Source organism: Haliotis rufescens, unplaced genomic scaffold (assembly GCF_023055435.1).
Source record: "Haliotis rufescens isolate VD_foot unplaced genomic scaffold, xgHalRufe1.0.p SCAF_18, whole genome shotgun sequence".
Lineage (NCBI taxonomy): Eukaryota > Metazoa > Mollusca > Gastropoda > Lepetellida > Haliotidae > Haliotis > Haliotis rufescens.
The window spans coordinates 20004784-20148962 of NW_025963868.1; the positions used below are offsets into that span (position 1 = coordinate 20004784).

At 39.2% G+C, this 144179-nt stretch overlaps 4 protein-coding genes and 2 long non-coding RNA genes across 16 annotated transcripts in view; 4 read left to right on the forward strand and 2 right to left on the reverse strand.

Moving 5' to 3' along the window:
- The first annotated feature begins 6601 nt into the window (after positions 1 to 6601).
- On the forward strand, positions 6602 to 40146 carry LOC124147992. The gene is made up of 15 exons (XM_046518887.2): positions 6602 to 7415; positions 13418 to 13753; positions 20958 to 21260; positions 21861 to 22142; positions 24140 to 24439; positions 25768 to 25968; positions 26577 to 26717; positions 27510 to 27674; positions 28569 to 28596; positions 28909 to 28955; positions 29542 to 29595; positions 31300 to 31380; positions 35951 to 36079; positions 37021 to 37161; positions 38985 to 40146. The coding sequence occupies exons 1-15, from the start codon at positions 7328 to 7330 to the stop codon at positions 39035 to 39037; spliced, it is 2349 nt and encodes a 782-aa protein (XP_046374843.2). The 5' UTR covers positions 6602 to 7327; the 3' UTR covers positions 39038 to 40146.
- A 1199-nt stretch (positions 40147 to 41345) lies between these two features.
- On the forward strand, positions 41346 to 49277 carry LOC124147993. Of its 3 annotated transcripts, XM_046518888.2 has the most exons (9): positions 41361 to 41505; positions 42263 to 42283; positions 43849 to 43884; positions 44932 to 44967; positions 45435 to 45476; positions 45917 to 46039; positions 46897 to 46930; positions 47415 to 47470; positions 48395 to 49277. In XM_046518888.2, the coding sequence occupies exons 1-9, from the start codon at positions 41418 to 41420 to the stop codon at positions 48496 to 48498; spliced, it is 540 nt and encodes a 179-aa protein (XP_046374844.2). In that variant the 5' UTR covers positions 41361 to 41417; the 3' UTR covers positions 48499 to 49277. The 3 variants fall into 3 exon arrangements, with proteins under 3 accessions (XP_046374845.2, XP_046374846.2, XP_046374844.2); XM_046518889.2 differs by lacking the exon at positions 44932 to 44967 and having other exon boundaries at positions 41346 to 41505; XM_046518890.2 differs by lacking the exon at positions 45917 to 46039 and having other exon boundaries at positions 41353 to 41505.
- Positions 49278 to 56322: 7045 nt separating this feature from the next.
- On the forward strand, positions 56323 to 61414 carry LOC124147995. The gene is made up of 3 exons (XR_006862906.2): positions 56323 to 56722; positions 56993 to 57039; positions 60538 to 61414. It is a non-coding gene; the product is annotated as an uncharacterized LOC124147995 (long non-coding RNA).
- Positions 61415 to 64008: 2594 nt separating this feature from the next.
- Positions 64009 to 76203, forward strand: LOC124147996. 3 transcript variants are annotated; one of them, XM_046518891.2, is made up of 12 exons: positions 64012 to 64336; positions 65254 to 65583; positions 66907 to 67197; positions 67683 to 68009; positions 70621 to 70755; positions 71289 to 71310; positions 71784 to 71812; positions 72589 to 72636; positions 73260 to 73281; positions 73754 to 73782; positions 74546 to 74593; positions 74865 to 76203. In XM_046518891.2, exons 1-12 carry the CDS (start codon positions 64249 to 64251, stop codon positions 74912 to 74914), a joined length of 1419 nt encoding a protein of 472 aa, XP_046374847.2. In that variant the 5' UTR covers positions 64012 to 64248; the 3' UTR covers positions 74915 to 76203. The 3 variants fall into 3 exon arrangements, with proteins under 3 accessions (XP_046374850.2, XP_048254340.1, XP_046374847.2); XM_046518894.2 differs by lacking the exons at positions 73260 to 73281; positions 73754 to 73782; positions 74546 to 74593 and having other exon boundaries at positions 64009 to 64336; XM_048398383.1 differs by lacking the exons at positions 72589 to 72636; positions 73260 to 73281; positions 73754 to 73782 and having other exon boundaries at positions 64009 to 64336.
- A 1668-nt stretch (positions 76204 to 77871) lies between these two features.
- On the reverse strand, positions 77872 to 89680 carry LOC124147997. The gene is made up of 6 exons (XR_006862907.2): positions 89555 to 89680; positions 88484 to 88574; positions 82088 to 82133; positions 81462 to 81492; positions 79525 to 79598; positions 77872 to 78161 (listed from the first exon to the last, which is right to left on the reverse strand). It is a non-coding gene; the product is annotated as an uncharacterized LOC124147997 (long non-coding RNA).
- A 16218-nt stretch (positions 89681 to 105898) lies between these two features.
- The window catches only part of LOC124148000, a 261572-nt gene continuing 223291 nt past the window's right edge, over positions 105899 to 144179 (reverse strand). For 3 of the 7 annotated variants that reach the window (XM_046518913.2, XM_046518914.2, XM_046518915.2), the window contains 9 exons: positions 114707 to 114801; positions 114336 to 114494; positions 112771 to 112908; positions 112341 to 112454; positions 110473 to 110586; positions 109924 to 109944; positions 107569 to 107706; positions 107175 to 107288; positions 105899 to 106347 (listed from right to left, as the gene is read on the reverse strand). In XM_046518913.2, coding sequence (XP_046374869.2) covers positions 106223 to 106347; positions 107175 to 107288; positions 107569 to 107706; positions 109924 to 109944; positions 110473 to 110586; positions 112341 to 112454; positions 112771 to 112908; positions 114336 to 114494; positions 114707 to 114801 — 1018 coding nt within the window. In that variant the 3' untranslated portion in view covers positions 105899 to 106222. The other 4 variants (XM_046518910.2, XM_046518916.2, XM_046518912.2 and 1 more) reach the window with 4 other exon arrangements.

Genomic DNA, 144179 nt, shown 5'->3' on the forward strand with positions numbered 1-144179 from the left:
GATCTATGTCCTTGATCCATGTCCTAGATCTATGTCCTAGATCCATGTCCTGGATCCATGTCCTAGATCTAATCCTAGATCTATGTCCTAGATCCATGTCCTGGATCCATGTCCTAGATCTATGTCCTAGATTTATATCCTAGATCCATGTCCTAGATCTATATCATAGATCTATGTCCTTGATCCATGTTCTAGATCTATATCCTAGATCCATGTCCTAGATCTATGTCCTAGAGCTATATCTTAGATCCATGTCCTAGATCCATGTCCTGGATCCATGTCCTAGATTTATTCACAAATTGTTGAAGCCACATTGTTAAGTTTTTTCGGGCATTAGATTAAACTGAAGAAGGTCATAGTGAGGTCCAATTTAAAATATCCGTCTCAATAACATAAAATGCAACTATCTGTTGCTTCAGGAATATTAATGTTTGATAAGATCACACAATTAGACTGTCAAAAACTAGTTTTATCACATTATTGTTAGAAACTTAAGTCTTGATGATTGATCTAAACAAGGGTGGTCACAAAGGACTCTAAGTACAATGTTGATTACTCATCATCTGAACTATCATCGATCATCACTCGCTTCAACCTCTTCCTCAACTTGCTGATTGCTACATGTAATTTGCAAAGGTATGTACACTTCATGTAATACTGTAGGTAGGTACAGAACTCCCCTAGCACTTCTCTAACAGTTCAATGCAACCAGGAGACGCATCCCCCCGGTCAATAAACAGGTCCACATCCTTCTTCTTCCAACCATCATGAACTGGAGAGGGAATCCCAGGAATAGCCTCCATGCTCCTTTCCCATACACCACATTGATAATTGGCCCTGTTAGAATGGTTCTGCAGTGACAAGATGGTAGGAGGATGAAGACTCAGTCTCCCCTTTCAGCACAGAGCTTCGCATGGAGGGGGAGTCTGGTGTCCGCCTCGTCTTCGCTTCTTGGCTCCACCGTTAGTCTCATGCAAGTCTCTCCCGTGGCAAAAGACAATTTATTACTTGCCCTCGAAGAGATCACCCGTTTAATAAACATACAGCTGTATAACACATTGTGTAATACCAAAACACATGCTTATGTACTCTCGGAACAAGTTTCACGGACAAATATTGAAAGCTCTCAACATCCCTTCGCTTATTCAACGGCTTTGCGTGTGGAGATGATGGGTCACTGAGAGGAGCTTATGCACACTTGATCACCCCAGCAACCTTGTTGCTAGGCTGACGTCACATGGCATTGTTTCGCCGATGGATCTTGCTACAAAACTCCACAAATTACGTCATCGGGTATTGAGACGCGATTATAAACTTTGAGGTGCAACGCCCCGTTCCACAAGGCGATCGTATTGTAGCGCAACGAAAGTCGTTAGTCTTAGTTAAAGTATGTGAGTTGCGATAGTCTTAGCCCTACGATAATTAAGTGGAACGGACGCCTGAATTCTAAAGCTGGGCCGTTGTATGGTATTAAATTCATACGTTTCAACCTTTGACGTGTTTGAAGTATTATTCTGTTAAACTCAATTGGATTATGTCGTGGAGGTGTCAGCCTATTCACGCTCAACAGTATAATTCTAAAAACGTTATAAATGGCAAGTTATAAATAAAATACTAAACTCGCTCCCGTGTAAAACCAATTTAAGGAAACTCGTGAATAGTTGTGGTAAACTTGGTATTACACGGGGGCTCGTTTAGTTTTCTATATGAATAGTTTCTCCGGCAGTTTGCTTCTCTGTTCATCTTCATTCTCGTCTGTAACGAGGACGTCCATCGGGTGAGTCTTGTCCTCTGGGTTCAGGGTGAACCTCTTTAACTGTTTGACCCTATGTACAGGTGAAAGTCCTGAATGGTATCCCACTTCGAGATACTCTGATGACTCTCTGTGCATTCTTTATTGATTCCCCTCGATAAACATCAAACACCCTGTCAATGCGCCCTAAGGCTGATGAAAGGAAGGCTTTGGAAACGTCAGCAAACGACTTATGATTTGAATCCACCAGTATTGTTTGGTTCGAGTGCCATTCCATCTATTCAAGCTGAGTTTTCTGGTATAGATTCTACTGGTGACAATTCGTTCTTGAGACGTTGAGTCAGAGCTGCCTAACTTGTTTACCTGATCATGGTTCCTTTGGATTAACCAAAGCCCACCAAGGTAGTAAACGTCGAAGACCTGCTTCACTTCAGGCTTTCGTCGCCGTGACATGACTGGAAAAAATTGTTAAAAGCGGCGCTTAATCAAACACACTCACATTCACCAGTAATATAACATACATACACCCGTTATCTAACATAAACATACAGCAGTAATACAACATACACGTATTGTAGCACTATAACATACACATTCCTCAGTGATATAACATACACGTACAGTAGCACTATAACATACACATTCCTCAGTTATACAACAATCACGTACAGTAGCACTATAACATACACATTCCTCAGTGATATAACATACACGTACAGTAGCACTATAACATACACATTCCTCAGTTATACAACAATCACGTACAGTAGCACTATAACATACACATTCCTCAGTGATATAACATACACGTACAGTAGCACTATAACATACACATTCCTCAGTTATACAACAATCACGTACAGTAGCACTATAACATACACATTCCTCAGTAATATAACATACACGTACAGTAGCACTATAACATACACATTCCTAAGTAATACAACATACACGTCCAGTAGCACTATAACATACACATTCCTCAGTAATATAACATACACGTACAGTAGCACTATAACATACACATTCCTCAGAAATACAACATGCACGTACAGTAGCACTATAACATACACATTCCTCAGTAATACAACATACACGTACAGTAGCACTATAACATACACATTCCTCAGTGATATAACATACACGCACAGTAGCACTATAACATACACATTCCTCAGTAATATAACATACACGTACAGTAGCACTATAACATACACATTCCTCAGTTATACAACATGCACGTACAGTAGCACTATAACATACACATTCCTCAGTAATATAACATACACGTACAGTAGCACTATAACATACACATTCATCAGTAATACAACATACACGTACAGTAGCACTATAACATACACATTCCTCAGTAATATAACATACACATACAGTAACACTATAACATACACATTCCTCAGTAATACAACATGCACGTACAGTAGCCCTATAACATACACATTCCTCAGTCATACAACATACACGTACAGTAGCACTATAACATACACATTCCTCAGTAATATAACATACACGTTCAGTAGCACTATAACATACACATTTCTCAGTAATACAACATACACGTTCAGTAGCACTATAACATACACATTCCTCAGTGATATAACATACACGTACAGTAGCACTATAACATACACATTCCTCAGTAATATAACATCCAAGTACAGGAGCACTATAACATACACATATCTCAGTGATATAACATACACGTACAGTAGCACTATAACATACACATTCCTCAGTGATATAACATACACGTACAGTAGCACTATAACATACACATTCCTCAGTAATACAACATACACGTACAGTAGCACTATAACATACACATTCCTCAGTAATACAACATACACGTACAGTAGAACTATAACATACACATTCCTCAGTGATATAACATACACGTACAGTAGTACTATAACATACACATTCCTCGGTAATACAACATACACGTACAGTAGAACTATAACATACACATTAATCAGTAATACAACATACACGTACAGTAGCACTATAACATACACATTACTCAGTGATATAACGTGCACGTACAGTAGCACTATAACATACACATTCCTCAGTAATATAACAAACACGTACAGTAGCACTATAACACACCCATTCCTCAGTAATATAACATACACGTACAGTAGCACTATAACATACACATTCCTCAGTAATACAACATGCACGTACAGTAGCACTATATTATACACATTCCTCAGTAATACAACAATCACGTACAGTAGAACTATAACATACACATTCCTCAGTTATATAACATACACGTACAGTAGCACTATAACATACACATTCCTAAGTAATACAACATACACGTACAGTAGCACTATAACATACACATTACTCAGTGATATAACATGCACAAGTAAAAAAGCATATGTATAATGCACTAGTAATATTACATACATACACGCTTATTAATGTAATGTATACATGGACTAGAAATATAACAAGCACACTTAGGAGTAATATAATGCTGGTAATAAAACATACACAAACAGTGAGCATGAATGATACATTCCTCATATAACATATATGATATAACATACACATGGACTAGTGGGTTGGTTTGTTGTTTCACCACGCACTCATCAATAGTCTGGCTATATGACGGCGGTCTGTAAATAATCGAGTCTGGACCAGACAATCCAGCGATTGATATCATGGGTATCGATCCACGCAATTGGGATCGATGACATGCATCAACCAAGTCAGCGCACATGGAGTAGTAATATAATACACACACATACTAGTACACATAGACTAGTAGCATATCAGCAGGCACACATCATTACACACGTTAGTAATATAACACACACAAAGACTAGTAGAATATCAGCAGGCACACATCGTGACACACACTAGTAATATAACACACACAAAGACTAGTAGAATATCAGCAGGCACACATCGTGACACACACTAGTAATATAGCACACACAAAGACTAGTAGAATATCAGCAGGCATACATCCTGACACAAGCTAGTAATATAACACACACAAAGACAAGTAGAATATCAGCAGGCAAACATCCTGACACACACTTGTAATATAACACACACAAAGACTAGTAGACTATCAGCAGGCACACATCGTGACACACGCTAGTAATATAACACAGACATAGGCTAGTAGATTATCAGCAGGCACACATCGTGACACACGCTAGTAATATAACACACACAAAGACTAGTAGAATATCAGCAGGCATACATCCTGACACACGCTAGTAATATGACACACACAAAAACTAGTAGAATATCAGCAGGCACACATCGTGACACACGCTAGTAATATAACACACACAAAGACTAGTAGAATATCAGCAGGCACACATCGTGACACACGCTAGTAATATAACACACACAAAGACTAGTAGAATATCAGCAGGCATACATCCTGACACACGCTAGAAATATAACACACACAAAGACTAGTAGAATATCAGCAGGCATACATCCTGACACACACTTGTAATATAACACACACATAGACTAGTAGACTATCAGCAGGCATACATCGTGACACACGCTAGTAATATAACACACACATAGACTAGTAGAATATCAGCAGGCACACATCGTGACACACGCTAGTAATATAACACACACATAGACTAGTAGAATATCAGCAGGCACACATCGTGACACACGCTAGTAAAATATCACACATATAGACAAGTAGAATATCAGCAGGCACACATCGTGACACACGCTAGTAATATAACACACACATAGACTAGTAGAATATCAGCAGGCACATATCGACACACATGTTAGTAATATAACACACACATAGACTTGCAATTTATCAGCAGGCACATATCTCGACACACGCTAGTAATATATCACACACAAAGACTAGTAGAATATCAGCAGGCACACATCGTGACACACGCTAGTAATATAACACAGACATAGACAAATAGTATATCAGCAGGCACACATCGTGACATACGCTAGTAATATAACACACACACATAGACTAATAGTATATCAGCAGGCACACATCGTGACACACACTAGGGCTATAAAATACACATCCAACTGAACACTACGAGTATTTTGTGGAACTTGGCCATGGTCTTGACATTCTGTCTGGAGCCAAGGGGAAACGCCACAAGGAGTCATACTTTGAATAGAAAAAGAACGCTACTGGGCAGCTCGACTTGCGCTTAAAAATGTCACGTTGAAGACCAGTTTTCATCATGAGTGATCCAATTGGTTTCAAGTAACAATAGAAAGTGTTTCATTTTCTACACAACTTGTCAGCCTGGTGTTTGAGAAAAACCGGAGCTTATGCTTTTCTTTCTACTTTGGTAAATAGAAACGACAAAACCCTTTCCATATCAATACGAAATATCTGCTAAAACCACAAGAATAGTATCGTTGACACGCCTAAATTCATAATCAGACTGAACAGGATTCGAAATCACGACTGAGTTTCTGGCAAGCATAAGGGGACATCGTACAGCTGGAAAACGTCTTAGCGTGTCGTTAAAAAAGAAGATAAATTATCGTTATAAGATTGTAGAAATTATAATGAACAGGCATCGCTCTCCTCTGTTGCCTCTCTGTGTGCCCAACCTCGTACTTTCATCTGGAGAGCCTACTTGAGACCAGCATAACAATCTTTGTGTTGTAACGCCTTAGTTAATTATCCCAGGGATGCAGGAAGTCGCGGCCTGGTGCTTGTTGAATACCGGATACGTATTTCAACTTGTAATTACTGACTAATATGCAGCACGTACGCTTAGACCATAGAGATTGCGAAGGTTAAACGTTTCCGTGGACATAGTACTGGACTTTTCAGTACTGATAGCGTTAAGTCTTCATGCCCACCAACATAATACAGTAAAACAACACAATAATGTGCGACAGGCTGAAGCATTCGTAGATAATAATATGGGTGTTTAGGACGGTTGATATGTGAACCCACATTCGTAATTCTCGTGACTCTTAACGGATTACTTAATGTTGTCTAGATTAGATATGTGAAGTGAGGTACTTCAGTTTGATACCGGCGAGTGATGTCGATGAATTTTGATATTTATTGTAATTCCAAGTTAAGTGACCGAAGCAAGGAGATGACTGCCACTGCCAGCTGACAGACGTCATTAATACTGTCAGTCATCAATCATTAGACCGTTATCAATGGTTCTGAGACGAATGAAAGTCTCTATGGAACCCATGTTGACACCTTAGCAGATGAATATGTCCATGGAATAATGAATCATCGGTCTCAAATAAAAGAAAAGGAAACAACGTTGTGTATTTCTAGTTTTCATGAAACTAATTTAGGTTAAATATCAATATTTTCAAACTACACTAAACTATCACCAACAATAGATTAACGTTTCCGAGCTAGGAAACCAGAGTGCTGCCAAGTGTGACTGCAAACTATCGTTCTCTCTGCCCCGGATGTGCACAGTGCCAGGACATGGCTTCACTTGCCCCGGCCAATTAACTGCGGACATTGTTAGTAACTGTAAAATCTCTGTTTAAACGAAACAAGATTTAGTTGAAGACGACGCACGTTGGAATATGGATATGTCAGCGTTCTGGGTCTTCTGGTTGGTCTATGTGAGCCGTCTTGTAACAGGGTACTCGGAAATAGTCGAGAGCGTGAAAGGTAAGCCTGGTTTGTAAATTTTCTGTATGCCTTTTTTGCATTCGTAGTCTGAGATGTTATAATTATATGTGCAGAGTTGCGCCCCTTTGCGTTAAAGGAAAGTTGATTATGAGTTCTAATCCCAATTAAAGTTGAAATAGGCTTGAGCAAGTTGACAGTCCTAGCACGTTTGATTAACTCGTTTCAACAACACGTATGCAACTTTTACGATAACTGTCTCTCCGGCAGTTAAGTATTGCCCTAAATTATCCCAAATAACCTTTCAGTTGCATACATGACATAAAGCAGAAAGTCTAGATGAAGATTGAAAATAACCACGGAGCATAAGAATCACATTCACTCGTACCCGTGCTTGTGGGTTTCACCAGAATGGTAAGCGTCTAGGGCCTGCACTTTGGCCTTAGCCTCACATTAATCTGACACGCTGTGAAATACTGCTCACACCCAAAACTCTCACTCACCTCGAATGAAACTTGCTATGGTTTTAAAATGTCTCGCTTACTCAATCTTGAGTCATTTATGCAATACTATTAAAGGATTTATATTTCTTTGCTGTGAACGAGGGAAGGAGTGAAAAGAAACGACTTCACAGAGGCTTCATTAATGTAAACCAGATCTATGCCCTAAATAGCAAGGTTAACACTAGGGCAACAATATTTTCAAGTATATAATGCACGTGGAAAGTATATGCCCATTGTTAACAGAGATTACGAGGAGTCAATCAGATGACACACTCAACCTCAAATTACTAAGTGAGTTTGGTTTTACGCCTCATTTAGCAATATTCCGGAAATATCACGGCGTACCCATGTGGAGAATGGAACCAGGGGAGAACGCTTTAACCACTAGGTTACCGCACCGCAATGTGAAATAACCAAATCAACTGAATGTTCATTGTTAAGATCTGAATTGTGCATTATCAGTAGAAACGGTGGATCCGTATGTTGGCGTCAAATGTCATAAAAATAGAACATCACGCATTTAAAGCTTTGTTTGAGGGTGCTAAAAGGGCTTCATCTTGTTCAATGAAAGATGCTTGAACCGTTAACCTCCCAATCGATTGTCTGGTTTCAGCATATGTAGTGATGATTGCACCTATTCTACTATATGGGCCTGAAACATGGGGATTTGGCTATTCTGAACTTATAGACAGAGTACATCTAAAGTTCCTTAACCTTGCCTCTGGGCTAAAATCTTCAACCTCCAACTTCATGGCGTATGGTGAACTTGGGAGAGTACCCTTAAACATCATAATGCTGTCATAATATTGCAATAGAAAGTAACTCGAAACAATGTCAAACGTATTATGCAACCTAATGATGGCTGTCCGTGACTGTTTCAATTTTTGGCTAAATTGTATAGAGCAGTTACTTAAAAAATTAGGCTTGATCGAAGTATTTCTTATATCTCATATTTTCATAACGAATGGATTGCAATAACTGTTGAAAGAGTGCTAAAGAATATATTTAACAAAAATGGAGTAGCGATAATTTAGCTAGATCAAAAGGTAATCACCAGCGATTTCTTATCGTATTTTCAGCTATGTAACAAATAATAAGAATCTACCGGTTGAAACAGGCCGTTGACATGGGATATCTTGTGAACAAAGAAGCTGTACATTACGTGTATCACTAGCTAATGCCGACGAATTCCATTATATTTTTCGTTGTGAGGCATTTACTGCTTAAACTTATCTAAAAAGTACCCATGTTGGAACAAGATGCTCTCTTTCCAATGCCTATTTTGTGCATCTAATTTGAAGGAAATGAAATTTTATCTAAGTATATTAATTACATGCTCTAACTAAGATCTAAAGAAGCTAAAGTCACCTTGTCAATATTATATTCGAAATAAGTAATACATTGCTCTTGCACCACCAGCGGTGATTTATGGAAAACAAAAAGTTCTGAAGTTCTGAAGTTCTGGGGATACCTATAGTTCCCTGTCCAGTGTACAAACTACATTACACGTTATCACAGAGGTTGGCAAACAACGTCACAAAACCACTGTTAATGAAATGTGAAATGTAGCCATAAGGAAACAATGACTACAATGAACGTTAATTCACGAATAAGATAGTCTGAAAAAACGAATATATATCTGATTCATATGACCAAAACACCATGCAGTGATCGTATGGCAGGTTATAGAAACTAGATTCCTTTTTTAGTCTCTCACCTGTACATCAGGACTTTCGTTATTACTAAACTGATAAATTCTGCGCCACAATCTGCGATACCAACGTGGACCATTGTCACAGATAGTAAACCTGACCCTGGGCCCTGTTCCACAAAGCGATTTCAGCACTAACTGAACAATTACTGTCATGCGACCGCCTCTGTGGTCCGGCGCGCGGCATAAGAAGATAAAACAAGAACTCGTCAGCTTGCAGTATAATGTGTGCTAGTGATATTCAGTTTGATATTTTTTAAACGGCCCACTAAGTCTTGATCAGTAAGACCAGATACACGCACGCACTAATGCACACACATGCACACTCACGTCGATATATAATTCAACTGACCAGAACTGCCACAATTCAATACAGACACACACATTAACACACACACACACGTATCAGTAAAGGCACATACACACACAAGAAACACGCACACTCATGCGTATCAGTACACACACACGCATCAGTACACACACACACACACATAAACACACACATAAGTAAAGACACACACACAAAAAAACACACACGTATCAGTAAACACACACACACGTATCAGTAAAGACACATATACACACACAAACACGCACACTCATGCGTATCAGTACACACACACGCATCAGTACACACACACACACACACACATATATAAACACACACATAAGTAAAGACACACACACACACACACAAACCATACACGTATCAGTACAGACAAACACACACAAACACACACACACCTATCAGTACATACACACGAATAAACACACACACATATCAGTACAGACACACTCACAAACACACACACGTATCAGTACAGACACACATACGTATCAGTACAGCCAAACACACATAAACACACAAACACATATCAGTAAAGACAAACGCACATATACGTATCGGACACACACAAATATACACAAACATATTAGTACAGACACACTCACAAACACACACACGTATAAGTAACGACACACATACGTATCAGTACAGACACACACACATATCAGTAAACACACACACGCGTATCAGTAAGGACACACACATAAACACATCATATCAGTACACACACACATAAACGCACACACATATCAGTACAGACACACCCACATAAACACACCCACACGTATCAGTACAGACAGACACACAAACATACACATAAACACACACACACATAAACACACCCACACGTATCAGTACAGACAGACACACAAACATACACATAAACACACACACACATACACACACCCACACGTATCAGTACAGACAGACACACAAACATACACATAAACACACACACACATACACACACGTCGATATATAACTGAACTGATCGAAAATGTGTCTCCGTGAAACCATATCGGCCATGACTCACACTTAAATGTCACACGTGAACAAGGTATCATCATGTATTTACAAATTTCTAACCTTTTGTAGCGGTAATTTGTTTGGGCGCTAATATTTCCTTCATGAGATACCCTGTGAGTCTGGTGAACCCTCGTTAACAGTGTTTGTTTAACACCGCAATATTTCGTCTGTATGACGGCGGTCTGTAAATGATCGAGACTGGGGCACAACCCAGTGATTGAAATCATGAGCAACGACCTAGGCAAATTGGGATACGATGACGTGCATGAACAAAGCCAGCGTGCCTGACCATGGGTTGCTGAAGATCTAATCTTCGCGGAAGCATGTCATGTGGAATACATGTGCAAGTATATATTGACACACCAAACAAGATCGGACAAACGAGGTTGTACTTGGAAACGGATATAACTATACTATTGGCCCGTGTCACTCCCAGCATTCCCAGCGTCATCTTAACTTTTACCGACTCGTGTTGATATATTGGTTACAAAACACTCTGGTCAGATTCTCATCATATTAGGGTGCAAGAAGTCACGTCGTTAAAATAGTGAACTTTGATCGCCATGGTCTGTTTCTGATGTCTGGGAATGAAACCCTAGATTGTGTTGTCCTACTTGTACTTCCACCAACGCACTGCCACGACAAGGAAATGTGACCCCGCAAACCTCTGTACAAGTAGACCCACCTAAAGTTATGACCCTTACAGCGAGACTCTCAACTTTCTTGTAATTCACACAACAACTTCAGTATCTAGAATGTGGTTTTAGTTGCGTCCACCGTTATAAAGATCGATCTCATGTTAGTATCAACTATTCGTTGAGAAGCACCGTCACACCACCTAATTATTAACAAAGAATTTCAGGAAATAAAACTCCATATTATATGACAGGTCTTAATTACACACAAACACACACACGCACGCACGCACGCACGCACGCACGCACGCACACACACACACACACACACACAATTCATCAATGCCATGCAAAGAAGGAAACTCGGGGACTTCGGTCCACCAGCAGATAAGTAGTCGAAGCCACCCATGTTGACATAATCACGTTAACATCGCTAGATTACAACGTTTGGACCATGCCGCAGAACATGAATACTCTTGGGCCAGTCCTTATTTTCGCCTCTTAATACCGATCGCCAGGCAGGGTAACAACAAGTACAACCTTTTTACGAAATTTGGTATGACGCAGCCGGGGATCGAATTACCGACCTTCCAGTCTCCGCGCAAAAGCTCTATCCATAACACCATGGATGCGCCAGTTGGGGTGGACGTGTTCAGCAAAACACCTGGAAACACCTTGATACATTTAAATTGAATCCACGTTTTGGGATGAGATTTGGTATTTAGGAGTGTACTAGATATAGTGTTGTTTTAAGTACATTAAAAAAAGGGTTTCCCAACTCTTTAAGATTATTGAGCTTGAAAAAAACAATGACATAGGTTAAACATGACAACGTGTTCACCCTGTTGGTTACATGTAAATGTGGTTGAATGAATCATTATAACCCGCAATAAAGATATAAACAACTAAATTAGTACAATAGATCATACACTAAGACAATCCTATTCCAGAAATATCCCTGGAAACGGTGAGGTGAGGTGAAATGTGGTTTGACGTCGCGTTGAAGATTATTGCACCCATATAGTGACGTGCATGTGTGTGTGTGTGTGTGTGTTTGTGTGTGTGTAGGTGTGTGTAGGTGTAGGTGTAGGTGTGTGTGTGTAGGTGTGTGTGGCTGCATGTACTACAGTGTAGTCTGATGCCGATTTTATAGTGCTAGTCCACTGTGATATCATGCTACAGTTTAACATGAATACCCCACTCAGACAAAGTGTACGGACTCCGAGACGACCTGTCCCAATGTAAGATCCTTGTTGCCGAGCGCCGAGCAGGGTAGCAACAAGTAGCATCTTTTGACGTCTTTATGTAATACGCGTTCAGGGATCGAACCCACGCACAGAAAATATATATGTACCTGTAAGAACAACAAACGTAATGAGATAATAAAGATGGAAACTTAAAAAGGGAAGCCTTGCATTTATTCACCTGATGAAGGAGTAAGTGTATGCTCCTAAATGTTGTGTTCCTCATAATGTATTGACACCCATAAATGACATGTTTTGTGACTAATGCATGTCAACAGTTATTTAACTAATTTTTCAATTGTTTTCACGGGCTCATGTATTTTATCTTGCAGTCATGAAGCCCGAAATAATAACTTGACAGAGATCCCCTCACGACACACTATCCACATCTAAATTTCAGATTGCTGTTGAGATAGCCGAGTGGTTAACCCAGTGGTTAACTTTTCCTCAGGTATCGCTGGTATCTTTGACATTTATCCCATTGAGGTCAAAGTCCAATGTATTTCCGAGACTTTTGGGATTATATGAACATAAACAATGAGTGGTTCCTATTAATGAGAATTGTTTCATCATTTTCAGAGGGGATTGCCATACGTGTTGATGGGGGTCACACGGAGGTTCGAGAATATACAAACTTTACTTTGATATGTGAAACAACGACAGACATTGGCAGGATAAAATGGTTCAAGAATGGTAAACGGATGGCTGTGTCTCTCAGGCGTAAACCCAATGCCTGTTCTTTAATACGGTCTTCTAGGAAGAGGGGAGAATATGCGACTAAGTGCAAGGGTAAGCAGCTCTTGCTTGTACTGGAAGAAGTTACTAGTCTCGACAGTGGCAGGTGGGTCTGCGAAGATCCTAATGTCGATATGAAGAGCAACGAGGTTGAAGTTAAAGTTGTTCCAGATGTGACTGGTAAGTTTGTTTGAATGTTGTCCCATAAATGCAATTATTTCTAACTTGAAATATAAAACATATTCTGGGGGACATTAATATCGAATTTGCTCAGTTAATCACCTGGTCCCCGAAAGTTTGGCACTTAACATGCGACATGATCTGACCTCATCGAAACTGTCATGTGGGGGTGATATATGAATGACAAAGATTCATTTGAGATGCCAGATGACGATTATGTCAGGTCACAGTATATGTTAACTTTCATGAAGATTATGTAAGGTCACAGTATATGTTAACTGACATAAAGATTATGTAAGGTCACGGTATATGTTTACGAACATGAAGATTATGTAAGGTCACAGTATATGTGGACGGACATGAAGATTATGTAAGGTCACAGTATATGTGCACGGACATGAAGATTATGTAAGGTCACAGTATATGTGCACGGACATGAAGATTATGTAAGCTCACAGTATATGTGCACGGACATGAAGATTATGTAAGGTCACAGTACATGTGTACGGACATGAAGATTATGTAAGCTCACAGTATATGTGCACGGACATGAAGATTATGTAAGGTCACAGTATATGTGCACGGACATGAAGATTATGTAAGGTCACAGTATATGTTCACGGACATGAAGATTATGTAAGGTCACGGTATATGTGTACGGACATGAAGATTATGTAAGGTCACAGTATATGTGCACGGACATGAAGATTATGTAAGGTCACAGTATATGTGTACGGACATGAAGATTATGTAAGGTCAGAGTATATGTGTACGGACATGAAGATTATGTAAGGTCACAGTATATGTGCATGGACATGAAGATTATGTAAGGTCACAGTTTATGTGCATGGACATGAAGATTATGTAAGGTCACAGTATATGTGTACGGACATGAAGATTATGTAAGGTCACAGTATATGTGTACGGACATGAAGATTATGTAAGTTCACAGTATATATTTATTTACATGAAGATTATCTAAGGTGACAGTATATGTTTACTTACATGACGATTATGTAAGGTCACTGTATATGTTTATTTACATGACGATTATTTAAGGTCACAGTATATGTTTATTTACATAAAGGTTATGGAAGGCTAAAGTACATGTTTACTAACATGAACATTATCTGAGGTCAAAGTATATGTTTACGGACATGAAGGTTATGTAAGGTCACAGTATATGTGCACGGACATGAAGATTATGTAAGGTCACAGTATATATTTATTTACATGAAGATTATGTAAGGTCGCAGTATATGTGCACGGACATGACGATTATTTGAGGTCACAGTCTATGTGCACGGACATGAAGATTGTTTGAGGTCACAGTATATGTTTACAGACATGAAGATTATCTGAGGTCACAGTATATGTTTATTAACATGAGGATTATTTAAGGTCACAGTATATGTTTACTATCATGAGGATTATTTAAGGTCATAGCATATGTTTACTAACATGAACATTATCTAAGGTCACGGTTTATGTTTACTTTCATGACGATTATTTGAGGTCACAGTATATGGTTATTTACATGAAGGTTATGTAAGGTCAAAGTACAGGTTTAGTTACATGAAGATTACGTAAGGTCGCAGTATAAATTAACGGACATGAAGATTATGAAAGGACACATTATATGCTTACTTACATGAAGGATATGTAAGGTCAGAGTATATGTTTACTTACATGAAGATTATGTAAGGTCACAGTATATGTTCACTTACATGAACATTGTCTAAGGTCACGGTAAATGTTTATGGACATGAAGGTTATGTAAGGTAACAGTATATGATGACGGACATGAGGATTATCTGAGGTCACAGTATATGTTCACTTACATGAGGATTATGTAAGGTCACAGTATATGTTCACTTACATGAACATTGTCTAGGGTCACGGTAAATGTTTATGGACATGAAGGTTCTGTAAGGTCAGAGTATATGTGCACGGACATGAAGATTATGTAAGGTCACAGTATATGTTTATTTACATGAAGATTATGTAAGGTCACAGTATATGTGCACGGACATGAAGATTATTTAAGGTCACAGTATATGTGTACGGACATGAAGATTATGTAAGGTCACAGTATATGTGCACGGACATGAAGATTATGTAAGGTCACAGTATATGTGTACGGACGTGAAGATTATGTAAGGTCACAGTATATGTGTACGGACATGAAGATTATGTAAGGTCACAGTATATGTGCACGGACATGAAGATTATGTAAGGTCACAGTATATGTACACGGACATGAAGATTATGTAAGCTCACAGTATATGTGTACGGACATGAAGATTATGTAAGTTCACAGTATATATTTATTTACATGAAGATTATCTAAGGTGACAGTATATGTTTACTTACATGACGATTATGTAAGGTCACGGTATATGTTTATTTACATGACGATTATTTAAGGTCACAGTATATGTTTATTTACATAAAGGTTATGAAAGGCTAAAGTACATGTTCACTAACATGAACATTATCTGAGGTCAAAGTATATGTTTACGGACATGAAGGTTATGTAAGGTCACAGTATATGTGCACGGACATGAAGATTATGTAAGGTCACAGTATATATTTATTTACATGAAGATTATGTAAGGTCGCAGTATATGTGCACGGACATGAAGATTATTTGAGGTCACAGTCTATGTGCACGGACATGAAGATTGTTTGAGGTCACAGTATATGTTTACAGACATGAAGATTATCTGAGGTCACAGTATATGTTTATTAACATGAGGATTATTTAAGGTCACAGTATATGTTTACTATCATGAGGATTATTTAAGGTCATAGCATATGTTTACTAACATGAACATTATCTAAGGTCACGGTTTATGTTTACTTTCATGACGATTATTTGAGGTCACAGTATATGGTTATTTACATGAAGGTTATGTAAGGTCAAAGTACAGGTTTAGTTACATGAAGATTACGTAAGGTCGCAGTATAAATTAACGGACATGAAGATTATGAAAGGACACATTATATGCTTACTTACATGAAGGATATGTAAGGTCAGAGTATATGTTTTCTTGCATGAAGATTATGTAAGGTCACAGTATATGTTCACTTACATGAACATTGTCTAAGGTCACGGTAAATGTTTATGGACATGAAGGTTATGTAAGGTAACAGTACATGATGACGGACATGAGGATTATCTGAGGTCACAGTATATGTTCACTTACATGAGGATTATGTAAGGTCACAGTATATGTTCACTTACATGAACATTGTCTAAGGTCACGGTAAATGTTTATGGACATGAAGGTTAAGTAAGGTAACAGTATATGATGACGGACATGAGGATTATCTGAGGTCACAGTATATGTTTATTTACATGAGGATTATGTAAGGTCACAATATATGTGTACGGACGTGAAGATCATGTAATGTAACAGTATATGTTTACGGACATAAAGATTATCAAAGGTCACAGTATATGTTCACTTACATGAAGATTATCTAAGGTCACAGTATATGTTTATGGACATGAAGGGGATGTAGGGTCACAGTATATGTTTATTTACAAGAAGATTATATGAGGTCACAGTGTATGTTTACTTACATGAAGTTATGTAAGGTCACAGTATATGTTTAATTACATGAAGTTATGTAAGGTCACAGTATATGTTGACTTACATGAGCATTATCTGAGGTCACAGTATATGTTTATTTACATGAGGATTATGTAAGGTCACAATATATGTGTACGGACGTGAAGATTATGTAAGGTCACAGTATATGTGCATGGACATGAAGATTATGTAAGGTCACAGTTTATGTGCATGGACATGAAGATTATGTAAGGTCACAGTATATGTGTACGGACATGAAGATTATGTAAGGTCACAGTATATGTGTACGGACATGAAGATTATGTAAGTTCACAGTATATATTTATTTACATGAAGATTATCTAAGGTGACAGTATATGTTTACTTACATGACGATTATGTAAGGTCACTGTATATGTTTATTTACATGACGATTATTTAAGGTCACAGTATATGTTTATTTACATAAAGGTTATGGAAGGCTAAAGTACATGTTTACTAACATGAACATTATCTGAGGTCAAAGTATATGTTTACGGACATGAAGGTTATGTAAGGTCACAGTATATGTGCACGGACATGAAGATTATGTAAGGTCACAGTATATATTTATTTACATGAAGATTATGTAAGGTCGCAGTATATGTGCACGGACATGACGATTATTTGAGGTCACAGTCTATGTGCACGGACATGAAGATTGTTTGAGGTCACAGTATATGTTTACAGACATGAAGATTATCTGAGGTCACAGTATATGTTTATTAACATGAGGATTATTTAAGGTCACAGTATATGTTTACTATCATGAGGATTATTTAAGGTCATAGCATATGTTTACTAACATGAACATTATCTAAGGTCACGGTTTATGTTTACTTTCATGACGATTATTTGAGGTCACAGTATATGGTTATTTACATGAAGGTTATGTAAGGTCAAAGTACAGGTTTAGTTACATGAAGATTACGTAAGGTCGCAGTATAAATTAACGGACATGAAGATTATGAAAGGACACATTATATGCTTACTTACATGAAGGATATGTAAGGTCAGAGTATATGTTTACTTACATGAAGATTATGTAAGGTCACAGTATATGTTCACTTACATGAACATTGTCTAAGGTCACGGTAAATGTTTATGGACATGAAGGTTATGTAAGGTAACAGTATATGATGACGGACATGAGGATTATCTGAGGTCACAGTATATGTTCACTTACATGAACATTGTCTAGGGTCACGGTAAATGTTTACGGACATGAAGGTTATGTAAGGTCACAGTATATGTGCACGGACATGAAGATTATGTAAGGTCACAGTATATATTTATTTACATGAAGATTATGTAAGGTCGCAGTATATGTGCACGGACATGAAGATTATTTGAGGTCACAGTCTATGTGCACGGACATGAAGATTGTTTGAGGTCACAGTATATGTTTACAGACATGAAGATTATCTGAGGTCACAGTATATGTTTATTAACATGAGGATTATTTAAGGTCACAGTATATGTTTACTATCATGAGGATTATTTAAGGTCATAGCATATGTTTACTAACATGAACATTATCTAAGGTCACGGTTTATGTTTACTTTCATGACGATTATTTGAGGTCACAGTATATGGTTATTTACATGAAGGTTATGTAAGGTCAAAGTACAGGTTTAGTTACATGAAGATTACGTAAGGTCGCAGTATAAATTAACGGACATGAAGATTATGAAAGGACACATTATATGCTTACTTACATGAAGGATATGTAAGGTCAGAGTATATGTTTACTTACATGAAGATTATGTAAGGTCACAGTATATGTTTACTTACATGAAGATTATGTAAGGTCACAGTATATGTTCACTTACATGAACATTGTCTAAGGTCACGGTAAATGTTTATGGACATGAAGGTTATGTAAGGTAACAGTATATGATGACGGACATGAGGATTATCTGAGGTCACAGTATATGTTCACTTACATGAGGATTATGTAAGGTCACAGTATATGTTCACTTACATGAACATTGTCTAAGGTCACGGTAAATGTTTATGGACATGAAGGTTATGTAAGGTAACAGTATATGATGACAGACATGAGGATTATCTGAGGTCACAGTATATGTTTATTTACATGAGGATTATGTAAGGTCACAATATATGTGTACGGACGTGAAGATCATGTAATGTAACAGTATATGTTTACGGACATAAAGATTATCAAAGGTCACAGTATATGTTCACTTACATGAAGATTATCTAAGGTCACAGTATATGTTTATGGACATGAAGGGGATGTAGGGTCACAGTATATGTTTATTTACAAGAAGATTATATGAGGTCACAGTGTATGTTTACTTACATGAAGTTATGTAAGGTCACAGTATATGTTTAATTACATGAAGTTATGTAAGGTCACAGTATATGTTGACTTACATGAGCATTATCTGAGGTCACAGTATATGTTTACTTACATGAAGATCATGTAATGTCACAGTATATGTTTACTTACAAGAAGATTATGTGAGGTCACAGTATATGTTTATGGACATGAAGGTTTTGTATGGTCACAGTTTATGTTTATTTGCATGAAGATTGTCTAAGGTCCAGTATATGTTTACTTACATGAAGATTATACACGGTCACAGTAAATGTTTATGGAAATGAAGGATATGTAAGGTCACAGTTTATGTTTATTTGCATGAAGATTATGTGAGGTCACAGTATATGTTTATTTACATGAAGATTATGTAAGGTCACAGTATATGTTTACTTTATGAAGATTTCGGTAGGCAGATTGACGAACGACTAAAATAGACATATACCAAAACAAATATCATCCTAAACAAAGTCATTTAAGAAGGTAGAATTCTGCGTCAGATGAATCTAAAATCAAAACAAGAATATTGAACACTGAATAAGAATGGTTTCTTAATGGAAAGTAATTTGTTTTCTTGCTTTTCTTTCTGAGAACTTGTCCTTAAGAAGGACACAATTTCAAAAGAGAGTATGGCGTTGGCAATGGAAAACTAGAAAGTAGGTTAATGGCTATCTAAATGTTGACATACATCTTACCATGTGTTTGCTGTTTATTAATAATTATGTTCTTTTTGAAGACATTTGATATTTGGGTGGTTGACTTTAGCATGTCAGTTTTATATACAACGCTACATTTGTATGCATGACGGGTCAGTGAAAATGGACCATGGAAAATGACAGCATCCACCCCTTATGACTGACTGACATTTTTTCACATTGTGTTAGGTTCATTGAGACTATTACACAAAGAGACAAGAAGAAATTACTTGTGTAAATCATTGAACATTATCACCAACCAGCAATCCTTTAAATGTACGTCAATTTCAATAATACGTTCAATTTCTGCTACAGAACCACACATATAATGTTACCACCAAAGCCATTTAGTTTCAATATACCTACAAATAGTACTGTAAGTACCTTAGATGAGCCTTTATGAGATATTATTTTCAACTAAGAAATATTCAAATAAACGTTCACACATGTAAAAGAACCGATATGTGCAGTTACTTACGAAGGTGTTTAATTGTTAAGAAAGCTATGCGTCGTGCCCAGAAAATATGTTGCTCTCTTCATTCTTTAAGAATCTCCACGTTCAAATCTGCCGGAGTCCGTCAGTCTCTCGGGCAACGTGGTGAAGATTGTGTACGGGGTGGATCCAGTGTTGCTTACCTGTAAATGTCAGTGTGACGACATGTACGTGTTTGCCTGGGACTACGGTAACGTGACGGCGAACGTGAGCGCGGTGAAGAAAACCCCTGGTACGTGTCTCCAGCAGCTTACAGCGTGGGTCTCCTGGAGAGATGACGGCAGTAACATCAAATGCGTCGTCACCAACCCGAAGACAGGGCAGACAGCATCAGCAAACATCACGCTGGACCTTCAGTGTGAGTGATTCTACCTTTCTTGGTATTTGCGACCTTCTTTGTAAGTATTGCGTTTTATCTGCTGTGCGTGTTGACCTTCTGTTTGAATATTGTATCTTGTGTGTCAGTGTTGACGACCTTCGGTGTGTACATTGTGTATTGTCTGCGAGCATTGAGGACACATATGATTGAGGTTTATCAACATACAATGTGAGTAGTGTCAAAATCCAGGGTGAGTATAGACAATCTTCTGTCATCTTCTCAGTCATCAGTGTGAATATTAACGACCTACGTGAAAGTTGAAATTGACGTCCGAAAGTAAGGACGACATATATTGCACCTTGGTCAGAGTCGGTATATTACTTACTTTCAATGAGCAAAGGGTTGAGCATTAACGGATTTAATGAAGTATTGATTACCTTCAATTAGGAGATTCACATGTTGTTTAATGTGGAGGTATTTGTTAATTACCTGGAGATTTGATTGCTCTGAGTTGAATTTGAAACGGAAGGCGCAAGTTTGCTATGCGTAACATTATATATGGACAAGGGCCTATATTATGAAAACCATTTGAAGATCGGTTTTGATTTTTGAAAATTCATATTGATGTTTATTTTACAGACATGCCACAGAACCCTGTTATATCCATCTCGCCCCATGACAATATCATTGAAGGTCAGGAGGTCAATATTTCCTGCCAGCCTCACCCTGAAGGAAAACCTCGGGGAAAGACAACGGTTGTAGTAAGACCAGGCAATGACAAGACTCACACGAGAGAATCTTACGTAACGTTCCAGGTCTCACGAGATGATGACGGTGCCGAAATTAATTGCTATGCATTGAATAAATATACGCGTGGTAACAGCTCTGCCTATTCGGACAAGGACTTTTTGAGAGTGTTATGTAAGTATCTTACGAAACACTTTTAGCTTATATGATAATGTAAGCATCACAATGGAATGACAGAATATATGTATCAACTTTCCAGGATATAAGGTTTTTCCATGGGACGAGAGGAGACATATGACCGACAAAATCTGACTTTCATTATTTTTCACGAGACTACGAAAACACCGTTGGACTACTTCCTCATCATGGAAAACCCCTTGAAATTTCCTATCGTGAATGAATACAGAATCATCGTTTGAGATCACTTAGACACTTTAATTTTCAAGTAAGGTTTGGGATACTTATTTTCGTTGTTACTGTTCTGACTGTTGTTAAATCTGATCTGTTTGGGTTTTTATCAACTACTGAGGATGTTACTTACAATTGTTCGCAAGAGACTTTAAGGAATTCTTTTGTTCACAGTAAGATAGTTGACAAGATATTTTAGAAAATTAATTTGTACAGAGTTGGATGTTTGATAAGACAGTGTAGGGATTATTTAACATAGTTCAATGGTTGACAATATACATTAGGGAATTATTTTGTGCATAGTTATTCCGTGGTCAAGCTACTTTTGGAAGTTAGTTTGTACACAGTTAGTTGGTTGACAAGCGATTTTAGGGATCAATTTTACACAGTTTTAAATGGTTGAAAAGATACCCCTTGGGACATATTTTGTCACTGTTAGATCGCTGACAAGCAATCTTAAGCAATTAGCCTGCAACCTCGTGGTATCGCGGTACTTGTCATGTACGCTAACGGAACAAAATGCACTCACTAAACTTTATGATTATTCGTGTTCTCTATATAAGATGTGTCATATATTTTATCTAACAATGCATATTTTACTGATAAAAGTTCATTATTTACATTAGTAGCGCCGAGTAAAAGCCGGGCATCGCGCTCTGTTTGACAAGGGAGAGAACTCCATCGTATCGCGGTACAGAGAAAAGTTGTGTATGGATGTTCAAATTGGACAAAAAGAGGACACAATTCTACCAACCACTTGGTATGATCATGCCAGACATCAGTGATTTGTCCAGACAAGTGCAAAGACAGCACAAGTAAAATTCTAAATGTGTTATCAGTAATAGGTATTCAATGCATATTTACCGAAAAGTAAGAGAAAAATATTTTTATAAGTCAACAACAAAATATCAGAAATGATATTCTAAGATTGTTTATAAAAAGAATTAGATGACAATAATTTGTCACAAAATGGAGAAATGTTAAAAGTCAACAACAAATATATAAAGGAAAGCACTTCTAGTATGCCCAAAGTATGTATTTATCTTTTGGCTACTAGTGAAGAAAGTATTTCTAAGTTTGGCATTATGGCCCTTATGATCTCCCAATAGATTCTGGGCACAGAGCGGGAAAAAATGTGCGGACTACGTAACTTCCGTTACCTTATTAGTCGCCATGAATATGCAGATGATCTAGTTCAACTCCATAGAGAAAGTTTCCTTGAGGAACTGCGGGTTATATCGTTGGCCATTGACAGATGGGTGTAAGGCATATTAAAAATGATGCCAGAAGTAAGTATCGACGCATGAATAACTCCCTACTTCCAGCAGACGGAACATTCCGAGGAAATTGAAATTGTTTACGAAGTGAGCACTTCCTGGTTACTGATTTGCATTAACAGACAGCCGCTAAGAGGCGTGTCCCGCGTGAACTATCGGAAATCACAAATGCCGCGATACGATGAATGCCGCGGTACCACGGGGTCCGAGTATATATGATACACAGTGAGATGGTTGACAAGATACTTAAGACAAGGGTTTGTTGTCATACATAAATGCTTGACAAGATATTTAAGAGATGTCTTTTGTACACAGTGAGATGGTTGACAAAATACTTCAGGTGACACAAGACGAGGGTTTGTTTTTCACACACTTAGATGCTTGACAATATATTTTAGAGGTGTATTTTGTACACAGTTTGATGGTTGACAACCATTACCATGAAGCTATACACTATATTATCCCTCATTGTTATCTTCTTCATAGACCACCCAAAGTTGACAGTCATATCAAACGTATCGATATCCGAAGATGGCAATCAATCTGTGGTATTCACGTGCACAGCAAGTGGTAACCCTGATAGCACGACATTCTTGCCCTGGACGCACATGTATGGCACCACGGTTGTCCGAGAACTTGCAGGAACCAATAACTCCACCCACTCTACACTGAGAATGTCATCACTACGCTATCAAGACATGGGAATATATATATGTAATGGAACCAATGGCATCGGCAGGAATGGTTCGATGTACAGCTTCCATTGGACAAAGCTGGACGTACACGGTAATTATTCAGATAGATTTTGGCAGCGTCAGGCACTATTCCCGCTATGCCACGGTACGGGACACCAAGAATCGAACCCGGATCTTTGGCGTGGACAGCCAACGCTTACACCACCCAAATGCACCAAACGAAACCCTGTTGTGGCGTATTTCGCCTGCAGACAATATGAAATGCTAAAACTAAAGTGTATTTATGTTTCTTCATTCCTGTCTTCTTATTAGTCTGGTCAGAATCTAATCGAAATTAAACGTGTTAATAGTGTAGCTTAGATCTAACTGTGCACCAAATGAGTTCTGAATATACATTTGCCGAAATTATCCACATGGATAAAGGTTGTGACCTGACTGATCAAAACCTAGGCATTCCGGGGAACGAGACGCTCAGAAAACAATATGTTTGGGCGATGGTACGTTGAGAAGACATAACTTGTAAGATTCTCTGAAGTTTACTTCCATTTGTTGTCACAGAGATTGAGTCGCTAATCACCAGTCTTGTGGCCATACTTGCCTATGTGGATTAATTTAGGCTGAATAATAGTGTGTACCGATACAAATGTTTTTTTGGAGACAGGTACTCGACGTTTGAATTAACGACATATAATATAAACAGAATATCATAGTTTTACGTCTATACATTTGGATTACTGATAGTTATAAGAATACCTTTGTCGACTTATTTGCAGTTTCGAAAAGCGCAAATTATAACTTAAGGCATAAAGGTAATTCTCAAACAGTAAAGTGAGAAACAAAAACATATGCATGTTCATTTATACACCAAAGCTTTGGAATATGCAATCAGAAAACCTAATTAGGGGTGAGGAGGCAGAGACCGTCACAACATTTCAGAACACGCTACATGGTAGGGGAGATAGTGGGATACACTGGCATTAAACTTATGGAAACAAATTATCACATCGCCTCGGGCAGATCAGTATAATAGACATATTTTGGATATAACAATTGTCCCTGTATCATACCGAACATACTTAAAGTTTTACATTTCTTTTTTGTCTGTACAAATAACTCAGAGTCTATTCTTCGAAATGAAATGTATTTTTACCCACAAGGTTACTCTTTACGAACAGTGATATATACAGAATCGTACTTGAGTAAGGAAGATCAAATCCACTGTTAGATTCTATTCAAGGCTTCAAAGACTGGCAGATTTTCAGTTAAGTAAATGAACTGAGTACATTTGGTAAGAGTAAATCAATACCTGAAGCGCAATATCTACATGTTATAGTCCAAGATATACATTGTTATAGGACTAGATATAGAATATTCACATGTTTAACTACATATATAGGCTGCATTGTCGTGTTTCCTCAGGACTTCCGTTTTTCCCCGATCACACCGATGAAATGACCGTGGTGAACACGCTACAGAACACAAGCTTCACCTTGACCTACAGATATGTGTCTGACCCGGGATCTAACGTCACGTGGTTTGCTAAGGGGGAACAACTCAGCCCTAATGAGACTGGTCCGTTTGTTGGAACATCCCCTGAGAGAATCCGCGTTGATATGTATGGTGAGATATATTGTGTGGGGAATATTGTGCTATACTTCTGAGTATTACACTATTCCCTAAGTCCGTCTCTGTAATGAAATGTACTACACAAAACGCTGTCTCGAGAATCATGATCTTGCGGACATTGTTAGCGATGTCACGTTTGATGAACACCATGTGTGAGTGAGTACGTGCGTGCGTCTCTATTATAAAATGTACTCCACAAAGGGTTCTTTCAAGGATTATGATCTCATGGTAGGTCTTTCGGTAGAATAAAGCAAAAGGATAAAAATGGTATCTGTTGGGGATGCAAATATGAAAGGACAAGGCTTGTGAATACAATGTGTATTCCTAATACAGGATATTTACCACCCCCAAACAGAATCGCGTCATACGTCCGATACACACATGGAGTTTTTTCCATGCTTGGTGTGGTAGCCTCATACTTCAAGTGTAAGCTAAATTATATATCAAAAACATGTTCCATAGATATATAAGTTTTATATTCCCAAGTCAGATACGAAAGCATAATAATTATATTGAAAATGCGTTATTATACAGAGATTTTATTTTATATTTCAAACACATTTCACAGTGGGATTCCAAAATTAATAAATCTATTTTTTCAGGTAAAAGTATACGTTTGTATGGACACGAGGAGAGACTATTATTTCCAACTGTGACGGCCGATGACGACGGAGAGTACTTCATCCGTGTATGCAACGAGTATGGCTGTCGCAATTCAAATGTTATTCAGCTCAAAGCAACAGGTTAGTACCATCAGTTCTGATCATTCTTCCATTTCTCTGATAGGATTCGGAATAATTGTTTGCCGATATATTTAAAACAAAGTAACTAAAAATTGAAATAGGATCTGATATACGTCCTTTTCCATTTATCGTGATCGCGAGACTGCATTTTACCGTGCGCAGGTTGTCGTTCTTGACGGGGTTACATTTTGCTGTCGTCCTTGGCGAAGTTTCACAAGGAAAAACTACGAGTGTCGTAATTCATTGTTAAAGCATGGGAGTTATGAATACCTTAGTGCTAAGATCGCTTTGTGGAACAGGACCATGTACTTGAACTAAATGTAACCACGTGACTGACCTATTCAAAAAGTGCTTCACGTAGACATTGCCCACCGAATGATGACATCATTAAACTCTGTTTGATGTAACAAACCAGAAGGAATACCATGCAGTGTACTTGAGCATACACACGCTTATGTCATCTCCTGGTTTAAGGAACAATATATTTTAACCCCAAGCTCTGACGTTTATACAGTTTGGCCCTCACAGTTTTTCATATTCAAATCAACTCACTCAAAATGAAAGTCAAATCTTGAACGCTCTAAGTAACTCAATCTTGAGTGGATCCCAAACCATGAGACAATGCATGTAGCCGTGAAAGACTAGTGTTCTAGAAACTAGTCAGCTGTCACTGTTTGCACCACGGAACAGGGACAACTGTGTCTACGACATGTGCATGGCTGTGGCGAAGGAAACACTTCAGTCCTGTTCACTGAAAACGATTAATGAAACTTCCTTTCTTGTTTCATATAGACACCCAGAAAACAGGAGTCATACTTGATGGACAGGAAGAATCCCCAGTCAATATGGCTTTAATAATTGGTATATCGGCCGGGTCCGCCATCTTATTTATTGTCCTTGTCCTGGTTATACTATTGCTGCTTCAACGACGGAAGTGTGGATCTCATGACACCACAGGTATGTAGTTATAAAACTGCTTTGAGTAGATCTGTGGTAGATATACACTATGACGTAACTCCATGAGGATCCCGTGTTAGAATTAGTCCCAGGCAACCATCATGTTTGTATGCTGGTTGTAAGAGGCCGCATGGAGGATCGAGTTTTCGGGTTCGGAGATTTGGTTGCTTATGTGTCACAGCAGCCTGAGGGGTGGATAGTTGTTTGCATATCAATCACCGGCTTGTCTGGTCCAGACTCGATTATGTACATGCAGCCGTCATATAGCTGGAATATTTATGTAAAGCAAGACACCTACCAATAAAAAATAACTGCACATGTACAGTAAATGTTATTCTCGTCTTTGTCGTAATCCCCGGCTGATAATCTTTTTTATGTCTATTTTATTTCTATGTTTTCTTCAACGACGTTTCATATGTCGTAGTTAAGTGTGCAACATGACATTGTTGAATCTTTTTATCTAAGGGACTACTGACTCAAAAATATAGTACAAGTGAAGATCCGGGTTAGAAGCAGCCCTTGCTTACATGAAAGAGGCAACCAACGGGGTCGGGTTGTCTGGTTCGCTGACTTGGTTGATGCATGTCATCGTATGCCATGCATTGTATCCATGCTCATAATGTCAATCACTGGATTGTCGGGTCCAGATTCGATGATTTACAGACCGCCGTCATATAGATCGAATATTGCTGATTGCGCCATTAAACAACAAACTACCAAAGCAAAACAGAAATATTTTATAAGATGAAGAAAATGAATTTTACTCGAATAACCGGAGTCGGACGGTTCGAGTGTCAGCTGAGACATACAATTATATAAATGCAATGTTTTCGGGATTGAAGCATGCATTGTGAACATGGGAAATCTAGTCTTATTGTGACTTATTTTTTCCAGGTGATAGAGCTCTTCACAACACAAACGGGTAAGAATGTAGCCTTAAATAAAAGCCTATCGTGTAATATATACCATGTATGAACATATAATTTATACCATGTATGAACATATAATATATACCACGTATGAACATGTAATATATACCAGATAGTTGTTGCAAGGTATTTTGTATGTGCGAAAACATTTTTAGACTCGTACTTTTAAAAATAAGATATCTGGTTTTGCAGAAAAAATGTCTAGCCTCCATACAAAATCCCAGCTCCCATCCCCCTTCAGAATATCAAATGTTCGGTCCCAAGGCGCTTTATTAAACATCAGCTCACTCTTCTGAGTTACACAGGTTATCCACCACGAAGGGAAATGCAGCCTACGACCGAGAAAGTTTAGGTAATGTTAATGTTAAAATATTTAAAATTCACATAATTATCATCAAAAGTAACGAAACACCGATAACTCCAAATGAATTGACGTAATCATCGTGGGTAAGAAAGATTACCTGTCTTCATCACTAGTTTGCCTTTTACGCCCAATAATACCTACTCTCTAATTACCATACACAGTCGAATCTCGCTATCTCGACTTTGACTTTAACTTCACTCTGGAATTGTATACTTTTATCTCAAATTGGTATTTGCCACATCAACTATTTTGAAAAGCGCAAGTAGTGACTGCTTCTGAGCCTCCAGTACTTGTCCTCTGTATATAATTTATCCCAGTTATTATTAACCATTGCCGGCGAAAAATCATTTCAATTTGTCATGGCATGTACGTGATGTGCTTTTAATAGACGACTGTCCGGATATATCGAAATTATAAGAGTCGCTAGGTTCGACTGTATATGAAACTATAAATATATACGGTTAGAATGATTGTTATGCCACATTACGTCACGCGAAGGTCATAATGCAAGGTCATAATGCTTGCAAAGACGCAATAACGAGCTGTGTATTGAGTCTAACATTTTGTTTTACAGGTACTACTGAGAAGGAACGCAATGGCAATGGTTCGGAGAAGGACTCCATCTTGGGTAGGTGTATGATATCACAGTTCACTCCAACAGTGGAATGCACATTGGACGATGACACGAATGTTGAGAATAATAAATTTAGTCACACCGTATCTTATGATAAATGTAGTTCCTCATTGGCCATTCTAGTGAGGTGACAGGTGGGTTAAACTAACTGTTGTCTCTTCACGCCGGAGACCTGGATTCATTTCAAATAATGCATACAACTGGCCTGTCGTTTTCACGTAAGACGCTCGGCATTAAGGGGCTAAAACTGGTCGGCTCGGAGTCAGCATACTGTGTCTGAGTGGGGTATTCTTGTTAAATTGCGGCATAGTATATCAGTGGGCTAGCATTATTAAATCGGCATTAGTCCGGCTTAGTCAACAAGACGTGTATATTTGGTTGGTGCATCTACGGAATCGCTACCAAACTGCCACTTTAACAATTCCTTGGCTGAGAGCAATTAGTGGCAGAACCGTACGCAACCGGTTGAGAGAGCACAAAGCCCGACCTCGACGTCCAATGATACGCAGTAGTTTGCTTCAAGGTCACCGTCAGTCACGCCAAGCCTCTGAGGTGTAAGACGGGACAATATACTGTTTAGGGATGAGTCCAGGTTTCATCGGGACATCGCTGATGATCCTGCAAGGACCTACAGGCGCCCAGGACAACGTTGTAGCGACGCTTGCATTACTCAACGTCAGGTCGAAGTGTAATCGTTAGGAGAGGTGAAATAGAGCTTAGCGTCGCTTTCAAGTTTATTTGCACTTATATAGCGACGTGCATGCATTTGTGTGGGCGTGCGTGCGTTTGCACTTATATAGCGACGTGCATGCATGTGCGTGTGCGGCTGCTTGTACAAATTCGGACTAATGCCGATTATATAGGGCTTTTTACGTATCGCAGTTTTACGTGAATACCCTACTCAGACTCAGTATACTTGTTTTAGCCAGCGCCAGGCGGTCTGGACGTGTGATGGTACGGGGAGGCATCATTTTCTACATTTTGTGAAAATATACGGTTACACGCTGCTTTCTGTATATGCCCCTGTGTATATCTGCCGTACAATGTATTTCAGTGACCACGACGAGCACTCTGTACATCAAAATACGGTTACACGCTGCTTTCTGTATATGCCCCTGTGTACACCTACCGTACAATGTATTTCAGTGACCACGACGAGCAGTCTGTACATCAATATACGGCTACACGCTGCTTTCTGTATATGCCCCTGTGTATATCTGCCGTACAATGTATTTCAGTGACCACGACGAGCAGTCTGTACATCAATATACGGTTACACGCTGCTTTTTGTATATGCCCCTGTGTATATCTGCCGTACAATGTATTTCAGTGACCGAGACGAGCAGTCTGTACATCAATATACGGCTACACGCTGCTTTCTGTATATGCCCCTGTGTATATCTGCCGTACAATGTATTTCAGTGACCACGACGAGCAGTCTGTACATCAATATACGGCTACACGCTGCTTTCTGTATATGCCCCAGTGTATATCTGCCGTACAATGTATTTCAGTGACCACGACGAGCAGTCTGTACATCAATATACGGCTACACGCTGCTTTCTGTATATGCCCCTGTGTATATCTGCCGTACAATGTATTTCAGTGACCGAGACGAGCAGTCTGTACATCAATACACGGCTACACGCTGCTTTCTGTATATGCCCCTGTGTACACCTACCGTACAATGTATTTCAGTGATCATAAAGAGCAGTCTGTACGGGAAGTCTCTGGTGGCAGACCAATCTGAGGGACACGATGCCAAGTCAGAGCCTAGTGGTAAACAAGATTATCTTAGTGTGTTTAAACACATGAACATGTCACACCACACAGATGCGCAACTACTGTATGCGGATATCTTCCATATAGTAACCTCTTGTGCTATCGGTCCCAACTGTGTAAGACAACGAATGCAATGATATTAGTTATAGTGTCATTAATATGATGTCACCAATGTGGTGATACTGGTACGGTGTTACCGGTGTGGTGTTACTGATGTAGCGTGCTCGGTATGATGTCACCAGTGTGGTGTTACTGGTACGGTGTTACCAGTGTGGTGTAACTGATGTAGTGTCATGGTATGATGTCACCAGTGTGGTGTAACTGGTATGATGTTACCAGTGTGGTGTAACTGATGTAGTGTCATGGTATGATATTACCAGTGTGGTGTAACTGATGTAGTTTCATGGTATGATGTCACCAGTGTAGTGTAACTGATGTAGTTTCATGGTATGATGTCAGCAGTGTGGTGTAACTGATGTAGTGTCATTGTATGATGTCACCAGCGTGGTGTAACTGATGTAGTGTCATGGTATGATGTTACCAGTGTGGTGTAACTGATGTAGTGTCATGGTATGATGTTACCAGTGTGGTGTAACTTATGAAGTGTCATGGTATGATGTTACCAGTGTAGTGTAACTGATGTAGTGTCATGGTATGATGTCATCAATGTAGTGTAACTGATGCAGTGTCATGGCATTATGTCAGCAGTGTTGTGTAACTGATGTAGTGTCATGGTATGATGTCACCAGTGTGGTGCTATTGATGTAGTGTCATGTTATGATGTCAACAATGTGGCGTAACTGATGTAGTGTCATGGTATGATGTCACCAGTGTGGTGTTACTGGTATGATGTCAGCAGTGTTGTGTAACTGATGTAGTGTCATGGTATGATGTCACCAGTGTAGTGTAACTGATGTAGTGTCATGGTATGATGTCACCAGTGTAGTGTAACTGATGTAGTGTCATGGCATTATGTCAGCAGTGTTGTGTAACTGATGTAGTGTCATGGTATCATGTCACCAGTGTGGTGTAACTGATGTAGTGTCATGGTATGATGTCACCAGTGTGGTGTTACTGGTATAATGTCACCAGTGTGGTGTAACCGATGTAGTTTGGTGGTAAGATGTTACCAGTGTGGTGTAACTGATGTAGTGTCATGGTATGATGTCACCAGTGTGGTGTTACTGGTATAATGTCACCAGTGTGGTGTAACTGATGTAGTTTGATGGTAAGATGTTACCAGTGTGGTGTAACTGATGTAGTGTCATGGTATGATGTCACCAGTGTTATGTTACTAGTATGATGTCACCAGTGTGGTGTTACAAGTATGACGTCACCAGTGTGGTGTTACTGATGTAGTGTGCTCGGTATGATGTCACCAGTGTGGTGTAACTGATGTAGTGCCATGGTATGATGTCACCAGTGTGGTGTTACTGGTATAATGTCACCAGTGTGGTGTAACTGATGTAGTTTCATGGTAAGATGTTACCAGTGTGGTGTAACTGATGTAGTGTCATGGTATGATGTCACCAGTGTGGTGTTAATAGTATGATGTCACCAGTGTGGTGTTACAAGTATGACGTCACCAGTGTGGTGTTACTGATGTAGTGTGCTCGGTATGATGTCACCAGGGTGGTGTTACTGATGTAGTTTCATGGTAAGATGTTACCAGTGTGGTGTAACTGATGTAGTGTCATGGTATGATGTCACCAGTGTGGTTTTACTGGTACGATGTTACCAGTGTTGTGTTACTGATGTAGTGTCCTTGGTATGATGTCACCAGTGTGGTGTTACTGGTACGATGTTAGCAGTGTGGTGTAACTGATGTAGTGCCATGGTATGATAGTACCAGTGTGGTGTAACTGATATAGTGTCATGGTATGATGTCACCAGTGTAGTGTTACTGGTACGATGTTACCAGTGGGGTGCTACTGATGTAGTGTCATGGCATTATGTCACCAGTGTTGGGTAACTGATGTAGTGTTATGGTATGATGTCACCAGTGTGGTGTTACTGATGTAGTGTGCTCGGTATGATGTCACCAGTGTGGTGTCACTGATGTAGTGTCATGGTATGATGTCACCAGTGTGGTGTCACTGATGAAGTGTCATGGTAGGTGTCACCACTGTGGTGTTACCAGTTTGGTGTCACTGACTGATGTAGTGTCCTTGGTATGATGTCACCAGTTTGGTGTCACTGATGAAGTGTCATGGTATGATATTACCAATGTGGTGTAACTGATGTAGTTCCATGGTATGATGTCACCAGTGTAGTGTAACTGATGTACTGTCATTGATGGGATGTCACCAGTGGTGTGCTACTGATATAGTGTCATGGTATGATGTCACCAGTGTGGTGTAACTGATGAAGTGTCATGGTATGATGTCACCAGTGTGGTGTTACTGATGTAGTGTCATAGTATGATGTCACCAGTGTGGTGTAACTGATGTAGTGTCATGGTATGATGTCACCAGTGTAATGTAACTACTGTAGTGTCATGGTATGATGTCACCAGTGTGGTGTTACTGATGTAGTGTCATAGTATGATGTCACCAGTGTGGTGTAACTGATGTAGTGTCATGGTATGATGTCACCAGTGTAATGTAACTACTGTAGTGTCATGGTATGATGTCACCAGTGTGGTGTAACTGATGTAGTGTCATTAGTAGGATGTCACCAGTGTGGTGCTACTGATGTAGTGTCATGGCATGATGTCACCAGTGTAATGTAACTACTGTAGTGTCATGGTATGATGTCACCAGTGTGGTGTAACTGATGTAGTGTCATTAGTAGGATGTCACCAGTGTGGTGCTACTGATGTAGTGTCATGGCATGATGTCACCAGTGTGGTGTAACTGATGTGGTGTCATGGTATGATGTCACCAGTGTAGTGCTACTGATATTGTGTCAAGGTATGATGTCACCAGTGTGGTGTAACTGATGTTGTGTCAATGTATGATGTCACCAGTGTGGTGTAACTTATGTAGTGTCATGGTATGATGTCACCAGTGTAGTGTAACTGATGTAGTGTCATGGTATGATGTCACCAGTGTAGTGTAACTGATGTAGTGTCATGGTATGATGTCACCAGTGTGATGTAACTGATGAAGTGTCATGGTATGATGTCACCAGTGTGGTGTTACTGGTATGATGTCACCAGTATGGTGTAACTGATGTAGTGTCAAGGTATGATGTCACCAGTGTAGTGTAACTGATGTAGTGTCATGGTATGATGTCTCCAGTGTGGTGTAACTGATGTAGTGTCATGGTATGATGTCACCAGTGTGGTGTAACTGATGTAGTGTCATGGTATGATGTCACCAGTGTAGTGGTACGCGTATAGTTCTCATGGTATGATATCACCAGTGTGGTGCAACTGATGTAGTGCCATTTGTATGATGTCACCAGTGTGGTGTAACTGATGTAGTGTCATTAGTAGGATGTCACCAGTGTGGTGCTACTGATGTAGTGTCATGGCATGATGTCACCAGTGTGGTGTAACTGATGTGGTGTCATGGTATGATGTCACCAGTGTAGTGCTACTGATATTGTGTCAAGGTATGATGTCACCAGTGTGGTGTAACTGATGTTGTGTCAATGTATGATGTCACCAGTGTGGTGTAACTTATGTAGTGTCATGGTATGATGTCACCAGTGTAGTGTAACTGATGTAGTTTCATGGTAAGATGTCCCCAGTGTGGTGTAACTGATGTAGTGTCATGGTAAGATGTCACCAGTGTGGTGTAACTGATGTAGTGTCATGGCATGATGTCACCAGTGTGGTGTTACTCGCATGATGTCACCAGTGTGGTGTTACTGGTATGATGTCTCAGGTGTGACGTATGTGATGTAGTGTCATTGGTAGGATGTCACCAGTGTGATGACACTGAGGTAGTGCCATGACATGATGTCACCAGTGTAGTGCCACTGGTATGATGTCACCAGTGCGATGTCACTGATGTAGTGTCATGGTAAGTGTCACCAGTGTGGTGTTACAGATGTAGTGTCACTGGTATGCTGTCACCAGTGCGATGTCATTGATGTAGTGTCATGGTATGATGTCACCATTGTGGTGTTACCAGTGTTGTGTTACCGATGTTGTGTCATAGTGTGGTGTTACTGATGTAGTGTCACTGGTATGATGTCACCAGTACGATGTCATTGATGTAGTGTCATCGTATGATGTCACCAGTGTGGTGTTACCAGTGTGGTCTTACTGATGAGGTGCCACTGGTATGGTGTTACGAGTAGGGTGCTACGAGTGAGGTGTTACTGATGAGGTGCCACTGGTGTGGTGTTACGAGTAGGGTTTTACGAGTGAGGTGTTACTGATGCAGTGTCATTGGTATGGTGTTACGAGTAAGGTGATACCAGTGTGGTGTTACTGATGTAGTGTCATGGTATGATGTCACCTGTTCATGGTATGGTGTTAGGAGTAAGGTGATACGAGTGAGGTGTTACGGGTGTAGTGTCGTGGTATGGTGTTACTAGTGTGGTGTTACTGTTGTTGGGTCACCAGTGTGCTGTTATTGATATGGTGTTTCCAGTGTGGTGTTACTTCTTTCAGCCTCTGATGCAGTCTGCTCTGGGGTGTACATGGAGGTGCAGCATCCAGACCAGGATGGGAACACAGAGGCTGAGGCTGATGTTGAGGCTGAAGCTGAACATCGGGAGGAAACTCAGGAGGAAGCAGATGGTAAACGACTGAAAATAACTGCGTGATTGGCATCTGTAGAAGTTATTAGTAACAATAAAGACTAGATATTTGACGGATGACAAATTCATGCATTCTATTATGATGCGACGTTTCGGTATTGATCCTTATATTGAGTGAGTGAGTTTGGTTTTACACCGCTTTGAGCAATATTCCAGCAATATCACGGCGGGGGACCCCAGAAATGGGCTTCACACATTGTACCCTTGTCGGGAATCGAACCTGGGTCTTCGGCGTGACGAGCGAACGCTTTAACCACTAGGTCGTCCGACCGCCCCTATCCTTATTCTGTTGTCGCTAAAGAGTGTCAAGCAAGGATTTATATATACCGAAACGTCGCATCATAATAGAATTATGAAGTTTGATATTGATAATAATGTAATTTCGTAAGTAAGTGAGTGAATATGGTTTTACGCTGCTTTTAGCAATGTGCCTGTACATCAGGATACATAAGCAATGTGTTTTTCCCATTGTAGCCTTGTGAAATATTATAGTGGCTTCCCCAACGTCTACATTGAAATGACACCTTGTGAAAAAGAGAATACGAAAAGCATTGTTTATGATAATAATTAAATTCGAAACGTCAGCAAAGTTTCCAACAGTTTTCTTTAACAATGTGGTTGTGTGAGCTGTACTACGCGCAACGCAGAAAATAAAATAAATCTTACCACTTCTGATTTGACTCATATATCATTTTCCTAAATAACACAAGAAAATATGACAAAGGAGGTCGTTTTAATGTTTATTTAGAGAAAACGTTTCTTGACATTACATGCCATGTTAATGACAGCTACGGTATGTGCGCCCCCGTACACCTTCAACAAATACATGTCATGTGTACACATGTAATTCACTAGTCATATTAATACACTGCAGAAAGAAATGCAACAATTGTTAATAATATGTTCATGGTCTCTTTGAAGCTGAAACCGAGAAAATCGTCACCGAAATATACTCTCAAGTGCAAAAGCCCCGCTCATCCCACAAAGGCTCAACAGTCAGCGACGAGGTTCCGAGTGGGGTCATTGATGACCATCCCACAGAGGATGCCTTCCGAGATGTCGGTAAGAGAAAATAATAACGACGACGACGACAACAACAACAACAATAATAATAATAATGATGATGATGATGATGATGATGATGATGATGATAATAATATTAATAATAATAATAATAATAATAATAATAATAATAATAATAATAATAATAATAATTAACTTCGGGCAGAGTACACATGTAGACTTAAGAAAATCAGAGTCCAGAGCTGAACATACGCAATAAAGTAAAAGCCACAAATATTTATGCTGTACCCGTCCTTTCATTTTCTTTTGGTGTTGTTGATTGGACGAAACAACAAATTCAGGGTATTGACACCCTCACACGAAGAGTCATGTCAGACAATAGATCCCCCCACTCTCGCTCTTCCCTCAATCGCTTATATTTACCAGTCATTATGGGAGGACGTGGTTTGATTAACGTTTGGGCTCTTCATGATATTTGTCTGATGATCCTTTTGTGAAGCATGTCAAGACTTTGTTGATGGTTCTGTACTGCTGGACGGTACAGAAATGAGTGTCGGCCCAGACTGAACGACCACTTCTTCGAGTTTATGTGCAGTGTGTTGAGAAGATCAGCAACCCTGCAGAGTGCTTCGCTTGGATGAAGGCGCCTGGCCTGAAAAGTGAAACAGAAGGCTTTCTGTTTGCTGCTCAGGACCAGTCACTTCCCATTCGAAACCGTCAATATGTGATTTTGCATCAAAATGTAAATATGAAATGTAGATTATATAATGAATTTAATGAGACTGTCCAACACATTGTCAGTGGATGCCCAGCTATGACACAAACACAGTATCTTAAACGGCATGATGGTGTAGCTCGATCATTTTATTACCGTCTTCGCCATGGTTATGGTTTTGACACAGAGGTCCACCCATGGTACGACCCGGAATATGTAGAGGGCGTCATGGAAAATGATAAATACAGAATTCTTTGGAAGAGGCCCGTATACAGCCTCAGACCTTTCCAGGCCAACAAACCTTATCTTGTCCTTTTTAAATGCAATAAAATCCTTTATGCAATTGAATTCCCTGTCTGTTTTGACTCTAATGTGATTGACAAGATTCAGAAAAAAATCATACGGACCTCGCTTACGAAATGTCACGCTTCTATCCCAAGTACCAAGTGCCTTGTTTTTCGATTCCCCATTCTCCACTGTTTCCGGTGCCTGAGCTTTGGTATCTCCCTATCTGTTGCCTGACATTGGGAGAGTACCTAGGTTTACTGCCAGAAACGCAGCCCTTCTGGTAATCTGGGTAATACAATGGGCTGTCGTGTTGGGGTGTCATTCTCCTAAACGTTCTGGGTTGGCTTCCTGGGAGGAGTCCCATTCGCCGTCTGGGCTGCGTGTAGGCAGGGAAAGGGCTCTGAGCTGATGACTAACTAACCTGACTGGGTCAGGATCACCCAAACGACCTTTGCTGCATTTATTTATTTTAATCTGTAAATGATAATGATAATGATGAAGGGTTGGATGTTACATCCTCTTTACATCTCACGATACAGGGTACCCATTGACAGTTGGATGAATAGAAACGTATTTCAGACGTGACCTCGTATTTACATACTCATATCCTTTATCAAAGAAACTGTCGATGATGTGTGAATAAAATAGTATATATCAGGTAGTAGATATTGAATTGTGTATCAACTGACTCAATATTATCAGTATAATAACTTTTGAATAATACACATGTCTAATATTAATAATTAAACATAACGTCTCTAAAACGGATTGATGTTGAATGATGCAAGTTAAAATACGCTTATTCAGACACGCTTATCAATAACCTGTTACCAAACCACATTTGTTCATCTCCTTTCAGATTTAGAAACTAAAGAAGAAAGTCCAGGGGATGCTGAGGCAGACGTTGTGTAATTGAAAGAACAATATTAGGGTAAACCCGTGATTGCCACGAAGGAAACTACACATACTATAAAACAGCAAATATTGTAAGATGATGCCTCAAAACCCTGTGGGTGGTTGGGTAGCCTACTCGTCAAAGCCGTTAATTCGTCACGTCGAAAACCCGATTTCGATTCCCCACATGGATACAGTGTGTGAAGACCATTTCTGGTGTCCCCGTCGTGATGTTGCTTGAATATTGCTAAAACGGCGTAAAACCATACTCACTTAAAACCCTTGAAATGGGTCTGCCTTCCTATTAATATTTTGTATCGTGAACTGCCTTTTCGAACGTTGTAGTAGTCTTCAATGTGTCTTACTTTTCACCCGTTGGTCATTGGTAAGCAGCTGGGAGGCAATGCAACATATGCTTGAATTACTATTTGTCATCTTATTTTTACATTCAGTATTCCTCGATTTCTTAGGGCTTCGTTGTGTCCTTGGACGTTTACATTTTAGGTCCAGTCAATCAAACAATAAACACTTCATCAATTTTACGTTCCGGTGAATTACCATGTAAATAGGGACACAAGCATGTCTGTAAAAACGAACTAATGATTTACAGGTCCCATTAATAATATAAAGGATCAGTATTGATTCTGCAACCTGTCATGGTTATATCTGTGTATGTATGTATGGCTTGGTATTGCTGACGAACCATTCAAATTAACAACGACTGTCACCAGAAGTAGATTTGTTACTTGTTAATTTATGACATGACCACACAGGTGACAAACTGAGTTGGGTGTCGCTGCAACCCTGTATCTATGACTTGTATATACTGTCGCAGTTTGTCTATGATGCATATGAACTTTGAATAAATCCACTGTGTGAGTTTGTTCTCGAAGAGGAGTTTCATGAATACAGACCCCCTCAGAAAAAGAAGTTTCACTTCATACATAAATAACCATGAGTTCGTGTACAGTGTAACCATCTGACATTTGCATGTGCGTATATTGCCAAGCACGTGTTTTCTTTTATCCTTCACATGTCCATTTCCTTTTATTAATTCATCCTGCAATTGTCTGTCAGCAATGTACTCATATACTGCTTCATTGCTTAATAAACGCTGTTTGCAAATAGTAATTCTTTATATAGTCCTTTGAATTGAGTTCATACACTTGTGTTTTATATCAAGTTAAGTACCTGTGTGGCAGAAATGAGGCAGTCGTCATGCAATGGTTTGGTAAGAATGAGGCTGTCGCCTTTATTAGTGTAATAGCACACTGGCGTGTGTATACACCACACAGCAGGGATAAGTTTAGATTTTACTCAGTGTCGAAGAATAGTCCAGTAATATTATCGTAATAACTATATGTGCAAGCAAAGCACAAAGGTCGTAAGCATTTTCTATTTGGAGTGAATCGTGGGTATAGTGCTGTGAAAAAAAGGATTGTTAACAGGGTGAAGCACGGATATAGTGCTGGGAAACTTAGGATTGTTATCAGGGTTGAAGCACGGGTATAGTGCTGGGAAACTTAGGATTGTTATCAGGGTGAAGCACGATTGTTATCAGGGTGAAGCACGGGTATAGTGCTGGGAAACAAAGGATTGTTATCTGGGTGAAGCACTGGTATAGTGCTGGGAGACTAAGGATTGTTAAGAGGGTGAAGCACGGGTATAGTGCAGGGAAACAACGGATCGTTATCAGGATGAAGCATGAGTATTGTGCAGGGAAACAAAGGACTGTTATCAGGGTTAAGCTCGTACAAAGTGCTGGGAAATAAAGAACTGTTGTCAGGTTAAACGGGGCTTGAAACACACTGTCAGCGAACATTAGCACGAGGACAAGAGGTGACTTTTGTTCAATTATTTCCGCAATGACATCCGTGCTTCCCACGATATGTACACAGCGATTGTTTCGGTTCAGTCGTGTTTAATAGTGTTATGTGTGAGGTGTTCTGGGAAACTCCCCTTCGTAAACATGATGCACTATACAGTGAGTGAGTGCATGCGTGAGTGTGGCGTGCGAGCGTGCTCGGGTGAGTGAGTGCATGCGTGAGTGTTGCGTGCGAGCCTTCTCGGGCGAGTGAGTGAATGCGAGAGTATATGTCTTTGACAAATTTGACACACCAGGAACCCTCAACTCACTCATTTAAACGGTTCCAGGCCAAGACGAATGCCCCATATGAGGTATATGGATACATTAATTGTATTCAATTGTGCACAATGTCACCTCACACGCATGCACACACGCACAACCCCATCACCCATCCCAACAATCAAAGCTTGTAGCTAGGATGCTGGGATGCTACACCACGGGCTGTACTGGTGGGAAGTACAGGAAGAACACTGACATCTGCTTCCTGTATCCAAGGAGACTTGCAGGCTGTCGTACTTTTGTTCACAGCATATGCAAGCTGAGTCTTTCTTCATCGATTGTAACATGGAGCGGGAATGTCTGTTACTTGTGGCAGTGAGTCAGTTAATCCTTGGACAGGGTAGGTAGATGGTTCTAAAATTGTAGTCAAAGATTCAAGAGCGCAATTACATGACACTGGCACATTAATGTATCAGCATACTAGCATAAATTATAACTGTATCATTTGTGTAGGTATTCACATATAGATAGCCAAACCCGACGGCATAAAAGTCGCTATTGTAAGTTGTGAATTTGGAGACTCAATCAGGGAATCGATCCGAAAATGGTAGGTTTCTAGCCCGCCTAAAGGACGCAACTCTGCACACACGATTGAGCCACTCGTGCTCACTCTTCAAACTACGAATACTGTTTGGCTGACGATTGTTAATCCTGTCTAGATTCTTTATCGGGGAACAAAACAGATTCTCCCACTGATGTTGTTTGTACACAAGGAAGGTTTGATTGTCTGTTGTTTAATGTCGCACTCAGCATTATTACAACTGTATGACCGTGGTCTGTAAATAATCGAGCCTGGACCAGACAATCCAGTGATTAACATTATAAGCTCCGATCTAAGCAATTGGGGTACGATGACATGCATCAACCAAGTCAGTCAGTTAGTCTGACCACCTGATCCCGTTAGTCGCCTCTTACGACAAGCCTTTTACAGCTAGGACGGCTTGCTGAGGACCTATTCTAACCCGGACATACAGAGTATCAACCATAGCTTTTATAGGACGGCGTTCCATTCTGAGATGTATTGACATAAATTTTATTACACAATTAACAATCAGTTATATCATTGAAACTAATATTATTTGTGTTTTTCTTTGAAGGTAATTCTACTTCTGCTTATGGTAAGTATAGTAAGAATAATTTAGTATTTCTATTTTTTCTATTCTATTTTCTGAGACTATTTATCTACTGGTAAGCCAGCTGGTTAAGTTGAACCAACTCACAAAAACGCATTTGAGACAAATAGGCGGTGCACAGAATTTGTGCAAACATATTTGGTTAGTTACAGGTAGAGAAGATGTACGCATGTTTGGCCTCCAGTGTCATAAATTACTTGGAGAAAGAATTACAAATAAATCTCAAGCATTGTCAAAAGCTATCATTTGACGATTTCGGCCAGTGCGCTGTTCGCCAACTTGTACACAATTCGTATGCATACTGCATTCTTCGCAATGGTAGCGTCAGTGGGCGGATCTCATACATAGTCATACGAGGTTAAATGTCAGGTCACAACTAAACTTATACTGGCTTACTGCTACTTAATTAATGCTTGCACTTGTCGAAATGTCATGAATCGGCATGAGATTGAATTGTAAGGAATGCAGAACTGTATTGAAATATCCCTTCCAGTGACAACAATCCTAAAAGTTCGGAACGTGAGTTTTATTGAGTTTCTTTAGTTTGTTTTCTACCAAGCGTTGCAAAAGACCATAACAAAGCGAAGGTTGTCAATGTTCAAATATGGAGAAAAACACAGTGAGTTGATTTCCTGTAAATTTGACAGAACGCTCACAGAAATAGTTTGTAAAGTTTACAAACTTAGTGAATTTCACTGTCCACTAACATGTTAGTAGACTTTACTAATCAGTTAGTGTAGTTTAACTAGGTGGTCTATCGTCACTAACGAATAAGGGTTAAGTAGTAATCAGATACACGTACGTTGTCAGCTTCCTGTATGAGAGAAATAATAATAGGCATACAGCAGCAACACAAAGAATTGTAAACCTCGGTGGCAGTCGAACCTGCAACCGAGAAGAAAAGACTGGAAGACAAACTTCAGCTCCTTCTTTAGGAGACCGGGTTTTGGGGAGACTTATTCCTACGTGAGATAATAGGACATATGTAGTGGTGACATCACATAAAATGACTCATAGGCAAACATTGAAAAGACAATTTCCGCAATCCACAATACAAACACTTGATTAATTGCGAACATTTACCAATTCCAAGCCGTGACAATCGGTGGATCCCGTAGCAATGAGCGCGTATCTTAATTCACTATGGCTAGACCCTGGTGGAGTGGTTCCTGCATAAAAGTCGAGCAATTGGACACTAAATAAAACGGGTCGACCTTGTGTTAATGGTCTGGTGAACACAGGTCAATGGCCGCTCATATACTCAAGATTCACAATTCATTGTTCTGTTTTATCTCACTATTCATTTGATATATTTGTCAAATTCAAGTGAAACCAGGCCCGCTGTTGCACACATGGCATAGGCGTTGGTCACTCGTTGCACACACGTGCTCAACGGGTTGCACGCGATCTGCACGCACGTTGCACACGCGTGTTCAGCGGGTTCTCAACCCTGTGTGCACCCCGTTGAGCACCATGCATGTTACGCGTGTTCTCAACTCGTGTTAGGGGAATGAACTTCTAGGCTGTAGTGTATGCCTCTTTTATTCCAGGAAGAATATCCACTGAAAGCACAACAACTTATGCTGGTAAGTTCAAAAAGAAACTTAAGACATTGCCTCACAAAACCCCTGAAGATTTGGTTTAGAATTCGTCTGAACAGACGACTAACGGGATCGGGTGGTGAGGTTCGCTGACTTGTTTGATGCATGTCATCATGTCCCAGTTGTTTGTATCGATGCTCATGACAGTTACAGAACTGACTGCTTCAAACTCGATATAGCAGGAATATCGCCGCGTGCGGCGTGAAACAAAAAAAAACGAAACAAACATTGCATTACAGATCATAGTATGTGAATATGTTGTATGTTTCGATAACGTTAATCATATTTGCATGTTATTTGTGTTCTACTTAATTCAAAAAAAGAGAAGAATTGTCTTTTAAACAAAATGAGGGATTTTTATGTGACAGGGATAATATTTCATGGATGTTAATGATATCATTTTTGCTTTTATTGTTATTTCAAGATTTCGGGTTTTGGGGAGACTTATTCCTACGTGAGATAATAGGACATTTGTAGTGGTGACATCACATAAAATGACTCATAGGCAAACATTGAAAAGACAATTTCCGCAATCCACAATACAAACACTTGATTAATTGCGAACATTTACCAAGCCGTGACAATCGGTGGATCCCGTAGCAATGAGCGCGTATCTTAATTCACTATGTCTAGACCCTGGTGGAGTGGTTCCTGCATAAAAGTCGAGCAATTGGACACTAAATAAAACGGGTCGACCTTGTGTTCATGGTCTGGTGAACACAGGTCAATGGCCGCTCATATACTCAAGATTCACAATTCATTGTTCTGTTTTATCTCACTATTCATTTGATATATTTGTCAAATTCAAGTGAAACCAGGCCCGCTGTTGCACACATGGCATAGGCGTGGGTCACTCGTTGCACACACGTGCTCAACGGGTTGCACGCGATCTGCACGCACGTTGCACACGCGTGTTCAGCGGGTTCTCAACCCTGTGTGCACCCCGTTGAGCACCATGCATGTTACGCGTGTTCTCAAATCGTGTTAGGGGAATGAACTTCTAGGCTGTAGTGTATGCCTCTTTTATTCCAGGAAGTATACCCACTGAAAGCACAACAACTTATGCTGGTAAGTTCAAAAAGAAACTTAAGACATTGCCTCACAAAACCCCTGAAGATTTGGTTTAGAATTCGTCTGAACAGACGACTAACGGGATCGGGTGGTGAGGTTCGCTGACTTGTTTGATGCATGTCATCATGTCCCAATTGTTTGTATCGATGCTCATGACAGTTACAGAACTGACTGCTCCAAACTCGATATAGCAGGAATATCGCCGCGTGCGGCGTGAAACAAAAAAAACGAAACAAACATTGCATTACAGATCATAGTATGTGAATATGTTGTATGTTTCGATAACGTTAATCATATTTGCATGTTATTTGTGTTCCACTTAATTCAAAAAAAGAGAAGAATTGTCTTTTAAACAAAATGAGGGATTTTTATGTGACAGGGATAATATTTCTTGGATGTTAATGATATCATTTTTGCTTTTATTGTTATTTCAAGATTTAAATTAATTCATTTTTAAATTTAAGCACAAACAACAACTGAGTTAATCAGTCCTGGAATTTCTGAAAGTGAGTTTTATTATTTTTTCATAACAAAGATGTGTTACATAATATATAGCGCCCAGTGCTCATTCCTGGTTAGAATAGTTCCCCAGCAACCTTTGCTGGGTGGAAGAGGTGACTTCAGGGATCGGTCACTGTGTGCTTCGACCGTGAATATCCGGGTTAGAAAAGGCCTTCGGCAACCCATGCTTACCGTAAAAGGTGACTATGCTTGTCGTAAGAGGCGACAAACGGAGTCGGGTGGTTGTTCTTGCTGATATGGTTGATGTATGTCATTGTACCCCCAACTGATCGTTGCTCCTGATGTCAATGATGTGAATATTGCTGTGTGATTTTCATAACAAACAAAAAACGATTACATATCAAATCTTGCATCAGCTAATTTTGATATTTTGATTCTTGATTTTCCACGCAAATATTCTTCTGATTGTGTATGTGCAAACAAGGCCCCCACAAGTCGTACCTTGGTGTCGGAGTTGCCATAGGTGTGAGTGTTATGCTGATTGTGGATGCCATCTGTCTGGCACTGGCGTTTATCTTCAGGTACAAACTAGCAGCCAGAGTAGCAGGTAAAACATACCATTAGATATTTGCTAACACTTGATAAGAATTGGTATATTCAGGACAATATGCTGCATGCTGTAGATATGCGTTAGGAATACAGCAAACGCATTTGCGCCGAAGGATAAATTAGTATTTATAATAATATTCTTAAGCTTCTTTCAAGAATATGTTCATTTAAACTGTTATGATCAGGCAAGTGAGGTTTAATTTGGGCAATATGTCATGCCATTTGTTGACAGCGTCGCATTAAATTAATGTTAACATTCACTATTGTAAATATTGATAGACGTCGTGTAATAAATGTAGGATTACAGAATGATCTGAGTTACTATACTTAGAAAGTTATAAAACAAAATATTATTTTGGAGGGAAATTTTGAATCTTTAAAAATTTAATTTCTCCTAAAAGAGCTCACCAAGTAGCAGTTAATTGAGATAAGGGATAAAACGAATCATGTCAATATTAAAAGATGATATTATTAATTAGGAGGATGAGGGAGAAGTTATTAATGAATTTTTCTTAAATATGACTTGAAACGCGCGAGTAAGTGAATCATTTGTGTTAAAGGCCGTTTTGAGCAGTATTTCAGTTGTATCATTTCGCGCCAACGTTAACATGAGCAGGGTAGGGAAGATTACAATGATGAAGCCGCGAGTCCAGTTCAAAAGCGTGGGCATGGTCAATCTGTGATTGACACCTAGGATTTTAGCAGTTTCACACAGCGAATTGCGGCGCCGACTTGGTCACTGGGGTTTTAGTTCATGTCTCAACATGTGAAACGTAATTAAGCACATCATCAATTTGCGTTCAAGAGGATATTGTTGCTTTCAAATATAGCAAACAATTTGAAAATATTTTTCAGGGACAAAGGAAACGAGTGATACACATATGAGTAGGTAAGTGAAACACTTTTCAAAAATAAATAATTAAATTTTTATTACAATTTCTGTATTCTGACTGAATTGGTCACATGGTATTGCCTTTATTTCCTAAGGAATGCTCAAAATTGAGCCACGCCCAAGCCTTTGCGGACAATCCTAATTACAGTCGAGGGAATTACTCTTTCTGCTCACTTGTATCATCATACACATGACTTTGTAGCGAAGTTCATCCATGTTCATCGTCAACACCATCTTCGTTCCCGACGGCAGGGAATGAATGTACCTATCGCCATTAACCAAAGAATTCGCATTGACTTTTATTATTTGTTAGGGTTTTCTTTTTCTTTTTAACTAAATCTCTTCAAATCTGACGTTTGGGATGGGACATCAAACACCCTGACAAGCACGCCCTCCAACGCAAACCCATTACATACCTTCTCCAGCAAGTGTTTTATATATACACAGGTATTAACCTGAAGTCCTATCTCTTTCTCTTCAGAGTACAAATATCATCTCCCGTCGCCATAACAGGCAGAGACCAGACGCAATCACAAGGTCAGAGTCCATTATTGTGTTCTTATTATTTACTAACAGAAAAGTATTCCTGCAAAAATGATAATAATAATAAAGGGCGCGAAAGTTATCCTTTCTTTTCGACCCACTTCAAATATCAAATTATCAAGTTACAAAACATTTTTGAAAATTGACATGAACATAATCAAACATGTTCAAAATCACAGCAACCCTTCTTGTCTTGAGAGACGACTTACAGAATTAGGTGGTCATGCTCGCTGACTTGGTTGATGTATGTCACCGTGTCCCAATTGTGAACACCGATGCTAGTGACAGTCACTGGATTGTCTCGTCCAGACTCGATACAGCAGGAATATCACTGCGTGCGGCGTTCAACAAAATGTTTTACTGAAAATATCAAATTATTACGTTACAAAACATGTCGAAGTATCGACAAGCACATAATCAGACATGTTCGAATTGTTAACAAGCAGCCTCTTTACTTTCTTACACTTTAAAGTTGAGGAGGCCTGACAAAAACATAAAAGTGACTAAAATAAGTAAAAAAAGGTCAATTTGGCGAACTTCAAGATCTCATCCATGAGGCATGATACATGCTATTTAGTAGTAATTAATTTAGTATTGTTCTTGTTTGCATCTGTAAGAAAATCAGATTGGATAGCTCGTGTCACAATATTAGAAGAATGCTTTCTGAAAACCTCCAACAGTCGTTTGGAAACATTTAATCCTTACCTACGCATTTGTGTTTTGATAGCATGAACATGCAGTTGTTAAAGTGAACAAAGTCAAAATAATGATTTGTAAAATGTGTCCTTATTTCTTAAATTATGCATAACCATACATGTACTATTAAAGGGCCCTTATCACACATTGTCCTTGTGCTAGTGTCGGTTACTAAGATGTGCTTCATGTATTCACTGATATTTGTTAATACATGTCTTTCAGAAGACCGCTCACCAGCAGCTAGCATTGAGTATGAAGCTCTACAGAGAGAAAATGTGGAGGCCCCTCACACGTATGAGCAGATGCACTTCTACCAGAATTTGTGAGCAATTGAAACACCTACAGTGAAACGTCAACGTGTCATCAAGACCCATATGGAAGAAGCACTGCCTATTTGGTTTCTATAATTAAATACCACATGGAGATGCCTTTACGAGCAACTCACATTCTCTGAGTGTTCGTTTTACAGAAACTACATAGCACCATAAGACATTATTCTGAACAGTTGGAGATATCATTATTGGAAAATTAACGTCTGCATCTCAAATACCATTGTTTGCACACTTGCATTATTCATATCATTTTATTTAGACCATAAATCATGGTTCAAGTGACTTTCTAATCAAGTGTGGCACAGATTGATTATAAGCAAATGAAATAAATCATAAATAAGCGTAATAAGGAAACAACTATTTGTTTTGTCTTGTTGAATAGGGTATTTATTGTTGGAGTACATTTATGATTTTAGATGAGGAACTGGACAACGAGACAGTTATAATTTGAGAAAAAATTGCAAAAGGGCAACAAAGTGTTCATTCATTCATTTGTGTTCCCTTAGACAACGACTCGGTCACCTGTATCCCCTGTTCTGGGCCGGGCAATAGTTGACCTTCAATACTGTTAAGAAGAAAAGTTTGAAAATATTAGATAGATACTATACTGCAATACTATTTCTTGAAAAATATTTTTACTATCTTCTGCTAACTCTCATAACTATATGTAAATCTATACAAAGGAATATTTCTTAAAATATTTCAACAAGAAATATATACACTGCGTCTGTTCTGTGAAATGTACATACACCCAATAAAGTCCTGTTACAATGTGATTTTCTTTATATGAAAGAATAACTAACTCGTTCTACTCTAGTTGCATAAATGCAGCTCAAGCAACGTTCTCCCTTCATATCATTTCACGGAAGACTTACAATGAAACATCAATATCAGTATGATGTAATCATTAAAGACGCTTAGCCTATGTTACTTTCTATCGTGAATACCATATGGGACCGGGTTAGAAGTGATCTTCAGAAATCCGTGCTTGTCTCAAGAGGAGACTAACGTGATCGGATAATCGTGCTCGCTCTCTTGGACGATGTATGTCATCGTTTCCCAATTGCGTAGATCGTTGCTCATGATATCAATCACTGGATGTTCTAGTCCAGACTGGGTAATGTACAGACCGCCGTTATACAGCTGGAATATTGCTGAGTGCGGCGCTAAACAACAAACAAAGCGGAGAACGAAATTTTCAACGTGTTCCTGTTTGATTAGTGAGTTAAAATTTAACGTCTCATTTGCATTACAGTATTTCAGCCTTTAGCGACGTGTGTTCCTGTTATATAGACACGTGCACTATATGGCATCATGACAGACAATCATGCCGAAGCACACTATATTTGCAAGACTTTTGCTGATGCTATTTTCCATATTTTGAGACATCACGATTGGAAATTAGTTTTAAATGAACGTTCAAACTGTTAACATCGAAAACACACATTATCTCAAAACTAGCATTATGAACAAATGTGAATACTTGCTGTGTTCATATCAAGAAAACCTTTTACATTTGGACCATCAATCATTGTTCCAGATGACTCACTAATCAAGTGTGTCACAGATGAATAATAAGTTTTGTATTTAAACCATAAATTGGTTTAATGAGGTAACCGCTATTGTTTGGCAATTTACCAAATCGTAAATGATCCACATTTGGGAAGTGTTAAAAGCTGGTGTAAGGCAGGGAGCGACGTTTGGTCATTTAAGGTGGAGAGCTTGAGGGTAAATTTGGCCCCGGCATCACCTCGTTGAAGCGACAGGGGGCGTGTCATGTACGTGGTCGAATTTCCGCGGTAGTAAGTGTTATTAAGGCGGGTTTACTTGTCATTTAGCTGCTGTCATCATTACATTTACATACATATGTAGCAGATACGGCTGTAGTATGGTGTAAGGAATGCATGTGATCGAATAGAAACCTAGAGGTTTTACAACCTTCCACCATTACACTTCGTAAATTTAGTAGCACGGGAATGATAGATGCATATAAGGCCAAGCACACTGTTTTAGGGTTAAAAGATTCAACAGTGTAAACACACATTCAGGAAACTTGTCGGCCATCTTGAAATTGGTGGCCATCGTGAACTTTTGTAGATTTGTCAACAGTCGAAAACGTTCAGCAGTTGTGAATATCTTTTTAGAAACACATGCTTTTTTATCAAAACATTGAACCTCATCTAAAATATAGAAGATATATTGATATTTGGTGGCCATATTAGATTATGCAAATAAGACATATTTCCCAATCTGGGATTGCTTGGGACTTTTAGTATGTTGTTTTCTGGACCTTGTAGAAATGTATTGTGGAGAAAAACATTCTGTTGCAATTTGTTACAAGTGAAACCTTTCTTTGCCTGGAATATTAGGCCAAAAACACGATTGTTTTCAACTGTCTGACTGACTTGCACTAACTCTTTTCGTTTTCGTTGCGCCGTGTTTATTACGGATGTTAATGATTTTGTACCCAATGTTTTATTTTGCATTAGTGATAAAGAAAGTTATGAGTTTCTTGCACGCTCCCATAGTGCTTCAAAGTCATATTATGAACTTGATGAAATGTTTTAGTATTCATGTTCTGCTCATTTAGTATTGATAACAATATATATGTGAAATATATCTAATAATCTGCTGACTACTGAGATATATATTGTTTTAATTTCTTGGGTACAAAATCACTTGGGTACATATTTGTTTTGGGTACAATATCAAATACGTCCTTTTACTGATATACAGCAACTTACCATTCTAGGAAAGAATAAAGTGAGCTGAAAAAAGTCTCAATAAATGTTATTATCTAAATTAGAACATACTTGCACTTGATACTTAGTTCAAATGTGATAGATCAAGTCTACATACATTGATTGAATAACTGAATGTACTTTGACGGATTTTTTATCCAATGTGTTTACATTGCAGATGATAACAGACACCCTCGATGCTAGTTTAAAGAAGAGGGGGACCAGGAGAGTTAGACAAATAATTGAAAACCTGATGATCCAATCCGAGAAAGCAATCTCAGATTTTAGGCAGCAAACCATTGCCGCTTGTAAAAATAGTTATGCTTACATTATTTGAGTTATTTATTAGTTTTGATTAACAAAGGCTGACCAAAATGATACTGGTCATAAATGTCTTCAAGTGGAAAAAAAGAAGTCCCCACACAATTATTAAGACTTACAGTGTAAATTATTTCTGTATGCTTTTAGTATGAAGTTACAAACACAAACCTATTTCAATGTTCTGAAGGTACAGGAAGTACTTGCCTCCATAAACGTTTGGTTTATATGAGTTACATGGTATGTTTCTAAATAATATAATACTATTCTCACTATTAATCTATACTGTTTCTTGCACTTATAGGAGACGGGCCACCTCCGACTCCAGTTAGTCCCATGACAGATGCAGCTGTAGAGGCCATTGGGAGGCAAAATATAAATGTGACAGGAATCTCCGACTCATGTGATTCCACTGCCCTACACCTACTCGATGCCATGACATCGAGTGGAAGGGACATGTGATAAACATTTTAATGTTTATCTGCTTGATATAGCAGTAAAAGTTCTGTAAATGCTATTTTCAAAGACCTCATATTTTATCATCAATTTAATACTGACACAGGAGATATTGCTAGTGTGAAGTCAATCATTGCCTCCAAGGTTGCTGATCAGTTGGCCTTGGGGTGAGCTTACGGTTAGCAACCTGAACAAATTTAAGTCACAGTAAATTGCCACTCACTTATGCTGGGATTATGCAGGGATAATGCTGTCAAGGTTTCAAGGCCGGTCGCAAGTGAAATGTTTCTCAGACCCTGTTTGCATCCATTAATCTATTTATGGGGCAATTGCAAGATCTCCACCTCTAGAGAGCTCATTTTGCGTATTTAATCCTGGCAATGTTTTCACTTTAATTTGGTAGCCGCATAGAAAATATCTCATTGTGCCGCGACTCAGATGTTTGCATTTTTTTGTAATTTGACAGATAGTGAAACGTATGGTTTGGATTTCAGAAAATGTTACATGCAATGCCCTATTATTATCTTAGAACATCTAGACAATTTGTACATTCTACTTATTGGAGCGACATATTTTTAAAACTTTTGATAGAAATAGAACAGTGACCCTTAAAGTTCTTCCACAGTGTTTATCTGAACATTCTTTCCTTTCCTTATTGTGCATCATGTACCATTAACACATGACATTATCCTCCATAAGGTTTACATTCTTAGCATTTTAGTACAGCCATAGTCGTTCTTCACGTGGGGTGCTGAATGTCTGCCACATTGAACTGTTAGTCTAAATTTGGTACATCTGAAATCTTGAGATAATTATTTTATAATACAGCTGAAATTTAGATAGTTTTCCCATATTCTTGTATTGCTTCACGATACCCCACATGCACGTCATTTGTGCAGCAATTGTATGGATATCAGTTTTAACCAAAACAAATATGATAACGTGTAATATCAATATCATTATTTCAGTTGCCCCTAATTTCCCTGTATATAGGACGGGATATCCATATCACAATTTCAGTTGCCACTAATTGACCTGTATAAAGGACGTGATATCTATATCACATTTACAGTGGGCTTTAAAAACTTACCCGTTGGGTATATCAAAAAAAGAACGTGTAGCCAGCATATTATATCATTATACCGAATATCTGTCCAACCATCCGTCCAACAATCTACCTCCCAGAGAAGTGATCTATAAGATTACTTGTGTCTGTGGTGGCTCGTACATTGGTGAAACCTCCTTCCCAGTAGACACAAGTATCAAAGAACATAAGACAGCCCTCTCAGGCCACCAGGAAAGATTCACAAGCCTTCAAATTCAGTCGAAATCCTCTCAATCAAACACCAGAAGCTATAGAAATCAGATCAGAGATCATCGGTATTACATCTCGTCTGCCTATGATGCTCTAATCAAGTCTGGCTTGGTGTTGGAGTGGCTACATGTGTGCGTGTTCTGCTGATCGCGGTTGTCATCTGTCTGGGTCTGGTCTCCAGCTACAGGGGCAGAGTGGCAGGGTGGATATCAGGTGCAAATTCCGTTACATGAAATACATATTGTAGCTAAAAGATGATATCAAAGACATAATAAGGAAAGCAAAGAAGTACAGCGTAAAGCTACGTTCTGAGGCATGACCTGCTTGAATAAAAACGTGTATAACTACTCTTTAAATACCCATATATATATATATAAATTCATTATAGCGTTTAAAACTTCACAAAGAATTCATTTCTTGCGATAAGGATTTATATATACTGTGCCAAAATGTAGGGGAAAGTGGGAAAATATCTTCTGATCTGATATGATCATATCTGCTGGAGAGTAGGCGTTCAGATCAAACGGGTTCTAAAGTTTGGTGTGGCGCACAAGGTCGTTAAAGAGGTAGGGGTCAAAATTGGAATTTGAAATTCTTCATGATATGCATCTGATGAGGTGACCATTGTCAACCTTACTCATGTTGTTCCACTTATCAGTGAGAGCAACACAGAGTTCATTGAGAGCGGTGGGTGGACGTTGACGTTGACGTTCACATCTGCCAATTACGTTCCAGGCGTGTTCTTTGGGGTAATGGTCAGGCCTAAGTGCTGGTAATGGCAATACATGGATGTTTGGCTGTTGGGGGAATTGGGTCACAATCCTGGCACGATTAGTACGTGCATTATCATCTTGAAAGATGAAACGTTGCCAAACACGAATGGTTCAGTGATGTCGTCCCAATAGCATTGACCTGTGGCTCGGCCATGTACAATCTGAAGTGCTGTTCGGCCAGTCATTGTGATACCACTCCATCCATTATTGACCCACCCCCAAAACGACAATGCTTTACTCGAACTCGATTCTTTCGATCATGGAAGCGAAGCCGAGAGTGAACCTCGATTGGTCAGTAAATATGACATATACCCAACGCCAATTATCCCAGTGCTGACGTTCCCCTTACCACTAACGCTTCTGATTCAAATGACGTGCAGTAAGCTGTGGGATGCTACGTGGACGTTGTGCATGCAAATGCCATCTATGCAGACGATTTCCGTCTGGGCATGTTGTCTAGATCTTACACCCGTTGCCTGTTGCAACCGTTCCCTTATCTGAGTGGCAGTTTGCAACCGATTTCTTAATGAATCGTTCTCACTAATCTATCCTTGGCTTAAGTTGTTGCTCTTAGGCGTCCAGAGCGGCGTCGATCATCGACGACATGTGTATGTCGGTATCGAGGCCAAAATCTGCTGCTGACAGATTGAGAAACATGCAGTGTTTGGGCGCTGACGTGTGCCAACTTGAAACATGCCTGTGGCACGTAGACGTTCAGCACGTTGCAAACGTCGCACGATCAGTGCTGTTGCTACCTTAATGATTAAGTGTGTTAAGTGTTTTTGAGCGTTTGGTTCGAAGAAAACAATATGCATCTGCTCACAACCGAGTCGTGGTGACAATAGTAAATCTGGCATACAACCCCTTGCAGGTGCTTGTCTGATGTCACGTGTTTCATGACTGTCACAGTGCTGTATTTTACCTTCATTGCCAGGTGTATTTTCCTGTAGTTTCACCTCAAAACAATATACCCCCACCTTTTTGCATAGTATATAATATACTCTTCAAAAAAGAAACTTGACACTGACTTTCAAAATGTAATATAATGCGATTGTTTCAAAATAGGACACAAAAACCATAATTGAAACACTGTTTGAAGATCAATGTACACAATTTTCAAAACATTAATCGTGTCACCTAGACAGACACACGTACACGATACAGTTAATGTCACAGGGGTACAGAAAATGTCAGTATCGGTTGTGCCCACCATGTGCATCAATCACCTCTTGACACTGACGACCCATAGATGCAATCAAGTTGTCAATAACACGCTGTTGGATGTGCTGCCATTCATGCTGAAGTGCATCAAGAAGCGCCGGAAGTGTTTGGGGCGGTGGATTCCTTCTGCGAACGCGTCGATCCAACTCGACCCACAGATGCTCAATCGGGGACACATCTGGTGACCGGGCTGGCCAAGGTAATGGCTGCATGTTGTTGTGCTGTAAGAAATCCTGACAAACATGTGCAATATGCAGTCAAGAGTTGTCCTGCTGGAACTGTCCGCCATGAACGTTGACGTGAGGAAGAACGTAAGGCTGAAGGATCAAGTCTCTGTAACGCACACCTGTCAATGCACCTGCCACATATCACGAGAGGCGTCCTACCACCGTGATGAATTCCGGCCCATACCATGACACTCCCCCCGCCAAACGGGACAACCTGACGTCGAACAGGTCTTCGTGCAAAAAGTCCAGCCTCCCTCAGTCTGTTTCGTACCGTTTGATCTGTTATTCTGCGTATCCCAGGGATCTGTGTGGTTGTAGACGTGGCTGTGGTAGTGCGGTCTCGGAGGTATCGCAGCCGGATGTATCGGTCTTGTGCTTGGGTTGTCACCCTTGGTCTTCCTGACCTTGGTCTGTCGTCAACTCTGTTGGTGTTGTTGTATCGGGTCCACAGTGCGGACATTGTCTGTCTGAATACGCCAAAGTGCCTGGCCACTTCTTGCTGAGTTGCTCCAGCTTTTAATCTCCCAATGGCGTTGTTCCGTTGAGCTGCATTCAGTCTTGGCATTCTGTCACCGCCTCTACTGCCGTTATAAGGACTGTATGAACAGCCGTTGATATGGATTTTTATACCCATTCAGCAGGGGGGGCTGCATGCCTAAATGCAGGATCCTGTGCTGCACGTTTTTTACAGGCGGTTGCGTTTGGATGAAGCTGTAAAATTGATCCCCAAACACTACGTTTATGTGCTTTGCATGTATTTTCGCGAACTATAGACACATTATCTTTCTGTTTGACTTATTTGGTTCTCATTTTATGTAATTATTTTAGATATTTGGCAAAATTTGGTTTTACATCTATGTCAAGTTTCCTTTTTTGAAGAGTATATAAAGACAAAGGTAGAGTCAAATATCAGGCATTTGTGAGATTAAAATAATACTTTGAAAATAACCTTTTAATATCAGCTATAGTTTTTTGCTTTCATATCATTTTAATGTTTCTTGAATGATATTATTGCGTTCATACAACAGAAACTTTGTTGAACAGTTTCCTATTTCAGGAGCAAAGAAAACCAGCGCCACCAATGTGCCTATTGTAGCAAAGTATATACTACTTACGTACCTCTAGAAGTCACAGAACTGATAATTGAATATAAACACTTAAACAGATGTGAGCCATTTATTTATATAAGCATTACATTGTTTTAAATGAAGATGTAGCGCCTCCCTAAAAGCGTAAAATGCATGAAATATCTTTCAATTTTGTCTGTTATGATTTATTACTAACAATGCAATGTTTACGCAGTAGTATATAAAAACAACAATTTCGTGAAACACGTCACATTGCCCTACAATGTGGCGAAAAGAACTCATTGTAAATTCAACGTTATCATTTGTTATTATATAACAATCTTAATAATTGTAATCCTGTCTTCCGCAGAACGCAGATGGGTTCATTGTGATGGACTGCCGGAAACAGTAGACAAGGTCAGACTTTTTCTTTTCATTATTTTCATTATAACTGCCGTGCTTTAACTAATATCTACATTGTGTCAGGTTTGGCCTGCAAGTCTTGAACTGTTGAACATCTCACTGGGATACGTCTTTATCCGGATGACTTCAGGTATATCGTTCATGCACGTTCTTCCTGATAAATTGTTCAATAAATCCAAATAGTCACATCAAATGCTTTTTTGTATTATCATTTTATGTTCCTCTGCTAAAGTCCGTCAACTCTGTTTAGGCCGTCATACAATGACGTCCAATGCCACTTGTATCCCGACCCTTCACTGATGTCAGTGGTGGATCTGTTTCATGAACACCTGGTTTCAGTGTCATTTGTCAGGGATTTGTGAGTGTAGGTTCTTGTATGCATTACACATTCGAAACCGACAAGGTACCTGAATGTTTATATCATCGCTTTGAAGCAATCTTGACAATGTCATCTGTAGTGTATGTGTGTTTTAGATCTTAGAGTGTTTGAGAGATCATCCTAAGTGGGACATAATCTGGGACATATCCTTACAGCACTCTCGACTATATGATAAAGGTCTCGTCATACATGTAGTTCATGGTGTCTGGGGGAACAGAATTATTTGTTTCTAGGCCTTGCTCGTTTCTGCGAGGGGCCAAGAGTGACCTAGTCGTCTAAGGGGCGGCAACCTATGACCGTTGGTTCGAATCCCGGTTTGTCCTGATTAGATTATGTTTCTAGATTTGTCAGCACCATGGTCCTGCACGAGGGTTTCACCAAAGCAGTAAACTTCTGAGGCCTACATCACTTCGGGCTTTCCTCCCAAATCAAGCTATCACGCCGTGATATAACTGAGTACTGTTCAAAGCAGCGTTAAAATCAACTCACTCACTGCGATCGATTTGCAAACAGACTGATTATTCATGATGAGTTAAATGTTAATCTCTACGTAGCAGGCATGACAGTAGTCCACAGAATTAAAAGTGCCATCGGATATATTATTGGCCTCACCAAACCATACGTGAGTACGTGAGTAAGTAATGGCTTGATACCAGTATACTTCACAGTGTGACATGTTGTGGATGCTTGGCCCTTTGACACAATGACGAAACAGAGAGGACTAAACAAGGGACACAGTATTAAGCAGAAGTTGTGAGTTGGGTTTAACGCCGCATTTAACAGCATTCCAGTAATATCAAGGCGTGTCAGCTAATGTGAGAGGAAAGACCGAAGTGATTTAGGTGTTAGACGTTTTACCACTTCGGTGAAACCCACGAGCACGGGTATGGTGCTGACAAACCTAGAAACACAATCGGGGCGAACCGGGATTCGAACCCACAATCATAGGTTTCTGGCGTGTCAAGGGACGCAACTCTGCACAGCGAATTTGGGCGCCTGGGCCACCCGTGCCCCCAGGAATACATAAACGAAGGTCAGATTTTTGTGTCCTCTCATGATAACCATGAGTGAGACAGTGGATAGCCGTATTGAGGTGTTTACGTACTTCTTGCTGGCATATTCTGTGAAATGTACAGCGGCTGAATATGTAACCAGCGGATACCAAGCACGATGAACAAGCACTCAGGATGAAATATGTGTCATGGTCGGAAGATGTGTCATTTCCGATATTATATTTGATGGTCACTGACGCACAACGCCACACCGTCCCATGAGCAGGATGCGACATGCTTGAAACAGTCACTGTACACTTCATATGACTCAAAGTCCGATTTTGTTAAATCGACATTGCTTCACAAGAAACAAAAATATTCATTCAAATGTGATTGACACAGGCAATAGTATATTCCATACAGCTTTATTTCACTCTCGATTCAACATTATGGTAAAATAACATTAGTACTAGTAGAATAGCGGAACAACGTTAGATGATGCCAAACCATATTGACTTAATCACGCAACATAAATTACTGACTGAGTTTGGGGTAACGTCGTTTTAAACAATCTTTACTATTACGTTTCAGTTATATCAGAGTGAGTCAGACGTTAAAGTGAACGCTGTTATTCGCAGTCTTATATAACTAGGAAGTATGGTCTACGCGACAATATTATCAGCATATATGGGAAATTATATAACGCGTTGAACAGGTCCAGAAATAGCCGACAATAATGAAAACGTGTGGCTATTGATATTGCACATCGAGCAGACAGAATATTGATGATATACACTTATATACAACAACACAAAGATGCACAATATATCTTTCATGCACCACCCAAGGATTTTCACTAAGAAAACTAAACAAATGTTGAAATATAGGAGCCTAATCTGTTACGGATCCGGACTGTGTAGCACTAGAGACACATTTTGACATCTGTCACTATGTTCCTTTCGTAAATATGTAAATGATTTGAGCAAAACATGACTTGGCGTCCCCACATTAACATTAGCACCGTGAGCAAAGAAATAATGTTAAATCCATGAGGAGAATATTTAACAGCAGTGAGCAATTAAAACGTCTTTGCGAACATTTGCTATTTTGTAGAACATGAAATAAGGTGAGGTGAAATGATGGATAAACGTCGCGTTCATGATTTTTGCATTTACATAGCGACCTGCATGCATGTGTGTGTGCGGCTGCTTGTACTAGTCCGGACTAATGTCGATGTTATAGTGCTTGCCCACTGAGATACCATGCCGCAGTTTGACATGAATACACTACTCAGACACACTCTACCACTAGACCACGGAGGCGGTCACACGAAAGTAAGCAAGCAGAATATTATACAGTTTACATGTCAATACATAATGGTTATAAGCCACGTCGCATCGTAAGACAACAAGGAAGTGCTAGAAAACGTAGCAGGGGGCAAATTATTGCTGGATAAGGGGACAGACATCGACAATCTGAAACCTTTTGACATCTATTATACATAAAGACTGATGTTCCAAGCATTTTCATGTGTTCTTAGTCACCCTCTTTTCTTACACTTGAGATATACATTGCCTACAGCTGGTTACAAACTCAGTATGATGGAAATTGTGAGTGAGTGAGTGAATGAGTGAGTTGGGTTTAACGCCGTTTTGAACAGTATTCCAGTTATATCACGGCGTATCAGCTTAATATTTGAGATACTTGATGCAGGTCTCAGACGTTTACCACTTTGGTGTATCCACGAACACTGGAATGGTTCTGACAAACCTAGAAACATTAAGAAGGCGAATCGGGATTCGAAACTCACGATCACAGAAATCCCGAAGTAATGCAGCTCTCAGCTGATGACAAAAATGTGATAGGTCAAGTTGTGCTAGTAAAGTGAACATATTTTAGTGTTGTAAAGCATTTTGTTCGGATGATATAGTACGCTTAATGTGTTTTAGGAAACTGGTACCTAGAGTTGTTCAAATTGTTGTCCAGCATTAGGAAGAGTGGGTACAAGTAAGTCAATGTACAATTGCTATAAGGATCACCTTGAATCTGCGAAGAAAAATATAGAAATATTTACATAAAGCAATAAATCAGTAGACTGAAATAATTGTATCTTCTTTTCAGTCGACACAGAGCACACGGCTGTCATCTCCACAGTAGTTTGAAGTAACTGAGGCTTATCTCCGCCATTCAGTGTTAAAACTGCCTCAGTGTGTACAGGTGCCTATATAAAGAAGCTCTGTCTGTCCTAGCTTCAAGGATGCCTGCCACTGGAGGAACCTGGTCTCAGCATGAGACGTTTAAAGTTACCATCCAACATGGGATATTTGTAACACAAAAAATAATCTTTGCTGATGCTGTTGTCATTAATCCTATTCTGTAAATGGCTTGCAAAAACAGTTAAATGTGTTACAGAGTTGCTGTTCAAAATGTAGTTAATCTGAATAAAACCAATGCTGTAGGTTTTAGAAAAGGTGGTATTGTTGCAAAACATGAAAAATGGTTTCTTGGTTCGTCTACCTTGAGTATAGTCACTTACTAAAAATATTTAGGTCTTATGTTCTCCTCTAGATTGTCATGATCTATGGCATGTAAGCAATTAGCTGTTTAGGCGTCGAAAGCCATTAAACCTCTTTGTAATTTATTCAGGAAAAATAGTTTTGTGTCTTTTTCCACAGCATGTACCATTTTTTATACTTTTGTATGGTTCTGATATATGGGGTGCTAAGTTCACACTTCATATTTCAAATGTTTTCTCGGTGTTGGTAAGTTTGCCTCAAACAAGGCAATCCTTGGTGAAACAGGCCTAAGGAATATACTGAACCAAATTAAAAACTTCACAATCCTAAAATTTTAACAATTTGAGCAGTTATCATTGTTGGCCCTTATTGTGTATTTAAACAGTAATGGCCACGTAATGTCTTCAGATAACACCCGTTTTTGTGCAGGTGAATCGATCAAAATCAAGTGCACAACACTATAGTGGCAAAAGTGTTTTTTCACGTGCAACTGGTCACGTGGCCATAATACCGCACGTGTTTTCAGCCATACTTGTTAGCAGTCATTAACAAAAAAAGAAAAACACAAGAAACCAAAAGTCTTTACGGCCATTTGTCATGCCACGCCTTTCAAATGTGCAACGTGAACGTGTCGTCGGCATGTTGAAGACGGGAACGTCCGTAGCTGAAGTCGCAAGGACGATGGGTTGTAGTCGACGGACTGTTTATGATTTACAGACGCGTCTACAGCAAACGGGTACAACCGCTGATCGCCCTCGGCCAGGTCGACCACGTGTAACGTTACATGCAGAGGATCGTCAGATTGTCTTACGTCACCTCCGTAACCGATTTTTGACGGCTACATCAACCAGAAATGAACTGTTTAGGGGTAGACTGAGTGCGCACACTGTTCGAAACCGTCTGAGAACTGCTCACCTTCAAGCACGACGGCCATACTGCGGGCCGATTCTGACTCAATTACACAGACGTCAACGTCAATTGTGGGCACATCGACACTTACGATTGACTCAGAGGAATTGGAATCAAGTCGTCTTTAGTGATGAATCCCGATTGAATTTTCGATTTGCTGATGGTACGGCGAGGGTGTGGAGGCGCCGTCATGAACGTTACGCCCAGTGATGTGTACAGGAAGTTGACAGTTTTCGAGGCGGAAGTGTCATGGTGTGGGGTGCTTTCTGTGGCAATGCACGTTCCAGGCTTCTTGTCATCCGTGGCAACCTCAACGCTGCTTCTTACCGCGACCAGGTACTGGCACCGGAACTTCTGCCTTTTATGGCAGCACATGGACCCGGTTTGATCTTCAAACACGACAATGCCAGACCCCAAACAGCAGTTTTGACAAGGAATTTCCTTCAGAATGCGGGAGTCAACGTCATGGACTGGCCGTCAAGGTCTCCCGACCTCAATCCCATCGAACACGTCTGGGATGCTCTTGGCAGAAGTCTGCGCACTCTCCAGAACCAACCAAAGAATCTGCAAGATCTTGGCACCATTTTGCAGCAACAATGGCGTCGTCTTCCCAATCATGTGTTCACAAGCATCACAAGGTCCATGCGGAGGCGTTGTGTGGCAGTTGTCAACGCACATGGTGGCCATACACGCTACTGAACTTGTGTGCCATCAGATTCTCGTGCTTGGGACTTATGATTTAAACTGTTGATGTTATTACCGAATACCGAAGATGCTTGGAACAAATTATGGTTACCACCGTTAATTAAAATCCTTCTTTGGACATTAATGATTAAAAATTCCTTTCTCTGATACATTTGTCCGTTGTATATCATATATGGGATTACTTTTAATTTGACTCAGTATATTTTTGTAGCCATCCAATTAAGGGTAATTCAGTATTGGATTAAATTACTTAGAATGATGCCTGATAGATACCCATATCAGTGTTACAAAATGTTGAAGCTACTTGATGATAATGGCAGCAATAATTGGGTTTCAGATGTGAGAAATCAGTTATTTGTTAGTGGTTTTTCATATGTATGTATTTCTCAAGATGTTGGCGATCCACAGTTATTTTTATTTTCATTTAAGCAAAGACTAAAGGATATATTTTGTCAACAGTGGCACCAAAGTATTTCTGAATCACTTTATCTTATCAATTACAGCAGAGTAAAATCATTGTTACAAACTGAAAGATATTTAACTTGTTCAAATGATAAAAGTGTGATACGAGCTTATTGTAAACTTAGAATTTCATTGCACAATTTTAATGTAAATGTATGTCGCAGGTCCAAAGACGGTGATATTGTCAGTTCTATTTGTACAAACTGTTCATCCGGAGAAGTAGAAGATAATTACCATTTCTTACTTATATATGAAACGTATTCCCATTTAAGGTATAATTTTTTCCCCATGCTGCAAGGTATTTTTAAAGACCGGCAGGTAATGATAAATCTGCTTAACTCTGAAAATCCATGATCTATGCTGTTTCTGTATTCTTAAAACATGTCTTTAAAATGAGGAATGTGTGACTAGATTTAAAATCTAATCATGTACATCACGTTACAAATGTTAATATCCAATCTGCATTGTACTATGGGCCTTGATGCCTAAATTATTGAATAAACTGTCTGTCTGTCTGTCTGTCTGTCTGCCCGTTTAAAGTTACTGTCCAGCGGATCAATATGTCAATAGAAGCATCATTTACAAAATAATCGACATCAAAAACACTTTTACAGTGATTGTAGTTTCAATGCATCATTGATCAGGACATTGGTGCTCAAGTCTGCTTCCCTCTGTGGATTAACGTTGTTTTCACACGAGAGTCATTATGCACATGTTCAGATGATATGATTCTGTTTCAGGCATACACCTTTGATAGTGTTACTTCCAATGTAATTAATAGGACAGCAACAATTTTTAATCAGATATGAAAATTGTATCAGAGTGTAGTGTTTATGATTTTGCTGTGAGGTATGATATGCTTAGTGAGTGAGTAAGTGAGTATGGTTTTACGCCGCTTGTAGCAATATTCCAGCAATGTCACTGCGGGACACACCAGAAATGGGCTTCACACATTTTACCCATGTGGGGAATCGTACCCCGGTCTTCGACGTGACGAGCGAACGCTTTAAACCACTAGGCTATCCGGCCGCCCCTAACGTATGCATGGATTTATCCTGCAAATTTATAACAATTTCCATTAATTTCTACAGCAGTAGAGACATGACACTAGATCAGCTGATGATATGGCGGAAGAATTAAGAATTCCGGAAGAATACAGGATATCCACATCTGAGTCACTTCACACGGTAGCATTCATAGCTGTCATGTACACAATGTTCTTATCACCGCATGCATACAGATGATGTGTACTTTCTGTATTGGCTGTAAGATGGACCTTAAATGTCTTTTACTTACCACATTGACTCAACTCATCTCATGTCAAGACCGTGAGTATATACTATACTTCATTTTGAAGCTGCCCTGAATGACCTGTGGTCGAAGTCTTTCCTCTCACAAGCATGATGAAATGGAAAGTACTGTTCCAACTGAGCTTACTGGCATACCCACTAGAATCTCACTTGGACAAAATATAGCATGTTTTCGGACTCGATAATGATCTTGATATGATTTATTTTGTTTAAAATCATAATAAATGGCATCTCGTTTACAGAGTCAACACGGTATTATGTGGACATTATTATACATATGTGTACCATGTACCTGTCAATGATATGAGACAGTTTGCACGTACCATAGAGCCGACATAGAAAGGGTCACATGACAGGGGGTGTAACAACCCGACTCGTATTTCACCTCCTGGCGGAGTGATATGGCTGATAGGCATTAGGAATGGGCGATCCACGTCAGCCCGGATGGTACACAGATTAGAGTTACGTCCCTTATTGCGCCGTCTGCATGTCTGCTCGCCTAGCTTCCCCGTAACAATGATTTACGAACAAGGTGAAACTGTATTGCAGACAGATTTGTGCGAATGGATACATGGTGATAATATAATGCCAGTTTCATTTCGCATTTCAACCCATGTGGTCTTGGTAAGTACTGATTAAGAAACACTACTTGGTATTATAATAGTAAACATCATTACTAATATATAAGACACGACGGTAAAAAAAATACCATGGGTACATGTGCAAGTTACATTTGCAGGGTATATATACCGGCTACTACACAGCGAGTAACTACCACAAGAATGTTAGTACATATAATGTCTCATATAATTAATAGAAGATATGGAAATATCACCTGTTAACATCTCTACTCCATAACCTTTAATGTTCATAACATGGAGCTAACGAAAAGAAAGAATACAAGATAGTATTATACATATCTAAATATATTACAGGAATATTGAAAATAACACCAACAAGAACAACTGTTGGATCGCCGGTAGAGTTAGTGTGTGGGCAGCCTACTCAAGCCTGGAGGAGTGTTTGGAATCGTGATGGTCAACACGTCCTCACTGTGGAAAAGACACGTGAAAATCCCTGCGTCGTGACATGGTCTATTGCTCGTCCGACGAATACGACGGTCACTTGTCAGGAAAATAGTGGACGTTTCTTGCTGAAATTTCAACAAACTATGATTGAACTAAATGGTACAATATGGGACTGCGAAATTGATGGTTCGGTCGTCAGCAAAAGTATAACTATTGACTTGACAGAGAAGACGAATGGTAATTCATTTTTTTTCCATTCTATAGGTAAACGTACTTACATTAGACGTTCTCTGGAACCAACGTAATCCAATTAGGAGGTAAACATACTGTTTTCAATGTAGAGCTAGGTTACCTGTAGATTCATCTACGCTAACTTGTAATAAAATATCCTCTTTAAAAAAGTAGTGGATACTCGCGATCGGAAATAACCTAAATTTTCCAAAAATGTAATGTATATTAGTTTCTAGTAACAGTGGTATGATAGTAATGAACGAATTGGGCACATAATAACCCGTAGTGAAGTCTGACAGTATATGTTATCTTGAAGGGCGATGACAAGAAAGCTTTAAGGGTGTCAGTATGTTGTTCCGATAGGACTGTCCAGTGACCCTTCCTGGCACCATATGAAGAGGGGTTCGCTCTGTCATAGTGATTCACTCCTCACCATAACCGATCCACCGCCAAATCTGTCACGAGGTCTAGAATTTACATTGCCTCGACGTTCATTTCGACGTAACAAATTGTGACATTGTGTGATCGTTCATTTGTCGTTGATCTGGGGAGCCATCAACGGGATTGATCGTCAACATTCTGGGTTTGTTGATAACTGTTCCATAATCTGCTAATCACAGACTAGAAACATTGAACGTACTGAACGCTGTCTTTTGTTTCAAGCATGCCAATAGCCCGCAGACGCGCGTTGCAGACGCCTCGTCGCTCGTTCATACACAAACAATGCATGAAACCAAGTAAATCCTAACTATATGATGAACAGAATTAACAAGATTGATAGAAATAATAGTCGACAGAGATTAATCGACCTTTCTTGGAAGTGTTAAAATCAGTAATGACACCCTACGCACGTGTACGGCGCTACTGCGTGAGGCACGTGCAAACTATTTGGTATAAACGTTCTTGAATAAATAGGATTTTTGTCAACACTTATCTTTGCTCCAGTATTTGGCACGGCTATTTATATTTCACTTTTGTTTAAGAGTATAGTTCTTACTGTACTGTAATAGCATGACACTCGTAGGTCTACTGTAATAGTGGGCATTTCCGACTAAGACTACAATGTTGACTGGAAATATAGCAGTAGAGAGGTTATTATAATCTTATCAAAGGAGATGAAAGGGAACTGTATTGTTTTCATACTACACAGGAACAATGTTTTCATATACATTAACCATTAACATTACACATCTGAGCAAATTAAATATAGAAGTCTATTCCTTGTGTGTTAAGTCAGAAATATAAATTTAAGGGTTCGATAATCAGATTCAAATAGCATGTTTAATATTTGACTATATCTTTAAACAACACTTCTTCTACATTTTCTAGCTCAACCAAATGTAAACGTCCATATGAAAAACAACGCTCTTCGTTATGGTGATAATATGTCCATAGTATGTAAGGTTAGTGGTGAAGCTAACGTCACGGACATTACCTGGAATCAGCACTGGAAGGCCAAGTTCATAAGGAAAGTCAAGGGTCCTTTTTCTGCACTGCACCAATATAACGTGACTGGGGTAACGTACGAAGATGAGGGCAACTACACCTGCAACGTGACAGCCGTGGTTCCACGTGAAGGGAAGGTGTTCCTGTCTGGATCTATTGAGATACTAATACATGGTAGACACTTTCTTCTTCTTTTGGGACTTAAATAGATTCCAGCGTCGAGTCATACATGCTTTGTTGTTCTGGTCACTTGATTATATCTATTGACTTGGGGAACAAGATTAAAAAATACTTAAATGTTTATTTATTAAAAAGTTACTTATAGACATATATGCGACCGGATAAAGATTCGGATCAGTTACTACAGGGATCACAATCCCATTGAGCATATATTTGAAATGAAATTGGACGCTGTGTCCGTTAACGCCATGTAGAACCTTACCAACTCCATGCACCTTTGCCTGAGAAGTGGCTTTGAATCTTAATTTTTACCATATAGACTCACATAGAGGCGATGTCCACTTTCACTCACCATGTTGTATTCTTGATTTTACTTCACGGTTTAACATACAAATCACCACCATTGATTTTCAATATAACTGTGCATACATATTTATATCTGAGGGAAGCTCGTGTACCAATCACTATTTATCTCACAGGCCAACCAGTATTCAAGTCACAAGGTCAAAGGCTTAAAACAGTCTCCCCAGGTCAAGATGTCACGCTCACATTCCAATATCTCGCCAGTTCCATTGTTGAAAATCACACAATTTTCCACAACAACTTTCCTCAGAACATCCCCAGCTGTAACAACAGTGTTGACCTTACTCTCCTGATGCACAATGTCACGTTGATGAGAGAGGGGTTCATGGTCAATATTACTCTCAACAATGTAACCCACCTCGAGCGGGGGAACTATTCCGTCAAGGCTTGCAATGATTTGGGTTGTACTACATCGTACTCAATACAACTGCAAGTTGTTTCAGGTAAGTTCTATCATATACCAAAGGTGATGAATACGACTTTAGTGATAGTACACGCGTGACACTGACATAACGCCCGCAGTCGTTGTATAAACAAACATACCGATCTTCTCCTATAAGCTTCTTTAACGTGACATAATTCAGATGGTTCGCTGTTATAATGATCGTGGATTTCACCAAAGTGGCTGGCGTACTTGTGCGCCACTGTCTCTTTTGGCATTCTCCCAACTTAAGCTGTCGGAAACCATGAGCAATGTTAAAACACCTATTTACTCGATAACTCTCAACTCAACAATTATAAACTCAAAAGCTCTCAACGTTTACACCTACTCACGTTTAATATTTCACTCATCAGCGCAGATTTCCATAGTCGTGTCTGCCATCCCATTGTAATAAGTGTGTGATAAGTAACATTGTTTTACTACATGCATATTTAATATTAAGAAAAAGAGGAGCAATTGCACACAAGTGGTAACATTCCTAAACCTAATGGAGATGAAAGAATGCCAAGTTGTAGCTGATACACAATTCTTGTACGTAGCATTTATACACTGCGGTATCTGCAGTATCAATGAAGACAGAATGACTTATGGATCAATGTTTCAATGTAAGTGTGGATACGTGCTTGACACATAGAGATTACTACACGAGTGCCTGTCAGATACCATTTATTTTACGAGCTATATCAAAACGTATCTAACGAGCGAAAGCGAGTTAGATGCGCTTTGAAACAACGAATTGTAAGATAAATGGTATCTGACAGGCACGAGTGCAGTAATCTGCTTCTTACACACCCTAAAATCTCACCTTTTTAGCATCGAATTTATGCATTTTGGCTGTTCTCATGATCGCAGTGGCGCATTAATACATAACCAAACGGTCATGAGAGACGTCATCCGACGTACTGCTTACTATCCATAAATAATGTGACCCTACACCTGAACCTAAAAATATTTCCGCCATCTGTGGATTACAAAGGCGATGATGATAGTGCAAACTAGATACCATCAAAGAACCCGCATGGGGCCGAGTTAAAAAAATTCACCTCAAAGAAATTACCAAATATGTACAACAATGTTTACAACCGTATGACATCACTGCCGGTGCCGCGTGTTCACTGACAACATACGCGGGATTTTCAGAGGAGGATTTTCGTGAACAGAGGGATAGTATAGACACATAGTGTCATGTCATGTAAGTAATCAGAAACAAATAGACAATCTGCGTACTGTTTTTTGTTTTATGTTAGACAATGTAACCAAGAGAATTTGTCAGATATGCAGATAACTACCGTCGTCGTTGTGCGTGACTTTGCGTCAGACATGGCGTCGCACAGGGCGGAAACTTTTACGATTTCTGTTGAATTTCCCTGATCATTGTAATGTTTATAATTTTTATTCCATTAGCATTCGTGCTATGGTACTCTTCCAACGAATATTCTCAAACGCGTCAGCCAATGTATACAACAATTAGACGAATTGATCTCTCAAAATGGGAGAGTGTAAAATCTGAAATTTGCTTTGTTTACATTTCAACAAACACAGTTTTTCGAGCACAGTATCCGTTTCCACGCCTAATTTATTTCGCTTGGTGTCATCTCGATAATTTGTATTGGTGACAAAGACCGTTTGTCACTTGATTCTAAAATGTAGGAGGAATTCAGGGATGCATGGATCGCAGCTGAGTTTGAAATCGTGATCTAATAGGCGTTTCATAACCCGCATACGTGAAACGTGATTTTTCTCAACACTATCCACTATGGCGGAAAGTACAATTCGGCGTTCGTGTTTGGGTATTTTCCAAAACATTCTAAACGTTTCCTGTTCCTAGGCGACGTTACAGAATTATCATTGGTGTTTTGGTGAAAAACAGATCCCCGTGATGACTAATGTGCTATTTATGAAATTCAATCCTTCGACTAAATATCCGATGTTTAGATTTCTAAACACACAGTAATTTTGCTTTGTCTAAAATGACAGTGGATGATATCACAGAAGAGGGTATTTCCAACAGAATTCAAAACTTTTAGTGTGCGTGATGCATTTCGAATTTTAGTCGACTTCGAAGTGAGAGTTGAAGAGGAGAGACATATAAATCGTCGGATCATATGTTTTCGGACATCAAACGTTTTCATACGGCCATGTTTATCGCGAATTACTCCCGCTATAACGAGAGTTGTGGTGTCAACAGACATTGTAAATACTGAGATGATGGCTTGATTTTTAGGTAAAGCTGTCTTTGATAAGTGAATGAGATGTTTTACGGTTCATGTGATGATAAGCCTCCGAAAACCCATAACACGGGAATATATCTGTTTATACTCTAAACCCTTTACTTTAGACGCAGGTGGGCATTTGACTGAAGCACGAGCAACTTATCAGAGACTTACGATCTGGAAAGTAGTCCGTCATCATCTGATCTTAGGTCATCACCATGGAGTAGCCAATCACTGGCCTGGAATTTGATCTCAGACATATGTTTGATGCCAGTTATCCCAAATGGATTTCTCACCCACAGATGTGTAAGAAATTCAAGTCTCTGTCTACAAACCATATCTCTGTTTTGGGTTAAGAGTTACAACATGTATATGATATTGATGTCACTTACTCTGCAGATCCAACCATCTCATCGACATTCAACTTTCTAATTCCCGTGAGTGTAAGCGTGGGATGTGTCCTGTTGGCTGGAGCGATGGCTGGCCTCATCATAACACTCAGAAAACGCAGTCGTCGGAGGTCGTGTGTGAACGGTGACATACTTATCACATTTCAAAACAAATTCGTGTAGATTACTTGTTTTCCTAGAAATTACTTCACTTAGTGCTCGAGAATGTTTGATTACATTAAAACTAGGTTACTATCACAGGTCAGGTCGACACTTCAACACAAACAATTATAATACAGTGTCTGCTGCAAACCGTATATACAGTAAACTACGTATATAACGAACACGCTTTTAACGAACTAACGAATCTAACGAACTGTCTTTTTGTCCCAACAATGTGCTGTATATATGCTGTATACATGTTTATAACGAACTATTGTTATAATGAGCTAGAATTGATGCTCCCATTGAGTTCGTTATAACCGTAGTTTTCTGTACAACTGATATCGGTCAATATTTGAAAACTTAATCAACTATTGTTCACTTCGAAGTATTAAAGCTTTTTTTTACGACAAATAAAACATTTTGTTTCAATTTGTATGCATGCATTTGTTAGTCAAAATGAAAAAAATTAGTAACTAATGTAATCGATAGGATGTATATTTGTGTGTGTTTCAGGAACAGCAACACCTAATGACAGGTATAAAAACTTTCGTTATGTCTTCGATGTATAGCATATTACATGTGTGTCAGACACATTTAAAGAATCATTTCACATTTAAACGAACCCCTAAACATGAGGGTAAATTAATGTAGAATTGCAAAAAGTGCATTTATATTTCCAGGACGTGTATAAACATGAATAGTAACACACATAAAGTAAGAAAATGACAATCACTCAAATCAGGATATGACGCATAGAGTGAGTGAGTGAGTATGCCTTTAGCAATCTTCCAGCAATATCACGGTGGTGAACATCAGAAGTGGGCTGCACACATTGTACTCGTGGGGAATCGAACTGGGGTGTTCGGTGTGACGCGCGAAAGCTTTAACCACCAGGCTACCCGTCCGCCCCTATCATGCTGAGGAGCTAAGACAATGTCAATGTGGTGTTCAATGTCAGCCTATTCACGCCCTGAATAATTATGATTTTTTTATTCTAACCGATGACAGGAAACCAAGAGGAAAGGCTTCAAGTTTAGGTAAGATCAAGTATTTACATATTTAAAAGTAATTACAAAAATCACCAGGTATATATAATATTTTTTGAAGCATAATAAATAATGAATCGGATGTAGTAAAACCAGTTTATTAAGGTCAAAACAGTATTTATAATATGTAGGATATGCGTTCGGGATATCAGTATTAGCTTGGTTAAATCAATAGGTCGCCGAATTCTCACGATGCCTTCGGGCAATCCTTACACCAAAAGAGAAACAACAGAAAACTTGTTATCCTAAAACAGATTCGCGTCTTGAAATGGCAATTTATTCCGAATGTGGCGGAGCCCGAGAGACATAAACGATCAGTTCGTCATATCATAAGTCTTCTGTAACATCAACAATAAAGTTGATTTACTCCCTGGTGATAATAGTAGGTCCGTTATATATTATTGTCAGTTATATCCGAAGTCATCTGATACATCAATAACACAATAATAATTACAAAATGTCAATGGATGAATCCTGAAGTGACTGCGTCAATAAATACTCAAAACAAGTGGTAAAAAAATCAATAACGACTCAATCACTGACAACAATGCTTACCCCACGTGATGTATCCATCACATTGATATAAAACTTAATCTTTCCAAAATCACCTTTCCTGATTCAGTCATGTAGGAGAACGAGCTTACATTTTATAATATTTTACGTATTGTCCATGTAAGTAAGACTTTAACATAGACCTCTAGGGGTATCAGCGTGTCGTTAAATTCGAACAGTTTAAGATGAAGCTTATGATTGTTTGTGTGTTTCAGTCATGCAGGAAAACGAGCTGTACGAAAAGAGCGAAGAACTTCAAACAGGTAAGTTCACTCAACATCCCGAAAATCTTAATATAAGTTCCTCAAAACGACTGAAATTTCGCTGACGAGAATAATTGTTGAAAGCAATAAAATACCAAGAAATCTTCTAACAGTCACATAGCGTTTTTTTCCCTAAAAAATCACTCTGGGCAATCTGGGAAACTGACTAATAGAGACGTTCATCAAACTTTGTACGAAGATGAGATGCCAGTTACCAGGCAGTCCTTTCAACACAATCAACTTTCCAAAACTGCTGCAAACCGTATATACAGTAAACTACGTATATAACGAACACGCTTTTAACGAACCAACGAATCCAACGAACTGTCTTTTTGTCCCAACAATGTGCTGTATATATGCTGTATACATGTTTATAACGAACTATGATTATAATGAGCTAGAATTAATGCTCCCATTGAGTTCGTTATAACCGTAGTTTTCTGTACAACTGATATCGGTCAATATTTGAAAACTTAATCAACTATTGTTCACTTCGAAGTATTAAAGCCTTTTTTACGACAAATAAACATTTTGTTTCAATTTGTATGCATGCATTTGTTAGTCAAAATGAAAAAATAAGTAACTAATGTAATCGATAGGATGTATATTTGTGTGTGTTTCAGGAACAGCAACACCTAATGACAGGTATAAAAACTTTCGTTATGTCTCCGAGGTATAGCATATTACATGTGTGTCAGACACATTTAAAGAATCATTTTACATTTAAACGAACCCCTAAACATGAGGGTAAATTAATGTAGAGTTGCAAAAAGTGCATTTATATTTCCAGGACGTGTATAAACATGAATAGTAACACACATAAAGTAAGAAAATGACAATCACTCAAATCAGGATATGACGCATAGAGTGAGTGAGTGAGTATGCCTTTAGCAATCTTCCAGCAATATCACGGTGGTGAACATCAGAAGTGGGCTGCACACATTGTACTCGTGGGGAATCGAACTGGGGTGTTCGGTGTGACGCGCGAAAGCTTTAACCACCAGGCTACCCGTCCGTCCCTATCATGCTGAGGAGCTAAGACAATGTCAATGTGGTGTTCAATGTCAGCCTATTCACGCCCTGAATAATTATGATTTTTTATTCTAACCGATAACAGGAAACCAAGAGGAAAGGCTTCAAGTTTAGGTAAGATCAAGTATTTACATATTTAAAAGTAATTACAAAAATCATCATGTATATATAATATCTTTTGAAGCATAATAAATAATGAATCGGATGTAGTAAAACCAGTTTATTAAGGTCAAAACAGTATTTATAATATGTAGGATATCAGTATTAGCTTGGTTAAATCAATAGGTCGCCGAATTCTCACGATGCCTTCGGGCAATCCTTACACCAAAAGAGAAACAATAGAAAACTTGTTATCCTAAAACAGATTCGCGTCTTGAAATGGCAATTTATTCCGAATGTGGCGGAGCCCGAGAGACATAAACGATCAGTTCGTCATATCATAAGTCTTCTGTAACATCAACAATAAAGTTGATTTACTCCCTGGTGATAATAGTAGGTCCGTTATATATTATTGTCAGTAATATCCGAAGTCATCTGATACATCAATAACACAATAATAATTACAAAATGTCAATGGATGAATCCTGAAGTGACTGCGTCAATAAATACTCAAAACAAGTGGTAAAAAAATCAATAACGACTCAATCACTGACAACAATGCTTACCCCGTGTGATGTATCCATCACATTGATATAAAACTTAATCTTTCCAAAATCACCTTTCCTGATTCAGTCATGTAGGAGAACGCGCATACATTTTAAAATATTTTACGTATTGTCCATGTAAGTAAGACTTTAACATAGACCTCTAGGGGTATCAGCGTGTCGTTAAATTCGAACAGTTTAAGATGAAGCTTATGATTGTTTGTGTGTTTCAGTCATGCAGGAAAACGAGCTGTACGAAAAGAGCGAAGAACTTCAAACAGGTAAGTTCATTCAACATCCCGAAAATCTTAATATAAGTTCCTCAAAACGACTGAAATTTCGCTGACGAGAATAATTGTTGAAAGCATTAAAATGCCCAGAAATCTCCCAACAGTCACATAGCGTTTCCGCCGTAAACTCACTCTGGGCAATCTGGGAAACTGACAAAGAGAGACGTTCATCAAACTATGTACGAAGATTACAAACGCCGATGAGATGCTAGTTGCCAGGCAGTCCTTTAAACACAATTACCTGTCACAACTTCTGTTTCAGTGCAAAAAATGGACACAGATGATGTCTACACTGAGGTTAAAAAGACATGAAGACGAAGCAATGGTGAGCACCAAGGTTTCCGCAGTCCATCAGAAAACTGGATGTCTTTCCGGAACTGTCCAATTGCCAACAGTAGTCCATGTGTTTGTAATATGAATTCATTTTTCATGACTGTTGTGTCGCTTGTACATAAAGCACGTAGTATGATCGCCTTGTTAACTTTAATGTCATTCTGCTGGAATTGTCAACGATATAACACAGTCTGTGCTGTTTGTTGACATCACGTTTCCATACAAAGGCGCAGAACGCCAAAATGTCTGAATTAGATTGTACCAAATTGAACGTTGTATTTACACACAGAATCATCAAACCAATAGCAACAAGTGCTTATTATGGGGTACCAGTTCTCGGTGGTACACATGGGAACACGATTGTCTCTCAATCTGAACTAAAACAAGTTCCCTTACCATAAAAATGTGTCCAATGCAATATTCCTGATTCTGACTTATGCTATTTGTTCCCGTGTTTTTTTAGTTGACCAATTGACTTGCCTTTGCATGTGATAGTGATTCATAAACAGAAGCTCATGATACAGTCGGAATCGTACACTCGAGTCTGTTTCAGCAGATATTTCTTATGATTATGCAAAAGATTTGGATGCTATAATTTATAATAATAAACAGACGGTTACCATAGGCACAACGCGCTGTCAAACAGGATATGTATTCATACCCTAACTGAATGTTGTTTCCCCATGCCAGAACCGAATAAAGCTTAGATACTGACATTTATTAATGGCGATAATATCATTTCATATTTGGATAGAATGTACACATCTACTCTCACTTTATTTGAAACAACGTTTTGCTCTTTTGATATTGCCCGACGTACTACGGATCTGAGTCAAAGACAGATGGAAAAAACAGGGGTTGGACTTGCTTCCACAATGTAAAACCTCTATGTTTGCAACACTTAATTACCGATTAAACAATTAATTTTGGTGGGCATAAGGCATGCACTGCACCTGGTATGTCACATAACGATCGGATCCACTGGACGCTAAAAGCATAAATACACGCGTACACACACACACACACACACACACACATACACGCACGCGCGCGTGCACACATATATACCGGGCCATGAGACTGATAGATCAAACACAATACATATACATTTATACAAAATAATTGTGGCAAGATGTTTTGTTCGTCATATATACTGAGTCAAAGTCTACCCCTAAACAGTTCATTTCTGGTTGATGTAGCCGTCAAAAATCGGTTACGGAGGTGACGTAAGACAATCTGACGATCCTCTGCATGTGACGTCATACGTGGTCGACCTGGCCGAGGGCGATCAGCGGTGGTACCCGTTTGCTGTAGACGCGTCTGTAAATCATGAACAGTCCGTCGACTACAACGGACGTTCCCGTCTGCAACATGCCGATGGCACGTTTACGTTGCACATTTGAAAGGCGTTGCATGACAAATGGCCGTAAAGACTTTTGTTTTCTTGTGTTTTTCTTTTTTTGTTAATGACTGCTTACAAGTATGGCTGAAAACACGTGCGGTATTATGGCCACGTGACCAATTGCACGTGAAAAAAACACTTTTGCCAATATAGTGCTGTGCACATGATTTGATCGATTCACCTGCACAAAAACGGGTGTTATCTGAAGACAATACGTGGCCATTACTGTTTAAATACACAATAAGGGCCCACATTGATAACTGGTCAAAATGTTAAAATTTTAGGATTGTGAAGTTTTTAATTTGGTTCAGTATATATATTAAATCTTATAAACTTATCCAAAGTCAAAAGATATCAAATAATAATCTATGTCTGCAGTAGAAATGGACAATTTCTGAAGTCTTAGACATTTTGGAGGCCAGCTTTAATTTTTGTCAGTACTGAGATAATTATATAGTTTCACCGGATAATTACGATATAATTAGTATAGATTGAATTTATTAAAGATTTCAGTCTTGTTGGTTGCCATCTTGGGTTTTTTATCACCACCAGGGGATGCTGCATACTAGATTTGAATTATATGCAGCATTGTTGCAATTTTTAACTCTGAATAAATTACTATGATAATATGATTAAATTGACCTGATAATTATGAGTGAGTGAGTTGGGGTTAACGCCGCGTTTAACAGTATTCCAGTTATATCACGGCGTGTCAGCTTAATGTGGGAGGAAAGCCCAAAGTGATGCAGGTCTCAGACGTTTACCACTTCTGTGAAACCCACGATCACGGGTATGGTGCTGACAAACCTAGAAACATAATCGGGGCTCTTCGGGATTCGAACCCACAATCATAGGTTTCTGGCGTGCCTAAGGGACGGAACTCTGCACAGAGTCGCCTTAGATGACTGGGCCTCCCGTACCCCCTGATAACTATGATATATCGAGTATATATTGATATTATTAGAGATTTCAGACATGTTTGTGGCCATCATGATTTTTCTGCCACCAGGTAGCGCTGATGAGCTTTATCCGTGTCCAGAAACGTTCCGAATGTTTCAATTGATAAGTGTGCCAAGTCTGGTGCTTTTAACCCAAAGTGTCATTTTTGTTGATCTTAACCTCCCCACTACCGCCACGTTTCAAGTAATATGTACATAGCATGGTGTACGGATCACAAAGAACGACATGCAGCCCATAGCCGCTGAACAATTATCCCAGAAATGAGTGTCACACAATAGCAAACTGAACTGGTGAGAAAAAGAAAGTCTACACTTGAAAATTGGATTGGACTAAAATATTACAAAGTTTATCGAAACGTTACTTGGCCGAACACAGTATGAAAACACTACTAAGATACCCTTATCAAATACATCACCATCGAATTACCATGTCTTGTTTGTTTCATTTTTAGCCACGATCAAACATGGATGTATATTTTCTTATGCCCTAAAGTTTAAACAGTGCTGCACAGGACTGAAGGTATATTTCTAGAATACAACTATTAATTAAATTCCACCTATAAAAAAAAAAGTAACACTTTTAAATGAATTTTATTCATTTAAGCAACTTTAAAGCAACAAGATGACTGAACGAAGCTAAACAATAGTAACCAATTTAGTTTAAAGGAGGTGTTTTGAATACGATTCAGATTCATAATTAACAACATGTAGTTAGATTCATGGAATTCTGAGAGATGAAATTAAGGAAATACGTAACACGGGATGGTCAATTTGCGACCAATCACCGTGTCTTGATTTGATGTGTTGTATTGGGTGGCAGTTCACCTTCCAGTGTCGTGTCTGTCATGTTGATGGTAGGGCAAACCTTGAAAGTAAAATGAATGGTTAGAATTATCATAGATAAATTAAACAGTTAATGTGATGTTTGTGGAATGTCCAACCGCAATTAGTTTTTTCAAAAACCTGTGATCTTGAGTTTGTATCTCAGATTACGTATTTAAGTTTGTCAGCACCACGCCCTTGCACGTTGTTTCTAACATCGGACTTTTTACTTTTTTTATAACATGAAGCCTTTTTGACATCATTACTTTACATATTGTTGCCTAGAGCAAACAGCCTTTGCACAAGGGTCATATGACGTTCTTTGGAATCCTCTTAGAAAGAGCATGATTGGTTGTTCCTCAAAACATATGAAATGTAGGCACCAAAGGTTGAGCCGCTGGGATATTGCTCGTCGGGAAGGGAAAGTCCCTCTTGTCATATTTTCTTATGGATAGTACTTGCCCTGCGTAACTTATAATTAAGGATTACCTCAGACATGCAGCTGGCACGTCGTGATATAACTGAGTTAATGTTTAAAGCGGAGTTAAACCTCACTCACTCACTCACCACTAACCAAGACAGATTTCAGATGGTTAGGTCCAACAACACCAGGGGTTGGTGAGATTCCCAGATACTTCCTGCTCCTTCATCTCAGTGCGGGTGGAATTCACCAGAGTGGTAAACGTGTTCATACCTTCATACATGTCTTGGTAAATATATACATTGTGTTTTAAGATTTGCGTTTCGATGAAATATTTCTGTATACTAACCTAAATGCGTATTGTTTCATTCTCACCTTGTATGTCAAGCTACTGACCTGTGTATGTATGGTTTTGTTATTACCTTATATGTCAGGCTATACACCTGTGTATGTATGGTTTTGTTCTTACCTTGTATGTCAGGCTACTCCTGTGTATGTATGGTTTTGTTCTTACCTTGTATGTCAAGCTACTCCTGTGTATGTATGGTTTTGTTCTTACCTTGTATGTCAAGCTACTCCTGTGTATGTATGGTTTTGTTCTTACCTTGTATGTCAAGCTACTCCTGTGTATGTATGGTTTTGTTCTTACTTTGTATGTCAAGCTACTCCTGTGTATGTATGGTTTTGTTCTTACTTTGTATGTCAAGCTACTCCTGTGTATGTATGGTTTTGTTCTTACCTTGTATGTCAAGCTACTCCTGTGTATGTATGGTTTTGTTCTTACCTTGTATGTCAAGCTACTCCTGTGTATGTATGGTTTTGTTCTTACTTTGTATGTCAGGCTACTCCTGGATATATGTGGTTTTGTTCTTACCTTGTATGTCAAGCTACTCCTGTGTATGTATGGTTTTGTTCTTACCTTGTATGTCAAGCTACTCCTGTGTATGTATGGTTTTGTTCTTACTTTGTTTGTCACGCTACTAACCTGTGTACATATTGTTTTGCTTCACTCGATGTTGTTAGTTGTCTTCCTTCGTTGCTCTCTTTTCCTGAAATGGCCTGAAATCAACAAACATTCCACAGTCTGACAACCTATCTTTAATACTTTATTTTTGCTGCAGTAAACATATCAAATACATACTGCTATATGGCTTCATTCATTTATTAAATGGCTGTACTTCCTAGCCAATTGGTCCATTTTTACGTGATCCTTAGTATACAATAGCTCAAGTTAATATGACCTCATCATATTGGGAATTTGTAAAATGTTAGTGCGCGTATACGTAACTATGTGTAATTGTATAAAATGTCCAACTTCATGTAAAGATTTGACTCCTTGTGTACGGCCGACAGCGATAACGGTGTACCGGAAGAACTGCTCCGCTCACTCGGTGTATCTCGGAGCTGTTTGGTCGGTTTGTTTGTTTGTTGTTTTACGCCGCACTCAGCAATATTCCAGCTATATGACGGCGGTCTGTCAATAATCGAGTCCGGACCAGAAAATCTAGTAATTAATATCATGAGAATCGATCCATGCAATTGGGATCGATGACATGCATCAACCAAGTAAGCGATCCTGATCACCCGATAAGTCGCCTTTTACGACAAGCATGGGTTGCTGAAGACCTATTCTACCCCGGATCTTTCAGGGTATCTCGGAGCTGGAGCTCCTCTCATCTTATGCATGTGTGGGCTGCAACTCCTCTTAGGCCATGTATGTCTGAGCTGCAATTCCGCACAGCTCATGTATCTCTCCGCTTCAACTTCTTTCACCTCATGTACCTCTTGAGTTGAATTCAGTTCAGCTCATACACTTCTGAGCTCGACTTCCGTTGAGGTCATGTACCTCTGAGCTTGAAGTCCGTTCAGCTCATATATCTCTGAGCTTGAACTCCGTTCAGCTCATGTACCTCTGACCTTGAACTCCGTTGAGCACATGTACCTCTGAGCTTGAACTCTGTTCAGCTCATGTACCTCTGAGCTTGAACTCTGTTCACCACAAATACCTCTGAACTTGAACTCCGTTCACCACATGTACCTCTGAGCTTGAACTCAGTTCAGCTCATGTATCTTTGAGCTTGAACTCCGTTCACCACATGTACCTTTGAGCTTGAACTCTGTTCAGCTCATGTACCTCTGAACTTGAACTCCGTTCACCACATGTACCTCTGAGCTTGAACTCAGTTCAGCTCATGTACCTCTGAGCTTGAACTCCGTTCACCAAAAGTACCTCTGAGCTTGAACTCAGTTCAGCTCATGTACCTCTGAGCTTGAACTCAGTTCAGCTCATTTACCTCTGAGCTTGAACTCCGTTCACCACATGTACCTTTGAGCTTGAACTCTGTTCAGCTCATGTACCTCTGAACTTGAACTCAGTTCAGCTCATGTACCTCTGAGCTTGAACTCCGTTCAGCTCATGTACCTCTGAGCTTGAACTCTGTTCAGCTCATGTATCTCTGAACTTGAACTCTGTTCAGATCATGTACCTCTGAGCTTGAACTCCGTTCAGCTCATATATCTCTGAGGTGGATTTAGATCTCCTGTCACATCGTGTGTCTCTGAGCTTGAGCTCATCTCACTTCCTAGCACGTGTGAGCTCCCAGATTTCTAAGATGCTTATGATGATTAAACAGAATTGTGATGTGGACTTGCTTTGCAAAATGATGAACGTAACAATCATTATATGAAATGGAACAAAGTATGGTTAGGGCAAAGAGAATCAACCTTCTATGGTGTTTCACTATCTTGTATATATTATGTAAATCGATCATTATGTTGTTGATTTTGTTGTGAATTCAATTCTGCATCATGCTTCAAAAATCAAGAATATATATATATGCATGGTAGGTCTGATGTATACGTCATCCTACACATTCACACGGATTTGGATTTTAAAAAATTGCAAAAAAAAGTCAAACTTACAGACTTCTTCCTGATTTTTCGGCCTCCTCGGCTGTAACAGATATGACGAACAAGTCAGTTTGTAATAAATTTGCTGTGAACATTATTTCAGCTGTGTCGTGGAATTAGCATCGTGAGCTACGTTGCCCTTAGTCGTGCCTGGATTTTATTATGTGTTTGGTTGTGTGTTGTTTAACGCCGCACTCAGCAATATTCCAGCTTTGTGACGGCGGTCTACTAATAATTGAGTTTGGACCAGACAATCCAGTGACGTCATTAGCATCGATCAACGCAACTGGGATACGATGACATGCATCAACCAAATCAGCGAGCCTGTGCACCCGATCCGTTAGTCGCCTCTTACAATAAGCATTTGTTGCTTTTGTTTTTGACCGCAGTCTGGATCGTGTCGGCAATAAGGCAAATGAGGGGTTGACAGCCCGATCACTGACCCTAGCCGTGGGGGCACAATGCCACAATCGGACATTAAACACACCCAATCCTGATTAATCAGGTGTCAGAACAAGCATGGGATACTCAGGTCCAACTGAAGTGTTTTAGAGGCTTATCAGCTGAAATTATCCGAAACTTGATCATACATATTCTGTGTCCTTATAAAATCACATTGACAGAATAAACAAGCTTACCTTGTGCCCGCATTGCGTCTAACATCGCCTGCTTTTCCGGGGCCAGCTGAAGCAAAAACAAACCTTAGACGACGCGAGGATAAGGGAGGTAGCACTATATAACTAAGAGAAACGAGGGTAGGGGAATTAGCACAACACAACTAGGGGACACAGGGAGAGGGGACTAATGCAACACAACTAGGCGATATGATAAGGGAATTAGTGCAATGTCACTAGGGGACACGAGCATAAGGGAATTAGCACAACTGGGGTCACGAGGGTAGAATAATTAGCACTACACAACTAGGGGACACGAGAAGGTTACTTATACTAGCACAACAAAGCTAGTGGGTGAGAGGATAAGGAAATTAGCACAACTAGGGGACACAAGCATAAGAGAATTAACACGACGTAACTAGGGTATTCCCTGATAAAGGAATCAGCACAGCACGACTAGGGGCATAAGAAGAAGGGAACTGGCACAACCCATCTAACCTAGGAGATGCGGTAAGACAATTATCACTATCAACAAGAGGATACGAGATGGGAATTAGCACTTGTTGGCACAAGGAGAAAGGATCTAGCACAACACACCTAGAGGACACGAGGAAAAGACAGTTATCACTAACAACAATGCGAGATGGGAATTAGAACTTGTGGGCACAAGGAGAAAGCATCTAGCACAACACACCTAGAGGACAAGAGTAGAAGGGAACCAGCGCAATTAAATAAGGTGACACGATTAGAAGCGAACAAGCACAACACAACTAGCACTGCATGAAATAGTAATTCCCATGTGTGCCTTCATGTCTGTAATAATGTTGTGAATTGTTTGATTCTGTGGCGACATCACCTATGGAAAATGATATTAACATTTACAACCATGGCTGAATATGCCAAATGTTAGGAATGCATGCTCATAAAAGGAGTTGTTTCCGTGAATGAATTGTATGTGATCAGTTTTTAACAGGATTGAAATTAATGGAAATAGAAAACTGCCTGAACTTGTTCCATGGGGTTTGAATATGATGCAAATGACACAATTATTTACACATACCCCAAAGGTGATGAAATGGCAGTGGGAATGCTTGTCTGTCATACGACAAATACGACGTTCGAAACATAGTGGACATACGTTAGAATTATCGATAGAGTTTCTGTATATTGTAACCTGATATCAAACCACAGTGTCAAGGTACTGGCTCATTACGCATGTGGTACGCCATGACGCGGAGTTGGCGTACTAGTGGAGATTGTGGGTTTGTTAAGGCTCTTCATGATAACCTACTTGGGTTCCTTTGTTGTGAGGGGCGGTCGGGTAGCCTAGTGGTTAAAGCGTTCGCTTGTCACGCCGAAGACCCGGGTTCGATTCCCGACATGGGTACAATGTGTAAAGCCCATTTCTGGTGTCCCCCGCCGTGATATTGCTGGAATATTGCTAAAAGCGGCGTAAAACCATACTCACTCCACTCCACTCTCCTTTGTTGTGAACCTGATGCATGCGCCTAATGTTTGTTTGTTCACTCTCAGCACTATCCACAGCTATATGACGGTGGTCGTTAAATACTCGAGTCTGAACCAGATTATATTGTGATTGACATCATGAGCATATAACAATGCAGTTGGGATACGATGACATGCATCAACCTCACCTAGATCTTCACGGGTCGCCGATTTATGACACAGATAGATACTGAGTCTTAACCAAGCAGAGGAATGGGTATTTCGATCAATGTTTCCTGTTGACCTATGACCCATGTCCGTGACAAACAGAATGCATTGTAATGGTAATTTAAGACCTGCAGATTAATCTTTCCTTTTATTGTTTACTCCGAGGCACTTACATGACCACAATTACTCACGGGTACATTTTGCAACATCATTTAGTCATGTCTATGAATTAGTCCTAAATGTTTATGTTTAATTCAATTATCATTGTATCCTTCATTTCGAGAGAAATACCAGTAAATATTTTTTTAATTTGAAGTTTACACGATATACGGCTTTTCCATTGGACGAGAGGTCGGTCACATGACCGCGAAATTGACATTCATAAGTGTATGAACGACACAATTTGACGTTCATACGTTTTTCACGAGACGGTGTTCTTGAAATGATGTAAACACTGACGGACTACTTCCACATTCCTGGGGAAACCCCGGGGAATTCCATGGCACGAAAACATACATAAGCGTTCTTTCTGATCATTTAGAAACTTTATTCTTGGTCTCAGCGTTTCAGTATACATTGAGAAATGTCAGAGAGCTTGACTGCATGATTGTTCACGAATATCGTCGCTACGGCCTATCCTTATGAACAAACGAAGAAATGCACATCTAAACTATCGTAGTATCGACTCGATTCGTGTCTAGGCTGACACTGACCGTCTCCAGCAATCTATGAATTTACCTTAGTGTCTGTTTGACGCATCTTTATTCACCTTTCAATGATCGGCCAGTTGATCAATGGTGACTAACACATGTAACCGCCACAGGTTCATTAACAACTTCGGAAATCTCCCCCGTCACGTTTATCGTGTCGGCCATTTTGACGTCTTGTACTTGATGTAAATGTATTACGACGCGCTGTCATTGTGACTGACTTACTCATGTAGTTCTTTACAGAACTTTCTCATCTAATGAGGATATGATTTGAACACATGTGCTGCGTGAGATGTTTCTAAAGAGCAAGTTGTGCATCCATACGCTCATGTCACCTCTCTTTTTGATGAACTATTTTACTCCGCGATATTGCTGGTTGTTGTATGGCTGTCTGTGTAAACATGAAGTCAAACGTACTAAATAAAATTGTGTGTAGATCTTGGCCTACATCCTTTAAGGTAAGAAATTGTGACAAGCTCCGACGTTCATACAATTTGGCCCTCACTCTATGAAGGTTCATACTCCAATGAACTCACACGAAGTGAAAGTCAATTCTTAAATTTCATCAGATGTCAAATGTTTCACTGATATCGAAAACACCAATATTTAAGCGTCAGCTTACTGATCATGACACATAAACAGAAGTGGTTGTGTGACAGAAATGTTCTTCTAAAGGTGTCACGCATAACGATATAAAACATATTTTAAATTTTGAAAGTTAATTATCAAAATTGAAAGAATGCCATTGGCGTAATCGTCTTAAATGTAGATGTTATATGTGACAATTTCAGTAGATTGATGTCAATCTCTCCTAAATTATAGAGTAATGTGTACTTTATGTGGTTTAAAAATATCACAAATATCACTCTTTGTTTTAGATCGTATATTTGATAAAAAGGACGTAGATTTCGAGAGAAAGTTGGTGTCAGTGCGGATGACCCTTGCATCTTCTTCACACTCATGTCACTCAGCTTGCGGCCTGCTTGACGCTTGATGTACTCGAAAATGTGTGAGTACGCTTTCATTTGATGCTTAATGGGTGTGGAGAGAGTAATATCCATGATGACCCTTGTAAGTCGATCTTTCTTTACACTTGTCTGTGGGGATGCCGTTGCCGTGGTATTAAATGCTGATATACCAGTTTCAACCCACAGACAGGCTTGCGTTGTGTGTTATGTTAAAGGAAGAGTTGTTTATATAGATAATTAATTGTGTGTTCACAAATCCCTTTAATTTAGTTTTATTTTCTGAATAGCTTTTTGTTTAAATGGAAATTTAGGTATTTAAGTATTTTTCACATAGGTAGAAAGTCATGCACAGTAAGTGAAATACAGGCTGACTATAGGTTGAGTATTATAATACATCACAATACGATTGTATACACGATAAGTTACGAATACAAAGAGGTGTATGCGATGACTAATTGAAATGTATTTCGCAGATACAAATCAATAGAAGGTGTGACAGCTATATACAAATATACACGTATGACTGTGGGATTGACAACAGCTGAGTGAGTTACATGTGGCTTTGATATATACAAAAATTGAATTGTATTTTTACGAAAAAAGTAAAGGGGAGATGTTTGTTTGCACTTAATGCCCAAAACGTATTCCACAAATTATCTATTCATGAGATTTGTTTCCTTTGCTAGTTCTGTTGTCAACTATTTATTCTCACCGTTCCAACGCCAGGGTGCATGAGACAGTTATGTTCACAAAATCCAAACAATATATTTTAATACCCTCAACAATACGAAACGCATAACCAATTGCATTACAATGAATAGTGTTTCATTCACCAAAAGCGCTTCAGACTTGTTGAAATATGCCATGTTTTGAGTAGTATAGAAATATATTTACCTTGGCTAAATTTTAAAAATCGACTATATCTTGCGTCTGGCTTGAAGAGAAGTATAACATCAACTATTGTTTGTAAAACACATGTGTGTGCGTTAAAATGTGTGTTGTTTGAAAGAAACGTGTTTTTATATATACTAATTTGTTGGTTCACAAATCCTTTTTATGTAATTATATTTTCCTGAATAAAATTGTGTTTAAATGGAAAATATAAGTTATGTTTCACCGAAGTGTAAAGTTACAGAAAGTAACAGACTGTGTATTATTGATCCAAAGCAACACGATAGCATACACGATTAATTAAGAATAAAACAGGTGCATGCACTGATCAATACCAATTTTACAGTATTAAAAGAAAAAAGGCAGGGACAGATGTGTTTTCACACAGCTTGAATCTAGGGGAATTGGTCAAAGCTATGTGAAAGATTCGTTTTGCTTCTCAAAGCTGTTAATGTGACAAAAGCCAACTTCGCCATAAACGCAGACAATTCGAAAGAAAAGTCAAAGTTGGGACCGAGTCCAAGGTTCGACATTTCATCTTTACCTGGCAATACAGTTGACATGAACTGTGTATTTGTTACAGAAATATGACACAAAACTTATTCCTATAATCATCTATTTAAGATCATTTGTTTCCCTTCAAGTTCTGTTTTCAATTATATATTCTCACTGTTCTAACGCCAGGACAGTTGTGTTCACAAAATATATTTGAAAGAAAAAGGTTCATTTTCCAAACGATATTTTTGATATCGCAACAAAACCATTTGACTTTCGTTATACTAATGATAGTAACTTATGTGATAAGATAATAGCATAACATGGTGGCATTGATCTATATCTGACCCCGAATCAAGTATTAGTGCTTTCATTACATACATGGAATTTCCCTCACGCCACTGCGAGAAGGCAATAAACACTAAGAAGTAAAGTTCCACCCGGGATTCGAACCCAGACTCTCAGAGTGAGGAACATAATCGCCGGCACACAAAGTCAGCGATCTAAACCACTCAGCGACCGAGTCTTCCCAAGAAAGTGTTATCCAGAATATACCATTTGTTTGACCACTATATAAGACATTGTGTATTCGTAGCTTTCGGCCATGGGAGACGTGCCAATTTATACTTATCTAGACTACCAGGTGTCGGACTTCCATTTGTAAGCCTCAGGTGCCTCTCTGTGAGAGAGTGGGTTCAAATCCCGAATGAGACTCAACCCTAAAAGTACTTGAATTTGTACTCTACCGAGAAAACGTCGTCCCATTTATAACATTTGTTACATTTGACCACGTTCTAAAGGGCATTGTAAATCAATATAAATGTACATAAATATAAAAGGAATCAAATAAAACTTTTGCTAACTAACTAAACTTCTCCACAATGTGATTGTAGTCGTGCATGGGAAGTTTGGATCACAAACCTGTGCTAAATAACTCTGATAGGGATATAACTAAAACTGCACGTATTTCAAGCAAGTGTACATACACCAGCGGGAAAAAGGTAACTGTAAAATAAAGTTTTCGGAAAATAAACAATTCATCTTGCAATACATATTCATGAAGACATCTCCTCGACTTTAAGGTCGTGGCTCACAATTTAAATGCAGTAAGATTGTATTAAATGAAATAACTACCCAAAAGGAAGAAGTATAGAAATATTACTTATCACTAAGAGCTGACCTGTTCGATATTCTAAAATCCATACAACGCTTACTCCTCGTCTGTTATACAGCATTGTCATGTAATATCCAGAATTGAGAGAAGAAATACAGTATGTAATAAGGAATGGACCCCGAAGCGAATTAGCAAAGGAATATACAAAATGTAACATTTTTGCCAATGTTTATAATCGCCATGTCTTCTTAAACTGTTTAAATAGAGATGATGGAAGACCATTAAATATTAGCATTCTTTATTATTGCAGAAAACAATGGCATTGATGAAACAACGTGTCATTTTGCTATGATAAAATTCTCTAGGTATCTATATACAAATGTTTTCGAATCCTAAACAACTTGTGGTAATAACATTATCAATATTCGCCTATGGAAACTATTATTTCTCCGTTTCATTTCATTTTGAGAGACCTTTCATGTGACGATAGTTCTATTTACGTCTTTATTTAGGCAAATGAAACAGATAATATGACACTCTCTTCTTGTCCTGGAGGATCTCCACTTACCGGTCGGTCGTTATACTTGACAAATGCACCCTCCGCGACAGCGCCCAATACCACCACCAGTAACACGACAACAGCGATCTTCATTTTTCAACTGCAACAGTGAAACTCAACATTTATATCATCCCGAATTTCATATGTTGGAGCCTATATATCATCGCGTGTGTTCTTGACAAGCAGATTAGGGGACCGTAGACCTAATGCAGGTGTTTGGACGTAGGATTTAGCCTCATGTGAGTGAACGGGTTGGGTTTAACGCTGCTTTGAACAGTATTCAGTATATCATTATGTGTCAATTTGGTGTGGAAGAAATGCCCTAAAGGGTGGAGGTCTACTAGTATTTACAACTTTGGTGGAACCTACGAGCACGGATACGGTTCTGACAACTCTAGAAACATAATCGGGGCGAATCGGGATTCGAATCCTCGATCATAGGTTTCTGGCGTGCCCAAGGGACGCAACTCTGCACAGCGAAATGCGGCGCCTTAGACTGGACCACCTGTGTCCCAGTCCACTATTAACAGTGTTGTGTGTTAATGAAATAACTTCTGACTAATCACAAGGTATTATTGGTTTCTGAACGCAACACTACAGAGTGAATTGCGCCACTTTAGTCGACTGAGAGTCCGCCCGGAGAGCGGAAAATCCGGGATTCGATCCCCGGCCGCGTCATACTAAAAGACGGTACTTGTTGTTACCCTGTCTGGCGCATTAAGGGGCTAAAACAAGAACTGTCGGCTCGGAGTCAGAATACTGTGTCTGAGTGGGGTATTCATGTTAAGCTGCAGTATGGTATCTCAGTGGGCTTGTACTATCAACTCGGCAGTACGGACTAGTACAGGCAGCCACACACACACACACACCCACCCCCCCCCCCCCCCCCCCCCCCCCCCACACACACACACACACCCAACCCCACACACCCACACACACATACGCACACACACACATGCATGCACGAAGCTATATAGCTGCAATAATCTTTGGCGCGATGTTAAACTCCATTTCACATCACCTAGTGGACTGGGCATTCCGCCCCCCTACAACAGACAGTAACAGCGATGTAGATCTTACCTTGTGTAGGCTATGTGTCTTCGTTGCTCTTTGCGGCAAATACAATGAGTAATCGTTTCAACCCGGTATTTATAAGCCCCATGTAATTGAATTTATAGAGATGTTATTGTCGCAACAGCAGTTGCCTTTCAGACAGCTGTTTATAAATTCCCACAGTATGTGTGGCTGTGATTTAACTGGTATACAGTGACATTCCGTTAATCCGACTGACATTGTTCGGATTAACGAATCATGTTGATATATTTGCAGAATGATATCACGCTGTATAGTATGCACTTCAAGTAACTGTTTGATTGGCATTCTTGAGGTTGGTAAGAAAATAACAAAATGTACAAGTTCTTGGGAAAGGTCAAGTTTACTGGAGTAGAATTTCTTGGCTCTCTTGTTTGGTGTGGAGATGATACCACATTTAGTTTTAGGGGAGTGATTGGAGTTGACATGTATGTACTGGTTGCCACGGAGCTGAACTCCAATGATCCGGTGTGTCATAAAACTTGAATAAAGTGATAAAAAATACGTGGTAATAGGTTTACAGGTTTATTAAATAACTACTACGTGTACTAATGGTTGACAATTACAAACAAATTCACTCTGCGCTCACACAGATCACACATTAATTCTATCAGCGCAAATATACAAACAAGTTTTAGCCAAACAACTGTATTACAGGTGTCCTTCCATTAGTCATACGGCCCATTAGTCATACGGCCCATTAGTCATACGGCCCATTAGTCAGTCATACGGCCCATTAGTCATACGGCCCATTAGTCATACGGCCCATTAGTCAGTCATACGGCCCATTAGTCAGTCATACGGCCCATTAGTCATACGGCCCATTAGTCATACGGCCCATTAGTCAGTCATACGGCCCATTAGTCATACGGCCCATTAGTCATACGGCCCATTAGTCATACGGCCCATTAGTCAGTCATACGGCCCATTAGTCAGTCATATGGCCCATTAGTCATACGGCCCATTAGTCATACGGCCCATTAGTCATGCGGCCCATTAGTCAGTCATACGGCCCATTAGTCATACGGCCCATTAGTCATACGGCCCATTAGTCATAACGCCCATTAGTCATACGGCCCATTAGTCATACGGCCCATTAGTCATACGGCCCATTAGTCATACGGCCCATTAGTCATACGGCCCATTAGTCATACGGCCCATTAGTCATACGGCCCATTAGTCAGTCATACGGGTTAAAACAACATATGGTATGGTTGACTGCACCAACAACTACCTTTGTTATACCCACAATTAAAGTGGAATGATCCAAGATACACAAAATTACAACTTTTAATACTTTTAATAATCTTTCAATACTCCTCGGCATAGCATATATATTCAAGATAGCACATATCATCATCAATGACCGATAATCTTATATGACATATATACATAAATAATCACATTAAGTAATCACTGTAAGTTAACATTTTGAGTTTGCAGTTTCACATTGAGTGGTCAGATACAGATAATCAGCAGCATCCAGAAACTGAACACAGTTTTTCTGACCTTCTTGGAGTTGGTCCCACAATCTGATGAGTCGGTTTTCCTTCTCGCGATACACTCGCTTTCTGCCTTGGGGAGCAGCACCAAAGTCAGTTTGACGCATCTTGGCAGAGTCAGACTTCTCAATATGCTTGATAAGTTCAATAAAACGATAAATGTCTGGATGATGATGTGGCAGAGACTTGTTTAGTCGGTAGTGGAAGCCTTCCAGATTATTGTTCGTGCGAGGCGCAATGTTTCGGTGGTGATTCCATAGAGGGATGGAGAATCTAGCATCATCATCAACCCAAGTTGTAACAATATAATCATTTACTCTCTGAGCGTTGTCTAGTTCTGGCGTATCGTCCATGGCGTCGACCCAGGCATCTTGGACGTCAGCTTCCGGTAACAGAGCCATGGATGATGCTGTACATCGCCTAGAAGCAACATATTCCACTTCAATCAATCCTGCCATGATAACAAGAGTGATATGCTAGAGTCTTACTTACTTACTTACTTTGGAGATTTAACGTGCGCTTTCCGACTGATGCGTATTTCGCACACGGGCCCGGCCAGGCCATTTAATGTGTTTCCGAAAGGGGCGAAAGTGGTCTGTGCAACCCAAGAGGGGGGTTTAGGGGTTGCTTATATAGAATTTGGGAATTTTGAGATTTGGAATAGATGCCGATGGGGTTGGGGAGGAGAACTAAGGGAGCTGGGTATGGTGGATGTTTGTTTGTTTATGTGATTTTGATTTGGTGGATTATAGTGTTTTTAGATGCTTTTTATTAGTTCCGTTTTTATTAAGAATACGCCTAAGGCCTTGAAGTTTTCTAGAGCCTAAAACATAGACACTTTTATGTACTAGTTTGTGTTTTTGTAACTCAGTTAAGAACAGTAAATAGTTTGAGATGAATCCTGTACTTGTTCCTAAAATATCAAAGGTATTTATTTAAACTAATCCCAAGCTTTCTAATTAGTGGACTAATCCATTTTGACCAAAGGGTATATGCCTATTGTTGTTTTAACTAATCCCTCATTTGCTGTTTAACTATTGGGAGTATGACTAATGGGCGTATGACAAATGGGCGTATGACTAATGGGACATGACCGTATTACAGCTATAAAAAGGATGGTAGCTAAAACAACCCCTTGACAAGGTGTGGGCCCGGTGGAACGACTGCCAATAAAGTCGACTCTGACCAATTAACACCCGAGTCAATTAACTCCACACTCTAATGAGTATATGACCTCGGCTCAGTAAACAAAGGGGAAATAAACACCGTGAGCATATCCCTAAAATGAGTCACTCAGACTATAAAACTAGACGATTACGTCTGAATAATAACTAGTCTTAATCGACTAAAATTTATGTCACTTTGACTGAACAAAGAAATACTAAAGCTCCCAAATAGTGAGTTAATCACGGGATGGTTAGTTGTGTATGGATTACTAGAAAAACAGAGTATCGGGAACACTGGTCACTAAGTGCCTAGTCAAACACGGGAAGGTTGGTTATCCACGTTGCTGTCTGGACACCTGCCATTCTGAACAATAGTCACATATTACGCCACGAACTGTCAGCATCCCGTGACTTAGACACAGTTGGTGTAGCCGAAAATACAATACAATACAATACAATACAATACAATACAATACAATACAATACAATACAATACAATACAATACAATACAATACAAAACAATACAATACAATATAGTTTATTAAAGTCTCACCATTTGTACAGCAGGGATTTAAGTAAAGCATTTTAAGTATCTAAAAACTTAAAAGTACAAATGCCACCCACGGGGGTTACGAGAGACTATATCTTACACAAATGTAAGTGCTTTATAAAATAATATAAAATGAGATAAAATTATACATAATATTATAATCATATTCACAGTTTAGGAATATAAATAATAAGAATGTAAGTGAATAGATAAACAGTTAAATATATTGTTAAATTATACATAAAAATAATTTTCTACGCATAAACATTTTGAAGCACATGCTTCCTAAAAGTGGTAAGTTACAATGATTATTTAAAATGGTGATATCTACTGGTGTATGATAGAACATATTCTTTAGATAAGATGTACGAATATCGTCATAAAAGGGACAGTGTAAAAGAAAGTGGGTTTCGTCTTCAACTTGGTCTGTACAATATTTACCAAAAGCGTTGTGTAGCCGGGATAGGAGGGGAGCAGTATCGGCCCGTTTCAATCTCCAGTTTTAGGGAACCACATCTCAGGGAAGCAAGTATCCATCGCTGGTATCTTGGGAGTCGAGTGTAACTCTCAGTGAACAACTCAGTCTTAAAAAGTTTGAAAGTTCTTAACTTTGGTGTTGACTGGACGCTGTCTTTCCATCGCTGTTTGTCAATGGAGACAAGTTTGGATAAAATGCTATTTAAAACCCATGGGGATGACTTATCAGAGGTATTAGCAAATTAGCAGATCACTGTAGATACGTTGTAGCTTTTTCTCCCAGGACTTTCCTCTTGTAAGTGACCACTGGTGGATCCTGTAGGTCAGTCTTGTCGTTGGCATTCGTTGTAACCTACGCCACAGTCGGGCAGCCTCCATATACAGTTTAGACTGACAGTCCAACCACCCCATATCTCCTCGAACGGCGGTGTTACATGTATTTCTTGACACTCCGAGGAAGACACGGCATGCTCTGTTCTGTACACTTCTTTATACTTGTTAACTCCCCACAGACCAGAACAGTAGGTTAAAACAGGTTGAACGATGCTTTCATAAAGTCGGGTAAAAACATCAAAGTGCATATCACCGCAGGTGTAAAACTTGTGACAAAGATTCCTAGAGCACGTGAAGCAGATTTGACCAGTTCTTTAACGGCATAGCGTAAGTCACAATGCACGTGTAGCCACAAACCTAGATAACGGTAGCTGTCTGCGTAATCGAGTGTCACATGGCATGGCCACAGTGGAAAGTCCCGTAATGTTGAGGCACACTTTTCCTCCTGAAATGTACAACGCTCGTCTTGCTTGCGTTTATGCTGACTCGCCACTTCTTTGTCCACAGATAAAGTATGTTCAATAACATCTGAAGACTTTCAGGATCAGGGCTGAGTAAAACAATGTCGTCTGCATATAAGAAAACGGAAAAATTAAAATTGTCAATCTGTATACCGCAGTTGCTCTCTTTCAACTCCTCAGCGAGATCGTTAATGTATATAGCGAACAGCGTGGGTGATAAAACACATCCTTGCTTCATACCAGATTCAACAGGGAAGATATCCGTCTCATAGTTGTTTACTTGCACAGAACATAAAACGTTGTCATACAGCGATCTGATAGCTTGAAGAATATTGCCTGATATGTCATAGTCCATGAGCTTAAACCACAACAAGTCTCTATTTACAGAATCAAATGCCTTCTTAAAATCGATGAAACAAGTATAAGTAGTTTTTTTCTGTTTTTTTTCTGTTATTTACAATACTATATAAACTATATACATGATCAAGGCAGGACCGTCCTCTTCTAAAACCGTTTTGCTCGTCGACCAATATGTCCCGGGACTCGAGATATTTACACAATCTGTGATTGATGACGTCAGCGTATATCTTGGAGGGTATAGATAAACTGGTTAGTGGTCTGTAGCTTAGAGGGTCACGTGGGTCGGCGTCTTTACTCTTCTTGGGAATGGGCTTTATTTTACCATGGTTCCAGATGCTCGGCACGTTACCTGTACTAAAACTGTGGGAGACGAGTTGATACATTAACTCAGCACAAACATCATTTTTGAGTACAACGCTCGGAATGTTATCAAGTCCCACCGCCTTTCCAACCTTAGCTCCATTAATAGCACTCACAAGGATTTCGCATTAGGAACTCTTTTCTTGATAGTTTTAAAAGTGTTAGTATTGAAAATAAATTCGAGGAAGGTGCACTTTGGCGAGAGCTCTCAGACCACAGTAACAGCAAATTTAATATACTGAACCGCAAAAGAAACGTCAACAAAAGTAACATTGCATGAAAAGTTGTCATTTTAATACCTGAGTAATATTTGTCAAAGTTTCTAAAATTTAACATTACCTAGTCCGAAAAAATGAAATTTGATGTAAAAAAACCCAAAGCAGATGACAATAAAACCGATCGCCCAAACGCATCACGGCCACGGTAACCCGATGAGTTAGGTGAAATTGGGTTTAAAGTCGCGTCCAAGATTATTGCACTTATATAGCAACGTGCATGCACGTGTATGTGTGTGTGTGGCTGCTTGTACTAGTCCGGACTGATGCCGATTTATAGTGCTAGCTCACTGAGATACCATGCCGCAGTTTAACATGAATACCCCACTCAGACACAGTATACTGACTCCGAGCCGACCAGTCCTTGTTTTAGCTCCTTAATGCCGAGCGCCAGACAGGGTAACAACAAGTACAATCTTTTAACGTCTTTTTGTATGACGCGGCCCGGGATCGAACCCTGGACCTTCCGCTCTCCGGGCGGACGCTCTACCACAAGACCACGGAGGCGGTCTGGTAACCCGATGAACATGAGTTCCTTGCAAATTGGAATGCACATGCGTTCCCCCATTTCTTGCCCTATAAAAATCAACCCATATCGGATAACATTCATTCGTTATTAAATTACTACCACATGCCAAGATTGACAAGAAATCAGTCACACTAAGCCCTTGGACGATTGCAAGCTGGACAAACCGCAAGTAGCCAATGCATTTCAAGTCAACGTAAGGACCATATGCAGGCTCCAGCAACGGTACCAGACCACCAACACTACAGATGACCGACCACGTAGTGGCAGACCAAGGGTCACCACCCGACGTCGGGATCGTCAGATTGTCCGACAGCATCTTCAAGATCGCTTTGTTACTACTGCGGAAACTGCTCGACAGATCATGGGGACACACCTGCGTCGACGATTGACGAGCAGACACCTCCACTGTCACAGGCCACACCGAGGACCCATTCTGACACCACGTCATCGCCGGGACCGTCTTCAGTGGGCAACACAGCACCAGCATTGGCGCCACCAGCAGTGGAGAAAAGTCCTCTTCTCAGACGAGAACCGTTTCTGTATCTCAACAGCAGATGGCAGAGAGAGAGAGGGAGAGAGAGAGAGAGTCTGGCGTCGCCGTGGAGTACGTTATTCGGATGCTTGTGTTGTTGAGAGAGACTCGTGGGGTGGTCCGAGCATCATGGTGTGGGGTGGAATTGGTCTTGCACAGAGGGTCGGCAGACAGACCGACAGACAGATAATTTAACTGAGAATGAGAACAACAAGAACTTGATGTTGGACTGTTTGAACTCGTGGTGTTTAGAGAACAAGATGACAGTGAATCAAGCCAAATCCAAGGTTATCCACTTCCGCAATCCTACAACTCCTCAGGCAGAATCTACTTTTCTATGTGGGGATATTGAACTGGAAGTATCAGATAGTAACACTTATCTTGGGCTCTTTCTGACTGATTTTGTAGACTATAAGCGGATGGGCAAGGTGGCAGCAAGTTCAGCAAGTCGAGCACTAGGACTCCTCATATCTAAGTAAGTACAAAGTGATGGGAGGAATGAGATACAAGACGTACAACTAAACTCTACGACTCTATGATCTGGTCTATAGTTGAGTATGGAGCTGCAATCTTGGTCAGTACAGCTAGCGTGCCAGCTGTTAATGCCTTACATAATCGAGCCATGCGGTTCTATATGGGACCCAACAAATACGCGCCAAATGCAGCTCTGGTTGATGATATGGGATGGATTCCACCATGTGTGAGACAATGGAAAAGTGTTATGAAGTTTTATAAACGTCTAAGTTTTTATCTGGAGCAACACCCAAGCAGAACGTCGCAAGCGGAATTGGAACAAACGAGTGCATGATAAGTTGAGAAGTATGAACCTAGAACATTTTATCTCTCTTAGCAACAATTTCCACACCTGTTCTATCACATCTGAAATATGTGCCAAAATCCAGGAGAGTTTTAGAGCCAGCTTTCCAACTGATGTACAGAGAACTCACAGCAGGAGCAGTGTGGGAGGAAACAAGTTGAGACTGTACAGACATTTTAAGAGTGGTATTTGTGTTGAACCATATATTTTGAACTCGATTCCCAGGAGTAATAGAAGTGCTTTAGCCAAATTCAGAAGCGGGGTAGCCCCAATAAACATAGAGATTGGACGATACACAAATACACCGGTGGAGGGGAGAATGCGTTTCTACTGTAAGGATGAAGTTGAGGATGAAATCCATGTTTTACTACACGGTCCCCTTTATAATGATATACATTTTACCCTCTTAAGTAAATGTGCGGATTAATGTTGTACTTTTAATGATTTTACAGATGTACAGAAAGTTAGTTTCATCTTAGCCCATCCGGATGTTGTTTTTTATTCCGCCCAAACCTCCAAACTTTTAATACAGAAGCGGAAACAAGTTTTATATTGTAATCGGTAATAGTTTTATTTTGTGTATATTTTATGATATTTCAATGGTATATTTTCTATATTCTTAGTTTTTTAGTAATTACCTTTTATGTGTATATAGTTTTATGTTTTGTGTATATTTTAGTTCATATATAGTCTCTCGTAACCCTTAAAGGGTGGCTCACTTTTTATTGTATTTTGTATAGCATATGTTTACCCTGTACTTGTGAGGTGAGACTTAAATAAATTATCTGTCTAGATCCTAATGATGATGTCTTACTTCCTGGTGACTTTAATGCCAGAACGGGCCAGTTACATGACTTCATTATAAATAACAACAATAAATGTATTCCAAGTTTCGAAAACATGGATTATTCAACCGATTCCTTTGGTCTCCCTAGAAATACAAAAGAGGATGTTATTAACGCCTATGGGGCAGATCTTATTAATTTGTTGTTCTTTTGGTGTGCTTAGGCTAAATGGTAGATTCCCAGGGGATCATTTTGGATCCTATACTTGGCTCAAAGAAAATGGTGCCAGTATGGTAGATTATATCTTGTGCTCAACTGATCTGTTCTCTGATATTGTTGACTTTAATGTTCATACAAGAGGTGACTCCGAGTCCACTCAGTGTAACTATTGGCTGTTCCATGACACCTGTCACAGAACCTAGACAGAGGCCTGAAACGATAGTAGTCCACAAAGGTATTAATTGAGGGAGGACGCTAGAGTCAGCTGTAAACTGATTTGAGTTCAGATCGGTGTTGTGAAGTGTTAAACATACATATAGATATTGTTGTGGATAAACAAACATGTACTCTTCAAACATGTTCAGTATGTTTGTGGTCTACAGCTTAAACAGAACTTTGCCGATCAACCCAAACCTTGTTTATGGTATCATCAAGAATGTAAAAATACAAAAAGAAGACGTTTTCATGTTTAAATAACTTCAGATTTAATGAAGACAAAGACACATTGTTAGACTACAGAAATAGAAATATGTGCTGAAAAGAAAGAAAGCTGAATGCGATGATAATGAAGTAGCCGAATTAGTGAGATTGTGTTCTGAAAATGTCAGTATAGGCTTCTGGTGGATAGTAGTATCACTAACAATAACAGTAGTTCTCACACCAACACTTTCACTATAATCTCGGAACAGTGGATAGATTATTTCAAGGATGTGTTAAGCAGTACTGATGTCAGTGTATATAGTGAGCTTATTTGATTATGCTAAAACTTTGTTTGATGATCATGATAGTCAGCTGAAGTTTGATAACGATTGTTATAATGATGTTAACATTATGTTGAATAATGGCATTCCTGAAGTGGAGATTGAAGCTGCTGTGGAAGGTTTGACGTGTGGTTAGGACTGAGATGTTCCAGGGTGGTATGCATTCATTGTCACCTTCTTTAGTTTGTATTTGTAATCATTTTATACAAACAGGTTTTTGTCCATAAGAATGGGCAAAAGGTATTATTGTCCCTCTTCACAAGAACGGAGATGTCGTTCGTGTTGAAAATCATCGTGGTATTTCGCTGATGGATGAGCTAGGAAAGCTGTCTTTGGTGTTATTGTTAATAACCATCTTCAGTGATTTGTGGATTTACATGATAGTATCCCAGGGGCACAAACTGGATTTCACAAAAGTTATGGCTGATAAAATATTTACTTTACAATGTTTATTTAAGAAGGTTCTTTCTAAAGGTTGAGGTCGTATTTATTGTCTCTTGATTAAAAAAGCCCAACCCGATTCAGTTAACAAGACATTCGTCTGGTATTCATTAATGATGCAAGGTGTGAAGGTCAGAATAATCTCAGTATTAAGAAATATATATTCTAAAATTCTGTCTTCAGTTCGGCTTTCTGATTCATCAATTGGGGAATATGTTGAATGTCTTAGTGGTGTGCGATAAGGCTGTGTTTTAAGTCATTTTCTCTTTGCTATGTACATAACAGAATATTCAAGTCATGCTGCTGAACTCTGGCGTTAGACGCATAGTAATTTGTAGCCTCTGATTTTGCGGATTTACTTTAACTCTTGTATGCTGATGATCTTAATTTATTTGTCATTGGTTTACAGAGAAAGATATATCTCTTTCATTAGTATTGTAAATCGTGGGGTATACCAGTTAAAACAACAACTTACTTTAATTATTTGGGTAGTTTATGATTAATTAGATTGTCGTTGCAATGTATCCCAAACCTCGACAGTTATGGCACCTGGTTTGGCTCTGGGGTCCATATCTTTGTTCTGAATTAAAGGACTTTGACTCCAACAATGTATCCATTTATTTCTAACAGCATGTCAATCTGTTTCTGTTGTTGCCTAACTGTCACCTGTAGTGACCGTGAGAAGAATCCACAACCGTTACAACACTCCTTCCATCCTCTCTTAGATCAGTTTTTTCTACGATTTCCCATTCTGATGCAATCCTCAAAGCTTCATCCACATTCTCGGACTTGCTATGGTTAACAGCTATTCTCAGTTCCCCGTGGTTCTAATGCCTTTATGAATTGATCAGTAACAATTTCCTCTAAGTCCCCCTGAATCATTTAAGGATAAGCTTGCATAGATAGTTTCATAACATCAGTTCCATACACCACCAATGGTTCAGTTTCTTTCCTATGTCTTGAACTGAATTGCAATTTGTAGCTTCTCTTTTTCTCTTCGCTATCAAAACATATCTTTAGCTGACCAATTAGCAATGTGAACTCTGCTTTCTGTTCTTATTAACAGCTTGCATACACTGATTTGGCAACACCTCTGAGATTTAAAGCAAGAAACATTCCTTTCAAATCATTTGTCCATCAATTAATTTCTCCGCATAAGTTAAAATCCCCAAGCCAGTCCCCCCCCCCCCCTCTTACCTGTGTAAGAATCCGTCAAAACAATTGGTCTTGAAATTCTTTCCATCTCGTTGTTATCCATTGTCCACATTCGCGGGAACATTTTCCATCTTGATGAGTTCACGTTTCTGCTGACATCATCGTGGGAATTACACCGGGTACACAGGACGAAACAATTTATTCGACGTATTAATAAGTCTGCCATGAAATCAACGGACACAACTGAGAATAGCACACACACATGTACAGAGACACGCCCCCCCCCCCCCCCCCCCCCCCCCCCCCCAACACACACACACACGTCACACCATTACATCACAATCTCTTAGAATCTATATACATACACAACATGGAACGTAACGATTGCAAGGATACAAACAAACCTCAAGCGTGAAATCACCACCGTCACAAATCTTTGATCAACGGAGATCAAGGGTATTACATCTCGTCTGCCAATGAAGTACTATTCAAGCAATAGACCTTAGTAGGTAGTAACCAGTCAGCTTGTCACAACATGTTCATCATTTTAATCCTTATCCTTACAGTACATCTGGCTTCATTACCTGTGTGATATTTGTTAATCTAACTGTACATCTAGCTTTATATTTTGTTGCAACGTATTTGTGAAACTGCTTGGAAGGTTAGTAGATATATAGCATAGTCAGCATAGTCAGTCTCATGATATCGAGCCACGTGTATGATTGTATACAATTCCGAATGCTGAAATTTCATAACACAAAATAATAACAGCGTATATTTGAAATGTCACGTACATCGAGAATTGTTAACAAAATCAATTGTCCACCAGCAATAATATAAGTTACATGTAGTCACAACAGCTATTCAATATACGTAGGTAGATTGGTACATACGTGTTAGATGCATTAGCAAAAGGCCCTGCGAACAAGAGGCGTTACAACAAGTACTGTCTCTCGCTTGTTTGTGAATGATGCAGCAACACACTTTGCTTTGATTCTCTGAACAGTCATGAATATTGCAGGGTCATCTTTTTCATGGACGTTGTTTGCAAACGCTTTCACAAGAGTGGCAGAATAAGTCGTTGGTGCCACTGTGCTTGGGCAAACAACACCCAGTACATCAACGAAAACGTCATGGATAATAGTATCCCTCCAAGCCAATCATCCATCAAGTCAACAGAAGTGGTACTACCACACCAGTTGGTAATGATCATTCTTAAACGAATCATTTTTATGTGTTTTCAACAGTTGCATATAGCACAGCTTTGATAAATGCTGATATCAAAAACTATTAGTGCACATCATAGATATTGCGGTCTGATCACCCCTGTGCCTGGGATATTAGTATAGGTATTAGAAAACTAAGATGCACTAGTGTATTTGCTCTGAAGATATCTCTATCAGCTTTAGTGTTTACAGTAGTCAAATACACACTCTTAGTTTTGTAACTGTTTGGGTCTGACAATATTAGTATAATATAATAAAGGTTCTCTTCAAAACAAACTGATTTAACACATTGTTGATGTAAAGGTTGCCATTATCAGGGATTAAGACAACAGGAATAGGTTAGTACAGGCAGATGTTCAAAGGTCCGAATGGCCATGGATACTCGTTACGTGTTCTTACCATGCACGTTCTTGGTATCAATAATCGTGTATACGTTCAAACAGATTTTGTCTTCACATTGGCAATTCAAAGTAAAGGAAGATTACCACGGCCACAAACGTTATCGTTTACTTCTGCTCCCTAAGTGTGTACACATATTCTAGTTCTACCAGATCGCTACTCTGAAAACATGGATTATCAGCGTTTTCTTATGTACTCCACATTGTGAGAAGAACTGATGAAACATGTGCTTGCTGTGGACTTACGTATACTGACCTCAGTACGAACAGATATTATCTCATCTAGCTGTGAACTTATTGTTTATATGTGTTTCTTCTATGAAGTAGATTATTAAGTCACTAAAATTTACAGAGAAGAAGAAGAAATATATTTTAATTGTGTGTCCCACATCATATGTTACATTATCATGATCATTTAAAAATACAGTAAATAAAATATGATGCCCAGCCAACAAGGCTTATGAGACACGTTAAAACAATACTTTTACAATAACAGCCTGAATAAAATCATATTGACCTCATCAAACATGAGTGCACTAAAGCGCACATAAAATCTAGCGGGTTCTCCATTTGAAACACAGTCGCAGTGATATTGCAAGATGCGGCTGTATAATGTCGCACTGAGCAAGGAATGCTAACTTCTGTTCTTTATCATAATTTACAAAACAGGGATTTATTAAAGTGGCATCACTGAATAAATCAAACATTAAGTCATCATACTGATTAAATTCAATTAGGAAATGTATTTCTTCTTCTATAACTAAAGTAGTAGTATTATCGGCACAATATTTACATATTCTATCTTAGTAAGGATAAGAATTTATGGATGAACAACTTCTTTATTACAATTAAGAGCGACGTTTCGGTGTAGGTTCTAACACCGTTTATAAAGCAAGTGTCAAGCAATATTCTATCTTGTAGTGGAATGGGAGGCTTGGAGTACCGACCAGTCTCTATAGATATAGGGAGTGATCCACATCTGAACTTAGCAAGATACTTTTGTCTTCTCGCCGTTTCGCGCTCTTTACATAAGAGCTAATATTACAAGTATGCTTAAAAGTTATATAGGTTCTTAATCCATTTCAATTTTCTGTTCTTGAATCATCCCAGATATCTTGAAACCATTTCAATTGATCTTCATATGTCAGAAATTCTTTTAGAAACCCGGTTTTCATCTTAATGCTCCAATCTTCTGTCAGAATCCACCCAGCATTATAATTATGCGGAAGTTTTATGATTTTACTTTCCCATGATTTATTTCTTGCAACTGACCAGTTATACACTTTACGAGGTAGTCTGTATTCCGGCACGATGCAATTTTTAAACGACATGCAAAATAACTCTGTTTTTGCTGAACTGAACAAGATGTCCATCCCATATCTCCTCTTGTGGAAAGATTAGAAGAATGCTTACCAACACCATGGTGTTATCTACATGCTTTATGTTTGATGATCTGGATCTCCTTGTGCACATTTGCATCCCATACTCCTGCATCATAGAACAAGACTTGTTCAACAAATGAGGTATACAAGTTTACAAACCAGGCCTCAATAGATAGATCACATGTGTTAACAATGAAGACAGTTTTCACGGAGACAATGCTTGGTTGTACCAGCTATCTCTGTAAAGAGCGGAACTGATATGGCCCTTGACCCCCGAAGTGCAACTTTTGTGCATATTCGTCTGACAAGTATTTAAGAATCATATCTGGAAAATTAGTTTGGTATAAACTGTAGGTCACAATGATTTATATCAACACGAGAAACGTACGTCGTCACATTTTATGTGCGTATATAGTTAAACTAATGCGATATGAAACCTTTGAAACAATACCACAGACATAATTTACGTATTGTAATACGTTGTTGTTATACATTGTAGGAGATATTTATCCGAAAAAGACGAACAGTTTAATCCCTGTCAACAGCTATGATTTGGTTGTTTATGTAAGTTGTTACAGTGGATTTGTATCAAAGCATGAACTCAGCAGATCCATTTGCCTCAGTCATGCTTTTCTTTTAATAACGCACGGTTCTTGTAAACACACATACCAATATTTGGACACAGCGCCGCACCATTGCTGTTAGGTCCCGATTTCTAGTGCAAACACTCAGATGCATATCTGTTGGTGATTATACGGGAAACGATTATCTTACATAATGAATACATGTTCATGCAGTTTCAACTATATCCCTATCAAAGTTAGTGAACACAGGTTGGTTATCCAACATTCCCACACACGACTACAATCACATTGTAAAGAAGTAGTTAGTTAGCTAAAGTTTGATTTCATTCTCTGTATTTCCATGTCTTTGCTTATCAAACAGACAGGCAATTTATTCGTAGAAAGGCCATGAGGCCTACAATACAATTCACAGTGACGATACAATTCACAGTTGCAATTAATTAATAAACTGTCTAAATACAAAATGAATTGTTTACATCTTTTGTCCATTTAAATTTGAGTAATCATGTGTAAATATTGTAAAAATAATTGTCTTGTCTCTTATCAATAATTACATTGTCTTATGTATCATCACTTACAGGGAGACAAGGTTATGACAAGGCCGATTCGCTTCCTGGGATAGATTACATCCTCTTGTGCAACGAACCATGGCAACGAACCATTTAGTTCTAAGTTTTTATAGCCTCAAAGCAGTTACGTGTGTGAAATTCGAAATAAATAATGAAAGAACATGATATATCAATAACACTTGTGTATACACCTTTTTATTTTATTATCATATGTACTCAAGGTTACCATTCATTTCATATCGAAAACCATATGAAAAAATAACTTAGACAGGCTAAATAAATCTATCCCTGTCGTATTTCATCACAAATCGCTTAGACTTCTTTTTATATATAAAAAGCAAACTAACATAAGAAATGCTAACCTAATTTGCCATTTATACCATAAAGAATGTCATTAATTGAAACAGTCACGATTAAAGTAAGCATCATTTTTGAACATTTAAAATAATGTACATGTAATAACATGTTTAGCAAATGGGTCTCAATATGGACATGCCTTCGATATGACTGTATCTTGTGCTATAATTGCATGTATTCTGTTAAGATAATTAAAACAAGACAACTTTTGACAGGTTATGACACTTAGTTATTGACAACATAAATACAAATAAATATATTGGGCATATTTTGTCCCGGTATATGGAAAGAGGATAATCCCATCACTGTTTGTTCTGTCATGAGAACTGTGACGTGAAAATTCGCCAGTCATTGTAATTTACTACAAACATGACACGAATGTAAATATATTGATATTCGTCACTGATGTCTTTTAAATCACACAAAGTGCATATTATTTTATTAGGTGGGATACATTGCTATCAACCTACTTCAGTTGGCATACAGCATCTACATTAAATGTCATTCCTTTAATATTGATAAATGGCATTCAAAACTTCAAAACTTGTTATAACATTATAGGTGAAATCTTTAGGGGGTATTTATGTTATACAACCATTGGCGTCTTCTAAATCAGTGATATTAATAAATGATATTTCCCTCTTAATTAAATTAAGCGAGAACAAAGATCTGATTTTAATGAGATTGCTCTGAGACCTGCATCACTTGGGGCTTTCCTCCTACATTAAGCTGACATGTCGTGATATAACTGAAATACTGTTCAAAGCTGCGTTAAACCTCACTCATTATTTTTTGCATTATGACAGCAACGTGTTTCCATTTGATGACGTTCGGACAAAAACTGCAAAAATACCTTTAAGGGCGGGGCCCTTTCGTGAACAAAACGGTTCATGAATAATGCTCGGAAATTCGTCTTAGCGGGCATTTGAACATAAGTCTGATTTGTTGCTTTGAAAATGCAAAGAAAGTAGAACGTTCTCAAATTCCCATTCAGCATAAGCCACCAGTTGAGCTGCCTTATGTGTATACAATGTTTCCTGCATAGATATTGAAGGGTTTATGTGTAATACTCCAAAAATAACATTGCCTTCATTTAAACATACATTCTTTTTATTGAAAATAAAATGGTAACAGTTTCCAAAACTCCTGATTAGCAAAAGGAATATGTTTAGCTCTTGCTTGATACACATTGTTTCATGAAGTAATCTTGACTTATTTATGAATAATGCTCCGGCAACGAAACATAGCGGAAGAAAGGGAGAAAACGATAAAACAGTCAGACGGTATAAAGTAAACAGGTATTTTCTTCCGTTGTATTACAGCAGGACATCACAGCTTTCGTTTCAATTAAAGCTATATGAGTACTTTAGAGTTGTACTTCAACTGTGATCCCTGTCTGACTGTCAAGCAAAATGACTATTTAAACAGTCCACACCCCCATTCCTCCCGGCCGCTGCGGATGTTGACTCTACACGAACAAGGTTGTCCATTGATAACCTCATGTCGCACACCAGCCTGACACCGGCCATCCTTGTAGCACACTGCAGAAGAACATTAACAACAAAGTCAACATTGCTGTAGCTTACTGTATAACGTCATAGAATATTAGCCTCCTTAAAAACAATTACAACAATGCAGTAGCTATAGCTTAGTGTACAACGTCATTGTTGCTGCAGGCGACAATATCAGCCTCCTTTAAAACAGTTACAACATTTATATAATTTACTGCACAACAACATAGTTACTGAGGGCGAGAATATCAGCCTCACTTACACCATATACAACATTGATGCAACTTACTGTACAACAACATAGTCGCTGAGGGCGAGAATATCAGCCTCAGTAACATCATATACAACATTGATACACCTTACTGTACAACAACATAGTCGCTGAGGGCGAGAATATCAGCCTAAGTAACATCATATACAACATTGATACACCTTACTGTACAACAACATAGTCGCTGAGGGCGAGAACATCAGCCTCAGTAACATCATATACAACATTGATACAACTTACTGTACAACAACATAGTCGCTGAGGGAGAGAATATCCATGTATACTTATAAAGCATAGGTGTGGTAGTTTACTACTTTATTCGCTCTGTCCATTTGTGCGAGGAGGAAACCAAGTTATAGACCGGATTCACCTTTTGGCTTGCCAAGGAATGATAAGAGTTGTGGGGAATGTCCACATACATATGGGTACACTCGGTATATTCCGCTACTAAGGTGCACTTGGCTTTTCCGCAACCATCATGTGACTCTAAACATTCGGGTGCAATCGACTTATTCCGCTACCATTATGTGACTGAACATTCGGGTGCACTCGACATATTCCGCTACATACAGGCATCAGTACTCACAGGTTTGTGGTGGCAGGACGGAACCTCGGATACACATGTACTTCTTGCAGGTGTGGACGTTCAGGTGGGCCGCTCTGAAGCTGCGTATACACACGCCCTCCGGAGTCGTGCAGTCTGATTAGAAAGTAATATCAACCACAGAAAGTAATATAATTGTAAGTTTTCACCTTTTCTCAGAGACAAGTGCTGAGATTAAACGCAAACCCTTGACCTGCATTGATACTAAACTTGCATGTGACACACAGAGGCTAGTTGCATGTGAAAATAATCGAAAAATTATTTTAAATGCTACTATTTAATGGTTACGGTGGGCTAATAACAGCCATTATCACACTTCATCGTTTGGAAGATAAAACATCAATGAGTTTGTAGTAAAAATGAAATGTCACGTTACCTTGCAAGCTCACGCTCGGCCCTGGTTTGAAAGCGTGTTTGCCACCGCCGATATCGGTACACACAGCAGTTCCGCAGTCATTGTTATAGTTGTCTCCCTTGGCATAGCACGTCCCGTCCTCGGTTTTGCAATCGCAAACTTCAGTTGACATGAAAAATGAACGTGTCAGTGGATATGAAAAATGAATGTGCCGTGTCTATATGGTTATCATGGTATATTAAAATTTGTAATGTCCGTTTGAATAGGAATAAGCGAAGGAGAACGACATAAACGAAATGTCGGAGGTGTTATGTGCATGTCAACTGCCCTGTCCAGTAACTCAAATATTTTTCAGAATACATACAAAACGCGCTACACATACTGACATATAGAGGTTATCACGCGATTGTGTTTGGGGATGGTAAATATCCTGCATTAGGAATTAACATTGTATTTAGCGAGCCTTGGCGAGCTAAATACATAGTGTTTATTCTTAATACAGGATATTTACCATCCCCAAACACACAAGCGTGATAACCTCTTTATCATATAATGTCATTCCTTAATTCTGTGCTTCAAAATCGCTTTCCCTCTCTTACAAACATTACGAGTTTTCCTGGAATGCGCGCATTAATATTTATTACGTCACAGGGTAAGTGATGTGTCAGTCGGACAGTGACAGTAGCCAATATAGTTCCAACTGAAATATGTTTCTTATACAGTGGCGAAGCAACATATACGCAAAACAACAATTGTTTTTAATTGCCTTTCGCGGCAATCCATCGGTCTGTCCGCTAGAGTAACTGCCCTTAGTCAAAGGGAAGCTACTCTAACCCTAGTATATGAGACGTCACGGCCACGGTCAGACGTTGTTAATAGTCTGTCTGTCCTGTCATAACGTTAAGAAGTGCAATCAGATGTACACACAGTGACAAAACGAAACAAGGTTACATTTCAAACATATTTCAGCCAAATCCAACTGTTTTAATTTGTGGAGGAGGTTTCAAGCCGCAGAGGTCTACAAGCACAGATATGGCTACTGATCCCGCATGGCTAGGCCTCGTGCCCTCGCAAAATTGTTTCGAAATTTATATCTCCAAAGTTGCCAAAACTTATAAAATGCCTTATCTACTTCACAGTTAGACACTGCTTTTAAGTACATCAGACTGTTCTTTTGATAATGATAGCAATTATCTCCGAGTTCATCCAGATTCCCGATTGTTAATTCTGACTCGATCGCCGAATGACGGGGGCGACGCCATGTTTGTTTATAAACAGTGAAAGTAGTCCCTACTTGACTTTTGATATTTGCATCTCTATCCGCATATGACCCCAACGGATATCGTTTTTATCCGTTGGCTTTATCCTGCCGAGAAACCTACTCATTATATGATAAACAGCTATATCCCGTTTGTCCGTTTGTAAGATAAGATAAGATTATTGCCTTATATTGCGACGTGCATGCACGTGTTTGTGTGTGTGGCTGCTTGTACTGGTTCGGACTGATGCCGATATATAGTGCTAGCCCACAGAGATACCATGCCGCAGTTTAACATGAATAGCCCCTCAATGCCGAGCGCCAGACAAGGTAACAACAAGTACCTTCTTCTAACGTCTGTTGGTATTAAGCGGCCAGGGACTGAACCCCGGATCTTCCGCTCCCCTGGCGGCGCTCTACCGCTATACCATGGAGGGGGTCCAGATACGACAAGATAAGATAATTAAATAATATAAAAATGCGATAAGATGAGATGAAATAAAATATAATAAGATTTAATAAAATCAATAATGTCTATAAATTAAAATAAAAGATGTATATTTCTTCGCAGGATATGCTGGAAGTCTTATAAAGCGTCTTGTAATAAGGCGAAGTGAGGTGAAATGGGGTTTAACGTCGGGTCCAAGATTATTGCACTTATTTAGCGACGTGCATGCACGCGCGTGTGTGTGTGGCTGCTTGTACTAGTCCGGACTGATGCCGATTTATAGTGCCATGCCGCAGTTCAACATGAATACCCCACTCAGACACAGTATACTGACTCCGAGCCGACCAGTCCTTATTTTAGCCCCTTAATGCCGGGCGTCAGACACGATAACAACACGTACCATCTTTGAACGTATTTTGGTATGATCGCTCTCCGGGCGGACGCCCTACCACTAGACCACGGAGGCGAAGTAAAGTAAAGTAAAGTAAAGTAAAGTAAAGTAAAGTAAAGTAAAGTAAAGTAAAGTAAAGTAAAGTAAAGTAAAGTAAAGTAAAGTAAAGTAAAGTAAAGTAAAGTAAATGAAGCAGTATACGTGATGTTTTTAGTTTTGAAAACTACTACTACTACAAGTCATATACTAGTTTGTCGGAAAAGGTTTAAATTCACGTACCAGGTACAATCGCTTGGCAATCTGAAACCATAAACGGGATAAATAGGACTCCACTAACAAACTAAACAGTCACCGGAATGGTATGGGAAACAAATCTCGCAACTGAGGCTTGTGTGTTATTAAGGAGTGGGAAAATAGGTTTAACGCCGCTTTTAACAGTATTCCAGTTACATCAGGGCATGTCAGCTTACTGTGGGAGAAAAGCCCTAAGGGATGCATTTCTCACACGCCTCGCAAACCGTCGAGCACGGGTATGGTGCTGACAAAACTAGAAAAACGGCGTAATAAAGAATGGGTTGTACACTTCAGAACCGAAAAATGTTTGTAGGCCGATGATCCATATTGATGTGTTTTTTTAATTATTTTTTAATACTATTTTCTGTTGTGTATTACAATTTTAATACGTATGTAATAGCATATTATGCTACTTTAAAATGTTTTATCAATATTTTGTATTTATATCGACCTATCCGAACGAATCGACATGTTTCCAAAGTTTCGGACCTAAACGAACCAATAAAAACCAGGTGGATGAGAAGTTCAGCCTACCTTGTTTGATTTCCTCGAGTGGTTCCCCGGGGACCTTGCACTTTAGGGTGGTACAGGGATCTACCCGTCTCTCGTATCCCAGGTCGCGACACACCTCTCCGTCAGGGCAGGCCTCTGTCGATGAAAACATGGAATGCATGTTGGTGAACGCACGGTACACGTGGATGTACATAGTGTCAGTGAAGGCATGGAATACGTGCATGTACATAGTGTCAGTGAAGGCATGGAATACGTGGATGTACATAGTGTCAGTGAAGGCATGGAATACGTGGATGTACATAGTGTCAGTGAAGGCATGGTATACGTGGATGTACATAGTGTCAGTGAAGGCACGGAATACGTGGATGTACATAGTGTCAGTGAAGGCACGGTACACGTGGATGTACATAGTGTCAGTGAAGGCACGGTACACGTGGATGTACATAGTGTCAGTGAAGGCATGGAATACGTGGATGTACATAGTGTCAGTGAAGGCATGGAATACGTGGATGTACATAGTGTCAGTGAAGGCATGGTATACGTGGATGTACATAGTGTCAGTGAAGGCACGGTATACGTGGATGTACATAGTGTCAGTGAAGGCACGGAATACGTGGATGTACATAGTGTCAGTGAAGGCATGGAATACGTGGATGTACATAGTGTCAGTGAAGGCATGGTATACGTGGATGTACATAGTGTCAGTGAAGGCACGGTTCACGTGGATGTATATAGTGTCAGTGAACGCACGGTACACGTGCATGTACATAGTGTCAGTGAAGGCATGGTATACGTGGATGTACATAGTGTCAGTGAAGGCACGGTATACGTGGATGTACATAGTGTCAGTGAAGGCACGGTACACGTGCATGTACATAGTGTCAGTGAAGGCATGGTATACGTGGATGTACATAGTGTCAGTGAAGGCACGGTACACGTGGATGTACATAGTGTCAGTGAACGCACGGTACACGTGCATGTACATAGTGTCAGTGAAGGCATGGTTTACGTGGATGTACATAGTGTCAGTGAAGGCACGGTATACGTGGATGTACATAGTGTCAGTGAAGGCACGGAATACGTGGATGTACATAGTGTCAGTGAACGCACGGTACACGTGCATGTACATAGTGTCAGTGAACGCACGGTACACGTGCATGTACATAGTGTCAGTGAAGGCACGGAATACGTGGATGTACATAGTGTCAGTGAACGCACGGTACACGTGCATGTACATAGTGTCAGTGAAGGCATGGTATACGTGGATGTACATAGTGTCAGTGAAGGCATGGTATACGTGGATGTACATAGTGTCAGTGAAGGCATGGTATACGTGGATGTACATAGTGTCAGTGAAGGCACGGAATACGTGGATGTACATAGTGTCAGTGAAGGCATGGTAAACGTGGATGTACATAGTGTCAGTGAACGCACGGTATACGTGGATGTACATAGTGTCAGTGAACGCACGGTACACGTGCATGTACATAGTGTCAGTGAAGGCACGGAATACGTGGATGTACATAGTGTCAGTGAACGCACGGTACACGTGCATGTACATAGTGTCAGTGAAGGCATGGTATACGTGGATGTACATAGTGTCAGTGAAGGCACGGTATACGTGGATGTACATAGTGTCAGTGAAGGCATGGTATACGTGGATGTACATAGTGTCAGTGAAGGCATGGTATACGTGGATGTACATAGTGTTGGTGAAGACACTGATGTACACATGGTCGGTAAAGACACTGATGTACATAGGGTCGGTTAAGACAAAGTAGAGTAAGTAAAGTCATGGTATCGATAGAGGTACATGTCCGAAAGTATCGTCAACCTTTCCCAATCACCAGTACGAATCTGATTTCGGGTGGATGAGACGTTCAGCCTACCCTGTTTGATTTCCTCGAGTGGTTCCCCGGGTACCTTGCACTTTAGGGTGGTACAGGGATCTACCCGTCTCTCGTATCCCAGGTCGCGACACACGTCTCCGTCAGGGCAGGCCTCTGTCGATGAAAACATGGAATGAATGGATCGGTGAAGACGTTGATGTACACTGGATCGATAAAGATAAGTTATACGTTGTACACAGGTTGTTTTCTTACGTGTTAAAACACCGAAACTAAAAGAATAATTTTCATTGCCTAATCGCCCGAGATGCGAAAAATACAACTTCAACTTCATTGGTAAACACAATAATAAGTGTTCAAGAGATGAATTAATCAAATGCACCCTATGTAGACTCAGGCAACAGCAAACAGTTTATAAAAAGACACACACATTACAAATTGTGTGACCTTAACTTAAGAAGTAATATGTTACCGTGTGGTTGTGGTGAGAATGACGTCACTACTCTTGTCCCGTTGGGTTTCTTGTAGTTGTATAAGGAACACGTATACCGCCGGCACCCAACAGTCACCACACCCTGCCGGGGCACACACGCCCCTTCATACTCACAACCTGCAACGTCAAAAAGAATATAAGTAGAACATTCCTATGTTATTAGCTGCGTTGTGAAGATTCTGCGTCTGAAGTTTATCCAGTCGAAATTTGTTTGTTTGTTTCCTTAACGCCCCATTACGACAATATTACAGCTACATGACGATGGTCTGTAGATAACTGAGTCTGGATCAGACAATCCAGGGATTGAAGCCACGAACATTGATCTTCGCAATTGGGTTATCATGAAATGCATCAGCCAAGTCAGCGAGTCTGACCATCTGACACTTACAAGCATCGGTTGCTTAGACCTATTCTAACCCAGGTCTTAAAGGGCACCCAGTAGAAGTTTGCAGTGGAAACTCAAGTACAGAAGATTGGATGTGTGACTTTTTATCTGTTTGGCTTTTATTGTCGGATAGTTACTGATAGTCCGCTTGTAAAGCGCATAACTCCACATGCAATGTATGTTGGAAGAGCGGCATTATTATCACTTCGTCAATTGATTACTCGATGTCGCATTCTCAGTTCCATCAAGCTACCTGCGAGGCGCTAGAACATTAACAGCCACATCACCATCTCATCTTACCGCGTGCTCATTCACTGGGTGAACAAAGTCACCTGTCCAATGAAACGTCATGGGCTTTAACGTGGATAGGAGCGAAGCCCAAGATTCAGCTCTTAGGAGTCAAGCTGCAAACACGGTCACCCATCCGAGGACTCTCCACGACCAACTTCGCCTGACCTGTGACCTGTGCGCTGTACACAAGTACAAGGCCACGTACCTCCATATCTAGACATCAATGTATCCTTTCTACAGAATCGACAGTCATGTACCCATTAAACAAATGTTTTATACCCAATAGTTCGACCTATAACCAAACATACAACCGCAATATACCTACACCAATAGTTCGATTGGAGATGATTTTGTTATAGTTTTGTCACAAGGCCAGTAATTACAATTAAGAATGGTGTGTGATACACTTCAGGAACACACGGCGCTGTATATATCATGGTGGTCCAGGCTTGTGTGTGATACCTACCGCTGTATAGGCTGTTGTATTGGCAGTAACTGTCAGGGGAAGCACATGGTTAACTACTAGTAAAATAGAATTTAATAGTGTTCGGCGGCTATTAATTAATTATGACTAATTAAAACTATGCGCCATTGTGTGAACATGGAAGGCTTTGGGGATGGACAATTTCAAGAAGGCGCGTTGTACCTATGTAAGAAGCCTTTTTGGGCCTGACCACTCTGTCTCCAGAACACCTGGGTGTATATATCATAATGACACACTCGTATGTGTAATATCTATCACTCTCTTCAGAACACTTAGCTATTATATATCATAATGACACTCTCGTATGTGTAATATCTACCAATCTGTTTTTAGAACACCTGGCTGTATATATCATAATGACCTCATCGGGAATGTGACACCTACCGCTGTGTCTCCAGAACACCTGCAGTCCCCGGATGGTACACTTGAGGAACACACAGGGCTGTATATCGGGGATTGAGAACTGGAGATGACGGGCGTGCGGTGTCCCATCAGCTAGGTAACACGTCTGTTTGTCATCACTCAGAGTGGCCCGAACGAAAACTGGAACATACATGCTTGCAATAGATAACTTTTAAATCCACAGGAAAGGTAAGGATCATGTACAGCTTGTGGGCATTGATTCACTCGACAATGTGAAGTAGAGCATAGGGGCCCCAGAGCAAGGACATTCTAATCCCCATGTCAATATCCCCTTTTGAGTATATTAACCAACATTTTAAAAAAGGAAACAAGAAACAGGCAGTGGAACTCACCATCCAAGCGGGTCAGTTCAGGTGGATGCTGGCAGATCACACAAGTTGCCATGACGGCAATGAACACAGCTGCGCACAAGGTGGTCGCGCTCATTCTGAAACAGAGAAAAAAATAGAAAAACAACAAGACTTAACCTCCATGGAGATAAAGGTGTTAAACGCAGAGCAGCCAAACAGATTTTAATACGTCATTGAAGTACTCATTGAAAGAAATACGTCATTAGGTGTCCTTTGGTACCCGGACTTTCCAAGTAACTGCTGCAAAGAAATGAAATGCTCCTCCAATTGCTCGCAGAACAGCCCCATCACTTGATATTTCCAAGTCAAGACTTAAATAATTTGGTTCGATAACTCAAACATTTAACATTTGTTTGAGCATCCTTCCTTGCGTGGAAGTTAACAAATTGTTAGAAATATTTTTGAACGGAACAACCAAAGAAGGAAGCCTGTGTCAGCCAAAGAAGCAAACCTTTGTTTGCAGAAACAGTCATGAACGTTTTAAGGTTGATTATCCTGCATTATTCGACATGGTGACAGGGCCAAATATGGCCTCCAAGATTCATCGGATCGACTTGAAAGTTGTTGGTGAGTATGTTTATTGTCCGATACGTGTAATAACAACCGGTCGTAAGTATGTAAGTCGCCTCTCATACGACACTCATCAAGCCTGACCACCAGTTCAATGTAAGACGCCTCTCACACGACACTCATCAAGCCTGACCACCAGTTCAATGTAAGACGCCTCTCACACGACACTCATCAAGCCTGACCACCAGTTCAATGTAAGTCGCCTCTCATACTACGCTCATCAAGCCTGACCACCAGTTCAATGTAAGTCGCCTCTAATACTACGCTCATCAAGCCTGACCACCAGTTCAATGTAAGTCGCCTCTAATACTACACTCATCAAGCCTGACCACCAGTTCAATGTAAGTCGCCTCTAATACTACACTCATCAAGCCTGACCACCAGTTCAATGTAAGTCGCCTCTAATACTACACTCATCAAGCCTGACCACCAGTTCAATGTAAGTCGCCTCTAATACTACGCTCATCAAGCCTGACCACCAGTTCAATGTAAGTCGCCTCTCATACTATACTCATCAAGCCTGACCTCCAGTTCAATGTAATCGCCTCTCACACGACACTCATCAAGCCTGACCTCCAGTTCAATGTAATCGCCTCTCATACTACACTCATCAAGCCTGACCTCCAGTTCAATGTAATCGCCTCTCATACGACACTCATCAAGCCTGACCTCCAGTTCAATGTAATCGCCTCTCATACTACACTCATCAAGCCTGACCACCAGTTCAATGTAAGTCGCCTCTCATACTACGCTCATCAAGCCTGACCACCAGTTCAATGTAAGTCGCCTCTAATACTACACTCATCAAGCCTGACCACCAGTTCAATGTAAGTCGCCTCTCATACTACGCTCATCAAGCCTGACCACCAGTTCAATGTAATCGCCTCTCACACGACACTCATCAAGCCTGACCACCAGTTCATTGTAAGTCGCCTCTCATACTACGCTCATCAAGCCTGACCTCCAGTTCAATGTAATCGCCTCTCATACGACACTCATCAAGCCTGACCACCAGTTCAATGTAAATCGCCTTTCATACTACGCTCATCAAGCCTGACCACCAGTTCAATGTAAGTCGCCTCTCATACGACACTCATCAAGCCTGACCACCAGTTCAATGTAAGTCGCCTCTCATACTACGCTCATCAAGCCTGACCACCAGTTCAATGTAATCGCCTCTCACACGACACTCATCAAGCCTGACCACCAGTTCATTGTAAGTCGCCTCTCATACTACGCTCATCAAGCCTGACCTCCAGTTCAATGTAATCGCCTCTCATACGACACTCATCAAGCCTGACCACCAGTTCAATGTAAATCGCCTTTCATACTACGCTCATCAAGCCTGACCACCAGTTCAACGTAAGTCGCCTCTAATACTACGCTCATCAAGCCTGACCACCAGTTCAATGTAAGTCGCCTCTAATACTACGCTCATCAAGCCTGACCACCAGTTCAACGTAAGTCGCCTCTCATACGACACTCATCAAGCCTGACCACCAGTTCATTGTAAGTCGCCTCTCACACGACACTTACAAGCCTGACCACCAGTTCAATGTAAGTCGCCTCTCATACGACACTCATCAAGCCTGACCACCAGTTCATTGTAAGTCGCCTCTCACACGACACTTACAAGCCTGACCACCAGCTCAATGTAAGTCGCCTCTCACACGACAATCCACTCTATGTTCCTAGGCGCAACAAATCGATGTTTAGAGTTGCGTCGCGCAAGGATCCGAAGATCTGAGGTTCAAATCCAAGATTCCGACAATGATGATGTTTGGTTTGTCAGCACCATGCTGAAAGAACAAGTCCCTACGTCTTGGTTCTCTTATGACTTTCCTCCAACATATGAGTCCTAACCACGTGGTGTTAACCACTATGATAGTGTTGGAATAATGTTAAAAGGGTCTAAAAAGTAAGTCACTCCCTCACTCAGTAACACTATTGCCTACTGGAATGAAAGGTACTTAAATGAAGGTACCATAAAGGTACCTAGTGGTTAACAGCATAAAGTCATAATAACAATGTACCAAACCGGACACGATACGAAACATCCATTCCTAGCTGAAATATAATAGATGTTTAAACAGAACCTTTCCATAACACAATCAATTATATGTAAAATATGAGATACAAAATCAAAGACATAGTAAAGATACATGTATGTAATTCACTTCTAAACAACGCCAGGAGTATACGAAATAGTCACAGAACAAGGGAAAACATCTCACCTGGTAAGACCCGCACAAGATTGCATACCTGGCGTCTTACCTGCTTCTGCAGGATGTGGGTGGTTGGCACAGAGTGTTGAGGACAGAGTGCGAATAATATGACTTCATTCAATTGGTATGTAAATATTTTATTGACCACATCCAGTTATGTTCAATCTGTCGCCAATGGAACCATGACCTTTCATACATGTTTGACGACGTCTAACGTAGATATATTGGACTGTGTTGTCGATATATAGTAAGGTAGGTCCTAATGAACGGATTATCTTACGGTACATCAATAACAAATTTGAATAATATGCTTCATGCTGACCTCCAATGCAAAGCTAGTTGGTCCGAAAGAAATCTAATACTGACTTTTGGTTTGTTATCACAGATAAAGCCTGATAACGACCTTTAGTTTGTTATCACAGATAAAGCCTAATGACGCCCTTTGGTTTGTTATCATAGATACAGCCTGATAACGATTTTTGGTTTGTTATCACAGATAAAGCCCGATAACGACCTTTAGTGTGTTATCACAGATAAAGCTTGATAACGACCGTTGGTGTGTTATCACAGATAAAGCCCGATAACGACCGTTGGTGTGTTATCACAGATGAAGCCTGATAATGACCTTTAGTTTGTTATCATACATAAAGCCTGATAACGACTTTTGGTTTGTTATCACATATAAAACCTGATAACGACCTTTAGTTTGTTATCACAGATAAAGCCCAATGACGCCCTATGGTTTGTTATCATAGATAAAGCTTGATAACGACCGTTGGTGTCTTATGACATATAAAGCCCGATAACGACCGTTGGTGTGTTATCCCAGATAAAGCCTGATAACGACTTTTGGTTTGTTATCACAGATAAAGCCTGATTACGACTTTTGGTTTGTTATCACAAATACATAAATGATAATGACCTTTGGTTTGTTATCACAGATAAAGTCTGAAAACGACTTTTGGTTTGTTATCACAGATAAAACCAGATAACGACCTTTAGTGTGTTATCACAGATAAAGCCTGATAACGACATATTATGTGCTGTCATTAAATAGCGTACAACCAATCCACTGTGTACTGCTGCTGTAATTAATGTGCAGTAATTTTTATTGATTTGTAAACCAAGTGAACTTTTGTTATACATTTGTTGGTTGTTTGTTGGTTTCTCACTAAGTTCTTTTACGTACAGATTTCTGGGTTAACATATTGTTTCAATCTGGGAATCGACAGGTGACACCATAAACATCTTCAGAAGGAATATTTTCACAACACAGCTTACTTTTAGTTGTTTATCTGTGCGCTTGTGTTTGTTCTCTCAATTTCTTCTGGCTACCAGGTATCTGTGGGGGTGGAGATCTTTACCTACCGCGTATCTGCGGGTGAAGAGACCCCCTAGCTACTGGGATTCTGCGGGTAAAGAGACTTCCTACCTACCGGGTATCTGCAGATATGGAGACTCCCCTACCTACTGGGTATTGGCGGGTGTAGAGATCCCCCTACCTACCGGGCATTGGCGGGTGTAGAGATCCCCCTACCTACCGGGGATTGGCGGGTGTAGAGATCCCCCTACCTGCCGGGGATCATGTCTACAGGTATCGAAGGGTGTAGGGTTTCATGTCTACAGGTATCGAAGGGTGTAGGGTTTCCTGTCTACCAGTATCGAAGGGTGTAGGGTCTCCTGTCTACCAGTATCGAAGGGTGTAGCGTTTCATGTCTACCAGTATCGAAGGGTGTAGGGTTTCCTGTCTACCAGTATCGAAGGGTGTAGGGTCTCCTGTCTACCAGTATCGAAGGGTGTAGCGTTTCATGTCTACCAGTATCGAAGGGTATAGGGTCTCCTGTCCATTGGTATAGTTGGGTGTAGGGTCTCCTGTCTACCGGTATAGGAGGGGGTAGGGTTTCCGGTGTACCGGTATCGAGGGGTGTAGGGTCTCCTGTCTACAAGTATCGAAGGGTGTAGGGTCTCCTGTCTACAAGTATCGAAGGGTGTAGGGTCTCCTGTCCATTGGTATAGTTGGGTGTAGGGTCCCCTGTCTACCGGTATCGAGGGGTGCAGGGTCTCCTGTCCATTGGTATAGTTGGGTGTAGGGTCCCCTGTCTACCGGTATCGAGGGGTGCAGGGTCTCCTGTCCATTGGTATAGTTGGGTGTAGGGTCTCCTGTCTACCGGTATAGGAGGGGGTAGGGTTTACGGTGTACCGGTATCGAGGGGTGCAGGGTCTCCTGTCTACAAGTATCGAAGGGTGTAGGGTTTCCTGTCTACCACTAAATGCCAACACATTATCAAATTCCTTTACAGGTTTACATCTACTATTTTCATGTGTTATAGTTACATTTTGGTCTTTACTTTTTGATGAATAAATCTATATTTAAATATATAAAAAATATATATTATTCAAAAGCATGATGACATTTGCCAAATCTTCCCTATAGCAAACTGGGGCATATGTTTCATATTTCATGAGTAATCAAAATGTTCGGCACCTTATTAATTCCCATAATCTTTATTACAGCATTTGCGTCGTTGAGAGTATTTCTCCAGGATCGGGAGATATTCTTAATGAACTTTCATACTTTAGAAAAGTGCCCATGGCATTAAATGTTTCCTTAAAAACACTGGGAACAAGGGAAACAAGGGAAGTATACTTTCATCATTGCAAAGATTTTTTTTAATTGTGTAAATACTCCTTAGTGTACCAATTATGGAAAGTAGAATGTGGGTATGAAAACTGATATCAGCGCTTATTAACTGTCAAGTGCTGGCTTTCATTTGTCCATTGCAAATCACCTTCCAGAGACAAGTAACTGTTGACTTCCCTTGTTAAGTTTCCACCTTTGTTATTTTATTACTTTTGTTGTACTTACAGGCACATATGATTAAGTAGTAGGTATATACTCCGAAACGTTGTTTTTCCTCATAATAAAGTAGTTGATATCCATAATTATATTCTCTTCCCCTGGTGGTTTTGCCAGAGTGGTTCAAATGATATCTTTTCTAAATGTAGTTGATCAGTTTTCTGGCGAGATCTCCATCTCTTCCACGAATAGAAAGCATTTTCCCAACTGGGTTAATAACAGTGAAATATGTTTTCAATATTGGCTCCCAATAAGGCAAAATCTTTAATTGGGACACGCTCGGGTAACTGTAAATTTGTTTCCACAATATCATTAATAGTTGAAATCTTCAGTGAGTCAATAAGATTCCTATTTGCCTTGTACACTCTTAATCTTGTCAGGTTTGCTATTCCAAAGGAAATTGCATACGATTCTCTCTAGTTTATCAGTAAAAGACTTTGGGGGTGAGTCACGGCCGTGAAGATATGCACAGGAGTAGAAAGTGTTAATGTTTTTTTCATCATTTTTATTTTATCGATTAATGTAAGATTTCTTTTTCTCCAATTTCTCAAAATACTTAAAATAGTTTGATTTTTTTTGTCTGGTATTAACTACCCACAATGCATTCAATTGAGCATTAAGTTGCAATTTCAAGATGCTATATTGAAATTTCAAGATACTTAGTTGGAATTTCAACATAGCATCTTGAAATTTCTATTGAAGCCTTTGAGGGCTTTTTGTTTATCATTTTTTATTGAAATGACAAGATACATACTGAGCTGAAATTTCAACTAAATGATCCTGAAAATGTCAATATAATAAGTTTAAATTTTAGGATTCTAACTTATAATTTCAACGTATGTATCCCGTGATTTCAAGATGCTAAGTTGAATTTTCAAGATGCTAAGTAGACTAAATTTTAGCTTCGTATGTTAAAATTCAAGAAGAAAATAAAAAACAACTGGCCCAACAAGGTTCCGTGAGCTCAATACATTCAACTAATGTATCTTCAACTTCAACTCCGTGTTTTGAAATTTCAAGAAAGGTAAATAACCAAACTGGCCCTAAAAGACTTTCATAGTATAGACAAAGTGTAGCGTTTTTAGGATACTTTCGTGTTTGCGCCAGCTTTGCTTTGCATTAATGTTAATACTGTCTATCGACATAATGGCAGATAGGAATTAAAGTCTTCTTTCTTCCGCCAAGACAATTGTTTTGTCTGCCGGAAAGAAGAAGGTCGGTGGTTCAATCGCCTAGCCACAAAAAAGACTTTTAAAGATGGTACTATTGTTACCCTGTCTGGCGCTCGGCATGAAGGGGCTAAAACAACGAATGTCGACTCGGAGTCAGTCTGGGGTATTCCTGTTAAACTGCGGCATGGTATCTCATTGGGATAGCACTGTAAAACCAGCATTGCTCCGTACTGGCACAAGCAGCCACACACAGACACGTCGCTATATAAGTGCAATAATCTTGGACGCTACGTTAAACCTCATTTCACCTCACCTTAATTGTGTGGGTTTTTCATACAGGATGAAACATTTTTTGTGATTTACGAGGCGGTGTTGTTTGTTTGTTTGTTTAACACCAGCTACATGACGGCGGTATGTAAATAATCGAATCTGGACCACACAATCCAGTGACTGACATCATCAGCATCGATCCACGCATTTGAGATGCGATGACATACAATCAACCAAGTCACCGAACCTGACCCCCCGATCCAATATACAACCCACCCTAGGTTATTGCGCAGCTACACTGCTTTAAGGAGTTGAATAACACATCACATGACATTTATACATGTCCTATATTGACATAAAAACATTCGTGTGTACATTACCTTTTTTGAGTGGTGTATAGCCTTACCCAGAATCCCGGATCTGGTAACAGCGATCATCAGAGTCCATTAACATCAGAAACATCATCGGAGGTCTCGGAGTGCTTTTTATGTATCCGCCCGATTGAATAAGCCACCATTTGTATGTTTAGTGTGAATAAAGAAAGTTGTACTGGTCTGTCACGGGGTCAGAATGGAGTAAGCACTTGGGAACCAGCGATGTCGTTTTGAATTTTATTGTGAGTATTTTATGTACGCTTCAGTTATTTTATCAGTTGCGACAAATAAAGATCGCAAAATTTAGAAAAGGTAAATAATGTTTTCTCGAATGGTGTGAGTATACGTTTGAGAAGTGGTTGATTAATAATGAGTACAAGAGACGCGTCTCACGTTAACTGGGACATATTAACATCGACTTGAGGGCTTGTCGTCGGTTCAGGTATTGCATGAACGAAAGAAAACAAGGGTTATCCCCCTTTGACCACGCTGAGCACTCAGAGCCACGCGTCGCCGTTGAAGAAATGAGCGGACGCAATGCCATTTTTTGGGTAACCATTTAGTTTTTTGCCAGTGAGTGAATTGGTTTTAACGCTGATTTTAACAATATTCCAGTTAGGTTGATGTGGGAGGAACGCCAGTAGTTTTATCTGATCATATCTGTTTCTTGTGTGGAGATTTAGGGAATCTAGAGCAAGAAAATAAATTACATTAATTGGTCACCTCTTGCTTTTGCCATATGACTGCCGTGTGTATAATGTCAAGCCTGCCATTCATGTCTTATATTGCGAATCCCACGTCAGAAACAAAAACGTGATTTGAAATTTCTATGATGTCAGCAAGCAATGGATGACGTTATATGTTGTCGATATATTTTACCAGAAGGTGGATTAAAAATAATGACTGAAAAGAATAGTTTTTCTTAATTGAAATATTGTTTGTTTGTTTGTTTGTTTGTTTGTTTGTGGTTTAACGGCTCAATATTCCAACTATGTGACGGCGGCCTGTAAATAATCGAGTCTGGACCAGACAATCAAGTGATAATCCAACAGCTTAAGCATCGGTCCACGCGATTGGGATACGATGACATGCATCAACCAAGTCAGCGAGCCTGACCATCCGATCCATGTCGTCGCCTTCTTACGACGAGCATAGGTTCCTGGGGAACAATTTTAACCCGGAATCTGAAAATAGAGTTAAAAAACTCGTCATAATTAATATAAGTTTTAGCTGCGAGAACCCGTGCGGGAAGCCCTGTATGCTGCAGCCGCCGCCAGTCAAAGCTCCTCGCCGTATATACATGTCTCCACATTTGGGTTTCAAGGGGGAAAATCACAATGGTGGCAACGATGCTACAGAGAGGAAGATAGCCCTGTTTCACTGAAGTATAAATAGTTGCGATTAACGCAGCTTTTAACAGTGTTTCAATTATCGTGTCATCTTGATTTGTGAGAAAAGCCCGAAGTGATACAGATTAATGTTTACAAATTTACGAGTTTCATTATCAAAGAAGCGTTCATAAAATCGGGGTATAATTGCCGCCAACGTTGATCCCTGGACCTCGCTCCTCAAAGCGATCTAAAACAAAGAACATGTCGTAGTTGACATATGCCAACGTTGCAGTGGAAATAGTAGTAGTAGTAGTAGTAGTAGTAGTAGTAGTAGTAGTAGTAGTAGTAGCATACCACAATTGAGTGAGTGAGTATAGTTCTACACCGCTTTTAGCAATATTTCAGCATTATCACGGCAGAGGACACCAGAAATGGGCTTCACACATTGTTCCCGTGTGGGGAATCGAACACGGGTCTTCAATTGCAGAAGTAGTACTAGTAGAAGGGGAAGTGCATGTCTGACGTGTACAGATGCTCTTGGTTAAAGTTATGTTTTTCGTATTCATATTTTAACTTATACATAAAATAACTGAATCATATCATCATGTCATCATCGTATCCAAATTCCGTGGATCGATGCTCATGATGTCAATCACATGATTGTCTGGTCCAGATTCGATTATTTACAGACAGCCGTCATACAGCCGGAATATTGCTGAGTGAGGCGTTAAACAACAAACAAACAAAACAAAAGCAAATCTATCTCAGTCAGGGTAATTTAAGGAAGCAATAGTGGGTGAAAATAGTGGTTGTTAGGAAAATGGGAGGAAGGAATGGAGGAAGAGAGTATAGTTTCGGGGTAACTTAAAGAGGATACGAAAGACAAGACGATGATGATTCTCAACCTAACGAGAGGACTATATGAGTGAAAGAAAACAAGAGTTGTCACCCTTTGACCACGCTGTGTGTCACGCGTTGCCGTTGACGAAATGCCATCTAGGTTATCACGGCGTGTCAGCTTGATGTGGGAGGAAAGTCAGAAGCGATGCAGGTCTCAGACGTATACCACTTTTGTAAAACCCACAAGCGTGGGTATGGTGCTGATATATCAAGAAACATCATCGGGGCGAACCGGGATTCGAACCCACAATCATTAGTTTCTGGAATACCCTTTTTATTACATACTTTTGGTTTATAATTATTTCATTACAAATGTGAAACCTCGAAACGTAAATTTACGTTTCATCACCCCTTGTGTTTGCGTCTTAGAAGGTAATTTCGTGTTTGTAAAATCTTAAAAATATAAACAAAAGTAATAAGGAAATATTTAGGGTCACGAACATTCTTTATCAAACATTTAGACATGAGTGTATACAAAATCAACTTCAACAAAAGATATTCTTGAAATCTACGAGACCGCTGTTGGGCGCTGGTCAAGTAACAAAAAACGGCGCTTTGCGAAACGAACAGTTTCGATTGACGAGTAAAAAGAGCAATTTACAGTTTATAACGAAACATTTTCATTAGAAGAACAAACCGCAAGAACCGTTATTAACTCCATAAATTTGTAATTAGTTTGCCCTGTCAATTTCGAAATAACATAAAAAGGAAGTCAACAGTTTATGTCGCCCGTGAAGATTCCGGGTTGGAATAGGTCTTCAGCAACCCATGCTTGCCGTAAACGGTGACTATGCTTGTCGTAAAAGGCGACTAACGGGATCGGGTGGTCAGGCTCGCTGACTTGGTTGATGCATGTCACCGATCTCAATTGCGTGGATCGATGCTCATGATATCGATTACTGGATTGTCTGGTCCAGACTCGATTATTTACAGACCGCCGTCATATAGCTGGATTATTGCTGAGTGCGGCGTTAAAGAACCAACCAACCATCCAAAAGTTTGTGTACTGCAGTGACACATCAAGTGTTATGTTCACTGCAGTGACACATCAAGTGTTATGTTCACTGCAGTGACACATCAAGTGTTATGTTCACTGCAGTGAAATATCAAGTGTTATGTTCACTGCAGTGACACATCAAGTGTTATGTTCACTGCAGTGACACATCAAGTGTTATGTTCACTGCATTGAAATATAAAGTGTTATGTTCACTGCAGTGACACATCAAGTGTTGTGTTCACGGCAGTGACACATCAAGTGTTATGTTCACTGCAGTGAAATTTTAAGTGTTATGTTCACTGCAGTGACACATCAAGTGTTATGTTCACTGCAATGAAATATCAAGTGTTATGTTCACTGCAATGACATATCAAGTGTTATGTTTTACTGCAATGAAATATCAAGTGTTATGTTCACTGCAGTGACACATCAAATGTTATGTTCATTGCAGTGACACATCAAGTGTTATGTTTTACTGCAATGGAATATCAAGTGATATCTTCACTGCAGTGAAACATCAAGTGTTATGTTTACTGCAGTGACACATCAAGTGTTATGTTTACTGCAGTGACACATCAAGTGTTATGTTTACTGCAGTGACACATCAAGTGTTATGTTCACTGCAGTGACACATCAAGTGTTATGTTCACTGCAGTGACACATCAAGTGTTATGTTCACTGCAATGAAAAATCAAGTGTTATGTTTACTGCAGTGACACATCAAGTGTTATGTTTACTGCAGTGACACATCAAGTGTTATGTTCACTGCAGTGACACATCAAGTGTTATGTTCACTGCAGTGACACATCAAGTGTTATGTTTACTGCAGTGAAATATCAAGTGTTATGTTCACTGCAATGAAATATCAAGTGTTATGTTCACTGCAATGAAATATCAAGTGTTATCTTCACTGCAGTGACACATCAAGTGTCATGTTTTACTGCAATGAAATATCAAGTGTTATGTTCACTGCAGTGACATATCAAGTGTTATCTTCACTGCAATGAAAAGTAACACTTTTCTCAACTTCAGAAAACTCTGTGAAGTGTATAATAACTACAAATAGTGACTGCTTCATCTCATGTAACTGACTTGTTCTTAGTTAGGTTTTAATCAGAACTTTCCCGAAAAATAGACAATACCACCATGAGAAGAGAATATATGGATGTCAACTTCTGTATCACGAGGAACACTACGTTTCTGAGTATATGCTTACTCCTTCACCAGGTGAATGAATGCAATGAGACAGAGAGCAAATATATGTACATGTAAGGACAACAAAATTAATAAGATAACAAAAGGTGGAAAATAACAAAGGGTAGAAACTAACAAAAAAAGCCAACAGATGGTTGGCGCTGATAGGTGAATAGCAATAGACAACGAAAGCCAACACTTTGCAGTAATTAGTGTTGATGGTAAGGAAGCCAGTACTTAAATTATCATAGATAAGTAGTAGGTTATGGACACTGGGAAAACGGGAGGCCGGGGGTAATTGGCACTGATAGGTGAAAGAATGGCAAATAGAAGCCAGCAATGTAATTAGCAACGACAAAGATCAACGCTGGTCCCTAGCACCAGGCAGATAAGTTCCCTGGTCACGGTTCATGGCTGCATGGCTGGTGTCTCCTGATGTCAATGGCTTCTTGTAGTTTTCTTTGTCGCCAGTTGTTGTTGACCCCTCGGACCCCTCAATATCAGACTCAAAGAACATCGGACCTCTGCTCACAAACTCGACCTGAAATCCGCTATTTCCGAACACATCCTGAAGGACCTAAACCATACCATTATGTGGGAAGCCACCAAAGTCCTGTCTACCAACATATACATGCTCTCTGCCTCATAGCATTTCTTTACCTGATGAAGGAGTAAGCATATACTCTGAAACGTTGTGTTCCCCATAATAAGTGAGTGAGTGAGGTTTTACGCCGCTTTGAGCAATATTCCAGCAATATCACGGCGGGTGACACCACAAATGGGCTTCACATATTGTACCCATGTCGGGGATCGCACCTGGGTCTTCGGCGTGACGAGCGAACGCTTTAACCACTAGGCTACCCGACCGCCCCTCCTCATAATAAAGAAGTTGACATCCATATATTCTCTTCCTTATGTGTGTCACTTCTAAATGCTTTTCAAAGACCTCATATCACCATGTACCCATAGTACTGCACGCGATTCTATTAATCCAAATTTCCACAAAAGGCCAGAAAGGTTCCCACCTTATCTCGCCCTTTATTGCATGTGATAAAAATATAACCATAAGGTATCTCTATTAAAAGTAGAGTTCATTGTACGATTCCGACAAAATCATAAGCATAACAGGTGTTCGCGAGAAAATGAGCGTATCCTGTCCCACTGTGGCACCTGTCACAAACACATGCAAAGGCAAGTCAATTGTTCACCTGACAAGACATAGGAACATATGATTAAAGTAAAAATAGGGAATTGAATCAGACATGAGTTATGTCACTGAATTGTCCTCCACTATCTTGTCTACCACAAAATATATATTGAAAACTGTATCTGAACCTGTTGTACACGTATCACTGATCAAACAACTTTCGAGCAAGAGTTGTATGACGCTCTTTCAAATCTTCGTGAAAAAAAGCATGCTCGTTTGTACCTCAAAAATTGTGAAATGTGGACACAAAAGGCTGGAGCTGCTGGAATAGTGCTCGACACAGAGGTAAATTGACCTTCGGAAAGTGGCAGTCATCATTCTTGTCCTACAGTCTTGTGGGGAGAATATCTCTGGTCAACGCGGTTAGTAACAAATGCCCTCTGGGTCAAAAAGTTCAACTCTCAGCGTTTTACTGCAACATACATATAAACAATGTATTCTTATATCATTGATGTTTCCGTAACCGGTTGCTGTTGTTTTATTCTTTAAGACACTTCTGGTACACGACAGCAGCAGCAACAACCCAGTGGACACAGAAAGTGCAATGTTCGTGTTAAATATTATACATGTATACATAAAAGACCTCTGGTGCACATTTGGGACTAGGTGGACCAGTCGTGGACCAGTGGTCTAAGGCCCCGCGATTTGTTGTGTAGAGTAGCGTTCTGTGGCGTGCTCAACAACTATCGTGGGTCCGAATCCCAGATTCTCCCTGATCATGTGTCTGTGTTTGTCAGCACCATACCATGCTTGTGGGTTTTACCAAAATGGTAAAGACTTGCTTCACTTTGTTGTTCAAAGCGGCGTTAAACCAAACTCACTCACTCACTCACTCCTTTTAGAGTATGGATTCAGGGCAAACATTTCAGTGAAAGCGGCCCTGTTTTTATTTACAACAGTTGAAATTGAGCATATCGTATTAATATCTTTCAAACCGACTCAATCTATTCCAAAAACGTATTAAAACATAAACCATTTGCCAAATCAGGCTTTTGGTATCCATTAAGACCTCAAACAGATTGGTATAACACTTTCAGTGTCTAAGACCTGCATCACTTCGATCTTTCCTCCCACATCAAGCAAACAGACCGTGAATAACTGACAGACTGTTCAACCCATACTCACTCACTCAGTGTCACAACTGAAAAGAGGTAAGTAATCTATGTATCGCATGCAACAGATGTCATCAGACAACCTTTTCCTGCACACAGAAATCCTTGATTAGCCAGTGTGTTATACCTACATTGAGAAATACCATGAATCCATTTGCCACCATAGCTTCGTTTCGGAAGTGACATCACAAGAATTATCGCTTCTATCTCTGACTTAGCACCGAATTTCTCTCGCTCGTAAGAGTATGTTAGCATCGTGTTATTCGAATCGGACTCACCTCGAAACTATGACAGTATGTCCAGAGCTTTTATCACGATAATACAATGGCGATATAATTAACACCCATGATAATCGAGGATGGTACACAGATTAGCAGAACATATCTACAACTACAGACGCGTGCATAAAACAGTGTCACGGTACCCCAACGTGTGTATTTTGAAACATTACACTATGCAATCACCATGACAATAGTGTGGATTACCATCATCACACGGCCTCATACTCAACGACCAAATGTTATGCATTCGTATCAGTTTATTGATGAGTGTTTTGTTTGTTTGTTGGTTAGTTGTTTAACGCCACACTTAGCAATATTACATTTACTTCCTTAAATTACCCTGACTGAGATAGATTTGCTTTTGTTTTGTTTGTTTGTTGTTTAACGCCGCGCTCAGCAATATTCCAGCTATATGACGGCTGTCTGTAAATAATCGAATCTGGACCAGACACTCCAGTTATTGACATCATGAGCATCGATCTACGCAATTGGGATGCGATGACATGCATCAACCAAGTCAGTGAGCCTGACCACCCGATCCCGTTAGTCACCTCTTACGACAAGCATAGGTTGTTACTGATGAATGGAAACGCACAATCACTCTGTTGATGTAGGCTACTTGGCTTTATTAAATACTACATTTTGAACTGTATACACAACGAATCAACACGTTAACCATTAGTTGTTTGATGTCGTATTCATATGTATTGGGAAACGAGAATATAAGAACTCCCAGTTCTCTTTCTATTTCATGTACATCTGTACTTAGTGATACATATATTAATGCAGCTCATGTTAAATCGTGTTAAGAGCACTCATGTTGACAGGCATAATTTGAAATATGAATTTTTCATAATTATGTACAAATTGTCAATGCAAGAGAATAACCAGTCAAGATAATACGCCGAAACAAATTCCTTTTGGCGTAAATGGCAAAATAGCTGTGCACATTACATGAAAGGACCAGTGAAAATCAATGATGACACCAGGTGTTTGCGAAAATGTTAAGCATCTCCTGCTCTACCGGCAGCACCAGCCAAAAAAGTCTTTCTCTGTGTATGCATCAGTTCGTTTTCTTTCTCAAATTGGAAAAAATAAACATGGAATTTGGCATGGCGACATGAATGTTGCAGTCACTAAATATTCTCTTTGATAAATATTTGACACCAAGTACATGTTCGGTTATCATGGATGTATATCATTCACAATGTGATGACGTTATTGTATTCCACTGTGAAGTCATGTGTTTAACAACATGCTCTTTTTATCGAGACTTCAAAGAGCGTCACACGACTCTTGATCAGAAGTTTTTCATCAAGGTTACAATATACAAGACTTCAGTAAAGCTTTCAAAAGTTTCCGGCAGACATGTTGAAGATATTTACAAATTTGACGAATCAATGACAAAATATATGCCCGATGCAATTCCCTCTTTTGATGAACAATTGACGTGCCTTTGCATGTCTTTGTGTTGGGTGTCACCTTTTCACGAACACCTGGTAGCCCAGATACCCAGTAACACTGAAGCACATACTCATGTTCATCTCCTAAAGAACTTGTGTCTTGTTACTGATCCAAGGATAGTGCCCCGGACATGCTAGACTGCCGGGAAAAGAAAGTATACATTTGAAAATTGGATTTGAACAATAAAATACAGATTGAAGTTAACAAAACGTTACTGGGCTGAAAATAAAAGCCGAAACACAACTGTGCTAGCCTTGTCAGAGACATGCAATTGGAGTAACTATTAACATTGGGAAATTGAACAAAGTTTGACAAATATGTTTTCACGTTAAATGCCACATATTAAGAATTGGAAATTGTCAAATAAGGGAATATTACAACTAACGATCACGTTCCATTATCTTTAGACTGCCAAGGATAGGGCATGTCGGACAGGACCCGCATCTCTCATGCTGCTGGTCAGATAAAGTTAGGCAAGCAAATATAAGACGTTAGTATCTTTATCATCCAACCTTATCAAATCACCCATAACACGTATACATTCGTTGCATACTAGCAACTGGTAAACTACTATTCTTACTAAACTTCACTCATTCACACCTTTATCGTTCAATGCCTCGGTCAAACTAAATTATATAATTCTGTCTAGAAACCGCCACTAAAGTTCGCAATAAGAACTAGGTATAAATACGGACGACAGACAGTCCCAAATCGTTCTGTGGCTGTCTGATAAACTTGTGGGTTGGTCGTGTACAGTAGTACCTCTGCTCAGCGAGCTGATTCCCCTAACTCTCGCTTCAACATACCCATTCCTTGTTTGTTGCATTTGTTTCATCCACTGTCAAACATTTCTTTTGCCCGGCAGTTAACATTGCGATGCTAAATTTTTTTTATAATTTGGTCAGATTTTTTAATTTTTAATTCACTTCGTGATCGTCATTTCTCCTGGTACATTCAGTCTTCTAGCAGGTTATATTTCATTGTCCTTGTCTGATCGTACATTTCTCTTTTCTTCAAACCACTACCACTACTGGCACTACCACTACTACTACTACCACTACTCCTATTTTGATTACACTACTGCCACTACTACATCTACTACCTCTACTGCCACCACAACAACTACTACCACTACTACTAATTCTGCTACTACAACTACTGCCACTACTGCCCTCATTACTACTACGACTACTATCACTACTACCACCACTACTACTGCTACAACAACTACTACCACTACCACTACTGCCACTTCTACCACTACCACTACTACTATTACTACCACTACCACTGCTCCTACAACAACTACTACTATTCCCACTACCACTACCACTACTACCACTGCCACTGCCACTGCCACTGCCACTGCTACTGCTACTACTACTACTACTACTACTTCTTCTACTACTATCACTACTACCACTACTACCACCACTACTACTACTACTACTACTACTTCTACTCATATCACTACTACCACTACTACCACCACTACTACTGTTACCACTACTAGCACCCCTCCTACAACAACAACTACTACCACAACTACTACTACTTCTACTACCACTACCACTACTGCCACTGCGACTGCCACTGCTGCTACTACTTCTACTACTTCTACTACTATCACTAATGCCACTGCCACTGCTACTACTACTACTTCTACTACTACCACTTCTGCCACTGCCATCAGTACTAGTGTTGCTACTACTACCACCACCCCTCCTACAATAACTACTACCACTACTACTGCTACCACTACTACTACTACTTCTACTACTACCACTACTGCCACCACTACTACTACTTCTACTCCTATCACTACTACCACTTCTACCACCAATTCTACTGTTACAACAACAACTACCACTACTACTACAGCCACTACTACCACTACCACTACTACTACTACTACTTCTACTACTGCCACCGCCACAACTACGACTACTTCTACTCCTACCACTACAGCCACCGCCACAACTACGACTACTTCAATTCCTACCACTACTACCACTACTAACACCACTACTACTTTTACTACTGCCACTACTACCACCATTACTACTATTACTATCAACTCTTCTACTGCTGCTGCTGCCTTCAATGCCCCAGACTGGATGATGATGATAATATAGGATTGCCTTGATTGCATGCGTACCCAATGTTGCGTGGTTGAATGACAGTATAAAGGGGACAAGTCCAAGCCACTAGGTTTAGCCGTTTGGATTTCATCAGGTTCACAATATCCCAGCGAGAATGTTTGGAATCGAACCTGGGTGTCTGAGATCATATGACAATTATTTTACCACGAGGCTGTCCCACCCTCTTTGCTAATGATGTTTTGCAATCACCAAGTATTGTCACGTAAGTAATGGAACAGTCTTTGCAAGTATTCATGTACCATCGCAAACTTACACCTGACTGTCACATATTGTGTCCTGTTTTGATAACCATTCATTCATATCAACTGCTTTTATATTTGGCGTATGAGTTTTGACTGTAAATGTGAAAATGTGTTGTGTAGCTTTAAAGTCACTACCCCCTCACAAAGTGTAGCATTCAGATATTTTATTACATCGTGGTGTCTGGTTACCATGGAAACGGTGATGGCCACGATGCCATGAAATGTGTGACTAAACACACAAAGTATGCAGATGCATATGGTCTCGATACATTAAACTACTTCTTGAATGCATTTTGTCGCATACAGGAACGTTTAAACGTGATGTTTAAAACCCACATGTCTGAAAAGAGGCGTTTTCTGAGAGACTTGGGTTTTCTTTGAAAATGTGTTTCAATGTAATAATTTTATTTTATTTTATTTTATTTTATTTTGGTAATCTACATTACACCTTCATGGCTTAATAATAATAAGGAGAATAAGAATAAGAATAAGAATAAGAATAAGAACAAGAATAATAATAATAATGCATGTGTAGCAATAGTTTATGATTATTCTCCATCACATGAAATAGCTATTTTGAACAATACGTGAAGACAAGATCCGACTCAAATGTTGAGTGAGCAAATTGTATTTGCCTCTGTTTGCTTAATTGAACTAATTTCATAAGAACAATTTAACTGTTGTTGCCGTTATTGTTGTTGTTGTTGTATCTTTTATATACAGAGAGAGTGCACTGTGACGTCAAAGTAGCGTAGCGGTATTCATGCTCTCTTGAAAATTGAGAAAACCATCTATCTTTCTTTCTAAAATAATATCAATAATAACTTCAACGAATTTTTATAAACAATTTTATTTTCACTGTCACCTCATCACTGAACACAATAGGGAGAGGTCGGCCTTCCGGGACAACCCTGTCTGATCTTTTCTTTCCATTACAAGGTTACGAAACTGAATTTGTTAAGTTTACGCCTGGAAAACAAGCTCAGTCTAATTTGTTTTTCTTTTCCTTACAGTTTTGACATTGTAAGACAAATAACCAAATACAACTTTATCAAATATTTAATATTTACAACAACATGTGTGCGTCATCAAGAAACGTTATACTTTGTTTCTTTTTCTTTTCTTTTAATGTGCTATCAAGCAGAGGTATTATAGGTTTACCTATTAACAATTCATAGACGTGTTATCAATATCCATATAAGTATTTTCTTTTGACGAAATGGATTATCTAACCAAAACTTGGTGAAGCTGAGTGCTTTTCAAGAGTATTTCAAGCACAGGTTATATGTGTTGCATTTAAAATTCATTTAGAAAATGTAACGTTATGGTTTGCGAGTGTTTTCGGGTAAGGATTTAAATCTTCAATCGTTATACATATCGCAGCATGATTTAGCATACACACAAATCGTAATATGCTTATACATATAATTTAGCTGTTGATAACAATCTCCACTCGTTTAAAACGTGCAGTTAAATATCATTCAGAATTACCATGAACTATAAGTTATGTGCTTAAGCTCATATATTGAGCGTGTATTAATTATTTTCCATATCCGGGTAAATAAATGCGACAAAATTTTCATTCACAAGAAATCTCTGCTAACAGCATACATACTCCATTGTACGATTCGGAATAGAATATCAAGGATAAATGTTATGTACTCAAATATATCCACACCAACACGATGCTATAACGACATTAGAACACTCAGACAACCGCAGGTAACTGTCCCAGGGACCGGGCATTTGATTCACTGGCGGTCCTGGGATTTTATCCCCCAAAAATAAATTGTTCCCCAAAATTCGTGAAGAAAATTATAATGTTTATTCCGTTTGGTTTGCCACGAATAATAAATTGTTGCAATAGCTTTTTATGAACAAATATCCGATCTCCATGTAAAATCCCAACTACATATTTTCATAAAACTTCAATACCACGGAATTCAAAATGTTCACCAAGTGCTTAAAGTTTGAACAGGTTTGCGTTGTTATGCTTACACTAGTCTTATCTAATTAATTCTTTATATTTATGAAAATACACGCGTCTGTGTGGTCATTACATGAAGTAAAAGTCTGCATCCATCGTTGTTATAAAGTAGTATGATACACGTCGATTTTATATATATTTAAGATCAAACAATTGTAAGTGTAAAGTAAATATGTTTTTGTATTACACAATTAAACGGATAATAAATATGTAATTGGTTTTAATGTACAATTCAATTTATTCACCTATTGTACATTTTTTAGGTGGTTATCGATATATTTGTTTGACAGTAATGCCAGTTTCTAAGTCATGCACCGTTTACAACTTTTGAAACTTTTCCCTCATCTTCATAAGGGTTTTCCTCAGTGTTAAACACTATTTATAAAGACAATATTTATCTTTAGGTTGTGATATAACAGTTGTTTTGATTTTGAGATTGTTTGTTTATTTGTTTGTAATGTAACGCCGCACTCAGCAATATTCCAGCTATATTACGGCGGTCTGTAAATAATCTAGTCTGATCCAGACAATCCAGTGATTGACAACAGATGCATTCGATGTTGGAGTCTTGTGGACTGTTATAGATGGTGATGGTTAATGGTGTAAACAGTAAATAGTGTGTATCTGTATAATACATAATGCCAATCTTGTCGGTGTAGGTCACCAAACGAAAATTACATCTTCACAAATTCATTAAACACACTCCTGAAGTATTTCCAGTTCCGAATTGCTTATTCTTGTTAATAATGATTTTATCTCTCTGGATCCATACTACAAAAACCCTATGTCATATTACAGTAATTATTCAAGAAAATGTTACTGTAACAATTAATTTATGCCAAACGAAATATTTATAACGCAAGCACTGAACCAGTTATACGAGCAAAAATAAGTTTTTTGATAATTTTCTTAAACGAAGTTTCTCTTTAGTATCGCATTTGTAAGTTTATTTCGTTAATTATGAATAAATATGACATGGAAACACGCTATGTTAAAAAACCCGCGTATTGAACGCGCATGCCAGGTCACGTGACCTGCCCAAGTCTATTTGCCGAGCTGTGGGACTTACAGTCGGCGCTAACCTCTAGCCCCGTACGTGACGAGACGAAGCCGTGGTCTAGGTCACCATGACCTAGAAGCTCACGCGATCCGAGCAGGCAGACGACACCCGATCTCGCGCCTGATTGGTTGAAATTAAACCGGAGGCGAGACTACTTTTCGCTTTAGACTGTGAGATTGCCAATCATTTACTTCGTAGGGGAGAAATTATATGGAGTCTATGAACACGTTGACCTACGACGGTTACATAGGTAAATGATAGCCTTTTGCCGCCATCTTTCAAATGGGCGTGGCATCGTCTGCAGTCACGCTATTAGGCTTGTCACCAGTGATCCTTTTCCGTCACATGCACTTTTTATTTCCAAAAATAAACAATAATAGTTTGAGATAGATGGCTGTGTCTGTGCCCCAGACGGGTACTGCATTGTAGTAGTGGGACTTTTTAAAACGAGGTTATGCAAATGAGAGTCTGTCTATATTCTCACAGTCTGAAACTTGTCCGTGAAAATATCTTTTTTATAAAGGTCTGCTGAACTTGGACTTCAGCTTAATTTGGCTTTTCAATTATATAATGTATAAAAGGATGTAAGTTCCAAATGTTAATGTTCTGTTGACAAAATATCACACACACACGTCAATTAGTATACCTATGGTTCATAAATTATACTTATTTCATATTTTAAACATGTGATTGATTTACACTTTCAAACATACATGCTGTCTTTATCTAAGCTACAAAATGAATTCTCTACATTATAAAATGAATGCTTATATTTATCAAATAGAGTCCGCAACCAATCGCCACACATCATGAACTTGTAAAAAGCCTATATGTACAACTGTGTGAGTAAATCATGAAAGTAGGCCGCTCATGAAAGCCCTGAAACTTTCAGTTAACTTGTGAAATCACTCCTTGTGGCTTGATGAAATGACAAGAATTAAGAGATATCCATTTCCCGTTTCAGACAAAGAAATTTATTTCTATTTTCTTTAAATGTACAAATGCAGGCCTTGTGTGTTGATTAGATGAAGCAGCCCCCGAGTAGGCTGTGTAAATATTTTCCCTTTGACACTGTTGTTATGAACGATGGCGAATATAAACAAAATATTATTTTTCACATAAAAGTATGACTGAGTTATTGATACATGCACATCCTACCTTATTTGTTCACATTCTGCTAAAAATGCAATATTACTCATCGAGATCCACAATCACCCTTAACCTTCAATAAGGAAGATAAACTCTAGACGATAACGGGGAAACAATTAATTAATAAATTAATATCTAAATGTGCATAATTTTAAACATTGTTTTACAGATACTTTCATCTTTCATAAACATAATAAATAAGCAAATATAATGATTTGATTTGTTCAGGGTCGTTTGTGGTTATTATACACCTAAAAGTGTGCACATGTACATTAGTGATCCATGTCTCTGGTAGAGAAAAATAATTCTAATAGCATAAAAAATAACACATTCTTGGAAAATGATATTAATCCTCTATACCCCGATCACATAAAGAACAGTTTCTCATAAACATGTCGATTTGGGGGCACCTAACTTCATTATTTCTCTACCTTAATCAGACCAACCTTAATCGATATCTGTTTTTTGCGAAAGGATTTATATTAAACATTTTTGTTCATTTTTCACGCTTGATTTGTGATCTTGTTAAACCATGTATCAACAGGTTCATTGCAAAATTAAGGCAACATATAATTGTATTTACAATCAGTCGATAAATATACGATGTATGTGTCTTATAGTCGGGTTTCATGTCTGGCATGGTGTTTTCACATGTCCATTTAACGTTGTGAGATGTACATATACAAGAACCAAAATACAATTATGTTATATCCATATATATAATTGTGGATGGTGAGCCAGTGTGTGTGTGTGTGTGTGTGTGTGTGTGTGTGTGTGTGTGTGTGTGTGTGTGTGTGTGTGTGTGTGTGTGTGTGTGTGTGTGTGTGTGTGTGTGTGTGTGTTTGTGTGTGTGTGTGTGTATTGTACAGAATTGTTTGTCAATGAATATATTTTAACTGCAGCGCTAAGGCAAATCAACTGTATCAATATCACCAACGCCTTTGGAGCCTTCTCGTCTGTACAGTGGAGCAATACGAGGCATTACAAAAGGGGAAATACAAGTAATTTAACAGGGGTGATATACAAGGCATTTACACAAGATATCATGTAAGGGGAAATTTAAGGCATTTAAAAGAGTCATATACAAGGTTTTATGTAAGGGGAAATTCAAGGCATTTTATAAAGAGTCATATACAAGGTATTTTGCAAGGGGAAATTCAAGGCATTTTATAAAGAGTTATATACAAGGTATTATGCAAGGGGAAATTCAAGGCATTTTATACGAGTGATATGCAAGGTATTTTGATAGGCGTAATTCAATGCATTTAACAAGGGTCTACAAGGCATTATGTAAGGGGGAAAACAAAGGATTACTCAAGGCAGTACACAAGGGGGATGAACGAATCATTATATGTGATGGAAATACAAGGCATTCCTCAAGGGGATATACGAAGCATTACACAAGGGGGGAATACAAGGCATTACACAAGGGGAAGAGTACAAGGCGTTATAGAAGTGGAAATAGAAGGGTGATTTACAAGGTAATTAAGCAAGGGGAAATACAAGGTTTTATACAAGGGCGAACCACAGGGCATTTTACAAGGGTGATATAAAAGGCATTTTACAAGGGTGACGACGTTTTGTACAAGGGAAAATACAAGGCATTATACAAGTGGGTATACAATGCATTATACAAAGGCAGACAGACAGACAGACAGAGAGAGAGACAGACAGACAGACAAATTTATTCGGTACTCCAGGCCACCGGCCCATAATACAATGGAAATAGACTGTATATTTATTTGCATGCTGAGTAGATTTAATAATGATTCACCGTTCAACACTGTGTTTCCTTTCGATGTTCATGACTTGGGAGATAAATTTACCTAAGCCTTTCATAATTTGTTCGTTTTCAGCTGACATAAGTCTTATAAAATTCTCAATATTATACAAGGGTAAATACATGACATTACACAATGAGGAAATATAAGGCAAAACAAGGTACAAGGCACTATCCTAAGAAAAATACAAATACAAAGCATAATACATGATCTAGATGTAAAAATGCAGTGTATCATAAATAATTATGCCTAATAATTAAACATGTATTTGGAACCAGAAAATTATTAGGTAGTACGTTATGAAAAAACTGCAGTAAAATAGCATGATGTCCCATGTATTGAAACACATTACTATCAACAAACCATGGTAAGTATATGATTAAAACAAATTCCATAAATAAGAATTTTAGTATATCAAAATGTATAGAATTAACCACGTGTAGATTGTCTGTCTAGGTGTAATCAATAAAAAAACATGTCAGTTGTTAACAAATACGTGAGTATATTTAACAAAGTAACCCGAGAACTTCCTTCCTGTTATACACATTTTATAAAGTAGTGTTTGTCTATTAACGTCAATTTTTGGATCCATAAAGTAATTGATGTGTCGTATGGTAGTATGCATATTAGTATCCAACTGAATTACATGGAAAAAATACGTTCATATGCATTTCAAAATGTGGGCATTACTATTGTCTAAACATTTACTACCAATCATAAAGATGAAACGAAAACGTCAGATTTTCTATGGGTTTTTATATGTCAGGATCGCCTAAATGACTATATGTACATGGCTAATCAAATATAAATGGTATTAATATGAGAAAATATGTTTTTCCATCACAAATGTATACCCATGGCACTGCTGGATTAACATTCTAAATAATCCCAAATACAGGGTCTGATACAAACATCAATAGTGGGATAGTGGAAGCTTGTTCTCTGAATACTTTTTATTTGTATGGATTGAAGGGTGTCTGTATTCATGAGTTTCCGTAGTATCTAAACATAGTTTGTTATGAGAATTCATAATAATGTATTAGTTTAAAAAGCGTGGTCTCAATGATAACTATGTTTGTGTGAATGATTAATAGGAAATATATAAGGATTGTTTTCTCAATTCATTATTGGTACAGCAGATAAATTATTATTTGGGTTACCTGGAGTTGAGTAGGGATAAACTTTGAAAGAATGAAAAAATATTATGTTAAATGGGTGTTTGTTTAACTTTGCTCCTACAAGATAATCATTGCGGATAATTATTGTTTATATTTCAAATTTGACGCATCAGTGATAAAAGTGATTTTTATGCATTTCCCCATTCCAACTGAATAGTTTGAAATGACCCAAACCATAAGATGTATGTTTATTGTCATTGTCAAAGAAATTGATGTGTAAATTTCAAAGTTTATCAAGCAAGAACTATTACATAGCTCGCCAACAAAATGCTGCATACAAAGGAGAACCGTACACATACACTGCTAATTCCGCCGATAATATGTCTATATAACCTTTGTTTCATCCAAACATCTAATTCAGTTTTTAGTTGCTTTTTATCATTTTATTTTACCCCTTCCTTAATTAGAGAAACTAAAAAATTAATATATGGACACTTAGGTTACAATTCCTTATCACAGAGTATCAAACAGTAAGTGTCAGTCAAAAATTGCAACATCAATTTCATGAAACTCTGCTGAAGCAAGCTGTAGCTCATTAACATGAAACAAGAAGAATTAACTAGTGTCCAGAGTACCACTGATCCGGTTTGTCAGGTTTCACTGTACATGTCTGCCACAAAGAGTGGGAACATTTCTTGCATGGATCAAGGACGTGGGTGCTTATTCCACCATGTGGCAATTACTATAAGAGACATTTTGGACAAGAACATTTGACAATTAAATTACATGCTTGTATTGTTTCTTTCAAATACAAGGTTGTTGCTTTTATTGCCTGGTGTGAGGAGATAACTATCTGCAGGATTCAGTTACATCAATGCTCGTAGAAAGCCTACCGCCTGTAACACTGTACTGCAGTGCCGACTGTGTTCATCTATGTTAGAGTGTGTGGTTGTGGGTTTAAACAATGTGTAATGTTGATAGAGTACTGGTTACCCAAAATAGATCCCCTAACCAAAACTGACATGCAGAAAGAATCGTACAGCCATATATGTTGGCATTGAATTAAAAATCACAAACTAAAAGCGAAGGAACAAATGTATTTCTTATGATATGCTCAAATGCAATATATCTGGAATGAATGGGATGATCACAAAATACATACTTTAAAAAAATAACTATTATTTATTATCATCACTTAAGTCACTTAAGGACTGTACCGTTAAGTCTATAGACATGTAGTATGATGGTAAAGACATCAAATTAAATGTATTGACATGTAGTTGGTTGTACATACTGTAATATAACATGCATAGACATGGAATATTAAAATAAATATTACTAATATATTTACCGACATGCTTACATATCTTCTTTGATTAAATCAATTATACAAAAGTAAACTTTTTTTAATTAAACTCCCAAAGGGTCTTTGTTTCTTTAAGTTATGTTTAAGTGGCCCCGTTTCTCAACCAGACTGCATCACGTGACAACGAATACAGGCAATATACAACAAATAAACTTTACAACTCCTTGTCACTTGAACAAGACTGGCAATTAAGGACCTCCGATAGAAGCAGATGCAATAACTAAACCGTATGGACATTTTCTGCGGTAAAGTAATGGTTAATAGTGATCAGGATGATTATAAGTCGTGAGGAGAGCACGATTTTAGACATGCAGCTGGTCCTGATGCTAATCACTGGTTCTGAGGGTACACTGGGACTTTGAGTCTGGCTAGCACTTGGAAAATTCCCATAAAAATATAATTAACAATAGAGTTAAATTAAGCATTGTAGCTACATACTACTGACGTAATAATAATAATAATAATAATAATAATAATGATAATAATAATAATGCTGCTGATGATGATACTACTACTACTACTACTACTACTAATAATAATAATAATAATGTTATGCAATTGGCTTTGTGTACTTTATTTACCTTCGTGTAAACCTTCGTGTTAACATCACATAAGGGGCGGTTGGGTAGACTAATGGGTTAGCGTGCGCTCGTCACGCCAAAGACCCGGGTTCGATTCCATACATGGGTACAATGTGTGAAGCCCATTTCTGGTGTCCCCCGCCGTGATATTGCTCGAATATTGCTAAAATCGGCGTAAAGCCATACTCACTCACTCACTAACATCATATAAATTATACGTTAAGGCGACAAAACCTTTTTCACAGTAATAAGAAATCTCTGGTGAAAGCAGAGTCTATTGTGTGTGGAGTCTGTTGTGTCTCCAGTGAATCGTTACAATGTGTCTATGAATTACTGTCACATAGTGATGATAGCCGTCACAAACAGGGCAGGAAACAGCAGCAGCAGTAGCAACCAAAGCGCACATGAAAGGTAGGATTGAATCTTTAAGTAGTAATCATATATTGGTAAACTATCTGGGCGCTGACATTTAATTTCATACTGACCGCACTTCCAGTACTAGTGTTTATAGTTAAAGCCTGCTATGTTCATAATTTCCGTATTAACTCTGTATTTGTCAAAATTGGGGTGGTACGATTTATTCTTTTTTATTGGGCGGTGATACTTTTTGTAATATTTTGATGAAGCAGATTTAACATAAGGAGAGTAAGTGTGTTCTTGTCATGAGGTCGCACCGACAAGTGAGTGAGTGAGTGAGTATGGTTTTACGCCGCTTTTAGCAATATTCCAGCAATATCACGGCGGGGGACACCAGAAATGGGCTTCACACATTGTACCCATGTATGGAATCGAACCCGGGTCTTCGGCGTGACGAGCGAACGCTTTAACCACTAGGCTACCCGACCGCCCCGCACCGACAAGATGTATAGTAATGTAAGTAATAGTCTGAAATACCACACAGTTTGTATTGTTTTATGTATAAGTATTCATATTACGAGTTTGAAGATTCACAATATCAACTTTTTGTCTTTAATGTATCGCTTTAATGCATCGCTTTAATGCATCGGTTGGCAATGTTCAAGCTATATGACGGCGGCCTTTAAACATCAACTGTGGACCGGACAATCCAGTGGTTGTCTATATAATGAGGGTTCCATTATCGAAAATGATGTAATTTATGTCCGACGTCGTTAGAAGGTGGACCACCTCAATTAAGGCATAAAACAATCAGTCAATAATTTTACTCTTTGGCTACTTCCTAATGTTCGATCTTCATTTCGACAGTACTGTCCTTCATATTAGCTATTATTTGCATAACTGATCCGATTAATTCAAGTAAATTATTCAAGAACAACAGAAACGCAGGTAAATGCATTTCTGGAAGTAATGTTCACTATCTTTACTCTAAACACTAAATTATTTTTTTTGCAATTATCAAGAGTATGATATCAGACAGCACGAAGCAAGTGTACAGATGGTCATACATCTGATTGACAGAGGTGTATGCGCCTGGAAGAGTAAAACTCAGGGAAATATTAAACCAACATCAATATTTTCTGAGTCTGATTATAAATCATACTCGTAATCATGTATAACTGCCTGCAGAAATCTTAAGAATTGTATCACCGTCCAAAATCAAGCTTAGACGATAATGGTTGCAATTGTACATCTGATCCCGTCAGAAAGTGAATAATAATTATTGTTAGCCCTATCTCTGTTAGGCGAAACCACTCATTAAATGTTAATGCGTCCTCCCAGGAGGGCCAACCTATAATTTAAAGATGGCCGACCATGTTCATAAGACATCTCGTAACTTATCGCGCTAACGAGATTTCCTTCGGGTCGTGCCTAAGACACCTAGGAATGTTGCATTGAGGTTGCGTTAAGTAAAATTCGTTTGGTATCACATTTTGTTCTTATTTTAATGTGGAATGTCGCCATTTATATTAACATTATTCAAAATTAAATATTGAAAGAGAAACATTAAATTGTTTATTTTAGTTTCGTGTCGGTTACAGGTATGGTATGAAGGATGTTTTCTTCATGGTGTAACATCACACATTGAACACGGGAAGATACATATTTATACTATATACTACATTGTAAGTGAATGAA

Bases quoted from the DNA above. Each gene is read 5' to 3' on its own strand.
- LOC124147992 (XM_046518887.2), top strand. From the start codon at position 7,328: ATGGATATGTCAGCGTTCTGGGTCTTCTGGTTGGTCTATGTGAGCCGT. The intron at 22,143-24,139 runs GTAAGTATCTTA...TCTTCTTCATAG, and splicing joins GGACTTTTTGAGAGTGTTAT to ACCACCCAAAGTTGACAGTC. The intron at 36,080-37,020 runs GTAAACGACTGA...GTCTCTTTGAAG, and splicing joins AACTCAGGAGGAAGCAGATG to CTGAAACCGAGAAAATCGTC.
- LOC124147993 (XM_046518888.2), top strand. From the start codon at position 41,418: ATGCAAGCTGAGTCTTTCTTCATCGATTGTAACATGGAGCGGGAATGT. The intron at 41,506-42,262 runs GTAGGTAGATGG...TTTTCTTTGAAG, and splicing joins TCAGTTAATCCTTGGACAGG to GTAATTCTACTTCTGCTTAT. The intron at 44,968-45,434 runs GTAAGTTCAAAA...TTTAAATTTAAG, and splicing joins AAGCACAACAACTTATGCTG to CACAAACAACAACTGAGTTA.
- LOC124147996 (XM_046518891.2), top strand. From the start codon at position 64,249: ATGATGTGTACTTTCTGTATTGGCTGTAAGATGGACCTTAAATGTCTT. The intron at 72,637-73,259 runs GTAAGTTCACTC...TGTGTGTTTCAG, and splicing joins GAGCGAAGAACTTCAAACAG to GAACAGCAACACCTAATGAC. The intron at 73,783-74,545 runs GTAAGATCAAGT...TGTGTGTTTCAG, and splicing joins AGGAAAGGCTTCAAGTTTAG to TCATGCAGGAAAACGAGCTG.